We start from the raw sequence: 114,248 nt of genomic DNA, 5'->3' as shown, positions 1-114,248 counted from the left end.
CGAGCCGTCCTGCTCCGAATGGTGCAGCCCGGTGGTCATTATCTTCAAAAAGGATGGCTCTTTACGCATCTGCATCGACTTTCGAAAGCTAAATGCCATCTCCGAGTTTGATGCGTACCCCATGCCGCGAATTGAGGATTTACTGGAGAAGATTGGGGCTGCCCAGTATATCACCACTTTGGACTTGTGCAAAGGCTACTGGCAGGTGCCACTGGAGGAGACGTCGAGGCCGTACACTGCTTTCAGGACCCCTGCCGGGCTCTTCCAGTTTACCGTGATGCCCTTTGGCCTACATGGGGCACCGGCTACCTTCCAAAGGCTGATGGACAAGTTGTTACAGGGCTGTGACGGTTATAGCGCCGCCTACCTGGATGATGTCGTCATCTTCAGCCACACGTGGGAGGAGCATATGCAGCATCTGTCGGAGGTCTTGGGAAGAATTCATAAGGCCGGGCTGACTCTGAACCCCTCGAAGTGTGAATGGGCGCGGCAGGAGACTCGCTACTTGGGCTACCAGGTGGGACGAGGAGAGGTGCGACCGCAGCTGGATAAGGTGGAAGCTATCCAGAATTGTCCTCGGCCTCGCACCAAGAAGGAGGTGCGGGCTTTCCTGGGACTGGTTGGTTGGTACCGAAGGTTTGTGCCCCAGTTTGCAACAATGGCGGCGCCGCTGACGACATTACTGGGGAAGAACCAACGAAATCCGGTCATATGGACCGCAGCATGTGAACAGGCGTTCCAGGGACTGAAAACTTGCCTGTGTTCGACCCCCGTGCTCTGGAGTCCGGACTTTAAGAAGCAGTTTTTGGTCCAGGTGGATGCCTCCAAGAGCGGCCTGGGAGCCGTGTTGGTTCAAGGGGACCCGGGCGAGGAGCACCCGATCCTATATCTGAGCCGCAAGCTGCTGCCGCGGGAGACCAATTACTCGACGGTGGAGAAGGAGGCTCTGGCGATTAAGTGGGCGCTGGAGAAACTCCGGTATTACTTACTGGGAAGAGAGTTTGTGTTGGAGACTGATCATCGGGCGCTTACCTGGATCCAGTCCATGAAGGATCATAATAGCCGACTTACACGCTGGTACCTCTCACTGCAACCTTTCAGGTTCACCATCCGGCACAGACCAGGTACGCTCAATGTGGTGGCGGATTACCTCTCTAGGTTGCCGCACATCGCCAACCTCCGGGGGGAAGGGGATGATGTGACGGAGTGACCCGTCTCAAGGCAGAGTCCGCTGAGTATGGCACCGCCACCATTAGATCACCACCATTAGTTCGATTTGGCACCCGGGGCGGCGTATCTTTCTGACGACCGAGTAGAGGAATAAAAGGGGTGAGGAGCAAGTTGTCAGCCGCATCGGGGGTGGCTAGATTTTGGTTCCCACTTACTTGTTAAGGGCGTCGGTCGGGGAGACGTGCGGGGGGATCGCCAATCGTGCAGGGTGACGCAAGCCGATGGTATGGGGGTGTGGGGTTTAAATAATGAGTTCACGTGTGTCTGGACCGTCATGAGAATGGCCTCATTACGTGGGCCGTTAATGTGTATATGAAGTCGGGTAGACTTCTGGGAAATAGTTGAGAGCCTGTATCAAGGTATATGTTTTGTGAGTGTATAATGAAAAAGAAATTCTGGGGGAGGGAGACGGGGATTAAAGTTAGAATAAAGAATTGGTGGTGACGCCAAGGGGGAGGGGTTACGGGATATAAGAGACGACGCCGGATATGAAGGGGGGAGTGTGTTGTAACATACAGGCTGTGTAGCGTGGCTCTCAGTTTTATGTCTTTGCAACCATCTTTTTATGCACTGGGGAGGCCGCTTCAAATAAAGTATCCACACTAATACCTTACCGACTACGCCTGTGTTTGTCCGGGAGAGGTCTGGAAGGGGACCCCGTGACAGTCCTGTAGCGTCTTCTTCAGCGGGTCCATTATGGAGAGAGGCACGTTCCTGCATGCATGAATCACAGGTGTTGCGTTTGGGTCAGTGTGTATGTGGTGAACTCCAGGGAACTCACCTAAGCCTGTGAACACATCAGCATACATCTCCACAAGCTCTTCCTTGGTAGAAGGTGGTTTGGCTAGTTTCGTTTTAGTGGATGTTATGGCAAGGGTCTCAACTCGTTTCACCAGATGCAGCTCTTCACAAGCTTGTCCACCTAGGATCGGTTTATCAGCATGGCCTGATACAAGAAAGTCAAACACAGCCTTGTGGTTCCGTGCTTCACACTCAAGAGACACCACACCATCTGCACGTATGCGGGCTCCACCAAAAGCTATGAGTACAGTCTTTGTGGGCTGTAACCGAGGCATCCCTGGTAACTTGTTGTAAACTGATCTGGGGAGCACATTTGCGTCCGCACCTGTGTCTAGCTTGAAGGTGACTGATACGTCTCCGATTGTTACACTTTCATGCCAACTTTCAGTTTTGTGCTTGTCACTGCACACCACGCCAATGTACAGTGAATCCCCATCAGTCTCAATGTTATTAATAGTTTTTGTTTTCTTGTAGTTTCTACTTTTCTCTGAGACTGAGGAGGTAAGTGACGGAAGTGACGGGCAAGGTAAGCGACTCATGTTGTAACTGACGTCAGACGCCGGAGATTTTGGCGGAAAATTAAAGCGAATGGTAGTTTAGATTTGAACAAATTCATTTAAGCTTCAGCATTACCAAATACACTTATCAATTGTCTTATAACCATCACTATTTGTCTAAATAATCTCCAACACCCTGGAGAACAACGAGGAGAGTTTAGAGACTCTCCAAGATTATATTGATCAGTGCTTTCAGGATCTCGTGATGAAGAAGACCCCGTGTGCAGCTTCCCCGGCCAAACCTGAGACGCCGTCGTCGAAAAGACAACACCCGGCAGATTCCCCCGGCTCAACATCGCCAGCTGGCAAAGATATTGCCGACATATTGGAGTCAATCGACAAGCAATTGTCCAGTTTCGACGCAAGGCTGTCCTTGGTGGAGATTCTTCACCGAGAATTTAAATGCTTGCGAGAATCCCTGGAGTACAGCCAGCAGCAGGTGGAAACGCTTGCTGCTGAAAATGCCACGCTAAGGGAGTCGGTGAAATGTCTCACAGATAATGTTACCCAGCTCAATAGAGAAAATAAAAAAATAAAAGAAACAGTTATCGATCTACAAGCTCGTAGCATGCGTGATAATCTGGTATTTTCTGGTATTCCAGAAGCCGCTGGAGAGGACGCGGAGACCACGGTAAAAAGCTTCATCAAAACCCACCTGAAGCTGCCGGAGGACACTGTGAAGAACATCGTCTTCGATCGGGTACATCGCCTCGGCCCCATTCGGGCTACGGCCGGGAGACCACGTCCTATCGTGGCCAAATTCGGCCACTTCAAACAAAAGCAACATGTGAAAAGCCGCGGCAGGGAATTAAAAGGAACGGACTTCAGCGTGAACGACCAGTTCCCCAAAGAGATCTTGGAACGACGCAGGGTCCTCTTCCCAATCCGACGCGGCTTCATCCAGAAGGGCTCCCGCGCTGTCATCACTGTGGACCGGCTGTACTTGGACGGACAGCTCCACCGCGACCCCAACATCACTCCGTGGCTGTATTAACCTCACACCAGATAAGAATCAGCTGCACCATTTCCCTATCCACTCACACTAACTTGCATTAACATCTGTTTAACTTACCAGCATCAAATCGCATCTTAAAGTGTGATTTCATAGCAGAATTAACACCGTCACTCTCCGTCAGTGATTTAATTGGAATGTTTACGTTTTGTTTTGTTTTTTTTCTTCTCGTTTTTTTTCCCCCTCTCTTTCCCCCCCTCTTGGTTTTATGCTGCTCACCCCTGTCCTTGGTTTCTTTCTTTATTCCTTTCACTGCCTCGATCACCTGCTTCGACACTCATCCACAAACATCCTTTATTTCGACACATACGCACCATGCGCTCACCAGCAGCACATTTACATCAGTCAGACAGCGCACACAATCGTTTAGGATACACACACTTAAGCCAAGCCTACTCATATTAGTAACTATGCATACACAAAGTCAGACTCAGGGAGCATCTCGCCACACATTTTTTCTCTCTCTCCTTCTCTTTATTTATGAACAAGTGACGTATTCTCTCCACCTGGCTAAGCGACGCACACAGCATACATCCCTAGTTATACACAAACATCTATGGGTACACTGAGGTTCATTACATGGAATATAAATGGAGCTGGCTCCAGAGTAAAGAGGTTAAAAATATTTAACCAACTCAAAAAACTACAGGCAGATGTTGTCCTTTTACAAGAGACCCACAGACCTCTTAGAGGTTCGAATGAACTTAAAACACCTGAGTTTCCTAATGTGTTCTCAGCTTGTTATAATTCTAGACAAAGGGGAGCAGCAATTTTAATACATAAAAATATTAATTTCACAGTACTCGATACAGTTATAGATCCAGAGGGCAGATTCTTAATCATTAAACTATCTATACTTGATAAAAAGCTATGTATTGCAAGTGTATATGGTCCAAATGTTGATGATCCCTCATTCTTTCACGGTTTTTTCAGTGCACTCTCTGAACACTTGGATGGCACACTTGTTCTTGGAGGCGACCTCAACCTTGGACTAAATGAAGACATGGATAGGCTCAATACAGCGGGAACTCAGCGTAATTGGCAGTCCACAAATATAATCAAACAGTATATGAGCGACTTTGGTCTTTGCGATGCATGGCGCTCCCTTCACCCCACCAGTAAGGAATATACTTTTTTCTCACATGTCCATCACTCCTACTCTCGTCTGGATTATTTTTTGGTCAGCAGCTCACTGCTGAACGACATTTCAGACACTGAGATTCATCCTATAGCTGTCAGCGATCATGGTCCTGTATCTTTAACACTAATGCACAAGAATAATACTACGCCAAGAAAAAACTGGAGATTTAATATATCACTACTTAAAGATGAAGACTTTATTAAATATTTTAAAAAAGAGTGGACTTCATATTTGGACTATAATGACACTCCCGAAACATCAGCTTCTGTTCTATGGGAAGCAGGGAAAGCTGTGATGAGAGGTAAAATAATTTCTTTCTCATCACATAAAAAGAAAAAAGAAAACAAAAATATTCAGGAATTAGATAAAAACATCAAATCACTAGAAGAAGCCTACGCGTCCCACCAAGATCAGGAAACATTGAACAAAATATGCAAAACAAAACTAGAATTAAATGAGATAATTGATTAAAAAAAAAACAAAATTCTTAGTACAAAGACTACGCCTACAAAATTATGAACATGGTAATAAATCCGGTCAATTTCTAGCAAACCAGCTAAAAATAAATAAAGAAAAAACAACTATATGTGCTGTTCAAGATTCATCTGGGAACACAATATATGATCCGATACAAATAAACAACATTTTCAGGGATTTCTATAAAACGTTGTATTCACCACAAATAAACCCATCTAAAAAAGAAATTGATCAGTTTTTGGACAACATAACTCTTCCAAAATTATTGGACACTCAAGCAATGGCACTGGATTCACCACTGACACCAGGTGAACTCCAGGAAGCTCTGATAAGTATGCCCAATAATAAGGCTCCAGGTCCAGACGGCTTTCCTGCAGAATTCTACAAAGAATTCTGGTCGATTCTAGCACCAGTTTTCTACAGAACGTTGTTGGAAATTAAAGAAAAGGGCAGACTTCCATCAAATATGAATTCTGCAAACATTAATCTCCTGCTAAAACCAGGCAAAGACCCTGTATATCCCTCAAGCTATCGTCCAATATCCCTTATAAACGTAGACCTTAAAATAATCTGCAAAGCTCTCTCAAAGAGACTGGAGAAAATAACCCCCCTCTTAATTCATCCTGACCAAACTGGTTTCATAAAAGGTAGGCACTCATCAACAAATACACGTAGATTACTTAATTTGATAGACTACTCATACAGTAAAAAACCTAGAAACTACAATATTCTCTTTAGACGCAGAAAAAGCATTCGACAGAGTTAACTGGAAATTTCTATTTGCAACTTTACACAAATTTGGTTTTGGATCCTCTTTCATAAACTGGTTAAAAATATTATATAATTCCCCAACAGCTTGTGTTAGAACAAATGACCAGACATCCTCCAGCTTCTGTCTCTTGAGGGGCACCAGGCAGGGATGCCCACTCTCCCCTTCACTGTTTGCAATTTTTATTGAACCACTAGCAGCAGCAATTAGACAGAATTCAGTAATTAAGGGCATAAAATGCAAGAACGTGGAGCATAAAATCAGCCTTTATGCGGATGATGTGTTACTCTTTCTCCAAAATTCACAAACCAATATCTCTGGGGTGATTGAATTGATAAACTCTTTTGCAAGAATATCAGATTACTCAATTAACTGGTCAAAATCTACAGTTCTACCGATTAATTGCTCCCTCCATAATTCCTCTTCTACACCACTGCAATCGGGAAATATAAAATATTTAGGTATTAATGTTTCTCCCAAGCTTGCAGATCTAACTAAATTAAACCATATCCCAGTTTTAAAGAAGGTAGAAGATGATCTGGCTAGATGGAAATGTCTACCCATATCACTCATGGGAAGGGTTGCCGCTATAAAAATGATGGTCTTACCAAAAATAAATTATTTATTCTCAATGATCCCAAACCGCCACAAGATTGGTTCAGATCTCTAGATTCATGTATGTCCAAATTCCTTTGGAAAAATAAACCCCACGTATAAGCTTAAAAACACTACAAAAGACCAAGGATAAAGGAGGACTAGAACTGCCTAACTTTCAGCACTACTTCTTAGCCAACAGGCTTCAGTTTATCTCAGGATGGCTAAAACATACCCTCTTAGATGAACCTTGGCTAGATGTAGAACAAGCACTTTGCAATAATCTAGAGATCTCAGACCTACCATTTATCAGCTCAAACATCCAACGGCATGAATGCTTTAAAAGCATCAACATCAGCGCTTCTCTGACAGCATGGTGGGAGTTTCTAAAATTGACGGCGTCTTCATTAATCCCATGCAAACGTACACCTATCTGGAACAACCCTGACATATTACAAAACAATAATATGATAAACTTTTCAGATTGGAGTGGTAAAGGAATCAAATATTTAGAACATATACTAGAAGGAACAGAATTTATTTCATTTGACAGACTAGTTACACAATATGGGATCAACAAGAAAAGATTTTTAGAATATCAACAAATTAAATCCATAGTAAAAAAGAAATTTAAACCGGGTCAAGTTGAACTACAAACACCACCAAGTGTGGTTCAATTTCTTACTCTTAAAACCCCCAAATTACTATCCAAAATATACAGAATGCTTTCTAAAACAGATGAATCAATATCACTTCCTATTGCAAAATGGGAAGCGGATTTATCAGTTAACTTAGACCTAAACTTCTGGTCTCAGATTTGCTTAAAAACCTTTCATCTAATTAGAAATCCCAGTCTTCAATTAATTCAATACAAAATATTACATAGAGTGCACTATACAGGTCATCGGATGTTCAAGATGGGCTTTACGTCTACCAACAACTGCTCACACTGCCAAACCAATTCACCGGACAATTATATCCACGCTCTTTGGTTCTGTCCACCAGTTCAGAAGTTTTGGCGCGAGATATGTGAAGACTTATCGAAGTGTCTGAAATGTAACATTCCAACTTCCCCCTTAGTGTGTTTGTTGGGCAGCTTAGATAATGTCACTTCAGAAAAGAATATCGCCCATATGGTTTTCACTGCCCTATGCATAGCCAAGAAAACAGTCCTCATGAACTGGAAAAATAAAAATAATCTTAATTCTAACCAATATAGAAATTATCTATTAGATTACATTAGTCTTGATACAGCCTCTGCCACCACATCAGATCAATTGCTCTGGGCTCCTTTGATCAGCTCCATCACCTAGTGGGGGGTCATAGTTTGGTCCCGCCTTCACTGTTGTGATTGGTGTGGGGGTAGGGACAGGCTTAGGGCGTCGGGGGGTTCCCCGGAGGCATTTTCCTGGGGGGGCTCAACCCGGGGTAGCGGTCATGTCCGGTTAGGGGCTCTGTTGGCTCTCAGGTGACTGTTTCCTCGCGGCTGCGTGCAGCGGGACTAGGGGAGGGTCTGTGCTGACGGACGTGGGTTACTGACCTGGTAGCCTGGCTGCCCCTGGGTGGGTCTGGGATGGGCGTGAGGTTCTGGGGGCGCTCCGTCTCTGGGCTGGGGCCAGGGCCGGGCCTCGGGGCTTGGGTCCTGGTTGGTGTGTTGCCGGGGTTGTGGGCGGGTGGGTGCATGGGGGCCCAGCCCTGGAGCAGGGTGCCGCCGGTGCATCGAGCCACCTGGGGGGCTCTTCAACTGGTGGGGAAGATTGTCACATCTTGCAGGAGCTTTCCTCTCCTCAGGGGCTCTCTCTACAGGAGGGGGAGATACAGGAGAGGTGGAGGTAGATCTCAGCCTGGGTGTTTATTGTCTTATGTAGTCTGGAAGAAGAGTGGATGGTGGGGTGGGTGCAGTTTTCTCTGTGGTGGGGTTGGGTGGACTGTCCTGGGCTCTGTGGGGCCGGGAGGCGCTGCTGCGCTGGGCCCCGGTCTGGATGGGCCTGGGCCCCCTTTCCCTGGTGGGTCGCGGAGTATGGGATGCCTACTGGGGTCAGCGGGGGAGCTGGCCCCAGGGAGGGGTCACTTGCCCCTCCCTTCCTTCCCTCCCCATCTCCAGCTGCCTCCCTCTTCCCGCTCCACCACAACCACCCACACATACAGGACCTTGGAGTAGGGGTATGTCACCAGGGTGCAGAGGAGGCCACCCCCCCCCGTCCCCTTCTGGCTGCCTCTGCCTCAATTTTATCCCACAACTTAGACATTCACATTACTCACATTCTCATTACACATACATATAGGATCTTGGGGGTGGGCACGATACACAGAATCCAAATTACCATCAGGGTGTACACCCCACCCCTGGCGTCGTTGCCCACCTCTCAATGTTAAATTCACGTAGACATTGAGGGCCAGCAGAAGGGACCATGCGCTTGCCTGCTGCTCTCTGGCAGGTAGCTCCATGCCCTCCTGGGTTTTAAATGCACCTTAGAACACACATGCATCAACACTACAATGAGCGGGTGGAGGGAGGTTTGGAGTCTTCTCCCACCCCCATTCTCTGCGACCTGCTGGAGCGGGGGGGCTAGGAGGAGGAGTTGGCCGTCCGACTGCGGTCTGGAGTGTGGGGCCTCCCTGCTGCTGCGGAGTCGGGGCGGTCTGCCTCCCCCCACCGCAGGGAAAAGGGTAACACCACCTGGGTCTGGGTACAGTTCCCCCCCTCCAGGGGCAAGGGTACCTAGACCCGGGGCTTAGAGTACGCTTGGGGAATGTGATCGTGTGTACAGCGTCTCTTTATGTCTGTCTCCACGTTGGTTGAGTGTGGAGTAAGTGTATATGAGAGCATGAGGGTGGGAATGGATGTTTGTATATGTGTGTGCCTGTATTTCTGTGTCTATATGTCAGGTTGGGTGTCAGGCGCCACCTCTCTGGGGACATCTTAGGCCCTCCAAGGTATGGAGGCCTATCTCCCCCTACCACCACTTCCCCTGCCAGTGGCGGACTCCCTCAGACATCGGTGCGTTGGTGGTTCTTTGTGTCCAGGGGATGGTATTTACTGTCATATTCCCATATATCATTGTGATGTTGTTTATTCTATTACTCTTGTTCTCTTCTGCTTGTTTTCTTTTTTCTTTCTCAGCAGGTGACCCAGGTGATTGATATATGCATTTTTTTTTCTTTTTTTCTTTTTTTTTTTCTTTTTCTGCTCATTCTGTTGGTTTTTGGTTTTTGCCCTTCTCCCCCGTCCCTCTTCTCAGTTGTTTCTCTTTCTCCCTTTCTTTCCTCCAGTAAAGTCTGTCCCATATTCAGTAAGTGAAAATAAAATAAACAATAAAAGGTGAATCAAATGGACCATTATGGCAAGGCTGGGATGGTCAATTTGGTAAAGTAAATCCGTTGGGCAACTTTCTTTGCCTTTAGACAACAATTCTGATGGCAAAAGAGCCAAACGGGACAGGCGCAAGGGAAAAAAAAAAGAAAAAAAAAAGAAAAAAAAAAAAAGACTGTTGACCCAATCTGTAGGCTCATTGACAGGTGTTATGACATCTCTGTTTTGTAAGTCCTGTAGCGTCTTCTTCAGCGGGTCCATTATGGAGAGAGGCACGTTCCTGCATGTATGAATCACAGGTGTTGCGTTTGGGTCAGTGTGTATGTGGTGAACTCCAGGGAACTCACCTAAGCCTGTGAACACATCAGAATACATCTCCACAAGCTCTTCCTTGGTAGAAGGTGGTTTGGCTAGTTTCGTTTTAGTGGATGTTATGGCAAGGGTCTCAACTCGTTTCACCAGATGCAGCTCTTCACAAGCTTGTCCACCTAGGATCGGTTTATCAGCATGGCCTGATACAAGAAAGTCAAACACAGCCTTGTGGTTCCGTGCTTCACACTCAAGAGACACCACACCATCTGCACGTATGCGGGCTCCACCAAAAGCTATGAGTACAGTCTTTGTGGGCTGTAACCGAGGCATCCCTGGTAACTTGTTGTAAACTGATCTGGGGAGCACATTTGCGTCCGCACCTGTGTCTAGCTTGAAGGTGACTGATACGTCTCCGATTGTTACACTTTCATGCCAACTTTCAGTTTTGTGCTTGTCACTGCACACCACGCCAATGTACAGTGAATCCCCATCAGTCTCAATGTTATTAATAGTTTTTGTTTTCTTGTAGTTTCTACTTTTCTCTGCGCCTGCTCTGCATACTTTTGAGAAGTGGTTATTTTTCCCACACTTGTGGCATGTTGCCCCATAGGCTGGACACTGTCGGAGCGCGTGTTTGTTGCCGCATTTGTAACAAACCATTTGCTTGTCGTTGCTTGTTTTGTTTTTACTGTGTCCTGATTTAATGTGTCCTGTTATCTTTCTTAATGCGTCCACTGACGTATCTTGGGCTGCAGTTGTTGACTGCATAGCCTGAATCTGTGACTTGGCCACTTCTGCTGATCTGCATATTTCTATCGTTTTGCGCAGTGTGAGGTCGTTGTCACGAAGTAATCTCTCTTTTAGTCTTGTGTCATTTATGCTGAACACCAATTTGTCCCTGATCATGTCGTCCTCATTGACCCCAAACTCACAACTTTTACTTTTCTGACGGAGTTCTGTGATATATCTGTCCACTGTTACACCTGTTGACATTGGGTATGACCAGAACTTATGGCGCTCAAAAACAACGTTCTTTTGTGGACTACAGTAGTCCTTAAACGCTTTCAGAATGTCCTCCATTGCTAGCGCGTCTCCGGCCGGGGTTACAGTGAGTGTGTTGTACACTTCAAGCGCCTCCTCGCCGATAGCGTGGAGAAGAATGGCTGTTTTAACCTTTTCATCTTTCTCCAGCGCACCCGTAGCAGTCATATATAGTCTGAATCTTTGTTCCCACCTGCGCCAGGTCTCAGATAAATTGCCGGTGAGCAGTAGCGGCGATGGTGGCCTGAATTGCTCCATGCCGTTAGCAACGTCTACCGTTAGCTAATCTACGGCTAGCTTACTCACGTCGCGGTCCCCGTTCACACGGTCTCGCCAACTTCTGACACCATGTTGTAACTTTATGCAGCGTTGTACCAACTGCTGGTTTGACGTGGGTTGCGGTCAAAGTCAACTTTAGATCAAGCACAGAGGACTGAGACGAGGCTATGGTGGAGGTCAGGTCTTTTACTCAGCTCCCTTTCAATCACATACAATACCACAGTACCACCTACTGGTGGGAGGTAGTAATAGCTGCTGCTTATTACAATATACCACACAGTCCAGGAAAGGCAAACAGTTATCCTTTGTGTCTTCCCTGGTGAACTTGATGTTTTTATCCACAGCGTTAATGTGCGCAGTGAAGGATTCCACTTCTTGTGTCTTGATTTTGACCCAGGTGTCGTCTACATATCTGTACCAGTGGCTGGGTACTCTTCCACTGTACCAGCCAAACTAATACTAAAGTAATACTTTCCATTTACTTTCCAGTTAATCAAATGGCTGCAGACATACCTACATCAACTATACCCTTTAAAATGGCTAATTTGGGGTTTAAATATCTCAGGATTGCAATTTCACGATCTCTGAGATTAGTGCGGGAACAAAATATTACTTTACTTACAATGAAAGTTAAGTCTGATCTTCAAAGATGGAACTACCTACCGCTGTCTTTAGCTGGTAGGATTCAAGTTATTAAAATGAATGTATTACCTAGATACAGTATCTATATGTATTTCAAAGTTTGCCCATTTATCTGCCTAAACAATTTTTCAGAACTATAAATGACGCTATTTCATCATTTATTTGGGCCGGTAAACGTCCAAGGGCTAGTCGCTCGCTTCTTTATAGGGATAGATCAGCTGGAGGATTAAGACTGCCTAATTTAATTGGGTATTATTGGGCATCTAATATGTATAATATATTATTGTGGTGTACGTCTCCCTATACTAATTGGTGCCAGAGTGAAGCGGCCTCCTGTTCCTCGTCAGTGCTTTAGCATGTGATACCTCACAATCATCCCTATCAATCCAGTTGTCACGGAAACATTAAAAATTTAGTCACAAATAAGACTCCACTTTGGTTGGCTCACCCTCCCTCTTGCAACCCCGATCTGCAACGATCACTTATTTGTTCCAGAAAAGACGGACTTAAGATTCTCTGTTTTAGACGATAAAGGACTTGGTACTCTAGGTGATCTATACATTAATGAGGTTTTTGCAAGTTTTAACAAACTAGTTATTCGCTTTAATTTCAATAAATCCGATTTTTTTTTGGTACTTCCAGTTGCAAAGAAATGTTCAACTTTATTCCCACAAATCCCAACTTCCAGAGGAAGTGGCTCAAGAGTTGGGAGTTCGCCTTGTAATCGGAAGGTTGCCGGTTTGAGCCCCGGCTCGGACAGTCTCAGTCGTTGTGTCCTTGGGCAAGACACTTCACCCGTTGCCTACTGGTGGTGGTCAGAGGGCCCGGTGGCGCCAGTGTCCGGCAGCCTCGCCTCTGTCAGTGCGCCCCAGGGTGGCTGTGGCTACAATGTAGCTTGCCATCACCAGTGTGTGGATGACTGGATATGTAAAGCGCTTTGGGGTCCTTAGAGACTAGTAAAAAGCGCTATATAAATACAGGCCATTTACCATATATTTGGTTCTCAGAGCCAAAACTTTGGTAAAGGGTCATATTTCTTACCTTTATAAACTAGCTTCTCCACCTAGTGAAGCTCTTTCATACAGGACCAAGATGAAATGGGAGTCAGAACTGCATATGAGTTTCTCTGAGTCGTTCTGGGAGGGAGCGGTAAGGGCCATTAATTCCTCTTGTAGTTGTGCCAGACTTTCATTAATACAATTTAAAGTTTTCCACAGATTACACTACAGTAAAGAAAAAATGTCAAAATTATACCCAGATAAATTTGATGATAAATGTAACAGATGCTCACAGATACCTTGCAATCTTACTCATATGTTCTGGGCGTGCCCTAGGTTGTCTGTATTTGGCATCAGTTCTTCAAAATAATTTCGGATATATTGGGTATAAAATTGACTCCGATATCGATATATTTGGCAAACCACCAAATAACCTTCATACTACAGCTATTCAAAATAACCTTATTGCCTTTGCTTCTCTCATTGCTAGAAAAAGAATTTTGTTGTTGTGGAAATCGTCTCAGCCACCATTAATTAAAGTCTGGCTACAGGATATCTTAAGACTCTTAAAGCTGGAGAAGATAAAATTCTCCATCAGAGGCTCATCAGATAGATTTTTTACTCACTGGAAACCATTACCGGTACTTAAATACTTAGAAAAGTTACCAGCACGAGAAATCTCTCTGTAGTCCACCATATGACAGTGTACAATTTTTTCTGCTATTCCTGGCAGTGGCTGTTCTACCTTAGTAGTAATCATTAATATTAATATTAATATTGTTACTATTGTTAATATTGGTTAAGATTTATATCAATACTGATTAATGTTAAGACCTTGTTTTTTGAGGCTAGCAGATGTTAATGTTAATATTAAATTATAAGGATACGTACTACTGACTTATTGTTGGATTTTTATTTATTTTTTGGTTTGTTTTGTCTTTTTCTTTTTTTGTTGTATGGGTTTTGTATTTTTTGTATGGCTCTATTCATTTTCTCTGTAACATATTCATTTTTACATTATTGGGAGGGAGTGGGGGGTATTCAGGTACACAGCAAATCCAGCATGTCCAAATTAACACTGTCAGATTTGATTTCAACACTATTTCACAAATATTTGTCCGTTATTTGAAAGATTGAACTGTTAAATTCAAATGTAATACTATGGAAAAATATATAATATATATTTCATATATCTGGAGAACTGGTGCCAGAGGAACAACCTAAACGTCAGTAAGACAAAGGAGCTGATAGTGGACTTCAGCACTAAGCAGGAGAGGAACTACCAGACCCCCGTCATCAACGAGTGCCCAGTGGAGAGAGTGGACAGCTTCAAATACCTCGGAGTTCACATCACGCAGGACCTGTCATGGTCCTGTCACATCAACACCGTGGTGAAAAAGGCCCGTCAGCGTCTCTACCACCTCAGACGCTTGAGAGACTTCCAACTGCCCTCCAAGGTGCTCAGGAACGTTCACTCGTGCACCATAGAGAGCATCCTGACGGGAAACATCTTAACCTGGTTCGGGAACAGCACCATGCAGGACAGACGAGCTCTACAGAGGGTTGTGCGGTCAGCTAAGCGCACCATCCGCTCCGAGCTCCCTGACCTGCACTCAATCTACAGCAGGCGGTGCTGGACCAAGGCCAGGAAGATCATGAAGGACCTCAGCCATCCCAACAACAGACTGTTCTCTCTGTTGAGGTCAGGAAAGCGATTCCGCTCCCTGAAGACCAACACAGAGAGACTGAGGAGGAGCTTCTTCCCGCAGGCGATACGGTCTCTCAATCACACCACCACACAGTACTGACCCACACATATAGTTCTTACACACACACTGGACATTCTGGACATTGTTTTCACTTCATCACTTGTACAACTGCTGTTATTGTGTATATATATATTTATATTTCTTCATACATTCTTATATATTTCTATACTGTGTATTGTGTATTTTGTTGTACAGTTATTTTATTTTCAACTTTAATTTATATATTTTATCTTATTCTTTCCCAGTTATAATTACCCTTCATTTTAATTTGTGTTGTACAGTTATTTCATTTTTAACTTTAATTTTTATATTTTATTTTATTCCTTCCTAGTTAAATTTACCCTTTTTAATTTTCATATTTATTTCATATCTTATTCATAGCCCTTTCTTTTTTTCTTTAGGTCACGAGCAGTTGTCTAAGCGTTTCACTGCATATCGTACTGTGTATGACTGTGTATGTGACAAATAAAATTTGAATTTGAAATAAAATGATTCTTTTAAACTTTTTTTTTTTTTACATCAAATAATGTTATTTAGGGAGATCGTGGCTCAAGAAATGGCAGTTTGTCTTGTAATCAGAAGGTTGCCGGTTCCAGCCCCAGCTCGGACAGTCTTGGTCGTTGTGTTCTTGGGCTAGACACGTCACCTATCACCTACTGGTGTTGGCCAGAGGGGCCGATGGCGCGATATGCAGCCTCGCTTCTGTCAGTCTGCCCCAGCTGTGGCTGCCTCCACCAGTGTGTGAATGTGAGAGTGAATGAATAGAGGAATTGTAAAGTGCTTTGAGTGGCTAGAAAAGCGCTATATAAATGCAATCCATTATTATTATTATTTAAACCAACTGTTAACTGCATATTTCTGTACATTTAAGCATTATTATTCATATTGCCGCATTCATTGACCTTGTTTATAGGTAATTTCATTGTTTATTCACATTAAAATGTTCCTAATGTTTATACTTGAAAAAGGCAAAATCCCATGTAAAATTAGGGCAACAAACTGTATTGTCATTACTGAAAATAACCGTATTTTTATGAGAAAGTTATTTTCCTGTTATTTTCTGCTATTATTTTGGCGCTCCAGCTGCCGGAATATTACTGTTTTTTTAGGATTCTTTTTTTTTTTTTTTTTTACAGTGTAGTGTACCGTGAGAATACCCTTAACAAGAGTACATGAGACTTTTCATGGACTGCGAGGGAGCAGATGTCTCTCATGAAGTGTGTTAAGCTAAAAGTTTACTAAAAGAAAAGGCAACACAAGGACTAAGGACTTCTTTTCAGGACAAGCAGTCAATGATGTATTTGTCGTTTGAGAAATGTTTTTATTTGTGTTTGGACTTAACATGCTTACTGTAAAGTTATTAATTGGTTTGTAAGTTCACTCGTGACCAGTTCTAACGGCGTCTTGGCGTACTGGCGATGGTGAAGCTAAGGAGGAGAGAAAGCCCAAATAATAAACGCCCATTTCAAAGAACCGACCTGTGTCTGTGTTGTCGTGAAGAGAGCTACACTTAACAAAGTAATTAAAAAAGAAACAATTATAAATAAACAGTTTCTGTTTCTCGCTTTCTACTTCCGAAAATTCTGTTTTTAGCTTTGTTTGTTTTTATGAGTAGAGTTTAAAACAACAACAACAACAACAAACAAACAAAACAAAAACTGGACAGTCTGAGCTACCAGAACTTTTACTGTAATTTTACATGTTTATTTCTTACAGTTTAAGCCCAAAGAGTTGTGCTGACAGATGTCTTTCTTTGTCACAGCAGCTTTTTCTTCGTCCTGTGGAAAAACAGTTAAACGTGTAACTTCTTTATACTGACTGACTGGTGCGGCCCACTTAAAGTCAATGTAAAAGTTTGACAAACCACAGCTAAACTGTAGCTTTTAATTTATTGTCACATGCTACGGTGTACCTAGGAAATAACCCAACAACGGAAACTAACGGGTGTCATCTTTTTCTTTTCAATCCATTAACTTACACATTTTGTAGACTGAGCAAGAAAGAAAGTAAGCGCTTCATGGTGACCCCAGAAAATTTCTTGTATGACTTTCTAGCATACAGCTGACACTGTTGGACGTCTTACACTGCAGTATAAGAGTCCCGCCACTAAGAGGCACTACAGGCTTTCAAACCAACTGTTTGCATCACATTACAGGGGTTGAAAAAAAAAACCTTTGCACTGACTATAGAAGTACTACAACCCGGCCTTTAAAAAAATAAAATAAATTGCAGTCCTCTATTTTACAAATGTTGGTCGTTATCTGCTAGAATAAGGGTTCGGGTAAACACTTGTGATTGTGTGTTTTTAATCAAATATGTTTTATTATTGATATTGAAATGGGTGTTAATCAGGTTGGTACAGTTCTTGTTGTTGGATTTTCCCACACATATACCTCTGGGATTTACAGAGAATGGTCAAGATGAGGGGCCCCATTTTGTGGCCAGTCCCCTTAATATCAAAGGACAGTCTTATATCCTTTATATTGGAAGCCCTTGTTAATGTTTTGTGTGTTCGCTGTTCAGCGAGTTCTGGTTGCAATGTTTTGAGGTCTGGGTTGATTATGTTGTATTCCACATGTCCAATTGATGGTTTATAATTTCTATAAAATGCTGTCACTAAATGTAAATGGCCTGAATAGTCCCATTAAAAGAAGCAAACTAATTGCCAAATTGAAAAAGGAGACAGTAGATAAAGCATATTGGCAAGAAACCCATCTAGGCAATGCAGAACATGAGAAATTTAAAAAAATGGGTTTCAGACACACATTTTATTCATCGTATAGGGCGAGGAAAAAACGAGGAGTGGCTATCCTTATCTCAAACAAAATACAATTTGAACATATATCTAACATAAGCGATAAGGAAGGTACACTGTAAAAAAAAATCTGTCAAATTTACGGTAAAATACCGGCAGCTGTGGTTGCCAGGAATATACCGTGTAAAAAATGTGGAATCTGTAAAAGACAATACGGTATACTGGTTTTGTAACCCTAATTTTTAAGGTAGACAACGTATTATTTTACCAAAATCATGATAGAAAAAACCAAATATATTTGTCAATTATACAGCAATTTAATGTAAAAAATGCAACTTTCCATAGCTTTTTACGGATATTTGCAGTAAAAAAAAAGTAATAATATAATAATATTTACAGTAATTTGTTGTTAATTTAACAGTAATAGGATAGACCCTATTATTGTAAATAACTGTAAAAATAACAGAAATATGTTAAACCTTATTAAAACCTTTGACAGTAAAAAACACAGTGAAATTGTATAACAAATTACAGCATTTTATTTTGACCAGATACATTTTACGGTAAATTCCTGGCAACCACAGCTGCCGGTATTTTACCGCTAAAAATACAGTACAATATGAGGAACATAAATGGTTTACCGTACATTTTACATTTGCAACCGCTAAATATAGAAAAATCTAAAGATGCTCATATACAACCAAGGTAGAGAATATTACTGATAAACAATGAGAAAATTTGACATACCATTTGAAAACAGACTAAACATATTATTTTCTCTATTCCTACAAAACAGCATAGATCTTGAGAATACAGCATGTGTCCATATATATGGCTGGTAATCCATGGAGGAATGAATAAACATGAAACAAAATATTACCTGCCCCTGACCTATCAACAGTAATGAGTCACTGGGTCCTGCCTTGGTGAAGGAAAGGACTCGGTGGAGTTTCTAATGCGCATGGAAGATACAAGCTCTGCAGGAGTACTTCAATGTCCATCAGGAGTTCACTTTGGACTGGCAGGATCCCCTCTGCAGCAAAAAAAATGGACAAAGTTTGATCAGTGCTTGAGCAAAATGCACAGAAATGAACAAAACGTGCTGCCAAAACCAGATCTAATGATAAATGATTTCTTAAGTGTAAAATATACAGTTCTTAAAGGATAGCTATTGTCAAAATGCAACCTGGGCTGTTTTTTTCAGTTTTTTTTTTTTTTACTGTAAACGAGACAAACATATATCTAAAAGCATAATTACGACAAACAAGCCGTTTTTGAGATTGACCGTGATTTTGTTTTGTGGTCAATAGCCAGTGAATGGGAATACTAGGGGGCCGGGGCATAAATTTGAGCACATCAAAATCGATACAGTAAAAAAAAACAAAACAAAAAAAACAGCCCAGGTTGCGTTTTGGCAATAGTTATACTTTAAATCTACTTATGTAAAAGTTATACATAGACAACGCAGCCCTAATCACAATCATAATTTGTTGGAAAACGTATTTAAGTTTCGTATTGATTTATCATAGAACTTGAAGTTAATGGCTGAATGCATGGTGATGAGACCTAACATTCAATCTACATTTTATAGCGTATGAAACTGCTCACCTGGACATGAACCTGAGCTCGGCTGATTAAGATTAGTGTCTCCTGTCCATCTTTCTTTAGCAAAACTTGAATAATACCACTGCTTACCTCTTATTGAATCTTTGGGTGCAGACTTAATTGAAGAGCCTCGTATAAACAGGCAGGGTGTGATGTTTAGGGAAACCAAAGAATACAGCCGCCATCATTTCTGCCAGAAGACTCATTGGGTGCAACGAAGCTTTCATTGTGGACTGGCTAGATACCTTCTGCATTCAGAAGGAAAACAAGAAGGGCATACACCATAAACAATAATAACTGACAAAAATAATGAGACAAGAAATTAAAGTAACAAAATAAGTGCAAATCAAGTTTCCCTGTGTTACAGTGTAGCTGAATGTTTTTCAACAATTTGATTTACGGTAAAACACATACTAAATATTTCCAGCCAAGGTTTGTTTCAATCTTCAGCATTTTTTTCCTGCCATTGTCTTGAAACTGTTTCATCTGTCTCTCTCATTTGATGCTGTTTACAAAAACAAAACAGCAATATTGTAAAGGGAAAAAGGAAAATTAATTTAATGGAAAAAAAAAGATTATGACCTGAAATCTCACCATTTCCTGAGAGTCACAGGTCCTTTGAGTATCCTTATGGTTTCTGCTCAAATTCAGTGTCTGAAAAGGGCAGGAACAAAACAAACCTTTTTAATCATAATAAAGACAAAATAAGATTTAGAGACAGACGACAAAGAAATGTGTAAAATATCTTCTTGAATCTGTTTACTTTACTAACCTTGAAAGAGACTCTTGGGTCTTAGCTGTGCCACCACCCTTAAACCTTAAAACAGATGGAGATGATATGCTGGCCTGGCTTGAAATTTCCATATTTGGTGCTGTAAAACAATATCACAAACAATAGATTAATTGTACTTTTTGGACCTTGGCCAAAGCATAATAGAAAAAACAGAAAGTCCTTCATGGCTATTGTGCAATGAAATCATAATACTTACTGGTTTGTTTCTCAGATGTCTCCACTCCTAATGATTGTAGTGCCTCCAGTACAATTTCAAGGATTGAGGCAGACAGGTCCGGCAGCACCTTAGTAATGGAACTCCTTATGCTGCCCCCCATTTCCAAGATGTCTGATAAAAGAATGTGAATAAAGGTCAATTTACACCAAGTGGTACCTTTGGTCTTAAAATATGAAGCTGATCTTGCTTGATACTACACTTTTATACAGTGTTTCGTAAGTACCAAACTAACAGCACCATTATTGTGACAGCACACTGTGTTTCAGTGGAACCATTTGGTACCCATACTTCATGTAAGATGTTAATGGATAGAAATCAATTAAGTCAATGGGTTTTGACCAAAAAAATCATTTTATTTAAAACAGCTTACTATCACTTATGTCACACAGAACATCAGCAGGAGGCTCAGTAGAGGGCTCTTCTGATTTCTGCCACAGATCAGACTCTAGCAGACATCTCAAAGTCTCTCTTAAAGGCACATAATAGGCAAACCTATCTTTTCTGTTTTCATCTCTCCCTAAAAATATTTTCTTTGGTTCCGCATAGTTGAAGGCTTTTTTAAAGATCTGAGCTCTGGAGTGCACTGTCCTCAATGGCCCGGTATGACATGCAGAAAAAAGATCATAGCTTTTGACAGACTCACAGACTTTGTTGATGTCCTCCTCTGATAATGATGTGTCATCTTTTAACAGTGATGCAAGTTTACCCAAACTGTATGTCTGTCCCAACTCATGCATGTTCTGCATTTCCTCTACAATGTTCTGTATGGTTGAAGCAGGCAGTAGAAACTGACCCTGCAATTTTAAGTAGAATAGTGAAACGTTTCTCAGAAAAAGATCACAGAATTCAGGGGGCATTTCCATGTTATCTTCATGTGTAATAGACTGTGCAGCAGGCTCGGAAATCAAGGGTACAAAGTCATCTGATGTGGTTGGAACAGATGATGATTGACATGCAGACTCTCTATATAAATCACCAATGCTGCTGTCTGAAAACTCTGTGTTTACGTGACATGTGAGCAGTAAAAGATGATTTAACTCTAAAGGTATTTGTGCATCCTCTTACTGGACAAGTGACCACGTGTCCTTCCACAATATGGCTCTTCCGATGAGCTATTAACTCTTTAGAGTTCTGACACTGACGTTCACACATCGCCATTGCACATGTAAACGAAGAAACCACCACCACACCAGTGACATGGGTGGGGGCAGTGTCTTCGGTAAAAATGAGCCTTAAACGCGCCATACCTGGTGTATGTCTGCTTGCAGCCTGCTTCAATACACCGAAAGAAACAACGTGGCTCATTCCGATGCAGTTTACAATGAAGCACGTAGCCCCTTGATGACTGAACTACCTTACCACAGAAATTACACGTTAACATAACTCTATGTACTTTGGTAATTCCTCCCTAGCGAATTAAGCACGCCATATACAGAAACTAATCCAGAGCAATGCTTCCCTCGCAACAGTAATGCTAACTCAACTCACAAATGCTAACTAAATTCACAACCTCACTCATAAAAAACGAACTGCTAAAATTATCTATAAACGCTGGGCTGGTGGATTTTTATAACAGAGATAACTTGAAGTTGCATGTACTCACCTCACCTCGAACTAATTGTAAGCTGCCAGGATGTCTACAAATTCCGAAGATGCTGTGGTCCAAGCAGCAATAAATGGCGCTAATATACGAGTTCAAAACTGTGTCCGTTAGCGAAGCCAACTTGAGTCTCCTGCATGAAAAAAAGAGCGGTTGGCACACAGCTCAGCAGCGCGCCGCGCTATTGGTCATTTTCAGGTGACGTCATCCCACAATGTAACGTCGCTCTTTGTTTCTTTAGGAGGTTCGAATTTGATCAGAAGTCACGTCTGCAGACCGCTGCAGCCACGTCTTACCTTGCTTCCCCTTTTTTTGGTGAAATGGTTCGCTCATACTGCACAATGTTGCTACCAGATTTTTTTTCTCTGCAATTCGAACGTAAAACGTCTGTACACAGTTTACCAGCAGTTTAGCTACCAATCAACAGCGATCACACAAATTCAAAATTTAAGGCCGACCCACTTAAGGTGGTCTGATAATATGGCGTGAAACACAACAACATAAAGTTGTTTTAAAATAATAATTAAAAAAGATTATTGAAATCAATTTTATTCACAACCATAAACTTTATTTTTAACATCTTCTTTTGCTGTTGATTTTTTTATCAGAAGGTTAACAATGATATACTGCAGGCCTAACTTTTAATCTGTATATCAGTATCTGAATTTTAAAATAAAAAAATACTATCAGTTTTATTGTCTTTCACTGCTGATATTTGCTTTTTTTTTAATGGTATGCACTGGTTGTATTATTATGGTGGACCCTATTTTTTAACATCTTGTTTCTGTAAAAATGAATGTTTTTGTTTGCTTAAAAATCTACAGCTTTATACTGTGAATTCCAATGTGCACAACCCCAAAAGATGTAGTTTTACTCAAATAATACCGTAAAATCTAAGTTTTTCAGACATTTTCAACATTACAATATGTAATTGTAAAATGTATGCATATTTATTTGTTTTCACAGAAAATATTTATAATTTCAACATTTTATTACAGTAAAAAACAAAGTTTTATCCAGTCTCACAATTAACGGTTATTCAATCTATTTAATACAGTAAAAGGAAGTTTTTGGTTTTACGCTCCATTACCGTTGGAATTTGACGGTGTTTTGCTGTATATTTTACTGACTTTTTTTACAGTGTACCAGTATTAATGAAGATGTTAGAAACATATGGCTTATATTCAGGGTATGTTCTTAATGTCAAAAAAACACAAGTTCTGACATTTAATTTCTCTCCAGATCAGACACTATTGTCAGAATTCAAGTTTAAATGGAAGGCAACCACTATCAAATATTTAGGAGTGTTCCTGCCTAAAGACCTAACACAACTGTATGATATTAATTACAGTCGTCCTAATAGAGAAATATACAGTGACCTCAACATTTGGAGCCTGCTCCCTCTCGACTTTGGCAACAGGATACAGATAATTAAAATGAGCATTCTTCCTAAATTACTCTATCTCTTCCTTGCTTTACCTATTCCAATTCCAGAGAAGCAGTTCAGGGAATGGAATAAACAGATTTCGAGATTCATTTGGCTTAACAAAACACTAAGGGTAAAGTTTTCTACTTTGCAGTTGCCGAAGGAGAAAGGGGGCTTGGCTCTACCTTCATTAAGGGATTGCTACTTGTCTGCTCAGCTGAGGTCTTTGGTGTGTTGGTGTAACCCATCCTTTTGTGCAAGGTGGAAGGCGATTGAGATGTCTCTCTCGGACACACCGATCCAGTCTAGACTTGGTCACGCAGCTTCTGAGTTGGACAATATCTTGACAACCAGCCAATGGGTCAATTTTACATTAAAGATATGGAGGTCAAACAGGCACAACTTCAGGAAGAGATAAAACTTCTGAGGTGGCCAGTGTACGACCCTGATTTTTTACCTGCCTCCCACGACAGTAGATTTAGACAATGGGTATGGCATTGAATTACTGCTGTGTGTTCAGTTATCATAAAATCTAAAATTATGGCCTTTGATACCTATGCAAGACTTACGACCTCGAGAAACAAGACTTTTTCCGATACTTGCAATTCCGTGACTATATTGGCAAAAGAATAAACAGCTGTGTCCCTGGAGACTTCTCGATTGTTAACATCTTCATTGACGCTTATGACTCTGGGAGTAACAAAGCCCTGATAAGTAAACTGTACAAATGTATGACTAAGCTCAAAAGGGACTCAACAATTTACATAAAACAGAAATGGGAAAAAGAAATGGACATCGAGATTACAGAAGATGGGTGAACACGGATTTTGGAAACACAGTTTACCACAACTAACTCCAACATGTGGCGGGACTTTTGTTGGAAGAACATTATACGCTTTTTCATAACACCTAAACAAAAGTCTAAATTCAGTGCTACACCTGCGCTTTGTTGGAGAAACTGTGGGGAAGTCATGGCAGACCACAGACACATATTCTGGTCCTGCCCATCCATACGACCCTTCTGGATGGAAGTTGTAAAAATAATCACAAAGGTACTTGGATTCAATGTGACTTGTACATTCGCATCATTGTATCTGGGATATTTTGCAGAAGATTTAGTTACAGATGATGTTTATCTCCTGAGAATTCTCTTGGCATCTGCAAAAAGGCTATAACAAAACGCCGGCTTTGTAAAGACCCTCCCACTATAATACTTTTTAGCTCTACAGTGGAAGACATCAAATTGATGGAATGTATGACTTTCACCCTGCGACTTCAGGGAGACTTGGGAAGGAGACGTTGGAGAAAATGGCTGGGCTTTACAAATTGTGGCAGCGCTCTTTAATGCATAGAACTTGCAATACCAAAGTATTGATATGTATGTGTGGATGTGCAGCTGTATACACGGGCATATATTGTCTTCCCATGATCTCATAATATTTTGTTTTTTTGGGGGGGTTTTCTGCATAAAAATGTTCCTAAATAAATAAATAAAAAGTTTCAAAAAAAAGAGAGAATGGTCAGAAAGGCAACAGCAACTCAAATAACTGCTTGTTACAACCAAAGTATGCAGAAGAGCACCTCTGAACACACAACAAAGCAAACCTTGAAGCAGTAGAGCTCGCTAGGTGCCCCTCATGTCAGCTAAGAACAGGAACCTGAGGCTATAATTTGTGCAGGCTCACCAAAATTGGACAATACGGGATTGGAAAAATATCGCCTGATCTGATGAGTCTCCATTTGTGGTATTGGGTCAGATTTTGGGGAAAACAACATAAAAGCATGGACCCCTCCTGATCAGCTCAGGCTGATGGGTGATATTTTCTTGGCACACTTTGTGATCATTAATACCAGCTGAGCATTGTTTAAACATCACAGCCTTCCCAACTATTATTGCTGACCATGTCCATCTCTTTATGATTACAGTGTATTCATCTTCTGCTGCTTCCAGCAGGATAATGCAACACATCACAAAGCTCAAATCATTTCAAACTGCTTTCTTGAACATAAATGGCTTCCACGGTCACCAGATTTCAATCTATTTTGGGATGTGATTTAACAGGAGATTCACATCATGGATTCATATCAAATCTGCAGCAACTGTGTGATGCCTCCATATCAATATGGAGCAAATGATCTGAGGAATGTTTCCAGCAGCTTGTTGAATCTGTGCTACAAAGGCAGTTCTGAAAGGGAAAGGAGGGCCACGGGTGTAACTAATGTAATGGCTGTTAAGTGTATTTACTACATGGTGGAAATCTTTGCAGGCAAATTGTCTTAGACAAGTCATTTAACCCTTGTCCTGTACTTTTATTAACCAGCAAATTCCAAAGATCAACTGTTCACTCAGCACCAGGAAGTTTCTATCCAGACTCTAAGTGTCCAATGAAGCCAGAGTCCAAATTTATACACGACTAAACTAGGATGAGAAACTTCAGCTCTGCTAACAGTTTCTATGTAGGTAATTCATGCTGCCTGAGTCAAACATAGAAGCCTTCTTATTTTAAATTAAAGCTGCCATTTGCTCCAAGTTATACAAAAACATGTAGAATTTCACATTTAGGCTCATGTTTCCTGTCTTAATGGTTTCAGATAAGTTAAACTCTCTAGTTAAAAGTAAAAGGTAACCTCTATATGTCCAATGTGTTTTCTTGTGTAATAAAGTGTAATAAATAATAAATTAGTCCCTTCTTACCTCATAGCTTCTGTAAAATGGCACAAATGCTTGCAGCCAGTTCAAAAACTCCCAGAAATGTGGACTTTATTTAAGAATCAGTCACTTTTAGACCATATAAACATATCATGTATCAACTTTGGTGCTAATTTACAAGCTGAATTGTGCAAAACGAACACAAGCAAACAAAGAAAAAAATCCCCCTTTCAGTGCCCAACATTGACAACAGGTTTTGTTTCATTATCACAATGAATACATTTATCACTGAATTCCTCATTAACGGACTACATTAAATAATCATTGGTCAAATACACAGTGTGTGTGTGTGTGTGTGTGTGTGTGTGTGTGTGTGTGTGTGTGTGTGTGTGTGTGTGTGTGTGTGTACAGTGTGCTTAGCTGATTAAGTAGATAGCATACATACATAGATGTTTACATGGATAAAATACATTTGTTAATCGCATCTATTAGCTAGATTTAAATGTAGCAAAAATAGATTTGTTACATTAAATTATTAAATCTGATTGCACAAGACTTTCATTACAGGAAGTGATAAAAAAAATAGAAAGATTCCAGTGATTTAAAGGATTTCTCTCAGGCCTTTGTCCTTTGTAGTTAGACACTTTCAGATTTTATCCTGCAGTAAAGGATCATTGAGACAGCCATGGCACATAACTGAAGGGGATAAAATTTCAAAAATGAGGTAAGAAAAGGTGCCAAAAGGAGAAAAATGAAACATCCATTTACCATATAGTTCAACCTAATGTAACAGTGGTGTCATACCTCCAGAGCTGCAATCCCGAGCGCCACTCCCACTATAGCAGCGGTGTTATCGTCAATCAGCTTCCGGATCTTTGGGAAGCAACCAGTGATTGTCTAAAGAAAATATGTAGTAGGTTTAGATTAAAGATATCGTAATTATAAAGACATTTTGAATTATTTTTTTTCTACTACTTTGAATTGTCCTTACCCCATCAGTACATGTGCTTCCAGGGTTCAAACAGCACTGTGGTGGAAATGTATTGTTGTGGTTTTTATAGTAAGGAGACTCCTTGAATTCTGATGAGTTGTAGAATCCACAACATTTAAACTAGTGTAGACAGAAAAAGTGGGCACGTTACCAAAAGTGTTGCTGAAAACAGAAGCCACTGACTTTATTGTTTAGCAGATTTTTGTACCGTGCTCATTGTCGAATTCCACAGTCCTGTGATGTCAGTATTGTTCCCATAGCCCTGCTTGATGCTCTTCACTGCTTCCTGACCAATCTTGTTAAACAGCTCCTCAGCCTAACATACACATACACACATGAAGCAAATTTTGCATTCAAATAGTCATGATAATGCAGCTACTAAGATTATCTCTGTAAGTTCTTTGGAGACTTACCAGCGGTCTGAATACCAAAATAACCACTGCTCCTGCCACCTCTGCTATGAAGATCAACAAGACTATGATAAAAAACTGTTGAGGAGATAAGAATATCCATTACTGGAATGGGTTTGTTTAAAGTGTAGCTTAAATAAAAAAGAATAGAAAAAAACTTGTTTGAGAGAGCATTTTAAAAGAAATTTTTTGACCTTTTATTTTCACAAAGTATCCATAAATTAATTTTCTTGCGTAAAGAATTACAAACAAACATGGAGATATAGCCAGCAACTGGCTATACCAAAAGTGTTGGTGGGGAGCTTAGTAGCCCTCTTCTAACCAAGCAGCAATCTCAGAAGGTGGAACACGAAGCCAAAGCTGAAGTGCGAAAACTAATTACGTTCCTAATAATTTTGCGTGCTTCCTGTAACAGACTTCCAAAAACGTTTGTTCTTCATTTTGGTGATTAAACAATACAGCTATTCATCTTGTTACTTATGCTTTGATCCATTTGAGGTGGAAAGTCAGGAATCATGAGTTTTCTTTTGAAATGATCAGGAAGTCAGACTTCCCACTCTGATGGTCAGAGCAGCCACACCAACACCAACTTCACAGTTCAAGATAGCAGAAGTGGGCATAAGCAGACAAACCAGTAATCTGTCCTGCCACTGTTGTGTAATTTTCTTGGTAAATTATCCATACAGAGATCACGGATCAAGCTGTATTCGTTAACCTGCTGCAGCAGTGTTTTCAGTACAAAGATTAAAGGTAGGGTTGCCAACCGTCCCTTAAAATACGGAATCGTCCCGTATTTCGAAACAAAAGTACACGTCCCGTATTGAGCTAATAAGGGACGCACTTTGTCCCGTAATACAGTGAGAATCAAAAGTGGCCTATAACTTTTAATGGAATTAACGCTTTGTTTGAAAAAATAATTCCCAGCCCCTCTCCTGCTTTGTGACCAATGAGCTGACAGCACACTTATGACAATTCGAGTATGACAATTCAGATTACCGCTTATCTCATTGGTCGAGGAAAGGTCGCTTGCGGAGAAAATACCGGAAGACAACAGATGACCACAACAAGAAGCAGGGCCAACAGGGAAACAAACGCCGCAAGTCTCGGACGACAGTACACCTAAAGCTGGGCAGACACTGTGCGATTTTTTCAGTCACGTTATTCAGCTCCTGCTCAAACTGCACGATTGACTCGCAGGGGTTAGAAGTTGGTAGGTCACGATGCAGGTCTCACACTATACCGCCCGATGCTCTGATGCGACCTGAGTGCTCACACTGTGCCTCCATAACATGAAGGTTATAACAGAAAATCTGTCGCTCTCCCTGTCTTTCACTCACACAGACACACAAACCACCACCATCAACTTTGCTAAATTGCTAATGAAAAACATTGATCAGGCAGCTGTGATTGAGCAGCAGTGTAAATCCAACTATTTTCACGGTTGTTGTGGTCGTGATAATTTTGTGATGCCACATGGAAAAGGCTCGGATGAGCTTTCCAAAGTTCTACAAGTTGTGCCTCCATCACTTGTGTCCAGATCACACGCTGCACAGCCGTGCTGCTCCGTCTTTTTCACCAACGTTTACGTTTGCGCGTGAGCAGTGTGAGCGGCTGTGGTGAGACCCTCACGAGCGATTGATGATCGGGAGCTGGTCGTGAGGTGTTAATCACTTCTCCTTACCCCACGTATACTACACGACGCACGATGAAGGCCAAAATCGGGCCGATCGCCAAAACCGTCGCACGACTCAAAAATCGTCTCAAAATGGGCCTAAAACCGCACAGTGTGAGCCAAGCATCAGAGCAGCAATGTTTGTTCCCCTCAGAGAAAGGGAAGAATGGGAAAAGGAAAACACCTGGCTGGAAAAAGTTAACATGGGCATGTGCAGTCAATATCAGCACTATGTGGCCAGAAGTGTGATAATATAATTTATTTTGTGTAATAAACAACTGCAAGGATAGATAGTCATCTATTTGTTGTAATCAATACATAAAAGTAATACATAGATGAATAATGATGATGAGTTATGATGCGTAATCATGGGAACAAGCGGGTTTACAAACAGGAGCAGCTGATTAGCATTAGAAAAGCTGAAATAATACCTCAACTGAAGCCAATTGTATAAATGCACTAAATGTGCACTGTTACAAGAATATTTTTCTTTCTATTGTTTTCTATTATTTTAAGTTAAGCAGGACAGAGTTCTTTTAAAGAAAGATTTACTTTTATTCTCAAAAGTTAAGCATGACAGGCTTCTGTTTAAGAACGAGACCTGTTTTACTGTGTTAATGTTGTCATTTTGAGCTAAAAATAAATGGCTAAATGATCATTTGTTTCCCATGTGTTCATATCACAAAGAATAGAATATGCATGTACTTAAATCAACTTCAAGTCAAATGGTTAAAAAAAATAATTTCACACACAAAAAAAGAGCTAGAAAATTCACCACACTGGGAAGGGTGAAGACAACTGGGTTGCCCGGCCCTGGCCACGAGGTGTCCCTTATTTATTTTTCAGGGAGTTGGCAACCCTAATTAAAGGCAATGGATTGTACTCCAGGTCAAGCTGGTGTCGGATAGATGGCTCCACATATTCTACCTTAAAGAAAAAGAAACTCCACTATTACTGCAGTGATTGCACTTATTACTTGCTATAGCTGGGGGTAACATGTGGTCTAAGTAGCAGGTAGCACACATCTGTGTTTGTCTGTTTCTCTTTTTCAGGGTAAACTATTGCTCTGTAGTGCCTCTGTGCACAGACTAGAATAAAGTTTTGCAAACTGTTGTTTACATGTTGTAGTTGTTTACTGTCTCTAGAGAACAGTGTCACAACCATCCAGCCTGTGGGCAACCCTAGCTTGAGTTGTTGGTCCTTGGAGAAGCGTGGAGAAAAGCTGATCTCAGTTTGTGTACGAGAGGAAGAAAATGATGGTCTGCATTGTTGATATAGACATTACTTTTATTCCTATTGCACAAAAGGACAAGGATGCAATGGTAAAGTGCAAACTGCATCTAGGACAGAAACAACCACATTACGCTTCAGGTCTTTGCAAGCATCTGCATGGACAACACATTAATGCAAAGCTAGCCAAGAACCCTGAGTGATGTTAAAGTGTAGCACTTGCTGACCCTAGCCCAGCAGCCATACCGTGAACTTCAGCAGGTAATAAACAGATGAGCAGTGAGGCTCCAGCCTGTTTCTACCTGTTTATGTTTCTAAAGTAGGATCACTGTGGTGTTCGCTTTGAAGTCTCTTTGGGCTGGTCTTCATCTTTGTGTTGTCGGCTTTGTGTTTATAATACTAAAAGAAAGATCCTACATGTGTCTTCATAAGGATAGGGATTTGAACTGAAGCCCAAGGCTTATATTGTTAACTGGTAATTATGTACAATTCAGGTAATTTTATAGACCATACATTTGCTAAAGGTCACAACTGCTGTACCAAAAATTCTCAGTTAGAGTTTATAGATATGTCTTGCTAATTAAGCTTGTTAGCAATAACTGACAACATAGTTCCTTAACCTTTATATCGTAACCTCTGTATTGTCACTCAAACTCAAACTCAAAACTGAAACCAGGCTGGTGAGTCCTCTCCCTTATTTGTTGGCTGTATGCATTTTACACAATGAATTATTATGTTTGTACTAGATGAATGGACTTGTGTACTGAGGGTGACTTGTTCCCATAAAATAAAAATTACTGCCCTATTGACCTTCAAGGGCTCTACAATCAAGAAAGTGTGCCAAAATGTCAAAGTATTTCTTTAAGCCTCTATAAAATAGCAGGCAACAACCTACCAGCAGTAGCATACACTTGCTCTCCCTCATGGCTCCACAGCAGCCTAGAAAGCCGATGACGACTAGCAAGATCCCAATTGCAATCAACAGGTAGCCCACATTGAGCACCTGGCTTAGCTCTGCTGGCATGTTGTCAATTTTCCCAAGAAAGGTAAGGACGGAACCGCTATCCACCTTCACCCAGATCCCAACACCCAGGATGGCAGCACCTGCCAGCTGAAGAAGAAACATGTGGAGGGTGGAGAAGTTAAAAGAGCACTTCACAGATTTTATGCATAAGAGACAGTCTTTTTTGTCACGGTGACTGCTACCATGCTTTTGTCTGTTAAGACTTAGGCAGGGAGGGTTTTGCCTTGAGACTGTCTTGTAGAAAATGCATTTTTACTCTAATAACTTTAAAATAGATAAGTCCAATACTCAATGTTCTGAAAATATTTGTAATGTGCAATTTACAGTTTACAACTCTTGTTGGTGGTGTAAAAATAACCAGTGATTTGTATTTGTATGCTTTTGTACAACATTCAGACTACACAGTACTGCTGAGTCACACTTAAAGAAAATTGTAAGTAACTGTCAGCATCCTTCAAACTTAAATAAAATTATAAAACAATGAGAGTCTTTACTTACAAAGATGATGCCGTTGAACGCAAACATCATGAATTTGAGGAATTGAAAGCATCCCATTTTTGCTGCTGATATTTCTACCTACAGTCAGAGGAAGAATGATAGAGACACATTTTTAAACTTTAGTCTGGTTTTATCTCACTAAGAGCACTTATTTAGCAACACTTTGCTTTTACCTGCATGAATGTGTTTTTCTGTAAAGAGCATTAATCATCCTGCTCACCTGTTGTCTCAGGTTTCACTTCTTCCTTGAAGAAGCAAATTAGCCAATGAATTAGTAGAGCTGCTCTGTGAGCAGGGAGGCCACAGGGTGGGGTAGCTTCAAACTCTTGTCACCTTTTAGTCTTTGTGAGCTTAATAACTTATCTTAAACTCTTGAGCCTGTCATTTATACTATAAGGTCACTCACGGTGCACATGTAACTGTGAGCGCTTTTGGTTTAGCAGTAATCGGAGAAGAGAGGTGACGATAGAGGAAGTAAATCTCACTCTATACTGGAAAGTTTGTCACCGCACAAAACAAAACAAAAAAGCCCAGCGGCATGCAAAGGAGGGGAGGAACCAAATTCGGAAGATGAATACTATTGATAAGCAAATATTCCTTATTTGTGGACTTTTTTTTTTCATCTCACCAGTGCACTTGCTATGTCCTTTCATAATATTTTTAAATGTTAAGAATAAAGAGGGTATAGATCCTAGTAAAGACACCAGTGTATGTATTTGCATAGGGAGCGAACTCTGTGGCCAGCCAGCGCACCATTCCCTGAACATGCTGTGGGGGTGAGTTGATGTTTGAGTTTAGGCTAAACTGAGGTGTAGTGTGACAACCCTTTCGCTAACTCTGTACAAGGCTCTTTACTCCAATGCGTCATCCATCAAACTCAGGCACACAGATGACAGCATGCTGTCACTAAGTCTTCTCCTACCACCCTCTGTTTTGAGTCACTTAAAGATTGTCACTTACAAATGTGTGTGTGTGTGTGTGTGTGTGTGTGTGTGTGTGTGTGTGTGTGTGTGTGTGTGTGTGTGTGTGTGTGTGTGTGTGTGTGTGTAGATCTCCCAGAATGGGAACAGCACTCTTTGTGTGGTGGGAGGAAACAAGACAAGTTGTTAACAGCTATGACTGAGCAGAATCCGCCTGTGTACAGCAGCAGGCTGTCTTCTGCATTACCTTTCTTGGAAAATTTAAACCACAGCAGCCTTTATAGTTCTTCCCTATCAGCTTACACCAAACATCCATTCATCCAAACATATCACATTAACCAAAATCAGGAAGTAGTTTCTCTAATAATTTAGCTCTGCTGCTCTGTTTGAGTAAAGCTGGTTGTCATCAAGTTAATCATACATTCAGATGCCAGGATACTGCTCCAAGCATAATGACTTGTTGCCTTGACTCCCCCAAACTTTAGCTTGTTCACTCCTTCAAGCTCTTCCTGCTTCCTTAAGGTCACTGATTCACTCTGACACTGAGGAGTGGGCCTGGTGATGTATTAATGAGCCCAAGTCACAGAATAATCTCAAAATGCCTCCGTGATTACTGTAAAAGGACCCAACGGCGTACTGACTGGAAGAAGCAGTCTTGTCTGGAGGTGAGATATTTTACACTTTATGCGTTAAACATGACGTGTTGTGTTTGTGTTTTTAAATGGAACCTCTAAACTGTCTCCAATTCGACAACCACCATCAAAGAAAACACAGATGGAGAAATCTCAAAGGATCCCATTGAACAGAATAATTGCAGGCAGGTCTCAGGAGACAAAGGATCATTGTTGGGTGGATCTCTCCCTGTGCGGGTACAGCTCTCATACAAAATAGCCAGACTTGCACGCTCACAAGAAGCAGCCTCATAGAACAGTTAAACAGCAACGAATCCAAGTGAAGCGGCCTACCTTTTCTCAAGTGTTATCCGAGGACGTTCTCCGGCTCCTGCCTTCACTGCTGTGATTCAGGCAGCTGCTGTGGGAGCGCACCGTGAGGTAACAGGAGCACAGGGGTTTGTTGTTTTGCTGTCCTCACAAAAATGACCCACACTGTGAAACGTACGTCTCGCTTCTGTGGCTGTGGCACTGTGTTATGTGTAAACAACTTGCAAGAGACTTTTTCAGGATTCTGCTCTTATTTTTGGGCTGTTGGCTGATTATAAGCAGAGTGAAGGGAGGGGAGGGCACAAGGTGGGTGTGACCGAAGCAGCTGAGTAATAGCACATCACCATGGATCTAGCTTTGTAGCTCCCAAGGGAGGGAGGGAGGGAGGAGGGAAATGAGGGAGGGATAAAGATCACCTGTGCATGGTCAAAGCACCATTCAACATTTGCTCTGTTTCAAGGTGTTAATTTGAGCACAGCATGTAAATATGGCCTAATTATGTGACCAGTTGTAATAATTTGCAATAACCACAGGCTGATCTTAAAGTTACTGAAAACTGTAAATGTTTTTTTTTTCTCTACACAAAAGAAAATGTCTAATATGGTTTCAGATGTATCTATATACATAGGTCTGAGAGTTTAACTTCAACATGATGTAAGTAATACATTACAAACAAAAAAAACACACAAGCAAATAAGCTCACCCCTGAAAAGGTCATGGACCAAAGGAAGCAAGGCCCCATGGTACACTTTACACGCATGTGCTTTAAAGAAAATATGAAATCAAATGGAAAGATGCAAATCTAAAATCATCCTTTCCAAAGGTTTCTCTGGCTCATTTCCAATCACTGAACTCAGCTTATCAAATAGGGTGTCATATGTGTATTCTCGATCCAGCAATTTTACTCAACGATACGTCATCGATCCAACGATCCAGCCTAACCCTGAAATCCTTGAAAAAGCTTTTGCAAATTACCTGTACCTCCTTGCAGTCGGGGCATACAGCACATCATATCACAGAATCAGAACTGGTGAAAGTTGCTATTGATCTTCAGACAATAATATTTTTTATTTTCCTGTCAGATCTCAATGTAGGTTGGAAGACCACTGATGAAGTTTTATTCCACACAGGAATGTGTCATTGGGATTAAGGGATATGCACTACTCTGGTTTAAGTCATATTTCTCTGAAAGATCATAATTTAGTTGTGTAAAGAATATCTTTAGCTTTAAAGTTTCACACAGTTCTCTGCAAGTACCGGCGCTCATCCATTACTTAGATGGCTATGATAATGTTCTAATTTGGAATAAAGAGGCAGGTGGGATATATCACATGCTGTGAACCCAGAGACCGTGGTCTGTGTCTGAATTCACTTGCTGTTTATTACCTCCGCAGAGGAGGTCATGTAGCGTGTGTGTGTGTGTCATTCTGCCAGCTGCAAAATTTGCTTTACATTCACCAAAGTCTTTAAGGTTAACTTAATGATTCATGAGTAAAAAAAAGGCCTTATCATTTAGAAAATATTATTCTGAAAAGTGTTGTGTGTACTGTCAACATATAGAAAGACTTTAGATGAGGGTCACGTGGTACGCCGGCCCAGGATGGCAGCTTAAGTCGGAGCAAAGCTCGTATTCCTCCCAAACTCTCGGAAAAAAATAAGTTAAAGTCCATTGATTTTTTTTTTTTTGGTCTAGGTCCTGCAATTGCAGTGGAATGAGTTAGAAAAGTCATTATTTCACACATACCCGGCCGAGTACCTCGCAAAGGGAAAGCCAACAATTCTCAGGCTACTTCGTTATCCAGAATAGCTGAGTCACTAGATGGAGCTGACGTTAGGAGTTCATCCAAAGATAATGTGGCTGCTGAGTTGACTTGCATAAGATCTATTCTGGAACTGACAGCTCATGACATGAACGCAGTGAAAGGTGGAATTGAGTCTCTTAATGAAACTGAACAGAATCTCCCGCTTGGAGGAAAAGATGGAGTAAAGATGATTGTTTCCCCAAAGCTCCAGTATAATCTGTTTAAGTTACCTATAATGTTTCCACACAACCTCTTCAAGCTTTATAATACAGTTGTGGGGGGGTATGTGTGCGCAGGCAAAAACAGTCTTTCTTTGGTCCAAAGTACATGCTGTCAAAGATAGTGGTGGATTAGCACTATCCAAGATGGACTGGTTATGCGTTTTCTCTCTCCCAATTAGCTAAGATAAATAACTCATGCTGGGTAGTGACTGAGGAAAGCCTAGTGACTCAAACATCTTTAGAGGCCTTTTTCTCTCACAGGGGAAGACCAGTACTGGCTTTTAAACAAGAGACTTGGTTTAGAGCTCACCAGTTCATTAATACCAATCCTTATCTTACCTCTAGAGCCTCTATTTGGTATAATAAGAAATTATTAATTGGTAAGAAACCGTTCACGTAGGCTAGTGCAGGAATTAAGTTGGGGGATTTATTTGGTAACCAAACCGTCTAAATTCTGTGGGATCTTCAGAGAGGCACAATCGCCTGTCTAGAGGGGCTGAAGCTGGGCTGGGAGAGAGATTTGGGAATCCAGATTTCAGAGGACAGTTGGAAGAAGCTGGTTATATGTTGGTATGGTTGCTCATGCCACACGCAATCACAGCGTATCCAGTACAAATTACTCCACAGAAGCTATTGGACCCCTAGCAAACTATTCAGACTGAATTTAGTTGACAAAGACACCTGCTGGAAGTGTCAGAAAGAAGCTGGGACTTTAGTTCATATGCTGTATGCATGTGAAAAAAATGTCCACATGTGCGATGGGATCATTAACCTTTTGAAAGGTCCTTTTCAATTTGATCTCTCGAAGTCTCCCGCTTTGTGTGTCCTGAGTCTGTTACCAGATAGCATGAATCTATCTGGAAGACAGAAGCTGTGGGTGCGTCTGGCCACCATAACAAGGTGCAGGATAATAATGGGACACTGGACGTCATCTAACTCTTGCTGCTTTAAGGAATGGACTGAAAAAAATGGCTATATATGAACAGGTAACTTAGAGGAGAGAAGATATCTTTGATCAGGTCTGGGGTCCCTTCTTGCACTACATAGAGGATAGGTCTGTTTAGACAGATATTGTGATATGTATTTTGTATTGGATGTAAACGTTTAGTATACCCAGAGGTCAAGCTCAAGCTAAGTTTATAAATACTCTGTTTTTACTTTTTTAAATGTTTGTTTGTTTGTGATTTTGTTTTCACTTTTGTGCGTTATGGTTTTTTAAGTACTATTCAAAAAACAGGACAGAGACGTGACTGTATGGGGATAACTATTCCTGTAGTCAATGTTTTTATGTTCTGCTGTCAGACAAAAACATGAACAAAAAAAAAGAAAAATAATTTATTTAGAATTTAGATTGAAAAAAAATCATGTCACATCTGGCCTTTGACCTTTTCTCAAAGGCCGGTAGATTAATCTGACGGTTAGTGACAACAATACTACATAAAGCTTTCTAAAACTATGTTTAGCACTGCCATTGCTTGTATTGACAATATATAGACAAATAGAGAGTGATATATAGGGATTATAAATATAATATTCCTTTGACCTTTGACCTCTTCTTCAAGGTCAAATAAGGTCAAATGTTGAGAGAATGTCTTTTTTATATTTAAAACTTTGCTTTGAATTCTGCTGCCGTTGTTTGTATTGGCAAGACTTTGGAAATGATACTACTAAATGACATGTCTAAATATCCCACTATGTAGTTGGCATCCAAAGATCATGCCACACACTTGACCTCTAATTTCAAGTCTTCCTTTCTTTCAGGTTGTCATTAGAAAAAATGTGTTAAAGAAGAGAAATAAGAGAAACAGAATGAACTGCCTAGTTAGTTAGAAATATACTGCAGTATAATATTATATAGTAAACTCAAGTTATTCATACCCGATTATTTATAAATTAGAACCTAGTATCATCCATTACCTACTCCTTTATAAACTGAACATTTGTCATGTTACCCGTATCTGATATTTACTGCATCACAAACTTCTTAAAGTACACTTAAAAAGAACAAAGAAAACAACATGAATATGTACAAAATACAAAATGATTCGCATAAAAGTAAATACAGCAACACATTACAGTGCTGTGTCGTTAGTTATTTAACAAAAGTGAGCTAAAATGCGGTAGCAGTGTGTGGAAAAACAAAGCACACCCTTACAGCTTCCATAGGAATTAAAAGGGTAAGTACCGACCAGGTGCTGATAATCAAATGCAGTTGCTTAACTGATCATCAGCGAGTGTGAGCACCTCTATAAAAGCAGGAGTTCTGGCAGTTGTTTGCTGCTCTGCAGCTTTCACATGTGTGTTAACACAATATCGTATCAATATCTTCCAAACATCAGACTGTGCAATGCTCAGAAAAACTGTCAAAAAAAGACACCCCTCCCCCCCCCAAAAAAACCCCAAAACAAAACAAAACAAAACAAAACAAAACAAAAAACAAAAACAAAGGTTATCTCTCAGACTCTACAGGCCTTAGTTAGCATGTTAAATGTTAAAGCTGATGACAGTATAATTAGGAACAGAGTGAAAAGGTGTGACTTGTTTATAAAACGAACAAACACCGTTTAGGTTTGCAAAGCTGCATCTGAACAAATCCTTTGGACTGACGAGACCAAAGTGGGGATGACTGGCTATAATGCACAGCGCCATATTTGGAGAAAACCAAACACAGCATATCAGCTCAAACACCTCATTACAAACTGCTCAGTTATTGCTGCTGAAGGTTATTCTACAAGCTATTGAATCATGAAGTATACGTTCCCCACTCTGCCGCTGGATTAGGTTTTGTTAAATAGAATAACACACATGCTGTTGTTCATCTGACGTTGTATTTACCTAATTTTAAGACCTGGTAAGGTCAAGATAATTTATTATGTCTTGAATCATATACAAACTTTAGAATCAACAAAGAGTTTAACTTGCTTTAACCTCCTAAGACCCAAACTTGTTTGTTAAAACTGAAATGACCATTTGCAGAAATTCAATTAACTGTCAGCTCACTAATAATTAACAGTGATTTTTATACCAAAGTGATATGAGCTTTTTCCCAATTGGACCAACAAACAAAAGAAAAACAAAACGATCTGTGTCTCGTGCTCAATTGGGGCACCCGATTATTCCATCCGAGCAGGGCAGGCCACCTATGAAAGAGGCAGGGAAAATATGGGACAGTGCTTTTCTATTATAATGTGAAAGAAGTTGTTTACCATGATGACGTACTGAGGGAGTGCCAGTTTGCACAAGCATCAGCAGAGCGGCTATTCTCTGTGATATTTCTCAGAACAATAGGACTGCTTCTTGACATTTAAATAGAGCTTTGTTTGTACGCATACACACATCAAATATATTCTGTCCTTCATTACAAAATCTTCATCACTACATTTGGTAGTCCTACTAAGGTGTCTGTTTATGATGTGTTTGTGCTTATAGAGTGGATGGAAACTGTTCATCTGTGAGTGGGGGGTATTTTTATTTCCCTTTCCAGTTGTTGCTGTTTGCCATGTCCTGTACTTCCTTTCCAAAGGTTTTGGTCTCATGAGTTTTGATTTCTGCTGCATCAGCAGTTCACGCTGGTGGTGCTATAAGGATAGCTTCTTGGCAAATTAACACTAATTGAGAACTGTTTAAACTTCACAGCCTAACCTGAGTATTGTTGCTGACCGTGTCCACCCATTTATGGCCACAGCGCACCCAAACTTCTGATGGCTGCTAACACACAACGTAACAAAGTTTAAATCACCTCAAACTGGTTTCTGTATATGAAAGCATAATAGGTTTACTTTAAATAAATGGAAAGTTAGTACTCAGCAAGGTGACTGCTCCTGAGACTTTGGCCTCATGTTGCTTACACTGTGACTTTTGTTTTACTTGAAAATCACACAAGCTAATAAAAAAAAGATCAAAGAGGGTCAAAATCCACTCACTCAAAATTGTTAAAGAAAGAAGAATAGATCAAAAACACTAGAAAAATGTTGAGTTAAGGCGCAGCAGATGTGAAGACTAAATAAATCTTGGTAGCCTATTGGATGACCTCATATTTCACTTGGAAAACATGTAATTTCTTTCCTAAGCATCTCATCTCAATATTTTAATGTGACCAGGAGGATTCTAATGTGCCCCAAGCTAAACGTTTTACTGAAACCATTTTCTAATGTTCAATATTCTTCTGACTCACAGGGTCCAGATCCTGTGAAAAGATTTCATAACTAGGTGTCATCTGCATGGTTTTCATGATGTTGCTTATTCCTTATGCACACCCACTCAAAAACACACACATACACACACCCTGGGTTGCATTATGTAACAGGCACAAACAGCCTGCATATTAATCATGTGTCAAATAGGTGTCATTAAGAAAAAAGAAAGAAATGGCACAAACATGAGTCATGGTGACATATTTTTTACTGATTCACCAGTTAGCCAAAGTGACAGAAGAGAAGAAAAAGTGCATTTTCTTAAAAAAATAAAATAAAAATACAAAAAAAAATATCACAGGACAAGAAGACAAAGGTGAATTTTCCTGAGAAACTGTCACATCAATCTCACAAGCTTTCCCATTGGACTCTGTCAAATAAATACTGCTCTCCCGAGCAACGCAGCTAACAGTCGCCTTGAGTGACTAAAACAGAAAAGCCTACATTTGAATTTGTACATGCAGTGTAGACAGACACAACCTACAGACCAGGTATGTTACCTGGATCGATCAGTTCTGTGATTCTGCCCATAAAAAGCAAATCGCTCCTCTCTGCAAACGTGCCAAAACCACTCTCTTCCAATTTGAATTTAGTTTTGGCGCATAAGCAGGAAGCCAAATGAAGCAAGTAGAAGGGTTGTGAATTAACTTTGTCAGGATGGATAAAAATTTGAATTTTACTGCACTGACAGAGAGCAAACAATAGTTGCTGTGTTTGAGGAGGCCATTTCCAACTAATCAGATGGCTCAGGACTTTAAACTCTAACTTGTAAATGACAAAGAAAACTGAAAATGGTCGTTTGTTTTCCAGGTCACAGACAGAGATACAGGTCTCCTTAACAGTTATGACTCATAGGTCAGTCTAGTGAGTCCATGGTGTTGTGGCTAGCACATTCATCTTATGTGCAAAAGATCACTAAATCAACTCCAGGAGGAGACACAAACCCAGCCTCAGGTGGTCCAAAGCTACTGTAGTCCTGGTACTGCTCCCAAGGCAAGATATATGCTAGAGTTGCACCAAGCTCACATAATATCTGTGCTACATTAAAACCTGCAGATTCATCAACTTGGAAAATACCAAAGGAACTGAAAGTACTTTCTTAGTCATTTTGACACGAAAGTCGATTTTACCAGGAGCACAGATGTAAGTGGTCAGAATGAGACTTCCAGGGATCGATTCAAACGTAGCAATGGTGCTTCGGAAAAGGACTGCAAATTTGAGTTTAGCTATATTAAAATCAGCTGAGGATCTTGCTTTTTAACGGGCAAAGCCGAGAAACCAATGAAGTATTTTTGTCCAGAGCAACCCAAATTTTCCTTTTTCATAAAGCTTATAAACTAGGGCTCGTCACAATGAACCATCCCTTAGTTAAGCTGTGATAAACCTAAGCTCCAGGAGGCTTCCCGTGATGCACTACTTTGACCTTTTAGCTCTATGCCATTAGTGTCTTTTGTCCTGTTTCCCACTCACCCACAACCAGTTAAAGCTGGCTGCCCCTCCCTGAGCCTGGTTCTGCTGGAGGTTTCGTCCTGTTAAAACAGAGTTTTTCCTTCCCACTTTTGCAAAGTGCTTGCTTATATGGGGTCGTCGGATTGCTGGACTTTATATTGACTTTACTATTTAAAGCACCTTAAGGTGACAGCTTTTGGGATTTAGCATTGTATAAATGAAACTGAACTGAATTGTTTAAGGAAACAGAGATCTTCATGGTTACACATGAAAAAATACATTTTTTTTGTATGTTTTCAATATGCCCTTTATGTAACTGCAGGACACTTTCCAGAGCCTACAAAAACATTTACTATTACACGACTGTCTGCTCACGCCAGAGGGAACAAATATGGTTGCTGAAAATAATTAGCCAAATCTCAGATCTAGAAGCATTCTGAATTGGTTCCCACAGAGTGGGGAAATACTACACGGTGTGTGGGCTGGTCATGAATGTGACCGGGTCTTTTACTTAATCTGTAACCCCAAATAAAAATGAACATGTAACAAAGCACAACCAGCTCAGAAAGCAACAGTTACTAGCAAGCTAGTTAACGAGCCTTGCTAATGTTTACAGCTATGTTTAATCACTTCTTCTTTTTTAATATCGGAAATTGTCCTGAAAAACAAAACAAAAACAGAAAACATATCAAATTAATTCTGACTGATTTTGCCAAGTCTGGTATGTGAACAGTTGCTTGAAATATTTAGGAATCACTCTTTACCAAATGAGGAAATTAGCCTCTGACACAGCATGCGTCCTGCACAGCTGTTAGTCCAAATCACTCCTGCCTTCATCCTCAGCCTGTAAGAACACGGCTGATGTTCATCGCCCTGGACGTGCAAGGCAATACAGACGCGGCAAAGTCTCTCTCTTCACTGGAAGACTTCCTTTGGTCTCGGAGGTGTCCAGCCAGTAATGCTTATGCACCTCAGGTTGCCTGCTTGTCTGGGTGACTCTTTAACTTGTGGAATTTGACACTGTCCAGCTTCTCGAACCTCTTGTCACAGAACTCACAGGTGAAGTTGTAGTGGGCCTCTGGAGTGTGTTTCTTCATGTGCCAGTTCAGGGATGCGCGCTGGCGACACTGGTAGCCACAGATTTCACATCTGACAGATGATGACGATGACGTGGGTGACAAGATGTATGTGAGAATGTTAATATTTGGGGCCATGTAATAAATTTAGCTCCCAGAGAGACTAGTGACTCAACAATTGCTCCACATTTTAATTCCAATATAAAGCAACAGTGATCTGAACTTCTCAGTGTTTAATTACTAAAAAGAGTAACAATAGGATCTGTTTGAAGCATTAGTAACTTACTGGAGTGGTGTTTCTCCTGTGTGCGTCCGCCTGTGAACCTCCAGGTGATTTTTGCGTTTAAATGACTTTCCACAAGTCTCACAGATAAAATCTCTAACGCCTGTAGGAAGATTCATGTTTACATTTGGAAGTATATGCGGATAACACGCAGGCAATACACAGGGGTGTCTTTTGCGAACTCACCAGAATGGATGATCATGTGGCGATGCAGATGGTTCGACAGGTAGAATTTCTTTCCACAGCCAGGGTGGGGGCAAACCTTTGTCCTTCCTTTCCTGTGAACTAGGTTCACGTGATTCTACAGAGAGCAGACATTTAGAGCTCGCGTGTAGAAACAGAAAAAGCTCAAATGTAGAGCACGACTAATTAACTTTACCTGAAAGCTGCTAATTGCTACATAGACTTGACTGCAACCCTCGTACGGACAGTGGAACATCTTGAGCATCCCATCAGCCTCGATCACCGGGCCTCGTCTGCTTCTCTTTGACCTGACATTGCAAAAAGGGGCACAGTGGACTGAGCGGCACACTAAGGAGACCAACTTAAAACAGTGACCTGATGACAATGGCATTCTCTATTTGCTTTTAAGATGATGTTGAGTACGTGAGTCTCAAACCTGCTCAGACTCCTCTGCAGCTGTCTGTCACTGCCCAGCTCCAAAGTGTCAACACTGGGCTGCAGCAGTTGTTTGTCAGTCATACCTGCAGGGAAACGACAAGTAAATTCTTTTAGAGAAAACATTAAGACTCCCATTAGTCAAATCTGAGTGCTGGGAAGAAAATTCAAATCATTTAAGTCAATATCCAAAGTGTAAAGAAAACAAAATGCAAATCAGTGCACATTACACTCAGCTACTCTTTCTTGGTATTAGGTGTTGGCTGGATTTAGTCAGAAACTATCAGACTGGTGCTGCATGTTGCAGGAGAGCAAAAGGGATTCACACAGGTAATCTAGAACTTCCTGTTTTACAAAGTTCATGCCCACTGCGAGCAGTGGCGCTAAAATGCATGTGATTTAGACATATATACACTGGCATGAATTTATATAAATTTATATAAACATAATCAAATATATGCTTATATAACTTGAATTGACACATCTCAGTAGCACGAACATATCATAACATTCAAGTTCTGTGTTTTATTCACATGGAAATCAATGGACGGGATGTTTACATGAAACAGGTATGATTCAAATCTATATAAATATACTTCTCTGGAGTTTGCTGACACTAAATAAACCCAAAACAAAAAGAGGCACTTTATTGCATGTCCAGTGATGTCAGTTATGGACATGTGACAGTCTCTCACAGAGTCAGCCAGCAGACTTAGTGAAGCCGATTACTGTAAGCATCTTTTAAAAGTGGAAATCATTCCCAGAATGGATGTGATTCCTAATAGAACCTAAACTTTCACAAAATGCTTACAGTTTTCAAGATGCGCACAGTTGAATATTTTAATATTTAATTGCTGTGTTTTTATTAGGAACTTACAACAACTTACAACTTCAAAACTTCTTCAGAGCTTTTATGCTCATTTTTTAGCAACAAATGTTACATTTCAAACATAAAACATCAGATAATTTTAATTATGCTTTATTTATTACAATAAGACTGAACACTTTGAGTATCAAATGATCATCAAAAGACTGACAGATATAGGAACATTTCATCTCAAAGTCCAGAAATTTCGAGTTCCAAAGTAGCGCACCTGTCATGGAGTCCTCATCCTCTGCTGTTCTGATTTTCGAGTCAGCCGTGCACACCTGGTTGTAGGTGACGCCCCCAATGACGGTGCAGGTGACTTCCTCCACATTTCCGCCTCCCATGTTGAGTTGGATTCCCTCGGATGCCAGGGCTTCGTAGCTGGGGCCAGTGATGATAATTAACTAGGAACGATGGGAAATGTAGTTTATGAAAAAGAGTAACACACTCCTCCTGCAGTCTTATTTCTGTGAGATACTCGTTTACCTACCTGTGAGCCCTCCAAAGCCGTCCTCTGGTCAGGAATCTCACAGCCGGTCACCACCGTTTGCAGAGTCTGAGGCTCAAACAGTTCGCTCTGCTCTTGGACCTGCATGGTCGGTGGGACTGACAGTTCTGTCTGAGCACTCAGGCGCACTGAGCCACTCAGGCTCTGCGACAGCACCAAGTCCTCATCAGACTTGTCAAGTTCATCAGCTAAGGATGCCGTCATAACGCACTCGTAATCGTGCCTAACAGTCCTGACTTCCTCTTCTGTGAGGCGTTCTTCTTCCCCTCCATCCTTACCTTGCCTCAGATCTTCAGTCTCCTCCTCTTCCTCTGTGGGGACGGAGTGAAAAGCCGCTGTGAGGGAGCCTTGCTGTCGCACCATCTCCACTTCCCAGATAGGCTGCCCTGTCAGCGGCGCATCCTTGGAAGAGGCCAGTACGCTGGCTTCAGGGGTTGGAACTACAACCTCTTCTACCTGGCTTACAGCTTCCTGATGTTCCTCAGAAACATCCACATTTTCTCCCACGTCTACAAAAAGAAAATGATTAATAAAAGGGCAAGTTGGTCATTAAGAAATGTAGGATTTACTGAAGTCTACACAACAAAACAAACACTTACAGTACGATTCTACACACCTTTCAACTGTCTGTGAGCCTCCTTCCTTCTCTTCCGGCTTACTATGTTTTTTGCTACAGACACGTCTGTTTTGACTGCACACTCTCCATCGCTGTCCCTGTTCACTCCCTCCTCATGCTCAGAGTCACTTGCCTCCCCCAGAGGTGAGAAAAGGTATTGCACAAACGAGTGGTTGCCTTCACATTGCCAGACTGCAGTGGTGGAGAAGTTGGACTGGGTCTCTAGAGCTCTAAGCTGGGGCTCGTGTGGGCAAGAGTGCGAGTGCTGCTGGTACCAACACACCAGGCTCTGGAGGCTGGACACACATTGCTTCCTGCCTGAGCGTATATGCCGGGGTGCAGGGTGGGGGGCATATGAGATGGATGATGAATGGCAGATTAATTTTTGTTGGATAAACAGTTTATAGAATGAGATTAACCACATATCAACTAAGACTCAACACGTGCAGTAATAGCGTACATGAAAGTTGATTCCTTAGCAAAGAAGAATAAATGTTGAGTCAGTGTAAACATCCATAAAGCAAAAAGATTTAAATTTGGTCACAGTTGGCTTCAAGGTGACCTTTCTTTTTGCAGAAATGCTGCCTATTTTAGATCACTCCATGGAAGTCCTGGTCTAACATAACTCTTGCACTAGATCTCCTCCACTGAAGCAATGCTTCAAGTACAAGTTCACTTTGGTGAAGCAGGGATGCAAATGAGGCAAGTACTGCAGGTAGTGAAGAACAATATTGCCCTAAGCAGCATGATGGCACAACAAGTGCCAAAGTGCCACAGATCAGGAAATATCCTGATTTCTGATTATTGAAGGATTTCTCCATGCAGCACCACAGAAATGAGCATGCTTCTCAGGCTTTGACATGGAAGACATCTTCCAATGTTTGAAAGTGTCTTCTGAGTTGCAGACTTGGCTCTAATGACTGGTGAACGTCTGATCAGTCTGACACAGATATGACTGTTTGCTCTATGCCACAGGTTTGAAGTAGATGGATAATTTGAAGATGGAGGGTGCAAGCGTGCAGAACAAGACACCTACGGTGTGATCTAAGAATAGTAGCAGCACTAAAAGAGGTGCACAAAGAGATCAATCCCCTTGAAAAGGAGACCAGCCAAAATTTAAAGAAGTTCTAGTTGTTTGACTGCTTTGATTACATTTCACATACAATTATGTAATTAATACTATTTTTATTTTTTCATTTTTCATAACATGTTGATAATGTTGAAAACTTGATTTTTAGTTATAAAACATTAGAAAATGCAGTAACATTTGCATTCACACTTAAACATTATGAGAAACATTTCATGCATATCCGCTTTAGGATAGGGATTTGTGTTGGGATGTGGCACTGTACTCAAGTTTTATGTTGAATAAGTAAATAAATACTCACACACTGCTTAAAAAATAATGACAAATGTGTAATACAATACTCATTTTAAGTTATAACCTCAAAACTGTTCTTCTGGATCTTTGTGAAATTTTGGATCTTTATTGTCTGTGTATTTAACTTGATGCAAGCACTTTTGTCTAGAAAACATTTAGGCAAGCTCCAGTTTGATACACCAAATAACTGAGCCGCTTTAAACAGACTTCATTCCCAACCTCAAACCCTACGTGCTTAATTTGGAAATATTTCCATGTAATAATGGCTCCACACACCTCTTTTCTGTTTTGCCGAGACTTCTGGGGCAATCTTCTTCCTGCAACACAGAAACACATCATTTGGAAAAAACAGATTAGTCACAACAAACAAACAGTACTTATCTAAAGTTGAACTATTGTGCTTTTGCTTGCTTTTTATCATACTGTTACAATGGTGGGTACTCGTATTAAATATGATGTTACAAATTGCAACATTTATTTCAAACCTTCCGTTTGCTATATGCAGCAAATCAGGAAAGAGTTGGCTTAAGGGGAGGGGGAGTGAGAATGAACAGTGAACTAGGACATAAACAAAGATTATTTTTGAACAGTGAATTATGAAAATATACCCTCGTGGAGTCCAGTTATAACAGTAAGTGCCCTTTAAGATTAAAACTAGCACAAATGTGAAGAGCAATGTCTGACAGAAGAAAACAGCTAGTCAATATACCACTCTGATTAGATAACGTGTCTGCAGCACATTCCTACCCGCAGTATTTCTGCTGGTATTTTTCTCCATAGGTGGAGTTGAGTAGGATGAGATATTCTGCCAGCCCGGCGTCGCTCAGACCGGTCCGCCTGCGGAGATCACTCCACAGCTTGTGCGACTCTCCGAGGTACACCCTCCTGACATCGTACTTCTTTCTGGATTCCAGCCGCCTCTGCGCTCGGTCGGAGTCTGTGAGCCTGGGTCGCCCCCTACAGCGCCTCAAAACACCCTTTCCTTGCTCCCCGGCTTGGTTTGTGTCCAGGGGAGCCTCCACTTCTGCCAGCTGATGCGCCATCTTGGCCATAACAGCTGATGCTTTGATTATCCGACATGCCGGAAGTTGTGTAAGGACTCGCAGGAAACACTGATATCAATGCATTTTGAGCTCGTCTTCCTCGCGCTATAGATTCATAAACTTTGCGTTGGCAATATCTAGTTTTTCCTTTTAAGCTAGGCGAAGACATCGGTGAAATGCTAATAGAAATATGAACCGTGTGGACCGAGCGGAACGTTACAATGGACACAATGCGTTGCATCCGGACTACAGTAGCACGAACACCATCGTGCACCATGTAAACAAACGCGGGAAGCTTGAGCCAGAGCATCATTTTTGGTTAGTAAAGCGTTGATTGTGGGATTGTGACACATGGCTGATATTTTGTCGCTCGTTTTTCGGACGTTTATGTCACAATCCGATTTAAAGAAGGACGTCAAAGTTATTACTCCGTCACCAACGACCTGCAGCACCCTGGTGGTCGGAGACCACAGCCTCAGCCGCTCCGTGCTGCTTTTGGCTTCCGTCACAGCTGCCGCGGAGATGGGCATAAAAGTGATGTTCTTTACCCAGACTCAGATCCAGAGCCTTCCACCGTCTCTGCAGAGATGTGTTCCCAACCTGAGCCCAGAAAGTCTAAAGGTAGGGGTCGTTTTATGTTTAAACTGTACCCAAATTCGCAAAAGCTTGTTTTTTTCACTACTCGTGATAAACAACATTTTAGTAGCCCAGGGCCCTGTTTCAGGAAGCCGGTTTAGTGGAAAAACTGAGTAAGTATACCGTGAGTTAACGAAAACTCTGGGTTTTCGGTTTCACAAAGCGAGTTCAGCTGCAGCCTGAGTGAGTCACTATGACGACACACGCCGTGAAGCTAACCTGCCCCCTAGCAGGTTTACTACAACTAACCCTGACTGTCTCCGCCCCTTTGTCGGAAACCTGACAGTAGGAAGTGTCGGACATGGCGTGCCACTTCCTTGAAGAGCCAGTAGATCGTGAAGCCCAAATTCTCCGCAGAGCTCTCCGCCGGGAGAGAGTGATCAGAGCGCGTTTGGACATTTTATCATTTCCTGATGATTTTCTGTGCGAACGTTACCGTTTCTCAGCACAATCTATAATTTATTTGAATAACATCCTCAGGCCATATATTACGCATGTGACACATCGCGGACATGCTCTCAGTTCATTGCATATTATTTGTATTGCACTTCGGTTTCTTGCAAACGGGAGCTTTCTGTATAATATTGGTGACGCTGAGCACGTTTCCAAGGCTACCGTCTGTCGGGCAGTCAGGAATGTTACAGTTGCACTGAAACGTCTCCTGCACTCGTTTGTGGTGTTCCCCGGTCACAGACCCACAAGATTTATCAAAGAGGGATGCCACAAAATTGCAGGTATCAGGATGACCAAAACTTAATTTATGATGTGGTGATACTTGAACTACTACTTAAATTTTACATTTATTTTCAGGGTTCCCAGGCTTGATTGGCTGTATAGATGGCACTCACATTCCAATTATTGCTCCTTCAGTAAATGAAGGAGACTATGTGAACAGGAAGTCTTTCCACAGCATTAATGTACAGGTACATAGTTCCCTGTAGCATGTCAAACTAACAAATTATTTCATTATAGTAATGGATGCTAATTTGTGTTCTCTGCACTGTGAAGATCATATGTGATGCTGCCAACATTATCACAAATGTGGAAGCCAAGTGGCCAGGCTCTGTCCATGACTCACAAATATTCCGTGAATGTACACTGAGCACAAAATTTGGACATGGTGAGTTGAAAATACTTTAAAATATATAAAGACCAATTGCTTCAGGGACATTTGAACTGAAGTGTATCCTTCTGTCTTAGGAGAGTTCACTGGCTACTTGCTTGGTGATAGGGGGTATCCATGTTTACCCTATTTGCTTACCCCTTACCCTGACCCTGAACCGGGCCCACAGCAGCGATATAATCTGGCTCATTGCAGGACAAGAGCCAGAGTTGAAATGACTATCGGAATGCTTAAGGCCCGGTTCCAGTGCCTGCAAAGGCTCAGGGTCACCCCAGAAAGGGCATGTGACATTATTGTGGCATGTGTGATTCTTCACAACATTGCCACAATTAGAGGAGAACACTGTCCTTCTGAACCAAACAGCAGTGATCCAAACCATGAACATCCTGACCCTCCCACGGACATACAAGATGGAAGAGCAGTCAGAGACACCATATGTCACAATCATTTCTTTTGACCCATCACCTCAACATGTTGAAAGAAGAATAAACAGATTTTTTGTTCAACTGGCTTTATTGGTCACCTGTGTTTCCTGTACACAAAGTATTAAAAGATGTAAACCTCATAAAGTGTCTCTGTTGCTTCCTCCTCTGTAACAGCTGTCAATGTTTCTTCATTATTTTCCTGTAGTAAAGAAATAAACAACATTGCTGTTCTACTGTAAACTCATATAATCTGTGGAGTATTACTCACAACTGCATGTTGGTCTGGCTCAACAGGAGGCTGCACCAGATGCAGTACACCATCACCATCAACTGATAGAATATGAGGTTTATACAGGTCACTTATAACTTACAAGGGACCAAATGGCAATTAACAAACATACCAAGCACCTTACACTTCATTGTCATTATGCTCTCAAAGACAACCAAGACTGAGGGAAGGCAAAATCAGTAGGAAAATAACTTCACTACAAAATAATCCATTATGGTAAAGAGTTTATCAAATGAATGAGTAGCACTGCAAAGGTGACTGGGAAGAAAGGATGTATGCACATCATGTATTATTTTGAATTTACCCCCTATGTAGGCACTTGTGTCTTGCGGGCTTATTGCCTCAGAGGATGTCCCCGCAGAGATGCCTTCGGCCACAGGGCGCCCACTGTTTTGGCTGAGGGCCAACTGCTCAGCCTCTGTGAGTGGTGGTGGTGGTGGAGGACCCCCACCTGTTTTTCGGGCCTCCGCTTTTTTTCTGTTGGCTATAACGGGCCACATTTGAGCATACAGAGTAAGCAAATATGTACTTGTAATGTGCTCAGATAATTAGTGTGAATGCTTGAAAAGCATTCACAGTATTGTTATTAGTGTGAATGCTTGAAAAGCATTCACAGTATTGTTCTTCTAATCTTTATTAGTGTGAATGCTTGAAAAGCATTCACAGTATTGTTATTCGAATCTTTATTATTATTCCATATTCCGTACGTTTTTTGGCATCTAACTCCTTCAAAACCGTTCAACTTAGAAAAACCATTCAAACATCGTTAGATTCCTATTATTTTGGACATGACTGCTTCTATTTTTCTCATTTTTAACATTTATATTTTTAATTTTATTCAACTTTATTCAACAAAAATTTCCCATGTATTTCAATGGGGAGACCCTTCAAATTCTCATTCAACTTACTCATTTTTAAACTCTTACTACTTCCACATACATTGACATAGAGCCACCATTCAAACTTTAAAACGAAGACAAGACATTCAACTATTCAACTTGTATTTATCTTTTCAATATCTATTATACTTTTTCTTCAGTTCCAGTTTAAGTTTCATGATGTTTTTTCACCCATTTCAAAATTTATAATGGGTGTGTATGGGACGGAATGTTGGGGCTAGAGTGAGACAGCTCAACTGCTAGAGTGAGAGGAGCAAAAAAATTAATCTTAAAATCTTTTTTAAAACTGCTGCTGTGTCTGCAGCGTTTGCTCTACAGGTATGATTTTACCCTCAAAACGTAGCCATCGCTGTCCTCTTTCATCCAATGTGTTTACTATTGTACTAGGTGTTATGGTTCTTTCATAAATGTCACCAATGCACAGCCTCCTCCCTCCAACTCTTCCATAGACTCTAATGTTAAAATGGCTCAGAAGGTTCGTTTGAAAATCAGAAGAGCATGGTGTCTTTCCACTGTCACCACGTCCATATAATAAACTCCACAGACATGAAAACTGAGAATTTGGTAGACTAGACATTGCTGTCGCTCACAGTGAAAGAATTTTGTCAATACGACTTTTACTTTTCATTTGGGAACGATTTGTTTCGGCCTGACTTTTCTGTTCATTTTAAGCAGCAAAAGTGAGGTGCATGTCTGTGTACGTGTGTATGGAGCCACTGGGTGCGGTCACTATAGCAACCAGGCTCACACCTGCCTGCTTAACGAGCTCTCTCTGCCACTCTGCCAAGATTCATCTTAAACACTTCTCTTTCAACTGCTGCTGTGTCCACAGTGTTAAAGCCATCATTTTACCCTCAAAACGTCGCCATCGTTGTTCTTTTTCCAACATCTTGTCTTTCAAAGCTCAGAGATGTAAACTTTTTAAACTGTGTGGGTCCAAGTGGAGGGATCACATTTTAGTCATTCAGTGATTCAAAGAATATGACCTTTTAATATTCATTCAGATGTTTTCTGACTCTAAATGTTCTTTTCTCATTTCTTAGGGTTTTCTAATTTACATTTAAAACATTTTCAGTTTTTTTCCAACTTCTTCTTCTGTGTAACCTTCAGCTTTTAGCAGTTCAAGCACCTTTGTTTTCAGGTTAAATTCGGTTTTTTTTTTTGGTTTTTTTTTTTATCTCATTCAATATTTTTAACTCAAAATTCAGCAATTAATTCATTTCAGTGCATACATTCAGATTCAAGCATTCACACTGCAGTTTCTTCAGAAAATGCACTTTCTAGTTATTATATCATCTTCCGTACGTTTTTTGGCATCTAACTCCTTCAAAACCGTTCAACTTAGAAAAACCATTCAAACACCGTTAGATTCCTATTATTTTGGACATGACTGCTTCTATTTTTCTCATTTCTAACATTTATATTTTTAATTTTATTCAAATTTATTCAACAAAAATTTATAATGTATTTCAATGGGGAGACCCTTCAAATTCTCATTCAACTTACTCATTTTTAAACTCTTACTACTTCCACATACGTTGACATAGAGCCACCATTCAAACTTTAAAACGAAGACAAGACATTCAACTATTGAACTTGTATTTATCTTTTCAATATCTATTATACTTTTTCTTCAGTTCCAGTTTAAGTTTCATGATGTTTTTTCACCCGTTTCAGAGTTTATAATGGGTGTGTATGGGACGGAATGTTGGGGCTAGAGTGAGGCAGCTCAACTGCTAGAGTGAGAGGAGCAAAAAAATTAATCTTAAAATCTTTTTTAAAACTGCTGCTGTGTCTGCAGCGTTTGCTCTACAGGTATGATTTTACCCTCAAAACGTAGCCATGGCTGTCCTCTTTCATCCAATGTGTTTACTATTGTACTAGGTGTTATGGTTCTTTCATAAATGTCACCAATGCACAGCCTCCTCCCTCCAACTCTTCCATAGACTCTAATGTTAAAACGGCTCAGAAGGTTCGTTTGAAAATCAGAAGAGCATGGTGTCTTTACACTGTCACCACGTCCATATAATAAACTCCACAGGCATGAAAACTGAGAATTCAGTAGACTAGAAGCTGCTGTCGCTCACGGTGAAAGAATTTCGTCAATACGACTTGTACTTTTCATATGGGAACGATTTGTTTCGGCCTGACTTTTCTGTTCATTTTAAGGAGCAAAAGTGAGGCGCATGTCTGTGTACGTGTGTATGGAGCCATTGGGTGCGGTCACTATAGCAACCAGGCTCACACCTGCCTGCTTAACGAGCTCTGCCTGCCACTGTACCAAGATTCATCTTAAGCACTTCTCTTTCAACTGCTGCTGTGTCCACAGTGTTACAGCCATCATTTTACCCTCAAATTGTCGCCATTATTGTTCTCTTTCCAACACCGTGTCTTTCAAAGCTCAGGCATTTAAACTTTTTAAACTGTGTGGATCAAAGTGGAGGGATCACATTTGAGTCATTCAGTGATTCAAAGAATATGAACTTTTAATATTCATTCAGATGTTTTCTGACTCTAAATGTTCTTTTCTCATTTCTTAGGTTTTCTAATTTACATTTAAAACATTTTCAGTTTTTTTCCAACTTCTTCTTCTGTGTAACCTTCAGCTTTTAGCAGTTCAGCACTTTTGTTTTCAGGTTAAATTCGGGGTTTTTTTTAATCTCATTCAAGATTTTTAACTTAAATTCAGTAATTAATTCATTTCAGTGCATACATTCAGATTCAAGCATTCACACTGCAGTTTCTTCAGAAAATGCACTTTCTAGTTCGAATCTTTATTATTATTCCATATTCCGTACGTTTTTTGGCATCTAACTCCTTCAAAACCGTTCAACTTAGAAAAACCATTCAAACATCGTTAGATTCCTATTATTTTGGACATGACTGCTTCTATTTTTCTCATTTTTAACATTTATATTTTTAATTTTATTCAACTTTATTCAACAAAAATTTATAATGTATTTCAATGGGGAGACCCTTCAAATTCTCATTCAACTTACTCATTTTTAAACTCTTACTACTTCCACATACATTGACATAGAGCCACCATTCAAACTTTAAAACGAAGACAAGACATTCAACTATTCAACTTGTATTTATCTTTTCAATATCTATTATACTTTTTCTTCAGTTCCAGTTTAAGTTTCATGATGTTTTTTCACCCATTTCAAAATTTATAATGGGTGTGTATGGGACGGAATGTTGGGGCTAGAGTGAGACAGCTCAACTGCTAGAGTGAGAGGAGCAAAAAAATTAATCTTAAAATCTTTTTTAAAACTGCTGCTGTGTCTGCAGCGTTTGCTCTACAGGTATGATTTTACCCTCAAAACGTAGCCATCGCTGTCCTCTTTCATCCAATGTGTTTACTATTGTACTAGGTGTTATGGTTCTTTCATAAATGTCACCAATGCACAGCCTCCTCCCTCCAACTCTTCCATAGACTCTAATGTTAAAATGGCTCAGAAGGTTCGTTTGAAAATCAGAAGAGCATGGTGTCTTTCCACTGTCACCACGTCCATATAATAAACTCCACAGACATGAAAACTGAGAATTTGGTAGACTAGACATTGCTGTCGCTCACAGTGAAAGAATTTTGTCAATACGACTTTTACTTTTCATTTGGGAACGATTTGTTTCGCCCTGACTTTTCTGTTCATTTTAAGCAGCAAAAGTGAGGTGCATGTCTGTGTACGTGTGTATGGAGCCACTGGGTGCGGTCACTATAGCAACCAGGCTCACACCTGCCTGCTTAACGAGCTCTCTCTGCCACTCTGCCAAGATTCATCTTAAACACTTCTCTTTCAACTGCTGCTGTGTCCACAGTGTTAAAGCCATCATTTTACCCTCAAAACGTCGCCATCGTTGTTCTTTTTCCAACATCTTGTCTTTCAAAGCTCAGAGATGTAAACTTTTTAAACTGTGTGGGTCAAAGTGGAGGGATCACATTTTAGTCATTCAGTGATTCAAAGAATATGACCTTTTAATATTCATTCAGATGTTTTCTGACTCTAAATGTTCTTTTCTCATTTCTTAGGGTTTTCTAATTTACATTTAAAACATTTTCAGTTTTTTTCCAACTTCTTCTTCTGTGTAACCTTCAGCTTTTAGCAGTTCAAGCACCTTTGTTTTCAGGTTAAATTCGGTTTTTTTTTTTGGTTTTTTTTTATCTCATTCAATATTTTTAACTCAAAATTCAGCAATTAATTCATTTCAGTGCATACATTCAGATTCAAGCATTCACACTGCAGTTTCTTCAGAAAATGCACTTTCTAGTTTCAATAAGTGCTTACAGACAGAAAATTAATGTAGCCTCTAACTGCAATTGATTTACATGGGACAAACAGACCAAGCACTATGGCTCATAATACAATTACACCTTACCTGTTTGGACTATATTTTTATATTTCATTTTTACTTGCTGCCAGGCACGTTTGGGGCCTGTTGGGTTGCACCTGCGCTCACATCACGTCACAAAATAAAATGTATAAAATAACAAATAAAATAACATATGATAAAATAACGTGTTAAATGGGTGGAAATCCCTCGATCAATGTTTAAATTAACACTCACGCATTGACTCTGTCGGCTATGTTTTGCCATGCATGCTTTTGCAGCTGTGGCTGTGTTACTTTTTTCCGCGGAATTTGCATGTTATCGGCATATGCTGCCATCAGAATTTCGGCCTCAAGCGCTGTGAAATACATTGACCGCGCCTTCTTTCCCTCCGTCTCCATGGTGACTCGCTTAATCTGTGCTCCGCTTATCAGGGCTTTATGTATCCTCGTCCGCGCGCTTCACTTGGGGTTAAAGCAACTCCGCGTTGACTGAACTAATTGTTATCAGCCTTTCTGAAACCGAATATTCCGAGTTGGACAGTTCGGGGTTACTCAACCGTGAGTGTCGTTTTTCACTCTGAGTTTTCCAAACCGGCTTCCTGAAACAGGGCCCAGGTGCCTTGTGTGTTAGTGTTTTGAGGGTTGTTGTCATGGAAGTTTTTTCATCTTCCAACATAGGTGCTTGCATTTTATTTAATTATTTAGTCATTTAGTTGCAGATCATCCAATCCGTGAATGCTATTTACGTTTTATGATATGAATATATAAACGTTACAGACATTTGTAAGTGTTTAAAATGACATTTGAGCAGATGTGATACCCCTCTTTTTTTAACTCCCGTTTTATTGTTATCTGTTAACCTTTTTTGGGTCAGGGAAACAAATAAATATTATAAGAAATAACTGAGGTCTAGTTTAGGTTGAAAGTGGTTTAGGGTTGCAACACAGCAGAAAGACACCAGCCACTGCCATGGTTACAATTACTGTACGGCTCAATCAAAGCACATAATAATTTAATACACTTTTACAACCATGGATATGGTGCATAATTTTAACTGGTCACTGACTTGTTAATATCTGTTATATCAATATCTTTGATTGCAGTTAGAAAATTAGAAACTCACATGTAATCACAAGTAATTGAACAATTGAGCATTTATTACCACGTGTCACGTGGAGCTGGATAAAGCAAAAAACACTAGTATTATAATTGTGTTTTAAGCCTTTGTAGATGAAATGGAGCAGGTTATGATTATAATACAAAACAGGCAACAATGCTATAATAATTTGCTGATCAATTATTAAAATGTCAAAACAATTATTGCCTGAAAAGTTACCCAGCAATTAAAACAAAAATGTAATTGTAGCCCCAGATTTAAAAAGTATTTTAGGTGTGATAAAATTAGGTGGTTAAATCAATAATCTACCATGATTTATTTAGCTTTTCATTTTTTGTGTGTTTATGTATTTATCATTATTATTATTGTTGTTGTTATTAATAATCTATTTATTTATATATTTTTTGTCAAAGAAAATCAAGTTTTCCTATCCCAGGACAGTGGAGGAACTCCTCCAGCAGGTGGCTAGCCTTCATGAGCCTACCAACACGTCCCCTACACCTCCTTCACTCATCATAGTCGACAGACTCGAGAGCTTCCTGTCTGGTCCTGGGGGCAGCAGCCAAAGTGGATTTCACCCTGGGGAGAGGTCTTGCGCTGCGCACATTGCTGCGCTGCTGTGTGACACTGCTGCCTTTCTCACGCAAGTCCTGAAACAGCGGGGTTCAAGTTCAGCCCCCTGCCGCATTATTGCCTCTTTCTTGTCGGAGGTGAACGCTGGTGGGGATCCATCTGGAACAGATCCTATCCTTGATGTACTTGACCGCTATTTCCAGGTACGCTGTACTCTGGACCAGGACAGCAGCTATGAAGCTACAGCAGCTGCTGTACAGGAAGTGTGGCACATTTACCTTTCTGGGAGAGGAATCACAGACCCTTCTTTTACTGAAGACTATAACGACAGGCCAGGTGTAGCCCAAGAGTGGAAGCTCTTCATTTTTCCTGATGGTTTAATGGAGTTTAAGTTGGTCTGAGAGAAATTTTGTGTAGAGACGGTAGTCACAGCTACATTACAGTGTCACAGGATTATCAAAAAATGGGGGGAAAAAGCTCTTCCTTTCAGATATCAGGTAAAAGGACCATAACAGCTGTAACAGTACAATATTTAATGAGTTTGAATTTTAAATGACATGAAGGTTAATCAAAAACATTAACAGTCTTTACAAAGACGTTTAAGGAATGTGAATGTCTTAAACTAAACAGTGGTTTTCCAACATTTTTGGCTGAGAGTGCCTTAATAACAAGACAAAATGACACAGAGCAAAAAGTCTCTAAAACACATTGTAAATTCCAATAAACACACAGTGTAATGCTTTTCTGTTTGTCTTTCTTTTATCATAATTTGTGAAACTCGAGACTTCAGTAGCTGATATCACATTCAAATAAATTACAAAATGAAAAAGTTTCTCTTATTATGTATATTTAAGCATAAAGAAATACACATTGGGGAGTTCCCCCTAGTAAAGAGCTAGATCCTGTTTGTAGGGGAAAAGACAACTTTATTATAGAAAAGCTTTCGCAAACTAACTGAAAGCTAGCGAGTTGTCAGTTTTTGCGCTATAAAATTTGTTTTCCTGCCATTTCACACTTTGCTGGACTAAAATAACAGTGTTGAGAATCGTGCTTTTAGAGTAACTACAATTTCAGTTGCTAGATGTTATTGAGCAACAAAATCAAACAAGGATGTGCAAAAGTATGGAAATCAATTTTTTGGAGTGATTGATGAAAATGGATATTGGCTTAAAATGTCCCCACGCCCTGCATTAGTAGTGGTTACTAGATTTCTTTTACTTCAAGATCCAAGGTTTTCTTGGAAATGGCAGCAATTTACAGATTTGATCATCCTCTCAAACAATTGTGATAAAAACAGAAAACAAAAACTGTATTATTATGTACAAGTACAGTGAGTTTCACACTTGGATATGATCCAAAATATCCAAAAGTTCTTAAAATTTAAAAAACCTCAAATGAACACCTACAAATAACATATTAAAAATATATATTACTTATCAAAAGCAAAGCCAAAATGCAGGAGCAGTATAGAAAGACTGAGTACACCTGTCACTTAAAGCTCGAGAACTCAGATCAATTCAATTATATTTTTATAGCGTCAAATCACAGCAAGATTGCCTCATGGCCCTTTATATTGTGGGGTAAAGACCCTACAATAATACAATGGAGGTTCCATTAACTGAAAGAGGGCATGCTTTTTCATAACTGCAGATGGCTGCCAGATTTGCCATAATTATTTTTAAAAAGACAGAGAGCGTTATAGATTTTAGCAAATGTTAGCCAAGCTAAGTTTATTTGTCGTTTTGGAATAATATACACTTGATGCTGAGTAATCTGAGTTTGAAAAAAAACAACACAACTTTCTTTTTCACAGCAGTGATGATGAAAAATTAAGTAGCAACAGCTGTGATGACGAGCTTGTTCTTGCACAATGATGATGTTTGTACAAAGTTTCTTCTGGTAATTGGATGATTGAGTACGTAGGTGCTATTTCACAGTTTAATGTCGGTAATGATACAATTTATCAAAGATTGCCGAAACTTGAAGTTTGACTTTATAACAATGTAAAAAATGTGAAAGTCGCATTACTTCTAACAAGAAGACATAACTCCTACTGCTTTGTTCACCTAAAATTCTGTTATGCTGCACGGAAAGCATTATATAGAGAATGCTGCTCTAACCAAGCAGCATGAACTGCTTTAAGCAAGTTCATTTTTGTCTGTGTAGCTTTTGTGATGTGTGAATTAGGGTGCTAAACGGTGCCACATGCTGAGAAAAATAAAAGCTCTATCAGCTGAAAATTATAAAATTTAGTTAAAGCAGTACATTTATTCTATACCTTAAACATGATATGAAAACAAAAGTATGCTATCAATTAATAAGGAGAATGGTGTTAGCTGTGCCAAGTTTGTACTTCTTGCTCCTTTGCACCTCTGTGAACCTACAGGTTTTTTAACACTATTAACACTTACTTTTGTGCAGTCTTTCACAAGAATACCCCGTATTTATTAAATGCTATAAAAGGAAAACTGCTATTATATTGGCAATAGGTTATGAATAACTACTTCCTTATTTACCATCAATGAACAGTAATTAGATAGCAAATTAATTATATTTGTAGAATATGGTGCAGACTGCAGCATCAGAAAGTGCTTTATAGTGACTAATAAAAAACCAGTCTGCTACCAGTATGCATGCTAATAAGAAACCTGTTAATGGTCAATATGTATGCCTTAACATGAAGCTTTACAAAATTCTTCATGGTGGAGAAACTCAAGAAGTTCAATCCCTCAGTGTCCTGTACAGAGTTCTTTAGCTTACACTGTGGTGTCAGTCACCTCCCCAGTTACTTTTGTAACAGTTGATGGGAAGCCATGTTGCCTTGGGTGAATATCCAAATTCCCTTACAGAGTCTGTTTTAAAACAGTTTAGCTTCCTCTCAGCCATCACCATGGACAGGGTACTGCCTCACCAAGAAGGGTTTCCTGTGAGCAGGGATCATGTTCTTGTACTCGTTAGTGTAGACGGGCACTTTTCCATTTTCATCAACTCTGCTCATGGGGCTATAGTCCATAGAGACCCCAGAGTCTGCCACTGCCATGTAGGTGTACCCGGGGCCCTTGGCCATCCAGGCATGGTTTGGGTACTCAAAACTGGACTGGGAAGAAATGCAACCTGATCCAGAGCTTTGAGGCGCTGATCCCAGGTCAGAGTGAGATTCACACAATGCTGTATTTCCAGAGGGAAAAAGAGCCTCAAGGGGCAAGGCTTCCTCAAGGTTGCTATCCACGCGCTCATCGTTACTATTGTTGTTGGCACTGAGGGTGACGTAGGTGTCTTGAGACTCCAGCAGAGAAGACTGCGAGCAGGGAACCTGGTGCTGGTGGAGTGCCCGCAAGCGGTCCAGTAACCAGTGGTGGTGCGGTGCGGCTCTTTCCCCATCTGTCTCGCCATCTAAATTGTCTTTTACCAACAGTGCTCTCTCTTCAACCCCATTCCTCAATTCCCTGCCCTCATTCCTGACTGCACTCAAAGCTCTAGAGGCCTTGGGTGGCAGAGGTGGAGAGGGCAGTGAGGGGCATAGGCTCAGTTCTGAGAGTACTTCCAGAGGAGAGGGGCATTCTTCTGAGTAGATGAAAGCTGGCGTCAACCACAAACCTCCATTGGTTTGCCCTAACCACTCCTATAGAAAAACAAAAAGAATATGATGGTGTTGATGTGAGCATGTTACATTAAGCTTAAAGTGTCATTGTGCCAGGCTAAGGCTCAGTCTGCATGGCTGTAGACTCTTAATATTTTTCTTACCTGAAAGTTCCCACCATAAATGGTAAAAAGACCCTGAAATTTGCTGTCAGGAGTTGGAATAGCTGGCCAAATCTTCTTTATAAGGAACCTAGAAAAGGAACAGACTCTTAAGATATATTTCACAACTTGTGTTTTCTGTTATTGCCACTTAAAATTCTTGAAGGACATTTTTTGAGACCAGACAGTAAGCAATCTGTTTGTGTGGGCCAGGCTGACTGACCTATGATGGGACAGGAGCATAGCAAGACACAGGACAATGAAGATGAAAGAGATGATGAGCGTCAGGGAGATGATGAGTGGATCAAATTCTAGGGGAGGAACAGAATGATCAATGTGTGTTAGATCACTGAATACGGTAAAAAAAAAAACCCATGGCATCATTTAGTCCCTTTCATGAGTTGCCAGTGCTTTTGGGGTACATAATACATTTTTGTTATGCATTTTGATGTGAATAACCACCTGTAGGAAGAGTTTCCATGAACACTGGGTCACTCCAAGCACTCCAGTAGCCATTGTAGCTAACTCCATCCAGTTTTACACGGACTTGAACCTTGTACTTTCTACTGAACTGCAGGCCTCTCAAGATATATTCTGAGCATGCCCGGGCCACTTCAACCTGCAAAAAAGCCCCAAAAAGTCCATGTGCGGCCATCATTAAACCTGCTGCTCAGAGTTTAATGTTCAAATGGGTGAGGCTGCTTTACCTGCCCAATGTGGCTGTCAGCCAGAGAATAGAAGACCTCATACATCATGCTGTCATCCATGTACTTCAGAGGAGGTGGCACCCAGCTGACATTCAGCTGGCCTTGCTGACCTGTGCTGCTCACTGTTACATTAGCAGGAGGATCCAGAAGAACTGCACACAGACATAGAGTTGCATAGCAGTTAAGGGAAGACTGTTCCCTGCAAAGTCTCACTTTGAAACACTTCCCCTCAATCTATAGGTACCTTGATGCAATGCTGCATGCATACTTAGTAGAAATGGGCAGATGATGGCAGTTATTTCAACCTACAGTACACAATTTTGTTTTTAGGCACTCAGCAGGTGCATAGCCCCTTTAACCATCACTTTGAACCATGTTAGTGCAGAATGTAAGGCACAAATACTTAAAAACGTATTTAAAAAGCATTAATCTAGTGCTAAGCTTTGCAGAAGTTGTTGGCAGGAGCACCGTTTGCAGAAAAAAAACATCACTTACAGACGAGTTCGATGAGGAGGCTGCGATTGTGTATCAGTATTCCCTCCCGATGAACTTGGATGTCCATTTGGACAAACATCTGAATTCGGTTCAGATGGCATACAATCAGCATTTTCCCACCTGCTGCAGGGACGGCACTGAGGGGGCACCTGCTGCTGTTTTCATTTCTGCTCAGGATAGAGGAAAATGGGAACATTGTGATAATAATATTGTATTTTAGTTTTTGTTTTGTAAACAAATCAAGCATTTGGATTATTTTTTAATAATAGGCTCTGGAACTGAAGCGGTAAAAAAAAAACCTAAAAAAGTATAAGGGGTATCTCCTGAAACCACCCTGAAATACTTTCATTGTAGGTTGTGTAATATGAAAAGAGATAAAAGGAAAAATCACCACATAGACTCATTTTATCTAATAATAAGTGTGACTTACTGGTAGGTGTATGTAAAGGAGTACTGATGCACAGAGCCAGCTCTCTCCTCATCTTCCTCCCAGAAGCACGTGAAGTCCTTCCTCCCTTCAGCAAAGCATTTGGGGGTTTCTGGTTCTTCTTTCAGGAGAATGGACACTGAGGGTGGCAAATTGGAAATGTGAGAGCACTATGTGAAATGGCATGATAGGAGCACACTAACGCCTTCCTGAAAAGTTCCAGAAAAAAAACAAAACCAAAAGATGCCTTACCTTTCTCCTCGAAATCTCGAGCGTCTTGGAGGGTGGAACCCGCTCGCGCGATGCAGGCTATCGCGCAAAGTGCCAACAGTCTACTCAGAATCTCACATGTCATCATGTCTTCTCGGGGAACAGAACGACCTCGGCCCTCTATTGTCCACCTGCATCACCGGAAAACAACCTGCCACAAACACATCTGCCGCAGCTCTCTCCTCGCTTGTTTTGTGTTTCGTTACCATGCATAGCGCTGCGCGGTTATTACGCGCCTGCTCGTGAGCGATAAGGTGCTTATACGCCGAGCTGTTTACTTTCTCCTTGAGTGAGAACAGAAGAGGTGGGGCAAATAAAGTCTTTCAGAACTTTTTGGCATGGTGGGCGGGAATCACGCGCTCATTGATGTTTACAACATGTTTGCGACGTCTGAGATCTGTATTGCGTAAAGGCGCGCAGATAGAGAGTTCGATCGATAGATAGATGGTTATTTAGATGGATAGATAGATAACAGCCCTTTTTGAGGAAATGGTGCGCAAACACTGACTGGCCCGAGGAGGTGGTCTGTAGTCCCCTGCTGTCTCCTGGGACAGTTTCATTCCTGCATGTGCTCATGTAACAGAAACCGCTGAGTACCCACTCACACTCTGTACGAAGCAGGCCTAAACGGTTCCTTATCTACTCACTGCACCCCCGTGTTTTCTTGGTTTGGCTAGTATTATCAGAGGTGCAGACAGCCCTGTTTCTTCACCCAAGATAAGTAGTCTCAGCCCATCCCCGTCAGTTTAAATGCAATTCAGCACGTGTTTACATCACTTACAAAGGGCAGTATGATGACTGTGAGATGGGCACCGACGTAAAGAGCTACGTTTTGTTTAAATAATGACACATTTGCATACATTTGCTCACTTCAGTTTCACATCCCTTCCAGTCAGCTAAGTGAGAATTCTATTTAGAAGCAGAGGCCTCCCTTGCATAGGGAAGGGAAGTTGTGTCTTATGGCAGGAAGAAGACATCTGTATTGTTGCGGAGGACAAGGACAGAATGTGGTTTCTCTGTTTCTTCAGATAAAACAGATGTTTGGGGTTAGGATGTGTGATTCCTGGTCATAAATTAAACCTTAGATGTAGCCATGACCGCAAAGACACGTGTGCAGGTTTCAGAACTCATTTATGAGCTGAAGAGACTATTGTGCTCCCCCCCGTCTTTTTTGTAGTGAATATATTCTTTATTTTCATAAACAGATTTCTACATTTGTCCTTGTTTACAAGATGCACTTTTTTCTTTCCAAACAATGGGTTCACCCTGCACATTCAGAATATATAGTAAACAGCACAAAGGGTCTAATCTCCCATCTTTTAGAAAGCTATCAATCAGGAATGTAAGACATTAAAATATATATGCCATAAGCATAAGAAAGAAAGAACATCTCTAGGACTAAAAGCTGAGGTTCAAACCTGTTTGCACAAGAGCGTCTGAGCACAATGGCAGATACCTGCTGAACTAAAATGTGATATCAGTGGACAGAGCAGAACAGCATGTTTCAAGCAGCAGTCCCCATCAGAAGCTCAGTAAGAGAAACATGGTTTTTGCATGCCATTTTAATACACTGCAAAACTGCATGATATAATACAAATAGTGTTATGAATTACTGATCTTGCACACAACTTCCCTATTTTAGACCCCTGCATCAAAGCGCAGCATGCCACAGACACGTGATATGATAACATCTAATACCTGTCAAACTATATCACTATTCAGCAGCACATGCTGACACGAGCGATAAGTGGCCGCAGGCTCGTACAGTAGCAGGGAGTGGGCTGACCAGCAGTTAGCAGTGTGAGGCTGCTATCGCTGTACAGAGGCTATGGTTAATACTAACTGACAGTCAACAGTCTGCAAAACAACAACACACAATTCTTGTATTCCCATCCCTGATTTGTGGTGAAATCCAAAAGACGCTCCAAATTTCAATCTTTCCCATCAGGATGACGTTTTCAGGAGGGTCAAACTGACCTTTCAACACTGAAATCTTGTCCAAACAGCAGGAACAAAACAAGATGTATAAAATACAATTATGTGGAGTCATTCTAAAACTGCATTTTATTCACATTGATTTATAACAGTAATGGGGAATAAAGTGATGCTCTGCACCGGCTCACTGTTCCTCCTGATAGTTGCAACAGCACGGTTGGTGTCCGGACTTATCGTCCTCACAGATCAGTGGTTGTCCCCCTTTCTGGGCACAAACACACATAATGTGCTGCACTTCTTGAAAACAGTCGTGTCAGTAACAAACAAAGGGAAAAAAAGATAATTCACCACATTGTAACTGCTCACCTACTAAACACAGTACCATGCTACAGTTAAGGGAGCAGTATGTGTGTGTTTGTGTGTGTGAGACAGAAGGCGGACAGAGGACATGTCACATGAGGGGCTTGCTGACACTAGTACATCACACTGTGTGGCAGACCTGACATTTAGTAAACAGCAAGAAGAAGAGGTGAAGGGAAGCTCTAGACTGGAGTAGACTGGTCACACGTGTTTGTACAGTAGTTATTACGCTTCTACTGACTTACTATATTCTAAGTGAGTCTAAGTATGTTTTGAATATGAAGTTTAGTATATCGATGTCTTTATGCTTGGCTAAGTTAACCAGCTCTAGGCAGTAGTTTTACTTACCATATGCAGCAGTGGTACTTTTTTTTTTTTTTTTTACTCCTGACAAGAAAGCAAAAGTTCTTGTCAAACTTGCCCTTGAGGGTTGGCAATGCTGAAAACTTTCAGCACGCTGTGCAAGACTCCTTCATGTTTCCTTCCTTTAATCAGTCCCTAGAGGTCAGCATCCTGGACAAGACTCATTAAGCACAAAACGTCTCGGAGCTGCTAAAATCCATCAGAAATCAATACCTTAATAAATATTAGACCGAAGACAAGTCCTATTGGAACTTGACATTACTGGTTTCTACAGTATAACACATTTAAACAGTTCATCGATCAAATCAAAAATTTCAAGATAAACTGATAGCTAGCTTGTTGCTGTCTATAAAAATATTTGTCTAAGAAAACTGAATGCACTGAATAAATGTTTCACTAGATTTCACGTGGTAGTTAATGGGGCTACAGCAGTCAAAGAGGTGTATGTGGCGGCTTAAAGTCTGCAGGCTTAAAGTCTCCCTTAAGAGAAAGAAAGTGACAGAGTGGGTCTCTTCGAAGGAAAGACAGGTCTGAGGAGGAGGAGGATGTGCTGAAGATTATCTGTGCTGCGTGGATGGGGCAGAGCTCGGTATGGCTCAAGTGAAAGGGGAGGTGCGGCACTTTTCATGGTTGAGGCACAGACAAGTTATTCTTCAGTGTGTGTGTGTGTGTGTGTGTGTGTGTGTGTGTGTGTGTGTGTGTGTTGGGAGACTAAGAAGGCAGATGGTTTAGCAAGCACAGCCCCCGTGGCTCTCTGAAGGTGAGTCTTTAAGGCCCTGGTTGCTGTGGTTGGCTATGAGGTTGGCGTCTCCTTCCATGCTCTCGTTCATCTTCTCACAGATAACATCCACTAGACGTTCAAACACCTGCTTGACGTTGATGTTGTCCTTGGCACTGGCCTCAAAGAACTGAAAACCTGACATGAAGCAAAGTCAAAAAGCTAAATGGTATTTCAATTCATCTGCTATGAAAAATAGATGTACTAATGTCAGAATCTACAAAAAAGACAAGTCAAACGTGTCTGCAGACTCTAAGCTAAAAAGAAATAACACTGTGACACTAACGGCTTTTACCTAGCTCCTCAGCCAGTCGCTGGCCATCCTCTGTGGGTATAAGCCTGTCATCCTCCAGGTCACACTTGTTACCAACCAGGATCACCTGAGCATTGTCCCACGAGTATGTCTTGATTTGTGTTGCCCTGAAAGACAAAACCAGAGTTGCAAAGTCTACATGATTAACAGCAGAAAAAAAATGCATATATATAGGACACTCTGATTAAACTATTCTTACTATAATGATCAAAGCATATGTATATACATATGTGTGCATGAACTGTATCTCTTAACGGGTAAGCCAATCAGAATAACATACAGTGGTCCCTCGTTTATCGCGGGAGTTACGTTCTAAAAATAACCCGTGATAGGTGAAATCCACGAAGTAGCCAACTTTATTTTTTACAATTATTATGGTAAATGGCCTGTATTATAGATGTTTTAAGGCTGTAAAACCCCTCACTACACACTTTAGACAGTTTTCTCAGACAGGCATTTTCACTTTTCTTTCTTGTTTAAACACTCGAAGTTCAAACCTTGCAGACAAATAAGTCCAGTATTATAGAATGAAACCAAAGGCACCCGCAGGTGATGACGTCTCGTCGACATTGTTGTGTTTGTTGGGGAGAAAACTTACAAACACACAGTACAGCACTTCAGAGTCATGTTGCTAGCGATCGAAGATTTATGTAAATTTGACAAGCTGAACGCATTCTGTACTGTGCAGGAGACACGGCACGAGATCAACTGAAAATAGTCAACAGCCAATCAGGATGCAGAACACAATGCGCTGTAAAAAGGTATGCAAAATTGCACACACACACAAAAATAAAATCTGCGAAACAGCGAGGTGAACCGCGTTTTACCGAGGGACCATTGTATATGCAAAACATTGTTACATATACAACAACTATTAATATCTATATGTTAAAAAAAACGATTTATTATAAACCCCACTGTTTTACATCTTCATATACATCCTTTTCATTCTGTTATCTCCTTGCCAATGCAGTGTTGGGTCGCCAGCGCCCAAAGCCAAAGACATTTTAGCAACCATCACGACTGAATGAACCCTTCAGCAAGTAATACTACATTTTATCTAAAATTTTTCATTTTAAATATTTTGTGCTTTTTGCTAATCATTCTTGTTTTGAATAAAGAAGAAAAAAGATATATAGGGTGAGTTTTTCCTAGTGTCAATAAAACTGTTGTTTTGAAAGCTAAATGTTTTCTCTTCTTTCTTGGTAAAGGATTCCAACTGCACAAAAGTTTTCATTTTATAATGCACCAAATGTATTGATTATGTGACATGTCCCTGATACCAACCCACACAGTCCCAACCCTCTTTAGTCTGAGGACGTGGCATCCATGATTCCCACATTTTGAATCATCAGTCACAGAACAGTTTTCCACTTGACCTCAGACTGCCCTGAAGAGGTTTAGGCCAATCACCTGCCAGCTGCATGACAGAGATTAAACTGCATATAAGGACGCAGTGAAGAATTGTGTTCACAGAGAATAGTATTCAGAATTGTTCCTGAGATCATAGAGTTAAACTCCTAGTTATGCCTGTTGTTAATGACGTTTTTTAAAATGCATTTGAAATGTATTTGAAATGCATTTCAAATACATTACTGGTCTCTCATCTCATCTCATCTCCAATGAGCATTTTTTTTTCTAAAAGCTATATGATTTCTCAGTTTCAACAGTTTATATGTTGTCTTTGTACTTTTTGTATTGTCTACTGTACTTTGTACTACTTTCAGTTAAATATAGACTTTATTGTACATTATTTACAAATTCTTGCATTAATATAGCACGGCAATGCATTTCTCATCTAATTTGGGCTGCAACTCCAAACCACAAGAATCTAAACCCCCTGCAGGGGGTTCACCCCTCAGGCTCCTACTAGATACATTTATGGAATCAATTTCTAAATCCTGGGTGACGTCCTTCTCAAATTATCGCATTCACAACATTTTCAGAAAACTTGTCCTCTGCCCACTGATCTTGACGCTGGGATCACTGATTTTGAACTGTTTTGAGATTTTTAGTAGATATACCTACGGTATCAATTTGAAACTCCTACATCCCTTTGTTCTAAAGTTCACAAACTTCAGTGTCTACGTCAGGGTGACGACATTACGGCTGAGGGGTAAAAACCAGCTATCCAGTGCTGTTGAGTGTTTTTAAATAAACATTTTTATTTAGAATCATCCAAATATGATAAGTAGCATATTTGCTGTAGATTCACTAAACTCTTTGGGAAATCTGGCAAAAAAAATACATTGAGGTCCATACCTTGTTAGACAGTGACACAAATTTGAAGTTTGCCCACATACACCATTGCAGTGGGTGTTAAATGATCAAGATATGATTGAACTGCAGACTTCCACCTATAACTCAGCTATTTTTTATACACAATACATTGTTTTCAGATGTTCAAAATGAATGGGACAAACTAACATGAATTTAAATATAAAGACTTTTTTAAACTTTGTTGAAAATCCTTTTCAGACAGTGACACCTGAAGTCTAGAACCCATGGATGTCACCAGATGCTGCCTTTACTGCGGCCACCTTCAGCTGCTCTTTGTGGATCATTCTGCATTCAAATTTTAAGTTAATAACTGGGAAGCGCTCTGCTAGGTTGAGATCATGTGACTGACTTGGCATTTGAAGTATCTCCAATTTCTTTGTGGTATGCTTCAGATCATGAGCAGTTTTCTCCTTCTCCACACTTTTCTCTTTCCATTATTCTGGTACGTTCATCTTGGTTTCATCTGTTCAGAGAATTATTTTCAGAACTGCACAGACTTTTTTTAGATTTTTTAGATGTTCTTTTGAACTTCCTCTTCTTGAGACGAACAGGAAGTTCTATATTCACATTCACCCTTCGTGAATGTAAATATAAAAGGACTTGTTAGATACCTTCTATATGTACATTCACAAAGGATTGATTGTAGACCTTGACAATGATACCTTCTCAAGAGTGTTTTTAACTTGGTTAGATGTTGAGAGGCTGTTTTTCTTAATTGTGAAAAGAACTCTCCAATCATGTATTTTGTCTTCTGTTGTCTTTCAGGCTTTTTGGTATTGCTGAGGCGGCCACTGCATTCATTATTTTGAAGAATGGCTCCTCCTAAAATAGTGCTGTCTCAGCGATAGGTTTACTTTTATTTTTCTGCCTTTTGATGGCCTCCCTCACTTGCACTGACATCAATGGCACCATCTTTGGGCCTCATTATAAGTCACGTTACTATTAAACCATTAAAGATTTTGTTTGTTCATTTCTTTCAATTAAAGCTGAAAATCTGCACTTCAGTCATATCTTGATTGTTTCCACTGTGGCTGTGTACAGAGATAAAACTACTTAACTTTGTACAATATATTATTGCTCTAACTGTATATAAAAAGGACAAAGAAGAACAGGGATGTCACGTTTACGTCTCAGTTCACAACTGACCACATGATGGCACTAACATACCAAAAACCCCTTCATGTTCCATCAACTGGCATCAACTTCACACTTTAGATAAAATACTCGAGAATGTATTTTTTTAATTGTTTTTTTTAGATAAAACAAAATTACAAATACATAATCTAATGTAGACAGTATTAATAGTAAAGCTTTTCACTCATTCCACACTTACCAGTCCTGAACTGCGTTGAAGGAGTCCTGGTTAGTGATATCATACATGAGCAGGAAGCCCATGGCTCCTCTGTAGTAGGCTGTGGTGATGGTGCGATAGCGTTCTTGCCCTGCCGTGTCCTGCAATTATACAAAAATACACAGTCCATGAAATACTTCATTCTATCTGCTTCATTCACTTTACATTTTTAAGGTTAAAAATCTCCAGTATATGATTTTAAACCACAAGGGGGCAGTATTGCCAACACTAACCCTGGACTCTTTCCAAGTAACAGTTATCTAAGGTGTCAGCTTTGACTTGACACTACACAGTCCAAGTAGAGCAAGTTTGACAGTCATCCATTACAGCATTAATGCCCTATAATTGCATTTACATCCTATAATTTAGAAATATCTTGCAGGGATGGCTATTTTAAGCAGAAGGTGGGGATAGGGTTATTTTTCATGTAATGATGCTACTAGTACTCCTAGTTTCACCAGCTTTGATGATTCTTGTTAGTACTGGTTAGGTAAGTTCTTTTCAATTGTTTTTAAGTTAAATTCAAGTCAGATTTGTATTTGGTTTTATTAGACATGTACTGGTAAATATCAGGGTAGGTCAAGGCTCTGCTGCACTCTGTGAGACCTTCATATAGTTTTTTTCTTCCAAACCAACTGGCTGCATTGCTTCAAAATGCCATTTCTCTGCACCACACAGTCCAGGGGAAGATGGCATTTAGATACGAGCTCCTGCCACAATCATTTCTCATCACACCGGGACTTGTGGCTTGGATTACTAACCACCTGGAGGCTGTGTAATATCACAGCCAACGGCTCAGTTTATTTATTGGACAATTAAAGCATAAAATATCAAAAAGGTAGAGTGAGTTGGTTGATTATCTCGCCGCCACTCTCGTGGTTACCTGGTAACCTTTCTAAAGTCCTTAATTTGCATCAGGGGCCTGTGTGTGTCTGATGTTTTCCTCATTTTGATGAGGAGGAAGAGTGGGTTGTCCAGGTAACCAGAGGGCATTGAAGGTTATGAATGTTCCATTACAGCTAGGACTGCTCTAGGTGGACAACCAGAGCGATCCTTCTCACTTTACGAAAACAACCAACACAGAGGGCAGTCTGCTGGTAAAATCCCGCGAGCAGAGTGCTCAAGCTTTATTCTTTAATCTTTCCAGAGCCTGCTCTGTCAGAGTTTATTTTTGTTTCAGTAACGTGTGATATATCCCAGGTCCATCTTTATCTCATCCACGAAGGGATGATCAAATATTTGGCAGCATAATAGCATTACTAACCAAACAGTCAGTCTCCAAGGTTGCTACAATAAACCCCAAACAAAAGCTGCTCCCTCGTGTGCATATATGCGATGACAGATAGGGAGGAGTTTAAATTAGGCTTGTGCACAATCAGAAGCTCTGACGTCTCTGGGACCCTGATCTTTAAACATGCGTCACCTGCGTTTATATAAGCGACCGGCATGAAGCAGTGGCACACACAGGACATCATCCCCAGGGATAGCACGCCCGGGCATATGTGCGGCTGTGTAGTGCTAAATGTGCAAAAGGTGTGTGTGTTTGCTTAAAGAAAGGAAATTTATTTCCATGACATGAGAGCAGGGATGTACACAGTGTGTGTGCACAGTGTGTTCATATTGTACATGAGTTCCTGTATGTTCATGCACTGTGCAAGGGCCACGTGGTGCGTTATCAGACTACTTTCCATGATACACACAGTGAGGCTGGCAGCTGGCACAATGGCTTAATCTGCAACTCTCTTTGTCAAAGGCTCTGGTGAATTCTCTTATGTTAGGTAGCCAACTTTAATTTAGCATTCCTGAATTATTACAGAGTTAAATATTAACACGATGTAAGAGAGTGCTTGTTTTAAGACATGCCTGCTGCTCCCACACCCTTTAAATACACTACTGAGTTCGCAGTCGATCTTCGCTATGGCTCAGTGAGACGCTGATAAGGAACTTCCTCTGCTTCCTGAGTTTAGGAAATACCAGGTTTCTTTGTCATCCAACAGCACCATCAGTACTGCTGCTTCTGTAGAACCCCATAACAATGTCCTCTAATTATTGAATACAAAGTGCACAGTCAAGTTAGTTACTGCTGTTTTTTTTCTCCCTCCTGATCAGCTGTTAGACTAACACCACTAACACTGCATGTAATTTATAAGAGACACAGTTTTAGTAAATGGTAAAAATGGCCTGTATTTGTATAGCGCTTTACTAGTCCCTAAGGACCCCAAAGCGCTTTACACAACCAGTCATCCACCCATTCACACACACACATTCACACACTAGGTGACTGTGTGTTTTGGTGTGGGCTCCTCTCGGCTGCTGATTCATTCGGGTCACTGTTTGTGGATCATACAGTGGCTCACAGATTGCTGGTTTGAATGAATCATCTGTTTGATCAGCCTAAACAATGTATATAGACAGGATTTGTAGCATAGTGTGAGGGAAGGTGAGCTGCCAGGATACACCTTATAGTACAATATGAAAGCCCATTCCAAAGTTAACTTTGTTAGTAAAGCTGTCAGTGGGGCTGATCAATCATAGAAGCTGATTCCTGCTGTTTCTCAACTGCTAACTGTAAAAAGGTGGAAAAGTATCATCTCAAAAACTGGCACAGGCTTTTAAAGGTACCCATTATAGTTCTCTGAAGGTGGAAGTTTAAAAGAAGAACAAAAAGAAACTGGGGTGAAACAACAGAGTTTGACTTTTTTTTTTGCCCCAGCCCTGGTCCAACACTGAATCCTAGATTTCCCATAATGCAACTACCCATCGATTTTTTAAAAACTAGTAATCCACCCATGCCATCCTGTCACCATGTTGCAGATAAATTTGAGTGACTTAACCAGATGTTACCATATAGTTTAAAAAGTGGGGTCAGCCACTGAAGTTCCTTTTGAAGCCCCAACTCTATTTTGGCTGTTGTTACAGTGTGGGGTGGATCCTCATATAATAGTGACCTGTCAAAATGCTCTTTCATGTAATTTACTCTAAATAAACTAAAATTTAAAAAACAAGCATAATGTTGTGTTGACGTTAATAACTGAGGCGGAAAACTCATTGGGAAAGTGTTTACTGAGGTCATAAATCAAGCGAGAAGCAGGGTTATTCTTTCAGAGACTTCAACTCAGTTTGACTTCTTTTTGCAACTACGGCAGTAGTTCCTGAAAGCCAGGGTTGTGCAACTACATTTAAATTAAATTACAATTAGAACTTCTAATGATTATGGCCAAGATGACAGAAAGAGAGACTTTAGTTGACAAAAAGTTTTCAAATGTAGAGTTATTGTGTTAAAGATTCGAGACCTTAATGCTGAACAAAATAATTATGATTTTTTTCCCCACAATCGAGCAGCTCTATTCAGAAGACCATCTCACCAACTTCACTTTTCAGACCTTCCCGGAGTTTGCATCCGCTCTACAGTGCATCATCTTTTAGTTATAGTCTACAGTGCTGACCCACAGTAGACATTATACAATTAATGTAAGGCTTAACAGTTTTATTCATAATAATCAAACTGTTCACAATCTAATTATGTGTGTTTTGATATTTTTATCTTAACTGTATGACTATTAGGGGAAGTAATGTCTGCTTGCCCGTCAAAGAAATGACAAATTCATGAAAAGCATCGATAGCAAATTCTCCAAAATCATGATCTTGTGTGATAAACATGCATGACAAAATGAGTTAGCAAAGAGGAATAGTGGTGTGAATTACAGCAACAACATCAACTGTCGAACGCAACACGCAACAATACTACAAACTGTAGCTCAGAAAAACAGCTGAATCAACACCTGAAGACTTCAACAACAAGGAAGCATTATGTGCTAATGTGACTGTGGAGCTACTGTACTGTTTCAGATGGTGTTTAACTTACAAACAACACCATCACAACACCTTGCCTGCTATAAATGCTGCACACAACGTATTGCATCAGTGTCTACATGAAATGTACAGCAACTAAACAATGAATACATCTTACTTTCTCAACCTTGGAAGCAAAAGAGGAAGGAATTTGTGCCCAATTTGTCAAAACACATTTTATATTTAAATGAAGAGGACATCATAACCCATGATAGAGAACACTTTTCCACCTTGGCATCCAGGTGACACTGTAATCAGCAGATAAAGTTAGTTAAAGCTAGTGAACAGTCATGTGAACAGTAGCTAAGTATCCAGAAATTTATCTTAAGATTTAGTAGAAATTGTATCTGCTTGGACAGTGATGTCAAACATAAGGCCTGGGCCAGAATTGACCCGGGAAAGATAATCCGGCCCACTAAACGGCTTTGGAAAAATTTTTCTATTAATTGACAGAAACCTTCTGCTTTATAAATACAGCACAGTCTGGAGATTGAGCTACCAGAACTTTTTCTGTAATTTTACACATTTACCTCTTACAGCTTAAGTCCAAATCGTATGGACAGATTTCTTTCATTTACCACAGGAGCATTTCTTTAGCATGTAGAAAACTTAAGAAATACTGTTGAAACTGCATGTATGTAAATGTGTAGTTAAACTGACAAAAAAGGCAGATCCACTTGTCCAGCCCACGTAAGATCAAAATATGGCCCACGATGTAAAATGAATCTGATGTAAAATGAGTCCGATGTCCCTGTTCTAGGCTAACACGTTCACCATACCGATACAAAAGGTGGTCAAAAAAGTGTCAAAAAACATTCATACCATAACTTTTCTTAAAGGCACGGTACCACTAGATCTAAGGTAAAACAGGCAAACCCTGGCTTACAACTACAACTAAAACTGTAGTAAGCACCACCATCCATCTCCTTTAAACAAATGTTGACACTTAGCAGATGCGTGATAATGGGTAGGAAGTATAAATGCGTATAAAACATGAGGAAGTCATGCTTTTTACATTTACACAATTCACAGGGTACACTTGCACAACTGCCAAACCACAGTTTGAGAAAAATGTATTTTTAAGACTTTTGTTCAGTAAGAGGTGAAAGACTTAACATGTTCTAAACCAATAACACCTTTAGAAGTATGGAGCATCCACTCTGATTTACAACAGCTTATCACAGAGTACACATGAAGCTCCTCTTCATTCTGGCAAACAAAACGGCAGAATGAACTGATGCTGTAGCTTGGCAGAGAGAACTTCTCATTTATCTCAAATCTACCCACCCAGATCTGCAACTTGATCCTCTTGTCATTGCGGAAGACAGTCTTGACCTTGAAGTCAATGCCCACGGTGCTGACGAAAGCGGAGGTGAAGGAGTCGTCGGCATAGCGGAACAAGAAGGAAGTTTTCCCCACGCTGCTGTTGCCAATGATCAGCAGCTTGAACATGTAGTCAAAGTTCTGGTCGGCTGCATCCTTCTGCGAGGGCTGCTGCTGGAGCCGCGACTCAGTTGATGCCATCTGGAGCATTTACGAGAGGGCAAAGTCTATGTGAAAAATCAGGATAAACTAAAGCACTTGCTTGAAACATCCTACCAAAATCAACTAACGGCATCACAACTGCATTATCACATCCCTCACACTGGTTAGTGGTTACAACTAGCAAAGCAGCAGCTGCATGGACAGACAATCAACGCACAAACATAACACCTCTGTTCACAGCTCTCACACACATAGAAAAATGTTTCGTTTGCAGATTTCTACTGAGGAAAAGCAGAAATCATCATTAATTTAAAGAAGCAGAGAGGAGGAAGTGATTGGCATGTACGCACGCTGAATGACTACTTCAACTAGAAGTTGACTTGATGATGTTGTGACTTAACTAAACAAAATTGCTGATTGTATATATTTTCATTCGATGTGCCATTTATACACACACTAAAAACCTGAAAATTTCCTTTAAATGAAAGTACAGGACGTCCTGCCATCTGTCCAATCGTTTCATTACAGCCATTAATCTCAGTGTAATCTCTTCTGGGGCAAGTGTGAGATTACCTGCCATCAAACCTTTTATTGTCAGTCAACCAAACACAGGGAGGAGGAGGGCAGAGAGCTGGCCATGTGCGTCCATTCAAACAGACACACACACACACACGCACGCACACACAGCAGATCAATCGTTGCAGCTCAGCTGTGCCTCTCTCTGGTCAGACCCGTCTCCGTGGAGACCAGACTTTGACTCAGCTGCCCGCAAGACCCATTAGCGGTCAAGGCAGTCAGTACGCTCAGCTTTTAACTGGCCAGATGGAGGTCTCCAGAGCTCAACACAGATATCTATCTCACTACCATGAGAGCTAAAGAAAACAAAATAAGGAGGAAAGCGTGTCTTCACTCTGTACTGTCAGAATAATTGCCATACAGGGCATAAGAGGACAAGTCTGTGTGTTTCACTTGTTAAGAACTCTGTCTGTATATAAGTGTAAGACCACCTTTTTAAAAGTAGCTGCAGTTTAGCTGGAGGGTTAATCCAGACTTTAAGCCTCACTTCAGTTGAGCATTTTAAATTGCCTCTGTGGGTTTTGTATTGTAAAACTGTGTGAAAGTAAAACAAGTTTTCTTTCCTGCTGAATGTGAGCCCTAGGCACACCTGCTATACCCTCTCACGATCCTTTTAAATGGAAAAATGTGTTTCTGGGTATTAAAGGTCCTGGGCCCCACACCACGTCTCCCAATTCTTTCTAATCTCTCAGGATACTGGCTCTGAAACCCTGAATCACATGATGCCTGTGCAACTTGAGGTACATTTTTCTGCTCAGAAATCACATAACATTGATTCACTCATTTTAAAGTGATGTTTCTTAACTGTCTTAACTTCCACTCTACTGAGCTCGGCTTAAGGCTGCAGTACTTTGTGTTTACTGTGCAGTGTAGAACGCCTGCAGGCAGAAGCAGACTCACATAAGCTTGCTGACGTTTCATAAATTTTTAAGAAACTAAAACTTTAAAACTTGTTCATTACATGTTGTAGAGATTACAAGAATTTAAAGTGCTTTTCCTGTTGTGGTGTTGCTCAGTTCTGCAGAGTCAAGTTACTTCTGGGTATGCAAATGATATTTAAAAAAAAAAAGACAATTGCAAAGCAGGACAGTTATAAAGATTTCTTTCTATGGTCAAAGTACCCAATGGTGTCTCTGAAATAAGTAGAACAATATGAGGAAATAAAAGCAGCTTATTCAAACATCACCACAGGACCAGGTCTCAGTGAGCAGCTGGGAAGACTAAGACAAGCACCTGCTCTCATACCACAGACCAGCCATCCTCCATGAAGTGAAACTGGCCATTCAGGGAGCTGCTGAGTGGATGAGAATGGGAGCTCCTTTATTGCACAAAGGAGCGACATTATCCCCAGTAAAACAAATAGAGGCCATTATGGTATATAGAGCCTGATGGCAGTGCGGCCAGATCCCTCAGCTGGCATTGTTTGCTGAGCCAGAGGCAGCAGTCTGCCTGAACCAACAGGAAATGACCATTATCGATTAGTTGGCAGCAGCACATCTGTTCTCTCATTAGGAGCAGGACCGAGACACAAACACAGATGGAAAATTCAGGCTTAGGCTTCAGTACTATCTCGATACTGGGTGAAAACAAAACAAAACAAATAACAGCTTAGTTTATGTCAACATATTTCCTGCAAAACGAGAGTGTGTATTATTACTCTGTAGGGATAAGCCTACACAGATAAAGGATAAAGCCTAGGGATAAAGCAGGAAACATTGAAGTTTTAGTAAAGGTTCCCAGTTAGTAGTCGGACATGAAGGAAGCACTGTGCAGGAAAACAGCTGGGAAAGGGAGAAACGTACCTCTTTTTTTGCGGAAGAAAGGAAACGTCCAACTCGTTTTCCTTTCTACTTCTGGTATCTCCCGTCCGGTAATACGCGGAGCAAACGACCTATCAAAGTCTGCTAATAAAGTGCACCTGAAATATCCCTCCGACCTGTTTCCCTTCCTCAACAACTACTTTTCTTTTCCTTCGCTTCGCTGTTCGCGTACTACAACCTGCTCTCGGTTTGTGGACAGCTGGGGCTGAAGCCGCGGCTCTCGCTGTGACAGAGTTGGTGCGGACACTCAAGCACCCTAAACGCCACGACACTGTGTAGGTCTGCCACCAGCGCGAGGAGGAGCGGGCTGTCCAGCGTGCGTGCGCAAGTGCACGCGCGAGAGCCACACACCCTGAATAAACAACACAAGCAATTTCTAATATCCTTACGCAGACGTGAACGACTCAGTAGTTAGTTCAGAATATTATATTATATTATATTATATTATATTATATTATATTATATTTACTCCTATGTTTTCACTATGTTTTTCACTATGCAGTGAAAACTCCTATGTTTTCACTATGCTAATGCAGCCCTGCATTAGCATGGCGACACCCCCCAGTTCGCTGTGTAACCCTGTGATATTTACATTAATTGTTTCCTTTTTTGTGAAAGATGTGATACTTAGGTTATTTTTCTTTCCCCCAGAGAGTTTGATGATAATATCACTCTGCCCCAGCAGCTGTTGCACGTATGGAGATTAGAACTGGGGGTGGAAACAGCTAACTCCTCTTTGTTTAATGAATAATAAATCCCTGTACAAGCACCTTTAAAGGAGTACAGCAAGAGCCTACTATGAATGGATAACAAGCAAATCTTTATTTGCTTTATTTGTGGTCAGGCTTAAAGCTTACTGTTGTATTTTGTTCAATTGGTGCCAGTAAAATGATACTTTGTGGTTCTATGCTGAGTGCCAGACTGACTTGTCAAGGTATAGTGGGGGTGGGGGAGCCAAAGGTTCACCATGTAGTATTCACTGTAACCAAGATTCATCCTTCCAAACAATCACAGCCTTTCTGTGTCATTTTAAAATAAACTACCAGTAATGGGCTCCACAGCTAAGTGCATTTGGATTGCAAGCTCGGTGGTGTGAAGTACAGCTGAGTGTAAGAGAAGTGACCAGCTCTCTGCTTTCAGAAGGAACTACATCTGGGGGGGAGACAGACAGATATACACATTAAATATACAGGGATCTAACCTGTGCTTGCAGATTTTTGTAACCCCCCCCCCCCCCCCATCCCCTTTTTTGTCCTGTGATTGACCCTTTAAGCTTATATACAAGATAAGATAAGATAAGATAAGATAAGATAAGATAAGATAAGCGATAACATGAGAGATACAAATGAACCTGTTAAGGAGGATAGATAAGAATAGATACTCAACATTAGAAGAGAGCCTAAATGGTGCAAACACTGGCATCAGGAAAAATGTCCAGCAGCTATTATCACAAAATCTCAGTTAAGACGTGGAGCTTTGCTCATTTTTTTTCTCTGGTGCACACTGCAGAAAACTTGATCGTGTCTAAGGTGAAGCTGTGTGAGACCTGGCCCTTAATGCTTGTATCAAAGTGAGCAGCAGAATCCTTTGACAGATGGTTCTATTAGGAGCTCGGTGTTTTATGATGCATAGGTGCATTATCCATCACTGAAATCAGACAATTGCAAATTGGACCAATTTCTCCACAAGACATGATGGAATAAAGCAGCTTGAGACTTCTAGACTCATAATTAATTTAACACACTATATTACTGCAGGGCTGCACTGCAATACCATCACGACTCCACAAACTAGCAGGCGTTTTCAGAATACCGACTGCAGTAGAGACTCTTACGTTCTCGGAAACAAATACAGACTCATTTCCTTGTGTGACTCAGGAATGAGGGAGGAATGGTTGGACCTGTCTGCGAGGAGGCCCCAACAATTCCTTTTGTTCTTAGCTTTCTTTTGTTTTATTTTGCACACCCAGAGTTGAGGAATTTTAGCTGTTTTTAACATCGTGTGTTCATCCATATTCTCTGTGTCCAGCTTTTTTCCTCATACAAAGAATTCTTGTACCATTATTCACTTTTTGAGATAATCACTAACAGCTCTGTAAATGCATGAGAAATATTGAAGAGATCAGTGAATAAACCTCTTCCCTGGTTGAAAAAGGTTTATTTCCTGATTCCACTGCAGCAGATAACCTGATAGGCAGGTAAAGCTCTTACACTCCTCAAAAGGTTGGCATGTGTAGCTGTGCTGTTTCCTCAAGACTCTTTGACTAACTTCCTTGTTTATTTTGTGACATGACTGCATGGCACATCAGTGTTTTAGTAAGATAAAACTGTATGCTCAACAGCAATTCTGCCAGTTTATACAATGCTGTTTTCATTGGGTTGGAAGAAAACATTAAAAACCTGATCACAGCCTTTAAAGGACCAACATTAATTGCATTGGGGACAAGGTAATTCATTTACTTTCAGCCTCTAGCCTATGCTTTTTATATTGAAATGATTTCACTACAGTCCATTAGTGCTCATATTCTAATAGCAATGGTGCCTCGCTTATCCTGTAGTTGGCCGGCAAAGCTCTGTTCCCCGCATCCAAGGCTGCTCTCCTCACAACCTGACGTGCATCACCGAGAATTTAATTAAAACCTGCTTATTCTGAAAGCAGGCACTGTCTGTTTGGCCTGGCTTTATTCATCCACAAGAATCACAGGACCACTTCTTCCTAAACCAATTCTTTGAAATAAGTGTTTGCTTTTAAAGCTCGTGTCACTAGGCCAAACACCAGAAAGACTTTGACATCACTCGGTTGATCCAAATGGAAGAATCAAAACAACACTTTAATCATCCAGTCATAGTTTTCATTAAACAGTGGTGACAAGTTTAAAATGCACTACAAAATCAAGAAAGTCATGGTGCACATGAAATAGCATTATGTTGTGTGCTACGATGGATCTGAAAGCTTTGTCCAAATATCGCCCCCTACTGGGGAGGGACGTGCATTGCTTCCATGTCGCTTGGTACTTTTCTTTGCTTTCTGAGAAATAAAACCAACTACATTAAAAAAAAAATACAAAAAGTAAAATAAAATTATACAAGATAAAAAAAACCATTTTGTAATCAAAAAGGTTAAGAGTGCTTAACTGACAGCAGTGAACAGCACATGATGAGTTCTGCATGCTCACTGGAGATAGTTCTTGCACATAAGGACACTTGGGGCAGATAAAGTGATGCAGAATTCTCTGTAATTACATTTGCAAAATGTCACATATACTGCTATTTATGATTCACACTTCATATTCAACACTGATATGATAGAGAAAGAGTTGGCGAAATGATTTTTGTAAACTAAAGTACTTCCAATCCAAGTCGTATGAGTGTGTGTCCTAATCCTACTGTATCATAAAGTGATAAAAGAACCAACAAATCCTGCACATTTATCAGTGTTCTGAACCAGAAACACTGTTAGATAACAAAGTACAAAAGTGTGCACGGCATTTTGGTTCTTTAATAACTAAAACATTGTCTTTAAATGGTGGCTAAATTCAAAGCTGTGTAGACCAAATTAGTTGTGGTGCAGAGGAATCCTATCAGGTTGCAGAGGCTGGACAACCCATGGTAACTGCCAAACTTGCTCCTGTAGGCTTTGTACTTGGGATCCTGTTCTTTGAGCTTGGTGTAAGCCTCTTTCTGGCTGCCCAGGCCGATCTCCTCCCCGAGGTTGTGCTCCTTCTCTACCTCCCTCATCAAGAACATCAACTCAGTGGTCTCTGGGCCAAACCACTGGGCGTTCAGACCTGCAGTGATCAGCGCCACGAAGAACAGAAGCATCTGGAAGATGAAAAGGGAAAGCTTGCAACTCGATGACGATTCACTCACAAAATGTTTAATTTTTTCTTTTTTCCCCAATCAAAAGTGCTCAGTTTTTTCATTCCTAGCAGCGTGTGATATTTCACCTGTACACTTTCATGCCAGTCCAGCAACTCTCTGGGATGGTACACAGCATACACAGCCAGGCTGACAAAGTTACTTCCAAGCACGCAGTAGAAGTACACTGGGAAAAGCTTACTCTGCACCAGGCCGAAGGTGTGCCGAGTTACCTGCCGAATCAACACAAAGCCTGCAGGCACAGACGTTTAACACGGTGTCAAAACAGGAACGCATGCATTTGTTGAAGCCATGCCTTGTTGCTCTGTGGCCCACTTACCTGCAATGAAGGAAACCCAAAGCTGCATGCCCCAGGTGAAAGAGAGAACCATGAGGTGCAACACTTTAACAAAATCTGTTGGCTCCCCCTCTGTCACCATGGTGTCACCTTTCAAAAGAGACAAGACATGCTGTGTGGGACAGTCCAGCCAAGGTGTTTGTTTTTCAGGTTTTATGAGTGAAATTCTAGTATTTTAACCATCTGCTACTCCATGCTAAAGATAACATAACACTCCACCCTTGTTCAAATGAGGTCCTGGCTACAAAAAAACTAATAGAGAGTTGGGCAAATTGCAAAGACTTAATTTTTTTCCCCCTTCTGATTTTGTTAAAATTTATATTTAAAAAATGTATTCGAGCCCATGACAGCTGGGATAGGCTCCAGCGCCCCCCGCGACCCTGAAAAGGATAAGCGGAAGTGGATGGATGGATGGATGGATGGTATTCGAGCCCTTCGCTGTGCTACAAACCAAGTTTGCATTTGACTGAGATAATAAAACAGAAAAGACAACAATTCCAATAACAAAAATCTAAACAGTCTTATTTAGGATTTCTGCTGTATAAAAGCAGTCACAGACGCATGCTCATATGATCATACATATATGATCACAAATGTAGATGCAGCTTCTGGAAATCAATATACAGTGTTCTACAGCCAGAGTGTTTTACAGGCAAACCTCTTGCAGTACTGTGCAAAAACGTTGCATCACCCCTCCTTTCTTTACAGTGTTGCTTGGAAAATGGGAAATGTGTTTAAAGGTTACCTTCTAGGTTGTTTTGGGGAAATTATAGAAATAACGCAAAAACAGATCTGTACAACTCTAACAAGCTTGAAAGTCAATATTTTATTCTTCAAAACAGTCTGAATTCTCTTGTCATTTTTTTAAGTAGTCTTCCAAAATAGTTCTCCAGACTTCTCCAAGGACATTCACAGCTCCTCTGTGGATATTGGCTGTCTTTTGTACTGTTATTTGTCAAGATGATCCCTTACTGCTTTAATAATGCTGAGCAACAGTTTCTGGAGAACTATTGCTCAAGACCACTTAAAATAAATAAATATTCTAAGAAAGTATGACTCATTGAAAGCAAATGTATAAACATACAACTGGGCATCGCATTCATTTTATAATATATTGTTAGGTTTTCTTTTTTTGAGCTATAAAGTCCAAGGCTCTGGAGGAGTCCAAACATTCATCCGTGATAATGAAATTGCGCCAGAGAGATAAATGTGTCATTTGAGGGAGGTTCTCCACATACGCAGCAGACCTGATAAAGTCCACAGATTACGATATGGCAGGAGAGGCAGAGCAGGAACAATACATATCAGAGTATACTGACAAACGAGCAGCCCGAATGCAAAAGTTCCTTAAAAGACATCGATAAAGAACACAACACGGCAGAGAAGCAGGCAGCATGTCCTCTGATAACAGCAGGCAAAAGTCTAACGTTATGTCAAGCTAGCCAGGTTTAGCCTCAGAGCTGACAAACAGTTGCTTAAGTTTTATATTAGCGGCGGTGCTGGCTTTGTTTTGGACCTCATTGTGACAGGTACAAGCGCTTACTACTTGTTACACAAACCTGCACTTAGCTGTTTTCCTTTCCTCTGCGTTATTCCGAATGAAAAGGACCAACTAATAATGTCAATGGACTCCAAGTTTCAGCGGGTCATCAGGCGCTTCCTCTGTCTACTTATCTTGCCTGCAGGTCCCGCCCCTCCACCGAAGACGAGCCAATGGTAGTCTATGAAAATGAACATTTTATGATATGCGTGTTAATCATTGGTTCCCCTGTGATGTTTACATTCAGGGCCCCTCCCCTGTACTTACCCGCTACACAAGTGTGCCCTGCAGATGTTGGGAGGATGATTAGACCAGCGTAATCTGCAGGTTTTTGGTTAGCTCAAAAAACGTCAGTTTAAAAATAAATTTAGCAGTTACTGAACTTGCACTACAATATAGATGTATCAGTTGTTTTTTTATATATTTTTAATCAACTGATTTATTTATTTATTCATAGAATAATTATTAAAGGCCACAGTGGATTGAAGATTTACTATCTAATCTGTGCACAGTACGTGTATAATCATTCTTTTGCAACTTTGGAAGCAAGAAATAACAGAATCTTCCTTTTACAGTTCACATATTAAAATTATAGTGGACGTAATATACTTTAGCCACTGGTGTATGGATCAGTATGATACGTAGCTTATGATAACAGAGAAGATGTTGACTTTCTGTTTTGTTTTTTCTGTAAAATTGAATAGCAATTTATGCAGCTTGATTGAGTGGGTGTTCCCCAGTTTTCTGTGTAACACTATTAGGGATATTATGTTGGACAATTTGTGAAGCAGTTTGATCTGAGAGTTTGTCCTTGCAACCCAAGGACAAATTAGTTTAAATAATTTTTAAACGAATTTGAGACAGGAAGTCAAATATTTAATAATCATAATCAGTTATTTCCACAGAAGAAAAGTGATTTCATACAGGGAAATTATTTACTGTCAGTTTGGACACAAGCCTTGCTGTGGCTCATACAGAATTTGACGATTATGCACTCTTTAGTAACCACTTACCTCTAATTTATTAGTCATATGGTCAGGCATTATTAAACCTTCTTACATACTTTCACATTTTCTTTGCAGTAGTGTTCAACACCCTTTGGAGGATGTAATGTGTAATGTTTTCTCAGAGTACATTTTGATTGGAGTGCTTTCATGAGTACTGGAGTGCTTTTTAAATAAAAAAAAAAACCCTACTTTTATTTAAGGACACTTTTCAGCACCAGGAGAGCACTGCAAAGTAATCTGTAGAAGGTGCTGTGTCATAGGGGGTTAAAATGCAAAGAGGAGATGCTGGGTGCAAATCCCAGCAGCGCCACACAGTTAATATCATGTTCTACGTAAGTGAAAAGTTACTTTACTGATTCATATACAGAACTATATGATCTACAGTAGTCTACATATGTGATGTCAAAGTCATTTTACCACATGATTTTACCATCATCTCGACCAATGAAACACCTCTTTCTATTACAAAAGCTTTAATCACGGGGATATCCTAATATCAGAAAAAGAAGTGCAATTTAGACATTTTTCTACATGACGGAGAAATTGCTGTGGTTGATTCTGCTCATCTGTACGTAGCGCTTTAAGTGGGAAAAACGTTTCGTAACTCATCCAAGTGACTTCTTCAGCCTCAGCTGACTGAAGGTTTCCCTCAACCCTATAAACAGCAGTGATTGAAAGTGATTGAAAGAAATCTGCGAGCATGATTGCAGTTGGGATTAAACTGCAACAAATAAATATGTAAAACTACAGAAAATCTGCTGATTTCTTATAAGCTAGGTGGTCCTTTGTAAAACTGAAAGTAGTTCTAATTCATGTAAAATGTCGTTTTTATACTGTGGACCCCACATTTCTAGAGTAGATTAAAAAAAACCCAAAAAAACTTTTCTGCCATTTAAGTATTTATCTATTATTTAATTACGGTGGTGTGGTTTTAATGGTCACGGTGGGGTGTGTTTATCAGGAGGGAAAGCTGTAAAATTTACGAAAATACAGGTACAAGTCCAAAATTTCAGCCCTCCTTCACATTTTACAAAGCAGTCCAGTCCTTTGTTGGCCCGGTTGTTGAGTCCGGGGCGGTTTGATGTCCTTAATCTACAGTATCAGCTTGTTTATCAATCTGGAGGCAGATCCACTATTGGACCCCCAGAAGACAGCCAATCAAAAGCCTGACCAAACTCCCACCTAACCAATCAGAAGCGTCCTCAGTGAGACGCTGCATCTGTACCAAGTTGAAGAGCGGAGCATCCTCTGCCGAAAGACATCTCGTTGGTAAGACAACCGTCTCGTTGTCGCTCAAATGTCAAAAGCTGTAGTGCAGAGAAGCGCACTTTGTGTTTACCGGTTACCTTCTAGGTTGTTTCGGAAAGCAACTTTTTGCGTCAGTCAGAATCCTCCTACATGACAGCAGCATGTTAGCGCGTTAGCTGCTAACATATAGCCCTAGCTTTTTGGCGTTTATAGAGCGAGCATCTCCGCATCCCCTCTGTTATTATTTTAGCTCTTTGGAGGAGTGTCCACACCTCGAAGCTATGACTATAATAAAACACATTTCAGGTTTTGTTTACACATTGGCAACAGCGTTGGTTATCGTTTCTAAGATATTTTAAGTAACCCACATCTCGCGGCAGTCATTGTTTTGGAAAATAAACCTTTACTGATAAGCAGCTGCGTGCTGGGATTGCACTGTCTGCTGTGTTAACAGTAAGCTATGTAAGTGATGGGTTAGAGCCGTCTCTGTTTAGTACAATATGTGAAAGATTCATGTGGTGTTGAAATAATCGGAAAAACGAGTTTCCTGTGGGGACATTTTAAACGAATGTACACTCAGGCCTAACTTGGAAATTCGGAGAAATTTTAGTCCAAGACTTTCTCTAAAAAAAATAATCTATAGCAGATGAAAGTAAATAATTGATTGCAATTTTAATCAACATTTCAAGTTCGTGTTTTGTATTATGGTTTTTGCTAATCTTAGCTGCTCATATAGGATAGTAACTAATAGTTGCTGTCTACTTATACTAGTCAGAAAAGTTGTTTTATAACAGCCATACTTGCAACAATGCAGATAAAGTGTTTATATACTGTGTGACTATGTTGAATATAAAAACACACCAAGCAATAAAATCGTATGAGATCAATGTAAAGGCGCATAAACACAACTTCAAAGTCCATGTGAGTGCAAGACACCACTGCAGTGACTAGTCAGATAACATGGATCACATAAGTTAGGCAGGACACACAGATACATGTCTAAGAAAATCTTCTAAACGAAATGGAATGTGAAAGCGTAATGGAAACACCTGTGGTTTTTTTTTGGTTTTTTTTGTCTACAGAGATATAATGGGCCGCAGAAAGTCAAAAAGAAAGCCACCTCCCAAGAAGAAAATGACAGGTAACCTGGACACCCAGTTCACTTGCCCTTTTTGCAATCACGAGAAATCCTGCGATGTCAAAATGTAAGTATCGCTCCAAATTCTTGAAACATTCATGCATCGGGGACATCCTGCCTAAAGTAACTGTCTCCTAGGGAACGAACCCGCAACACTGGAATTATATCCTGCAGCGTTTGCTTGGAGGAGTTTCAGACTCCCATAACATGTATCCTTTTAATCAACAAAAGATGCTGCTTGCTGCCAGGGATGTTTGATTTAGCTTTTTATTTAGAAGTATATTTCAAAAAGTATTAACTCTCCGAGGTCTAAGTTATCAGAGGTGGTTACTCGACCCCAACTTTATATTTTGGGAAAAGGGAAAACATACTTTTTTTTTTTTTAAACTAATCACTTGAACGATTACTTTCCTTGTTCTCTGGCTGCCATGACTTGTGACACAGACATGTGATTGCATAGAGTTAGGGTTGGGTTTGTCTGTGATGATGACTTAGACCTCGGAAGGTTAAATACACTCTGCACTTGAATACAGTTCTGGATGCACATGCACATAAAGTACTTTCATTTAAAGTAATACATTTAAGTTGATCTTTGATGCAGCATGTGTATGTTGAATTTTTGAGCACTTGGTTTGGTCCTTAACCTTTTCTCAATAGATCTGTCCGAGCCGGTGGACGTCTACAGTGACTGGATCGATGCCTGTGAAGCAGCCAACCAGTAGCATTCCTAACTGACCTTCTAACCTCAATTTCTGCTTCTTGAAGTAATTTCTGTTGAGCTAGCACAATGTAGCAAACATTTTGTTTTTCTCTTGAGTCACCTGGTGTTCTTAGTTCCTTTTAGGTTTGTTTTTTTTCTTGCTGATTATGACACATTACTCTGGCTGGGCCAGAGTGTGGCCATGTTCTTCTGACAGTAACATGTAGCTATAAAAAGATCAATGTAAATGTTTTCATATCTTATGTTAGTGAACTATTGTAGGACTTAACCTTCCCTTCTTTCGGACCAAATTGTTATATAATAGTTTAAAATATAACCTATGAAATATTTCTTTATATCTTCTCTTAGATCGTTTCAAAGATTTATTTAGCATCTAAATGTTGACATATTTAGATTCTGGTGACACAATCAGAATAACTTGTCACATGTAGATTTTCTTTATTTTTCCCCAACTGTGTCACTATTGCACTGAAAACATTTTTTTCCTTTTGGACCAATTTATATTTTTACTGCTAGATTTTCCTTAAAAAAACAAACAAACAAACAAACAAACAAACAAACAAAAACAAAATCACTATGTATCTCTCGTACACTACTTTGATGTATTTGTGTACTTCAAGTTGCTGACAGTAGTAAGAAAATAAAGTCACGAAAATGCTTTGTGTGTTTTTATTGCACAAATGTTTTATGAATGTTTCATGTTTAGTGAAAAGCATATTGATAAAGAAACCAGGAGCCAGCATGTCAGGGTGAAATGTTAATGAATCTGTACTTGTCAGTGCCAGTATCAGCGCGTTAGTGATGATGAAAAATTTATATGCCATTTAAAAAAATAAAACAAAAAACACTACATTCTTAGCTAGATTGTAAAGCTTGTACAACACTAGATGGCACACCTCTACAACTTATAAATCATGGAAGCTTTTGAATGATGGGGAGCTGAGAGGAGAAAAAGCATGCACCACTTTCTGTAATCCAAAGCCAGTCTGAAAGCCAGACAGCTGAAAGTAGCGAACAGTTTGAAATTGAGCTCAAACGGGATTTAAATGTTCTCGGGTTATTCCGCCCCAACAATCTCCAGCACGTAATGCTGCCAGATTTGCCCCCTCAGATCGAACAATTCGACTGAACCTGAAGGTCACTTCCTCTTTCATGCTGTTTTTGAGTGCATTAATGGTTAATGGGAAGAGTACATACAATAGCTAACTTAACTTATTAAAGGCACGCCCATCTTTGATGGGTAGGTTCTTCGTGTGATGAAGAGGTGATAGCTGTGTTATCCACCTGCTAAACTATTTATTTAAAATAACAGTCTTGGTGCTTATACAAACTGTGCTGTGCGCGCGTGTGTGTGTGTGTGTGTGTGTGTGTGTGTGTGTGTGTGTGTGTGTGTGTGTGTATAGACTGTTTCATTTTGGACAGCAGTCCTAGTTTGCAGCAGTCGTTTTGACATAAAAATAGTAGGGTAGCAGGCCTAGCCAACAGTTCTGTCCAAACTGACGTCAGTGAGGTTATCTAGAGAGCATATTCTCACTTTTCCATCACATGTATGATTTTATTTAAACTGGGATTTAAAAAAAAACAAAAATCTTTAAGTTTAAAATGTAAGCAAGAAATTTAACTTGCTTATACAAGCAGACACCCTGTGCACATATCATGAACCCTGTGATAGGCAGTGGGACCTCTAGCTTTACAAATAACGTTACATTCAAGACATTCGGTGGGTTAGACAGTATGTTGCAGAAGCTTTAAAAATTCTGCATATTTGTCATGACTCACATAAGGATATATCTGCAAGCGCATGGGTCTGCTTTGCTGTTGCTTTTCACAGCCAGTGGTGGACAAAAAAATAAATAATACTTCATTATAGGTCCTGCTTATGAAAAATATCCCCCTGTGTGTGGTAAACTGTATCTGTGTTTTATTCTTTAAGTATAGCTAATAAATATATGAAGTAAAAAGGAAAACACTATCTGGACTGTACAGCAGGAGTGTCATCAAATGGAAAATATTTAAGTTTAGGTGCTCGAATGTGTAACTAATTGTTCGGGCATCATTCCAACACTGGTGGCGTGTGGCCAGGTAGAAGTGCAACAGTAAAGCTAAAGTTCCCAAAAGTCGAAATATTACAGGACTATTTTTTGCAGTGCAAAAACAACTGGTGACCACGTACCAAACTTCAATCTGGATACCACCACACCTGCACGTACTCCTTTATAAAAACCAGTGCACCGTGTCTCTCAGAACCTTTTTAAAAAAAAAGACTTTCTCAGTAAACAAACTCTGAAATGCTCCACAACAAGCCATGTAAATGAGCCCTGCAAAAATGGCACAATGGGTAATTTAGCAAACTTAACATGACTATTGGTTAGCGCAGGTGCTCGCGGTGAAAAAAAAAAGAAAAAAAAGAAAAGCAATGTCCGCACAAAAGCTGCGCATCGCGATCAGTCTGTGGACCCAGAGCTTGTGTGTCATCCAAAGGAGTGGTATCCTGGAGCCTGCAGAGCTCTTAATGTGGACGTGTTCCAACTGGGTCGAAGTTCAATAGCACCAACTTGTTTGCCCTCCAGGAACTTTGCATATTTTGCTTCATTATGTTCAAACTGGACTGGTTACACGGGGGTAAAAAAAAATTTTTTTTCTAAATTACGATGCAAGTATAAAAAGCTTTAGGGAAAAAAAACAAAAAAAAACAAAAAACTATAAATTGCAAAAGATCAAAAAGTCTCCACTTCAGAGCGTGGTTATTTTTAGCTGTAACAATAACATCATTAACTAGAGTGACTGAACTTGGCCACCACATTTTTTTTGTGACGGAAGGTCAGTGTAAACACATTTCTTCTCTTTTACTCACGGAAAGCCAAACAATAAGCTGAAGAGTCAAAAACTTGTTTATAAAAGACGGGAAATGAAGCAGACAATGACGTCAATCGATCTGAAAGGTCTGATCGTCGCAAGGACAGTCGCGGCTGGCTGTCTAAAGTAAAAGCGAAAAAAAAAAAAGGTGGGGGGGTGGGGGCTGGGGTTGGGGTTGGGGTGAGGGAGAGGGAGGTGGGATGGAGGATGCTGCTGTCCATGGTTTTTCCCCTTAGTCAGAGTACTGGTTGTAGCCATCAAACTCCACCTCGCTCCCGTTGTTGCAGTTGGCCTCAGTGGGGTTGATGCAGTACTTGTTGTCGTAGACTTGGCGGGGCAGGCCATAAGTGGTCATGCCCTGTTGAGAGGCCCCTTTGTTGGTGCCCATCTGCAGAGAGATTGTGGTGGTGTCACAGTCCTCCAGCTTCAGGTTCTTGTCAAAAATATGCCTCCTGGTTCCTGGAGCCGTCATGCCGGACTGTAGCAGAGAAAAGCAAGATGGAGGGCGCAGCGGTGTAAATACACTATACCGTTGCATTCATGACAGATGTGTTAACAAATCCAAAGAATCCACCAAAACTAATGAAGTGATCTGAGCAATCAATTTCTCTATATCTCAGCCTGACGTGTCTTAGTCCTCCAAATGCTATTAAAAAACAGTCAACAAGCACGAGGATGTGATTCACTAAGTGTCCTTATAATAAGATAGTCCAGTCAGAACCACATTAGTCAAAGAAAGAACAGTCATCAAATCTGTGATATGACTGTTTGGAGTTCCATGTATATGCACAAAAAGGCAAATGAGGGAGGGCAGTACTGGCAACAGATGTGCAATCACTTAGATCGGACACAGTATGAAATGTAGGAACTGAGGATGGAGGTGGGTTGCAAAGTGGCTTGCAGGAGTGCAGCAACTATTGGTTAGACTAAACCCTGTCAGATCAACTCAAGTTGCAGTTTCACCTAACATGTTTCTAATGTGTCTTTTTAATAAGTGTATATATTTTGTGTAATAACATTTTATCTCTTTGATGCAACAATAAAAGGGATTTTGTTCATTTCAAGATACATTTTAAAAACGATAATACATACTAACCATGCTAGAGCTATATCGCCAAGAAACTGTGTAGTGAACAAGTGTTACTTTAGTCTAAAATTATACATCTCTTCCCACCTGGCTGGCTCCCTTGTTGGTGCCCATCTGTAGGCTGATAGTAGATTGGTCAGGGGTGTCCATGCCTATTTTGGCATCATACAAATGGCGTCGTGTCCCGTAAGAGGTCATGCCCTTTTGACTGGCAAACTGGTTAGTGCCCATCTAAATACAGAGGAAAAAGACAGGATTTACATGACATGCAATGTAGTTGCCACAGTTATTCTTTGGAGTGTCTCCAAAAACATCACACTTTAGGATCACGTATGAGGTGTGGTTATTGACCGGTCCATTCCGGTTCCTTGTTTGTTGTTAAAAAGTTGAGAAGACTGTTTGGGGAATATTCATTCAGCAAGAATCCAGCAGGGGGCACAATAACAACACACTGAGAACAGGCTTGGCCAGCAGAACAACACTGCACCATGACAGCTTGGCCATAACACAGTACATTACACGTTTAGCCCTTTTGCCACTCTGACCTGCAGGCCTATGATGTTACGTCCCTCCCTGAGCTTCTCGGGAGCGAAGCGCCGCTGCTGTTTCTCTGCGTACTTCACGCCTATATCGTACTTCGAGTGGAAACCTTTGGACTTGGCCTGAGAGACAGAAGTGGTGGTGACAGAAAGGAAAAATGGTGGTAATAAGAATGCACTTTTCATACCCACATTGCTTTTATTAGATCCATGCTGTTGCCATGGAAATCTAAGCAAAAAAAAAAAAGTATCAAGATCAAATAATAATGTGCAGCCAGTGGTGATTTCAGCGAGATGCCGACGTATGTGAATGTGTGTGCACCGCCGCCCTCACCATTCCAGCCAGAGCGATGAGTGTGCACTGGACCTGAGTGTGGTTGACATTCTCAAACAGATCGTTGGCCTCAAAGATGTCGTGTGGCTTCAGGCCGTACTCCGTGATGGCACGGACGAAATTCCCTATGTTTTCCAGCTGAGAGAAAGAGCAAGAATACAGGCTGGAATAAGATCTTTTGGGCATTTATACATGCCTGGATATATTGGCAGAACAATGGTACTGGCCAGTCTGGCCCTGCTGACAGCTGTCAGCCCATTTGCTATCGGCAAATAGTGACATTCAGCAAAATTCAGAATGTCCAAAAATAATGTAATAAAAGATCTGAAAGGTCCTTGAATTTTTTTTAAAACTAGATTTCTTTGTTTCCCCTGGTACAAATGATGGGATGCAAACAATACAAACAAAATCAACAATGAAAATATCTATCAGCATATCAACCAAATTATTATTATTTTAAACTCTTATGTTACCGGCCCAGAATTTCATAAGCAATGCATGCCTTTTACAAATGTCTGAGTAGATCCTGTGTTTTTCTTCCTAGAATAAAACCTTGCATAACAACAGAAAAAATCTGTGACGGTTGCCATCTTGTAACACAAGAAGCTCTGCAGTTTCAGAAATGATCTTATTCGCCTTTTTTTGTGATCTCATGTCGGAACTGAGGCTACAGCTCGTGGGCAGTCAGCTTACCTTGGCACCAGGGCCAAGTATTAAGATTCAAGCTCAATAACTTTTGCTAAATATTGACTCTCGATTTGCGCCCATGCCCTTGGAGAGTGCGACTGTGTGACGGTCTGTGTGCATGTGCGGCAGTGTCAATATCACAGCGAGAACTTTCTGAAAGGCGTTTTAATCAACGCTTAAGAGCTCTGTTTGCTTTTTCCTGGTCCAATACTAGGCTAATAAAAGCTGTGCTAAGATGAGCCTCATTTGATATGGAAGCTACTTTATGGAAGTTAAATAAAAGTCTTTGTTGTCAGTGCCAGTGCGGGAGACGAGTTCCACTCGGTGTGGAAAACAGGCCTGAGTTTTGAGAGCTGGAGCATTACCTGGTGCCAGTTTTGACTGGAGTGGTTGATCTTTTTCACAGAGCCCGGCTGGAGAGCATTTATGAGCCTACAAAAAGACAGAGCGAGAGAGAGATTTGAAGAAAGTTCCTGCTTTAAAAAAAAACAAAAACAAGGTGGCGTCCATCCACTCACTCGCACAATAGTACTCCATCTTTCAGGCTATCCATGAAGCTGTCCCCAGTCCTTTTGCCAGTCACATCTTCAATCCACAGTCTCAGCTCCTCTTCCTTATGTGGGTCATATTTTCCTGCAAGCTGAGAAGCAGAACAGAGCAGAGATGATCGCTCAAACATGATATGAATTTAGATTTTTTCTGGTTTTATTGATTCAAAACAGTAAGACATTAAATAATTAAATAAATAAAAATAAGACAGCTTGCCCTTTTATGGGCCCTGTAGAAGAACAAAGAGGCATTAATGTGTGTCTACAGTGAAATAATATCCAGTGGATCATATATACATTAAACATTTATATTGTATTTAGTGCGTATTAGACTGTGCCTGCTCTGACCAGAACAATGTAACTGTGTACAAGCTGTAAATATTCATCTAAGACAATGTTCTCCAGGCACGCTGAGATAGTGCAAGGACATGGGTATTAGAAGCCTCCGTTTAGTCTTGGGACCTAGTTAAAACAAGGTCCAGTTTCAATCTCACCCAGGAGCAAAACTGTAAAACATCCAAACAAAATACACAAAAAAAGCAGAGCAAAATAAAGAAAGGCCACTTTGCAAGTGATACCATTTCAAATTATGCAGTGCTAGAAGGGCTTAATTATATTTCCTCATTCAGGGGGTCACGTTGGGGTTACTGCATAGGGTCATAGTTTTATTTCCCCCCCCCCATCAGGTTTCTACTTCATCTGCTGGGAAACTTCTCTCCTCAAGAGACTGCCAACTGTTGCATAGTGTTCAGAAAAATGTTATACAATTCACAACAAACTTTTACGTTTTGTAAACTGATTCAACTTAAGATTATTGTAGACTACATCTAATGATATTTAGTCAACCAAAACTAAAAGAATTTAAAAGCCTAAATTATGACTCAAAGAATTTAACAGTTCAGTCAAAAGACTAAAACTAAATCAAAACGGACACTGGTCGAGTCCTCCATTAACACAAAGAAGCCTTGATGTCTACAAATCTATGGGAAAACGGTGGCTGGGTTTCCTTGACTTATGACCTCCATAAACACTTTTTCAATGAGAATATGGTTCCAATTGCTTGTTTCCAAGTCTTATGGAACATATAGTGAAGTCCAAATATTGTCAGAAAGAGTGATAAAACAGGCCACACTTAAAGGCAGACCTGCTTTGTGACTGACAAGTTGCTGTGATGTGTGTTTGAGAAGCTAAAAGTTACTGCACAATCAGAACCAAAATACTCAGACTTTAAGATGAGACTTCAACCAGTGCTGACGTCACAGCGGCACAAGTTTGTCTTTTATGTACACTCAACTCTAGATGTTCTTCTAATACATTTTATTTGATATTTTCTAGTCTTTAAATTTGAGAAATCTTCAGCAGACTGCATGTGCCACTCAACTATTCATATATTTGTGTCTCCATGTAGACGTGTGGAGAGACAGAAATATGTGTAAAAATCTCAAGTCACCTCTCATGTCTTTATATTTTTCTGGAAAAATGGCTGCTGCAATTTATTGAAGCATGCAAACATAAAGAAAAATGTTTGCATGTTAGAATTGTATGGTAACGTTTGTACAATTCTAACAAGCTTGAAAGTCAACTTTTGGTATGACCACCATTCTTCAATATAGCCTGATCTCTCTTAGGCAGCTTTCTATAATTTCTTTAAGTAGGCTTCAGGAATAGTTCTCTAGGCTTCTTGAAGGACATTTAAAGCTCTTTTTTGATGTTAGCTGCCTTTTGTTCCATTCTCTGTCAAATTGATCCCACATTGCTTCAATAATGTTGACATCCCGGCTCTTGGGAGGCGAGTGCATAAGTGATAAAGTTCTCTAGTGTGTGTGTGTGTGTGTGTGTATGCTTTTACTGCATTCACAGTGTCTTTGGGAGCATTGTCATGCTGAAAAATGAAGCTGTTGCCAATCAGATACTTGCCCTATGGTACTAAAAGGATCAAACTTGACAGTATTTTTTCAGTATTCATAATTCCATCATTTTTGACAAGATCACACCACTAGCTGAAATGTAGCCCTAACCTCCACCATGTTTTGCAGATGGCTTACCCCGCCCACTGTTATACCCGTCTCCTGACCTTCTCCATACATATTGAGATGATCTGAACCAAAAGTTTCAAATGCAGATTTATCGCTTCATCAGACCCCATATGGAAAAGAAATAGTAAAAACTTATGTGATTACTCATGAAAGTGGCCACTTTCTCATTACTTTCATACATTGTTTTAGTAAGTATCCAAAACATACAAGTTTCATTATATAATTTTTTGATAGATAGATAGCTATCTATCTATCTCTCTTTTCCATATGGGACTGGCTTCCACTGATTTTCATGTATAATGTGACATAGCCCAGCCTTTTCTTCCCGTTTTGGTTCTTTAAGAATGGCTACTTCCTTCCTTCATCCTTCCACTGACACCTTTTCTGATGAGATGGAGCAAAAGGACCAGATACATCTCTCAGATTCTGAGTTAGATCTTTGCTGGATTTCTTCCCCAGTTTCTTGATGTTCCTAATGACTTTTAGATAATAATATCTTCAGCAGATAAACTTTTTTTTTTTTCTTTTTAAGACCCAGCACTTTCTTTTGTTTACTTGTCCCTCCTTTTAAGGACACACAGGCTGAGCTTGCTACATTTTCAGCTAATAGCTTTTTGTGAATCACCTTGTTAGTGCAAAAATACAATTTTATTCCCCTCAAACTCTTATATTTGGCAAATTTTATTTTATTATTTATCAAAAGAAACATGAACAAATTATATGTTTCTTTGACAGGCTGCTAGTAACAAAACGCCAAAAGATACAATTTAAAATTGGTTCTTTTGGAAGTTGTCTGTTATGTGTCGACACAAGACTTTTTAATGCTTGATGATTCAGAGGTCAGCGTTAAGTGACTTAAACAAAAACATTCCTCTGAAAATAGTCAGGTACAAGAATGGGACTGAAAATAAGTATAAAAAACAAAACAAAGAAAAACTCTGAAGAACTTAAAAATTATTCCTCAGGACCTCTTTTTTAAAAAAAATAAAAAAAATAAAAAAATAAAAAAATAAATAAATAAATGGCAACAAAGTCAGCCTCCTGGGAGGTAAAATATAAAGAAATGATGAGTGGCTAAAGAGTTTTGCACATTACTGTATGAGATGGATTATTTAAGTGCACTAATTGAAAACTGGCCTCTCTGTTTTATTTCAAGGTGGAGTGCCTTCCTAAAGATTTATCAGGAAACTATGTATAATTTACACATATGTATAATAAAGTGTTATCATTCTTACTGATAGTTGAAAGTATAAGGATACTGTATGTGAGAAATTGGTATGAGAATAGTAGACTCTGTAATCTAAAATGCAACATTCAAATCCTTAAATACATGAATAGCAGCTTCTTTCATGCCTCAGAGTCTCACAGAGGATGACGCTCCATATCTGAAAGTCTTACTATATACTGAAAAATACTCTAAGCTGAGGTGTAAAGAGAACAGGAAGGAAAATGAAATGTGGACATTTCTGCATGCAGAAACACACAGGCCTCTCCCTCTCTCTCCATGCATTTCCTTATTGGCATAAACACACTGCCCTAATACTTTGAATTCTGGCATGGGGGTTTAAGGCTGCCCCCACCTCACCCCTTCACACACACACACACACACACACACACACACACACACACACACACACACACACACACACACACACACACACACACACACACACACACACACACACACACACACACACACACACACACCCTGAATGTTCTGCAGATAAGTCTTCACAGTCTGGGATCAGCAGCCAACACAAACAAGTATTTCAAAGCAGCAGGGGATAGCGGGGACTCCAGTCCATCACACCAAACTTGGGAGAAACAGCTTTTCCTAAACACTCCTCCCTCTCCCTCTGCCTGTCTCGCTCTGTGTATTCGATTGGCTGCGCTCATATTTCTCCCTCACAATCTCTCTCCTTCTTCTCTCCCTTTGGGTTTTCCAGAATCTGCCCTTTTACAGCGAGTTGACTATTCAGGCACCCAATGTCCGATAAAGGCACACCAAGTCAACAGGTCCCCCTGCCAGTCCGGGGGGGGGGGGGGGGGGGGGGGTTTGATTTAATTGTGCTTTGTCTTTTGATTGCCGAACTCCACTGCCACAATAAAAACTATTTTAGGCATGAAACACACAGAGAGAAAAGGCAAACAGAACAAAAAATGATCTGTATACTGACGGATGTTATCGAGAGCATGTAACACTTGTAATTCCACCATGAGTGGTAATTACAATAAATAAATAAATAAATAAATAAAAAGAATCAGTAACTGTAAGATCATAGCAAAAGCTATCAGAACATTATGCTAGCTGTCTTAGCTTAGCCAGCATTAGCTAAAAGTAGCTCCACGTGTGGCTGATCATACCAGACCAAGTAAGGCTGTGGCAGTAAATCTTCTGACTGCACTGAACTCCAGTTTGGTGCATTTCATTTCTTATGAATAGAACTTTTTATTTGATTAATGGTGGTCGGCTCTTTTTAAAGGGTTAAATAGTGGCATGTGAAGCTAAAAAAACCAGTACAACCAGTACAAGATTGTCAGCAAAGTGTGTCAGGATGTCACGTGAAAAGTCAAATGAATTACTCTGGAAAAAAAACTCTTAATAATAAATCATCATCCCTGAGGGGACACCCAGAATCAATATATAAAGTCAGTTTTGCAGATAACTGAGGTGGAGCCCATGTTTGTCTGCTTTATATACAGTTAGGCAAATACTACAGTATATTGATTCTAAAACCATGGGTTGGCCCTTTCCTGAAAATCGAAATAAAGGATTAACAAGACATTGTAGGATGATTAATAAATGAGAAGAAATAAAGCAATAGCTCTAATTCTTTTATAGTTATAATAATTTAGATTTTTGAACAATAAACTTAAAAGGGAAAATAAGAAAAAGCCCCCAGTAACCCCAACATTTTCACAGGGATCAATAAGACCAAGAGGTTTAGCAATTGCTGGCTTCATCTCCATTGATGTATTGCATGTTTGAGATTTATCACTTCGTTTTATGAGTGAATTTTCTGCTAATTTGGTGTTTTCTTCAGATGTTTTGTACTTCAAATAAATATATATTCAATAATCTTAGAGCTTATAGCCAATTTTATTTAAGGAGTCATACTGTGCGGCTACAGCATGGATTTATTAAGAAAACACATATAAAAAAAAAAGAAAAAAAAGAAAAAAGAAAAATGTGGACTGCCCTGCACTGTATAGTGGTGAGTTCAAAAACCAGTGGAACAATAGGAAAGAGCTACAAAGTGCCAGTAAGCTGAAGCAGCCATGCCACACACGTCACCTACACAGGAGTTTGCAGGAGGAAAAACTGCCAGCATTTGTCACCATAAGCTAACGGTCAGTTCGAACCAAGTAGGGCTGCTGCAGCTAAACTCTGGGTGTACTGACCCGAGCAGTGGACTGTGACAGAGAAAATTAAACAGGCTCACAAGAATGGCTCCAGAGCTTTGCTACACTATCACAGACTATTTGCTGTAACCGCTGGTGTAAATACGCGAGTTGAGCTGTTAGTGCCTGATATGTGGATTTCCGCCCCTCCCTCATTTATTTGTTTGCATCGAGTCTCCTTGGATTCACTGTGTGAACTACTGGCATGGCCTTGTCTTTGCTATCTATCGCCTATCTGTCTCCTGTCCACCTGTGTTCTATCAGGACAGTGTTTTGTCATTCTTGACTTGGATGTAAACTGTTTAGAGTGAGCACACTTTCTCACGTTCCAAGTCAGAGCCCAGTCACTCCATAAAAGGCCATTAGATGATGATCATGTACCTGTCAGTCTTTCTGCTGCATCTCTGCCCCTCTCTGATGTCACGCTGCTGGAACGCAGCATCCCGCCATTACTCTCATTTAAGCCCTTAGGCTTAAATAAAAATTTTATATCCCCCCAACACACACACACGACCCTACTTCTCAATTTCCACTCACTGCGTGTACGTGATCGGCTTGGAAATGGCACTGTGGTGTCGGTAAAATAGCAGCCTGACTGCTGAAAGGAATGCGGGCTTCATAGAGTGTGCTGCACCTCTGCATGAGACTAAAGCACAGCTGAGAGATGGCACCATTCAGGGAAGAGGCCAGGGCAATGATGATTATAATGATGATGATCTGGGTATTGGAACAGTCACAGGCTGACCTTTGTCATTCTGGCTGTTAGCAGCTGTGACTCATCCAAACATACAGAGTCACTGCTGTCACCGCACAGGCAGAAAATCCCAGTAATTTTATTCACACTCACAAAGTGAACACGGCCTAGCTTCCCCACAACGGTGACAACACAAAAAAAAAAAAAAAAGCTTGAAAATCAGGATTGTGCATGTTTATCCTTACCCAGGTACAAACTGATTTAAAGGTGGAATGTGAGTCAACACTTGTCAGGTGATCCGGCCAGTTTAAAAAAAAAAAAAAAAAAAAAAAATCAGTAATATAATGTGCAATGGCACAACACAGATACGTTCCACCCTGCCAAAATAGTGAGAAATTAATTTTTCAAAGTGATATATATATTATATTGTATTTGGTATATTAGCAACAATATTCCACATCCCAAAATAAATACTCTCACTGACCTAATCATTACAATCTTTCAAAGCTTACTGAATGTAATACTTCCTGTTAAACTTGTGTCATATGTAATTATATGGAACTGCTTTCCAGTTTGCTCTCTCACATGCACATCCATTTACGTCTAGGAAAAGGTTCATAAAAGGTGGAGGATGTGAATTTTAATGTAGTATAATTAGTGAGGGGTGCACACTCACTAATGATACACTAAGTTTTTAATGTTGGCGTGTGTGTAGTTTTCATTCAGTCTCGGTCGTTGTGTCCTTGGGCAAGACACTTCACCCGTTGCCTACTGGTGGTGGTCAGAGGGCCCGGTGGCGCCAGTGTCCGGCAGCCTCGCCTCTGTCAGTGCGCCCCAGGGTGGCTGTGGCTACAATGTAGCTTGCCATCACCAGTGTGTGAATGGGTGTATGAATGGGTGGATGACTGGATATGTAAAGCGCTTTGGGGTCCTTAGGGACTAGTAAAGCGCTATATAAATACAGGCCATTTACCATTCATCTAATTTCTCTGTTCAATCCCCTTTCTCACTGCACAGTGCAGCTTCAAGCTCAGCCTTTGTAAGATCACCTTCTTCCATGTTTCAGTCACTTTTTGATTTCTCTGAGGGGAGATCAGCCAAACAACAATAACAGAGCACTCCCTCCACCACGTGCTTCACTCCAGCACACTATAAAGCCCTGACCCTGCATAATCGCACGAATCATTTGGCCACTAAAGCCTGTTTTCTGCTCGAAAAACAATCACCTCCTTCACGGTGTGATCTCTTACCAAAAGACAGAAGTGTGTCACCGCAGCGGTTTTCCCAAGCACACAACCTGAAATTAAACTGAAATGAGATCACATCACCGATGATATCTTCCCCCCCCACCCTCTCGGTGTAACGTTAAGATACATGTAGGAGTTCCTTTCCAACTGTTTGATGCAGAGCCACAGGCCAACAGCAGGTGTATTTATCTCTACGTCTTTTGCTGCGAGTTGTTTCAACATGCTTAACTATAAAAGCAGCCACCACAAACCCTCTCTTCTGTTTCTTTGTATCACAGTTTCGTTGGAAAAACTGCGTATTTACAGCAATCACAGAGAGCTTGTTGTTTACTTTGCTATTATACTGGGTAGATCAACCTGTTACTGACCCTTTGTGGACCTCTGACCCCCACCAGAGGAGCCCATGCTTCACCTACAGCATCCAAACACACTCTGGATAACTAATATTAAAAAAAAGAAAGAAAACATACCTTACTCTTGACCTCGGCGGAGAGTCCGAAGGCTGGGCCGCTCCTGAAATGTGTTGTCATTCTGTCGGGTTTTCTTTTCTTTTCTTTTCTTTTTTGGCTATTTACAGTGGAGCTAGGGGGGAGCTTTAAAAATGGAGAAGCAGGTTAGAGCTCTCTGTCCAAACAAGGCAGGGAAAGCACGCAGAGAAAGTCCCCAACAAATCCGCGGGTATCTTTTACCCCCCTTTTCTTTTCTTTTTATTAATAATATTATTATTCGCCCCAGTCGTGCTCGGACCTGCTGGCGGAGGTTTTTGGACAACTTTCCAACACTTTTCCGAATCTTTTTAAAACTCTTCCCATGTGTGTGCTCTCTGATTGGCCGCGAACTCCGTCCAATCCGGACGCAGCCCCATCACGGAGGGGAGTGATGTCACCGCTCGGGTATTGGATTTAATCAGTGTCACTTTTTCCACCTTCATACCGGTCCGGGATAATTCACACGTGTGTTAATATGCAGTTTGAAGGAGTTATGTCATTGCCATGTTCAGATCAATTTCTGTTTTTACTCAAGGTCTTAAAAGGAAATTCACGTAGCAGTAACATTTAATTCAGTAATATGAATAATTAAATATTAAGGAGATCTATAGCCTAGATAACTGCAATAAAGTCATACAGTAACATATTAGAAAAGGAAGTCTTAAAACATCTTAAAAATACACGCTTAGATATATAAAAATACTAATATGTGTCTAAAACTGGTCTACTATGTTAATAGAACTACTAAAACACATTATTACCAAAATTGAGTAATCACCCATCATTGAATTCAGGTGTTCCAATCACTTTCATGGCCACAAATGTATTAAATCAAGCACCTAGGCAAGCAGAGTGCTTTTTCAAACATGGGTCGCTCTCAGGAGCTAACTAAATTCCAGTGTGGAACTGTGATAGGATACCACCCGTGTTATATATCCAGTTGTGAAATTTCTTCTGTATTAAATATTCCATGGACCTCCAAATTTCATCAGAAAATCAGATTGGCCATCAGATTAACTCAAGAACAGTGCATACAGAGCTTCATGGAATTGGTTTCCATGGCCGAGCAGCTGCATCCAAGCCGCATATTGCAAAGCACAACATTAAGTGTTGTTTGCAGTGGTGTAAAGCATGAGTGCGTGTGCTTCTCAGTCTGGTATTCCGATAGATGAGTTTGGGTTTGGCAGTTGTCAGGAGAACAGCACTTGTCTAACATTGTCATTGTACCAAGTGTAAAGTTTGGTGGAGGGGGATTGTGGTGTGAGGCTGTTTTTCAGGATTCCGGCTTGGCCCCTTTGTTCCAACGAAAGGAACTCTTAATGCGTCAGCATACCAAAACATTTTGGACAATTTCATACCCCCAACTTAGTAGGAACAGTTTGGGGATGGGCCCTAATATAAGTGTGCACATTCTAATATAAGTGTGCACTAGTGCACAAAGCAAGACCCATAAAGACATGGATGAGTGAGTTTGGTGTAGAAGAACTTATTTGGCCTGCAAAGAGTCCTGACCCCAACCTGACAGAACACCTTTGGGATGAATTAGAGTGGAGGCGGTGAGCCAGGCCTTCTTATCAGTTAGTGTCTGACTTCACAAAAGTGGTTCTTGAAGAAACTACGACTACGACTACTTTTGGCCATATTGTGTATGTAATATACCAAGCAATGATAAGCGACAATGCTAGTAGATGTTTTCTACTGAAAAGGATCAGGTCCCTAATCATTTCTTTACTGCATCTCAGTCATGAAATGACCGGTGCTAGTGTCAAAAAGTAGTCACAGCTGCCATAGTTGGTGATAAAGAGCTGTACGAGCCTACAGCTAAGCAAACCTTTGAGATTAATGCTAACAATCGGCACACTAACATACTCACAATGAAAATACTAACATGTTTTGCAGGCACTGTTTGCTCTGTACTGTATCTTAAATTAGCATGTTAGCATTTGCTAATTAGTACCCAACACAATGCAAAATGGAGGTTGGTGAGTGTGGGAGGGAAGGGATTTTACCACTACCCTCCAGTGACCCCATCAGATCCTCAGATGAACAGTAAAACATTATATATTACACTGATTTTTTTATTCAACAAATGCTAAGCTAAAATGCAGACACAGTATGTGAAAAAGTGCTCCCAAGTAGCTTCCCCTACAGCAGTCAGGCACTGATCAAGCACTTAATAAATTTATCATGTGTGTGTCAGTTTGCTTACTGGTCTGGAGTGTTCAGGTGTGTGTTTACACGATGTCTAGGAGGAAAGACATCGACAATTATCTTAGAAAAGCAACTGCTGATGTCTGTCAGTCTAGGAAGGGTTTTAAGACCAAATCCAAACAATTTGAAGTCCATCTACTCTGAAGAAGATTATTCAAAACATGCAACACCATTGCCAATCTTTCTAGGAGTGGAAATCCCAGCAAATTCAGCCCGAAGTCAGATTGTGCAATACAGAAAATAAACGAGCTACGTCTCAGACTCTACTGGCTTCTGTTAGCATGTTAAATGTGAAAGTTCAGTTAGAAAAAGACTGAACAAAAACGGCTTGTTTCGAAGAGTTGGCAAGAGAAAGCCTATTCAGTCTAAAAAGAAAATGGCAGCACGTTTTTGGTTTGCAAAGTTTCATCTGAACAAATCTTGTGGAACAACGTCCTTTGGACAAAAACACCTAAGTGGAGATATTTGGCCAAAATGTGGAGCTCTATGTTTGAAGAAAACTAAACATAGCATATTAATACAAACCCCTCATACCAACTGTTTGTTGTTGAGTTGGCCATCAGCTCCTCTGTATACCGAAGTATTTCACAGTAAAATGTAAGGCCATTTGTCTGACAGCTAAAGCTTGGATGAAATTAGGTCATGCAACAGGACAATGATCCCAAGCACAAGAGCAAATGTACAACAGAATAACTGAAAAAAAGAAAAGAATCAGGTGTCTCTACAAGGTGATGAATCGTGGGTTGTGTGTAGTTTTCACACATGGCTTATGCATTTTGTCTCAGTTTTTGTAACCGTGTGTAATGCATGGTGATGTTGTTCGTGTCAGGTTGTTTTTAAATCACTTTAGAACCTGTTAAAGATCAGATAATGTTTATTATATTTATTACAGTTAAAAAGGTGTATTTTCTCTTTCACATGGCGATACATAATAATAATAATGGATTGGATTTATATAGCGCTTTTCAAGGCCCCCAAAGCGCTTTACAATACCACTATTCATTCACTCTCACATTCATACACTGGTGGAGGCAAGCTACAGTTGTAGCCACAGCTGCCCTGGGGCAGACTGACAGAAGCGAGGCTGCCATATCGCGCCATCGGCCCCTCTGGCCATCACCAGTAGGCAAGTAGGGTAAAGTGCCTTGCCCAAGGACACAACGACCAGGACAGAGAGCCCAGGGACCGAACCGGCGACTTTCCGGTTACAGATGCGATTCCCAACCCCCTGAGCCATGGTCGCCCCCCATAGACCAAAATCAGTATGAACCTAGTGCTATCATAGGTTTGATTGAATTAGCTCCATTAACGTAAAGAGTATATAGAAGTCCTTGATGCGTGTCTTACCCTCTCTCTCTCTCAGCTTTCCTGTCTATCATCACTGTTGCTATCCAAGAAATGCCAAGAAAATAATATATTTTTTAAAAAGCCAGTAACTTATTAGGCTGTAGATGACATTGGCCTTGGCTCAGGCGATAGAGCGGGATATCTACCAATCTGATGGCTGGTGGTTTGATTCCTGACTCCTCCAGTCTGCATGTTTAAGTGTCCTTAACCCTGGAGAACCCATGGGGTCAAATTTGACCCCATGGTTTCCCTAGAAAACCAATGGGGTCGACTCTGACCCCATGGGTTCTCCAGGGTTGAAGAGTGTGGATGTTAAACAAGTCACAGAACCGGTGAATGAGTCTTATGGCAGAAAGTACTAATGAGTGTTCAGGTAGAGTAGAACAGCACCAGTCAATCTACCATCTGTAGAATTAAGTATTTTGTTCAATGTAGTTTACAATCCCGCCAAGTTGTGGGAATTTAAATGTGGCAAAGTGACCTAACCATGAGGTTTGTAGTTTCTTAATCGACTCAATCGTCCTCAGCTGACTGAAGTAATCAGAACACTTAAAGGACTGGTTCTGGCTGAAATTTAAAGTTTTGCTATTGATTTTGAAGACAACATTCCAGAACAGATCTGGAATATTTGACAGGATCCAATGAGTGTTTCCATGTTAGTTTTCAAGCCAACATAATAATAATGGATTGCATTTATATAGCGCTTTCTAGACACTCAAAGCGCTTTACAATTCCTCTATTCATTCACTCTCACATTCACACACTGGTGGAGGCAGCTACAGTTGTAGCCACAGCTGCCCTGGGGCAGACTGACAGAAGCGAGGCTGCCATATCGGGCCATCGGCCCCTCTGGCCAACACCAGTAGGCGGTAGGGTGAAGTGTCTTGCCCAAGGATCCAATGACCAGGACAGACAGAGCTGGGGATTGAACCGGCAACCTTCGGGTTACAAGATGAGCTTCCCAACCCCCTGAATCACGGTCGCCCCAAACCCCAAACATGGATGAGAAGTTATCAAAATACTTTGTTATGTCAAAGAATAGAGTGCTCATCCCTGTACACTGCTGTGGGACTTTTTTTTCCCGTGTGTTTGACGTGTGTTTGACTGTGCGTAAAAGCTACTGTAGTGTGCCTGACGTCACCCTGGGAACAATGAGGTGGTTTTCCTGTTTTACTCCAGAGCGTTAACTCTTCTTTCCCCCATAGGCGGGCAGACGACATGGAAAGGAATGCAGCAGATTCAGGGGGGTCCGTGTAACAGGGAGCTAGGGAGGACAGGGAAAGCGACTCCCAAGTAGCATGATTCATTCCCTCTTCTCTCTTTTGAGTGCATTTGAACGTTAAGATTATTGCTGGCATGCCAGACTCAGAGAGGAACATTCTGGAAAAGCCAGAGATGGATGAAAAAGAGAGGAACAGAGAGCAGGATGTGTGGCTGTGGTGGTTGGGATACCCAATGAAAGAGTGCAAATAACTATTGGATATACACTGTTACACCGTAGCAATGCAAGGGCTTCAAGTCAGACAGTGGCAGATTTATACAGACCCAGCTGAAATTAATTAGTGCAGAGCACTGGTCTGCATGAGAGACTTTTGGAGACCACAATGGGATTGGCATGTTCACAGTCTAGCATGCCATAGCTACAATCTGTCATGGTAATCCAAAGACAGAAAGCAAACATTGCAGGACCTAAAAGTTCCTTCTCAGTTTCAGGAGTTTAGAACCCAATTGATATCCACCCAGATGGTCCAGTGTTGATCAAGGGAAAATAGTGGGTCTAATGGCAAAATTTTCCCTCCATATAATGATGATTATATACAGGAAGGCATAACTGTTTCTGTTATTCTTGGACAAGGTTTGAATTCCATTAGCTTAAAGGAATCATTAAGAATGTGGTAAAGGAGCCATGTGGTTGTTTTTCATAATTCAGCTGATGGAGGAGTCCAAACAGTCGGTGCTCAGTGGAGCCTGATTGGCTTGCTGTAGAATACCAGAATTGGCAGGTCAACCTCTGACGCCCTTTGGTTTTCACAGATGTGAGCAGGTTCACCCTGAGCACATGTGACAGATGTGAAAAGGTCTCGAGAAGTTGAGGAGAACCTTGTACTACCTGTAAAATCGGTTCGTGTGACCAGTTTGGTGATGGGTCAGCGATGGTCTAGGCAGGCATATCCATGGAGGGACACACATAGGGTGCCGTAGCCTGACCTCTACAGGTTAGGCTACTGCACCCTAACTGTGTCAAGATGAAATTCTTTGGATCCAGTGTCAAACACTACACAGGTACAGTGGTTCCTGGGTTCCTACTAGTGCATGACAATCCTCAGCTTCCTGTGGGAAGAGCATAGAGGCAGTTGCTGTAAGATGAAGGAATTGATACCATGGACTAGTCCCCACACCTGCCTGACTTAAATCCAACAGAAAACCTCTGGGACATTATGTTTTGAGTTCCATGAACTCAAAGTTGCTCCAATGACATCTCAGTAGCTTGAAAGCATTTAGCTTCATGTGCATGGTTAGCCATGCTCATTTGGATGACCTCTGGGTCAGCTGATGGAGGAATCTTAACGGTATGTTGACTGAAATTGAATTCAAATAGCACTTGTTTTATACACTATAAGGACGGAAGGAGAACCTACACAGTACACCTACAGGAACTTTTATGACATTCATTGTGAATTGGTTCCTCTTTGTGGCTATAACAGCTTCCACTCTTTTGGGAAGTTTTCCTACTGGATTTTGGAGTGTTCCTGTGGGAATCTTCTGCATATTCATCCTGAAGAGCATTTGTAAGGTCAGACTTTGATGTTAGACGAGAGAGCCTGACTCACAGTCTTCATTCTAGTTTGTCCCAAAGGTACTTTATAAGGTTGATGTCAGAGATCAGTGTAGTCCTATAAAGTTCTTACAAATAAAACTTATCCAACAATACATTGCCATTAACAGAAAAGTGCCTTCCTTAAAAACTCACACAATATCTAAAGCATTAAGATTTCCCTTCGCTGGAACTAGGGGCTCAAACCAACTCTGGAAAAACAACCAAATACCATTAATGAATTCAGCGATAGAGGTGTGTCACCCAGTACTGCTGCTGCCCATACTTACCATATAAAGCATATTCTGTAATGAATTGTGTAACAGTTGCATTTTGGCCATGTTCTATTGAAAAAGAAAGTTTGGAATTTTGTGGCAAAATCAATGCAAACTGAGAGAGTAAAGGGAAATTTAATAAGGATGTAGCTCGCAGTGAGGCTGCAAACATTTCAGTACCTGTAGGTGAGTTAAAGACTCAATTTCCACGTTGTAAGTTAAGACAGACTTTTGTTTGTTTGTTTGTTTCTTAGAATGCATGTCTTTTTGGAGCAGACTTATTTGTGGAAGAAATACAAACTTGGAGAAGGCTTTAAATTATTTGTTAAAAGTTTGTTAAGGTGTCAGCTAATTTGCTAAAATGCCAGCTAAAGCAATTAGATACTGCCAAAAGGCAAAATATAGCATCCAGTTGCAAGGATGGCTATTCAGCCTCCTCTGGAAGAATTCCTCTGCAAAGCACTAAACCCCCAATTTTGTCCCAGAGGTCACAAGTAGCACTCAGTGTTGTAGCTCACTGCCATCTGTTTTAAGCGTATGTGTGTGTGTGAGAGATGGAGAGAACAGGTGAAAAAGAGGCAAATTGTAAAGCACTTTGGGTAAAAGCACTACATAAATGCAGCCATGGGGCACTGCGGATGCTGCTTGCTCTCTCAGAGTGTCCTAACCTGACAGTTTGGTTGCTTACAGCACTTATGAGTAAGAGATAAAAGCACTTGAATTATAAGATGAATCGAGGTGAAACCTTGAATGAATGTGTGAATTGCAATCAGCTGATGTAGTTGGTAGGGTAACAGTGACAGGAAGTGAAGCATCAGCTCCAAAGCTGTGATTAAAGAAACACTTTAGATTAAATATTAGATTAATGTCTTTAGCTCTACACTTTTAATGCAAGTTGTTATCCACCAGAATTATGCTGTAGAAGTGTAAAAATGTAAAATGCTAAATGTAATAAAGTACAGGGACAATGAGAAGAACATATAACAATAATATTGTAGTTTATGAAAATGCTACCTGTTGAGTTCAGCGCATCAGTAACAGGCTTAATGCTGAGATTACTGAAAGTCCAATAAAAAGAGTAGAGAAACATCATAATGGACCTCATGAACTGGTTAAAGCACAACCTTAAACTCTCACAACATAGTAAAAGCTGACACTCCTAACCTGAAAGCAAATCAAACATTATCAAAGCACAGTAGATTACCATAAACAGCCTGTTAGAATATAGAAATCTGGATTAATTCTGCGTGCCAGGAGATGTGCTCATTTATGCACAATCGCATTCCCTCATGTGCACACGCACACACAAACTAAGCGAGGGTCTTATAAACATTTCACAGGGAGAAGAAGAAGCACACACATGGAATTTGGACGCTTTATTTGGGCATGATGGGAGAAGGGAAGGGCCTGAGCTGACTGGGAGAGGGATAGAAATGTAATGTCTCGTGAAAGAGGAATCCCTCACACTAAAAATAACAGAATACAGTCAGATATTTACTGTACGGTGGGCTTTACTGTTTATACTGGCTCCAGTTCATCTGACACCTAGGCTAATAGGCTACTTCTGGGCACATTTATTGTGTGTCATGTGGATGGATGACTAAAGAGTCTTGGTTTAGGGATAATGGTGTCACAATTTCATAAACTCAGCGGAGAAGTATTGCAGTAATGTGCTTTTGTATTTACAGTATTTTAGTCAGTCATATTTTGTGACTGGACATTTTTTCACTTTAAGCAATCAGTCCTCTTGACAAAGGAGCAATTTTAAGTGACCGGTGAGTTAGTTTACAATTTCCAAGGTGACTGAAACATACTGTACATGCATGGCCCAGTTCAGAGAAACTATTTCAAAGTCAGTGGATACATCATCGGACAAACTTCTTTGGGGTGGGGGTGGGGTGTCTTGGATGGTTGAAGAGATCTGGGTGGATTATAGAGATATGCTCTGAAGGCGCGAGGTTGAGAAAAAGTCCCGAGTCACAAAACTTGACGAGGTGCAGACAGAGAGTTTAAAGGGGCTTAAAACTATTAAGGAAGAAAGATGCAAAAATACAGAATGGGAGGGAAAGAGGAGATTAGTGCAGTTTCTGAAACTCAGAAGGGCATTTCTGCTGGAAGCTGTTTGTTCCTCCACCCACCGACCCCTCTCCCAACTCCTCTTGGGTCTGGCTATTTATGGTAGAAGCCTGTCTGAGGACTTCTGAAGGCTGAGTTCATGGCATCATAATTCCAACCTGTTGCTAGAGTAGGAGAGGAAGCTCTAAACATACCTGGATTTGGTCAACAAGCCCTCAGGCGTCAGCTCAGACCTATTCAATCAGTCCGGTCATATTCTTGCATATGTGTCTCTGGTACTTTTAAAAATAAAATGTTGAACAAAATGTTTTACCTGACTCAGGGACTTTCAGCACTCTATTTATGTTTGCACTAGACAGTGAAAGTTGTTGCCACTTCAACAGCGAGCCAGTATAGCAGTGATCATCACAGTACTCGATTCTTTTGCTCCTTTCATTACTTAGGCTCTGACTGACACCTAAAAAGATGAACAGTTTTTCAATGGAACTGTCTTCAATCTCCATATTTCATACACAATTCACCTCCACTGGTTTTACTTTTTCCATGCTGGTGTACCTGACACTTACAGTGCAGAACCTGGACTGTGCTCAGTTCTACTGCTGCTGCTTTTAGTGGTTACACCTTAAGAGAGCTGTGCATTAACAAATGCCCACAGACTTCAATGAACTGAAGCAATGTTGTAAAGAAGAGCGAGCGAAGATTCCTCTTATAAAGTCATCTAGAAATCCAACACTTTCAGTTTTTGCTGCTAAAACTGGTTCTACAATCTATTGACTTATAAGGTGTACTTTGGATTTTGTTAAATAAATAATGAGTCAGCCTAATATTTGTTCATCTGAAGTTGTATATAAATACTTAATAAATACTTTAAGACTTGGTATGGACTACATTAATATTGTGTGTGTGTGTGTGTGTGTATGTGTGTGTGTGTGTGTGTATATATATAAATATATATAGAACCTCGAAAGATAAGATAAGATAAGATAAGATAACTCTTTATTGTCATTGCACAGTCATACATAGTACAGTAGTACAATAAAATTGGAAAAACTGTCCTACGTCGGCACTACATATAACACAACACGACACGATATGACACATCACAACGTAACAAACAACACAACACAGTATATTAACTTAGTATAAAAAAGAAGAATAAGTGTATGTGTATTGCACAGTGTTATTATTGCACATTAATTATTATTGCACCTTGTTATAAATATAAATATTATTGTTATCGTTTTAAACATTGTTACCTCCCCCTAAAAAGTCCAGGGAGGTATCCAGTCAGGTCAGCTATTTACATTGATCAGGGCTATTGCCCTGTTGTAAAAGCTGTCCTTGAGTCTATTTGTTCGGGACCTCAGCAGCCTGAACCTCCTGCCAGACGGCAGCAGCTTAAACACCCGGTGTCCTGGGTGTGTGCAGTCCCGTAGGATGCTGCGTGCCCTCTTGAGACAGCGAGTGCTGTACAGGTCCTTCAGGGAGGGAAGAGGATGTCCAATGATTTTTTGGGCCATGTTGATGACCCTCTGGAGTGCCTTTCTGTGTGCTGTGGTGCAGCTGGAGAACCACACACCGATGCAATATGTCAGCACACTTTCAATGGAGCAGCGGTAGAAGACGGTCAGCAGCTCCTTCTTCAGGTCCATTTTTCTGAGGATTCTCAGAAAGTGGAGACGCTGTTGGGCCTTCTTTAAGACCGCAGAGGTGTTAGAGCTCCATTGGAGGTCTGTGTCTATGTGCACACCCAGAAACTTGAAACTGGAGACCCTTTCCACGCACTCCCCGTTGATGCTGACAGGCTGCAGCTCGGACTTCCTCCTTCTGAAGTCAACTACCAGTTCTTTTGTTTTGGTGGTATTGAGGTCCAGGTTGTTGTCTGCACACCAATCTGACAGCCTCTGAACTTCAGCTCTGTATGCAGTCTCATCTCCCCCTGAGATGAGCCCCACCACAGTGGTATCATCTGCAAACTTGATGACTGTGTTGTCTGGGTGGGAACTAACACAGTCATGTGTGTACAGAGTGTACAGTAGGGGACTCAGTACACAGCCTTGTGGAGAGCCGGTGTTGAGGCTGAGGGCTGAGGAAAGATGAGGCCCCACTCTAACTCTCTGTACACGGTCTGAGAAGAAGTCTCTGATCCAGCGGCAGGTGGTGGAAGGAAGTCCAATTTCCAGCAGTTTATCTATTAGTCTGTCCGGGAGTATCGTATTGAAAGCAGAGCTAAAGTCAACAAAGAGCAGCCTGGCGTAACGGCCCTGCACTTCCAGGTGAGAGATGGTGGTGTGGAGCGTTGTAGCAATGGCATCTTCAGTTGATCTGTTAGCTCTGTATGCAAACTGGAGCGGGTCGAGTGTGGGTGGCAGGCAGGACATGATGTGACGTCGGACCAGTTTCTCAAAGCACTTCATTATAACAGGTGTTAGAGCAACTGGTCGGTAGTCGTTGAGGCTGCTAATGTTAGTACGCTTTGGCAGTGGGACAATTGTGGCTGACTTTAGGCACGGCAGGATGCAGGACTGGGACAGTGAAGTGTTGAAGATCTTAGTGAAGACCCCAGCCAGCTGGTCTGCACACTCTTTTAGGACCTTTGCGGTTACCCCATCTGGTCCGGTGGCCTTCCTGGGGTTCACTGCCCTCAGTGTGCGCCTCACCTCATATTCCTGCACTATGAGGCTTGGGCTGCTGCTGTCCGATGTTTTTGCTGCTGCTGCCTCTGGTCCCTTCACCTCAAAGCGTGCGAAGAAGTGGTTCAGCTCCTCTGCAAGCTCCGCGTTACCCTCAGTCAACGTGGTATTGCCGGGTTTGTAGTTGGTTAAGTGCTGAACTCCCTGCCATACCTGTCGTGAGTTGTTGGTGGTGAAGTGGTCTTCGATCCTTCTCTTGTACGCTGCCTTGGCCTCTCTGATGCCTCTTTTCAACTGAGATCTGGCTGCACTGTACTGCATACCATCACCGGATCTAAAAGCGGCGTCACGTTGCTTCAGCAGGACCTGGACCTCTTTAGTCATCCAGGGTTTCTGGTTGGAATACACCCGGAGACGTTTGTCCACAGTGACACTGTTGACACAGAAGTTAATATATGAGAGCACTGATGTTGTGTGCTCTTCAAGGTCCTGATGTTCGAACACGCTCCAGTCCGTGTTTTCAAAACAGTCCTGCAGCTGATGTGATGCACCTTCTGGCCAGGTTTTCACAGTTTTTGTGACTGGGGGGGGCTCTTCTCCTAATGGGAGTGTATGCAGGGATCAACAGCATGGACATGTGGTCTGACAAACCTAGATGTGGTAGAGGGGTTGCTCTGTAGCCTTTTTGGATGTTGCTGTAGGCTTTATCCAATGTGTTTTTCCCCCTCGTTGCACATTTAATATGCTGTTCAAATCTGGGGAATACTGACCTTAAATCAGCATGGTTGAAGTCCCCAGCTATAATGTGCACTGCGTTTGGATGGGAGTTCTGCTGGTTGCTTATCGTCTTGTGCAGCTCCTCCATGGCAGAGTTAGCATTAGCATCGGGTGGTACATACACGGCCGTTACCATGACAACAGTAAACTCGCGAGGTATGTAGACGGGTCTGCACTTCACAGTCAAGTATTCCAAATCCGGGGAACAGTGGCTGTCTACAGTCTTTGTGTTTTTGCACCAGCTGTCATTGGTGTAGATGCATAAGAGGATGTAACTTATTCTTACAATGACTGTAAGAATACCTTTCAATGTTGCCTCAAACTTTTTCAGCCTTTAGGACTTCACATTTCAACAAAAGATTAAAAAAACTCCTTCAACTCTTCCAAGGCCTTTAAAGATGCAGAGTATAAAATCTCACCCCTAGGCACTAGATGTCAGTAGATTGCAGATTG

General features: G+C 40.7%; 8 protein-coding genes and 2 long non-coding RNA genes across 14 annotated transcripts; 3 read left to right on the top strand and 7 right to left on the bottom strand.

Moving 5' to 3' along the window:
• Positions 1 to 18,862: 18,862 nt before the first annotated feature.
• LOC145428597 (uncharacterized) lies at positions 18,863 to 23,025 on the bottom strand. Its single transcript, XR_013908897.1, has 5 exons — positions 20,285 to 23,025; positions 20,068 to 20,167; positions 19,890 to 19,949; positions 19,710 to 19,800; positions 18,863 to 19,543 (listed from the first exon to the last, which is right to left on the bottom strand). It is a non-coding gene; the product is annotated as an uncharacterized LOC145428597 (long non-coding RNA).
• A 3,050-nt stretch (positions 23,026 to 26,075) lies between these two features.
• On the bottom strand, positions 26,076 to 33,918 carry tspan34b (tetraspanin 34b). 2 transcript variants are annotated; one of them, XM_080301014.1, is made up of 8 exons: positions 33,692 to 33,918; positions 31,807 to 31,884; positions 31,180 to 31,395; positions 27,386 to 27,460; positions 27,181 to 27,288; positions 26,973 to 27,092; positions 26,786 to 26,878; positions 26,076 to 26,677 (listed from the first exon to the last, which is right to left on the bottom strand). In XM_080301014.1, exons 2-8 carry the CDS (start codon positions 31,861 to 31,863, stop codon positions 26,618 to 26,620), a joined length of 729 nt encoding a protein of 242 aa, XP_080157140.1. In that variant the 5' UTR covers positions 31,864 to 31,884; positions 33,692 to 33,918; the 3' UTR covers positions 26,076 to 26,617. The 2 variants fall into 2 exon arrangements, with proteins under 2 accessions (XP_080157140.1, XP_080157142.1); XM_080301016.1 differs by lacking the exon at positions 27,386 to 27,460 and having other exon boundaries at positions 33,692 to 33,917.
• An 8,018-nt stretch (positions 33,919 to 41,936) lies between these two features.
• Positions 41,937 to 47,814, bottom strand: znf653 (zinc finger protein 653). 3 transcript variants are annotated; one of them, XR_003272277.2, is made up of 11 exons: positions 47,430 to 47,813; positions 46,959 to 46,999; positions 45,302 to 45,619; positions 44,668 to 45,194; positions 44,404 to 44,581; positions 43,311 to 43,395; positions 43,071 to 43,182; positions 42,878 to 42,992; positions 42,695 to 42,794; positions 42,097 to 42,481; positions 41,937 to 41,990 (listed from the first exon to the last, which is right to left on the bottom strand). XR_003272277.2 is itself a non-coding variant. In XM_026165886.2 (10 exons), the coding sequence occupies exons 1-10, from the start codon at positions 47,732 to 47,734 to the stop codon at positions 42,304 to 42,306; spliced, it is 1,959 nt and encodes a 652-aa protein (XP_026021671.1). In that variant the 5' UTR covers positions 47,735 to 47,813; the 3' UTR covers positions 41,937 to 42,303. The 3 variants fall into 3 exon arrangements, 2 of the variants coding, with proteins under 2 accessions (XP_026021671.1, XP_080157138.1); XM_026165886.2 differs by having other exon boundaries at positions 41,937 to 42,481; XM_080301012.1 differs by lacking the exon at positions 45,302 to 45,619 and having other exon boundaries at positions 41,937 to 42,481; positions 47,430 to 47,814.
• swsap1 (SWIM-type zinc finger 7 associated protein 1) lies at positions 47,785 to 57,862 on the top strand. The gene is made up of 2 exons (XM_026165888.2): positions 47,785 to 48,346; positions 56,962 to 57,862. Exons 1-2 carry the CDS (start codon positions 48,077 to 48,079, stop codon positions 57,520 to 57,522), a joined length of 831 nt encoding a protein of 276 aa, XP_026021673.2. The 5' UTR covers positions 47,785 to 48,076; the 3' UTR covers positions 57,523 to 57,862.
• LOC145428596 (uncharacterized) lies at positions 48,440 to 49,995 on the top strand. Its single transcript, XR_013908896.1, has 2 exons — positions 48,440 to 49,284; positions 49,370 to 49,995. It is a non-coding gene; the product is annotated as an uncharacterized LOC145428596 (long non-coding RNA).
• Positions 57,863 to 58,820: 958 nt separating the features above from the next.
• epor (erythropoietin receptor) lies at positions 58,821 to 63,360 on the bottom strand. Its single transcript, XM_026165887.2, has 8 exons — positions 62,744 to 63,360; positions 62,495 to 62,630; positions 62,065 to 62,231; positions 61,570 to 61,721; positions 61,325 to 61,481; positions 61,086 to 61,173; positions 60,866 to 60,953; positions 58,821 to 60,743 (listed from the first exon to the last, which is right to left on the bottom strand). Exons 1-8 carry the CDS (start codon positions 62,847 to 62,849, stop codon positions 60,000 to 60,002), a joined length of 1,638 nt encoding a protein of 545 aa, XP_026021672.2. The 5' UTR covers positions 62,850 to 63,360; the 3' UTR covers positions 58,821 to 59,999.
• A 1,447-nt stretch (positions 63,361 to 64,807) lies between these two features.
• On the bottom strand, positions 64,808 to 78,219 carry rab3db (RAB3D, member RAS oncogene family, b). Of its 2 annotated transcripts, none has more exons than XM_026165889.2 (5): positions 77,857 to 78,219; positions 75,281 to 75,517; positions 70,124 to 70,242; positions 66,493 to 66,617; positions 64,808 to 66,335 (listed from the first exon to the last, which is right to left on the bottom strand). In XM_026165889.2, exons 2-5 carry the CDS (start codon positions 75,515 to 75,517, stop codon positions 66,148 to 66,150), a joined length of 669 nt encoding a protein of 222 aa, XP_026021674.2. In that variant the 5' UTR covers positions 77,857 to 78,219; the 3' UTR covers positions 64,808 to 66,147. The 2 variants fall into 2 exon arrangements, with proteins under 2 accessions (XP_026021674.2, XP_080157139.1); XM_080301013.1 differs by having other exon boundaries at positions 75,281 to 75,543; positions 77,857 to 77,998.
• A 2,458-nt stretch (positions 78,220 to 80,677) lies between these two features.
• tmem205 (transmembrane protein 205) lies at positions 80,678 to 83,796 on the bottom strand. Its single transcript, XM_026165890.2, has 4 exons — positions 83,649 to 83,796; positions 82,072 to 82,179; positions 81,821 to 81,984; positions 80,678 to 81,695 (listed from the first exon to the last, which is right to left on the bottom strand). Exons 2-4 carry the CDS (start codon positions 82,169 to 82,171, stop codon positions 81,393 to 81,395), a joined length of 567 nt encoding a protein of 188 aa, XP_026021675.1. The 5' UTR covers positions 82,172 to 82,179; positions 83,649 to 83,796; the 3' UTR covers positions 80,678 to 81,392.
• A 1,977-nt stretch (positions 83,797 to 85,773) lies between these two features.
• On the top strand, positions 85,774 to 88,401 carry elof1 (elongation factor 1). The gene is made up of 4 exons (XM_026163748.2): positions 85,774 to 85,905; positions 86,967 to 87,089; positions 87,161 to 87,231; positions 87,680 to 88,401. The coding sequence occupies exons 2-4, from the start codon at positions 86,974 to 86,976 to the stop codon at positions 87,742 to 87,744; spliced, it is 252 nt and encodes an 83-aa protein (XP_026019533.1). The 5' UTR covers positions 85,774 to 85,905; positions 86,967 to 86,973; the 3' UTR covers positions 87,745 to 88,401.
• A 2,215-nt stretch (positions 88,402 to 90,616) lies between these two features.
• cnn1b (calponin 1, basic, smooth muscle, b) lies at positions 90,617 to 101,953 on the bottom strand. The gene is made up of 7 exons (XM_026165885.2): positions 101,644 to 101,953; positions 93,765 to 93,886; positions 93,612 to 93,678; positions 92,560 to 92,697; positions 92,232 to 92,348; positions 91,774 to 91,917; positions 90,617 to 91,077 (listed from the first exon to the last, which is right to left on the bottom strand). Exons 1-7 carry the CDS (start codon positions 101,701 to 101,703, stop codon positions 90,832 to 90,834), a joined length of 894 nt encoding a protein of 297 aa, XP_026021670.1. The 5' UTR covers positions 101,704 to 101,953; the 3' UTR covers positions 90,617 to 90,831.
• Between the last annotated feature and the right edge of the window lie 12,295 nt (positions 101,954 to 114,248).

The sequence above is a fragment of the Astatotilapia calliptera genome, chromosome 4 (assembly GCF_964374335.1).
Source record: "Astatotilapia calliptera chromosome 4, fAstCal68.1, whole genome shotgun sequence".
NCBI lineage: Eukaryota > Metazoa > Chordata > Actinopteri > Cichliformes > Cichlidae > Astatotilapia > Astatotilapia calliptera.
This window is presented reverse-complemented; position numbering and strand designations above follow the sequence as displayed.

Excerpts from the sequence above, each read along its gene's own strand:
- tspan34b (XM_080301014.1), bottom strand. The coding sequence starts at position 31,863 with ATGGGATGCTTTCAATTCCTCAAATTCATGATGTTTGCGTTCAACGGC. Across the intron at positions 27,093-27,180 it reads GGAATTCGACAATGAGCACG|TTTAAATGTTGTGGATTCTA; the intron begins GTACAAAAATCT and ends TGTCTACACTAG. Across the intron at positions 26,678-26,785 it reads TCGGGATTGCAGCTCTGGAG|TTATGTGCCATGGCTGTCTC; the intron begins GTATGACACCAC and ends TATCCCCTTCAG.
- znf653 (XM_026165886.2), bottom strand. The coding sequence starts at position 47,734 with ATGGCCAAGATGGCGCATCAGCTGGCAGAAGTGGAGGCTCCCCTGGAC. Across the intron at positions 44,582-44,667 it reads CGGCTTTGGAGGGCTCACAG|TTAATTATCATCACTGGCCC; the intron begins GTAGGTAAACGA and ends CATCGTTCCTAG. Across the intron at positions 42,795-42,877 it reads CCACATGATCATCCATTCTG|GCGTTAGAGATTTTATCTGT; the intron begins GTGAGTTCGCAA and ends ATCTTCCTACAG.
- swsap1 (XM_026165888.2), top strand. The coding sequence starts at position 48,077 with ATGGCTGATATTTTGTCGCTCGTTTTTCGGACGTTTATGTCACAATCC. Across the intron at positions 48,347-56,961 it reads TGAGCCCAGAAAGTCTAAAG|AAAATCAAGTTTTCCTATCC; the intron begins GTAGGGGTCGTT and ends TTTTTGTCAAAG.
- epor (XM_026165887.2), bottom strand. The coding sequence starts at position 62,849 with ATGATGACATGTGAGATTCTGAGTAGACTGTTGGCACTTTGCGCGATA. Across the intron at positions 61,482-61,569 it reads CTGACAGCCACATTGGGCAG|GTTGAAGTGGCCCGGGCATG; the intron begins GTAAAGCAGCCT and ends GCTTTTTTGCAG. Across the intron at positions 61,174-61,324 it reads CATGGAAACTCTTCCTACAG|AATTTGATCCACTCATCATC; the intron begins GTGGTTATTCAC and ends TTCCTCCCCTAG.
- rab3db (XM_080301013.1), bottom strand. The coding sequence starts at position 75,526 with ATGCTCCAGATGGCATCAACTGAGTCGCGGCTCCAGCAGCAGCCCTCG. Across the intron at positions 66,618-70,123 it reads TTCAACGCAGTTCAGGACTG|GGCAACACAAATCAAGACAT; the intron begins GTAAGTGTGGAA and ends TTTGTCTTTCAG. Across the intron at positions 66,336-66,492 it reads GCGACTGGCTGAGGAGCTAG|GTTTTCAGTTCTTTGAGGCC; the intron begins GTAAAAGCCGTT and ends GCTTCATGTCAG.
- tmem205 (XM_026165890.2), bottom strand. The coding sequence starts at position 82,171 with ATGGTGACAGAGGGGGAGCCAACAGATTTTGTTAAAGTGTTGCACCTC. Across the intron at positions 81,985-82,071 it reads TTGGGTTTCCTTCATTGCAG|GCTTTGTGTTGATTCGGCAG; the intron begins GTAAGTGGGCCA and ends CTGTGCCTGCAG. Across the intron at positions 81,696-81,820 it reads ACTGGCATGAAAGTGTACAG|ATGCTTCTGTTCTTCGTGGC; the intron begins GTGAAATATCAC and ends TTCATCTTCCAG.
- elof1 (XM_026163748.2), top strand. The coding sequence starts at position 86,974 with ATGGGCCGCAGAAAGTCAAAAAGAAAGCCACCTCCCAAGAAGAAAATG. Across the intron at positions 87,090-87,160 it reads AAATCCTGCGATGTCAAAAT|GGAACGAACCCGCAACACTG; the intron begins GTAAGTATCGCT and ends ACTGTCTCCTAG. Across the intron at positions 87,232-87,679 it reads GTTTCAGACTCCCATAACAT|ATCTGTCCGAGCCGGTGGAC; the intron begins GTATCCTTTTAA and ends TTTTCTCAATAG.
- cnn1b (XM_026165885.2), bottom strand. The coding sequence starts at position 101,703 with ATGACAACACATTTCAGGAGCGGCCCAGCCTTCGGACTCTCCGCCGAG. Across the intron at positions 93,887-101,643 it reads CCGCCGAGGTCAAGAGTAAG|CTTGCAGGAAAATATGACCC; the intron begins GTATGTTTTCTT and ends TCTGCTTCTCAG. Across the intron at positions 92,698-93,611 it reads CCAGTCAAAACTGGCACCAG|CTGGAAAACATAGGGAATTT; the intron begins GTAATGCTCCAG and ends TCTTTCTCTCAG.